Source organism: Sylvia atricapilla, chromosome 14, assembly GCF_009819655.1.
Source record: "Sylvia atricapilla isolate bSylAtr1 chromosome 14, bSylAtr1.pri, whole genome shotgun sequence".
In the NCBI taxonomy this organism is placed as follows: Eukaryota; Metazoa; Chordata; class Aves; order Passeriformes; family Sylviidae; genus Sylvia; species Sylvia atricapilla.
This window is the reverse complement of record NC_089153.1, coordinates 906,538-1,028,433: the sequence shown is the minus strand read 5'-3', so window position 1 is coordinate 1,028,433 and position 121,896 is coordinate 906,538. Positions and strand designations below refer to the sequence as shown.

Here is a 121,896-nt window from a genome sequence, read left to right as displayed (position 1 = left end):
GGTTTGGTTAAAAGTCCTGTTACTCCTCTGGGGCTGAACAAGTATCGGTTGCAAGCCTCACAGGTATTTTTTCCAAGTGCACTCGGTTGTACAGCCCTTTCGAATTCTCCTGGTAGGAGTAGGACAGTAGCTGACAGGTGTCGGAGCTGACCTACGCGTTGCAGGTTTCCGTGCCGGTGTGCCCGAACACTCCGAACCCGCCGACCCCGTTTTGCCGAGGGGCCGGAATTGGACGGCGCATGCGCGACAAGGGGCGGGACGGCCCCGGGGCCTTGGCGCAGTCGGCGTTCCGTGTGATCTGCGCATGCGCAGAACGCAGCCTGACGCAAGGCCGCTGCAATCGCTGTGCGCTTTATCCTGTCCGACCTTGAGTGCACAGCCTCCGCAGGACCAGGGCTGTCGTCTACTGCGCCGGTGTTTGCTGCGCCGCCTCGCTGCCTTTTTCCTGCCCCGGAGAGCGTCTGGCTGTAGAGCGAGCTCTCTGTCGGTATCGGGAAGCCAGCGTGCAGCTGCGCCGCCGGTGCGGGCGTCCGTGCGGAACGCTGAAAGCGAGCGGCGGGATCAGGCATTATTGGGACAGCCTGCGGCGGGGGTCCTTCGGCGCGTCTCGGCCCCCCCGCGGCCCACGTGGGTGGAGGTTTCCAGAAGAGCCGCGGCCCCGCGCGCCCCGACCGCCGCCGCCGCCATGCTGAGCGCGAGCCGCCTGCCGCTCCTGCTGCCGCGCGCCGCGCCCGCGCCGCCCACGCGGCCCGCGCAGGTCAGTTCCCTGAGGGAGCGGGGGGACGTGTTCCGCCGCACACACACCGGGGAGGACACCGCGGGCCGTGAGGGGCCTTCCGCCGCACACACACCGGGGAGGACACCGCGGGCCGTGAGGGGCCTTCCGCCGCACACACACCGGGGAGGACACCGCGGGCCGTGAGGGGCCTTCCGCCGCACACACACCGGGGAGGACACTGCGGGCCGTGAAGCCCGGAGCGTTCTGGGGGAGGGACACTGCCGGGCTGTGGGGGTGGCGAAGGGCGCTGCCCGCGGGCGAGTCGGGGTCCGGGCCGCGGTTCCTCAGCGCTCAGATTTTTTTAAGAGAAGACTGATGTGGGTGCGGGGCGATGCGGTCCTGGGGGATGTAGAGGAGCCTGTTTTAGGTGTTTGAGTCTGTTTTGTATTAAGGAGGTTTGTAGTAAGATAGCTTGATTGCTCACCCTCCGTGTGATGGTGGCCGCGGGGATCAGGCTGGCGAGGGCACGTGGAGGCGATTTAGGGACAGGCGGGGACCGCAAATCCCTGCGCGCTGTGCTGGCCCTGCTTTATCACAGCCTGAGCCATCCATGCGCTGTGCTTCGGCCTTACGGCTTTTAATATCAGCAAAATAGCCATGGCTCGGTCCCCTTCGCCTTAAGATACCTAGTTATGGGCTTGTTCTTGGTCAGAAAGAGAGAGAATGCTTCCCGAACTCATGAGGATGCTGCTTTGCACGTGCTGAGGGGCGGCCAAGCTGGGCCGTATCTGGAGTTGTGCAGCAAAATCTCGGTTGCAGGTTCCTCAAGGGATGCAGTGGGGCATTTGTTGCTGACCAGGCACGGAGCTCTGAGAAACTGGGTTAATGTTTATCTGCTGCTGCCCGTGGAGCACAGAAAGTTCAGTATTGACTTATTGAGATGTCTTTTGCACAGATTAACCAGTATGAGGGAAATACCTCGGTTCTGGTCATAGAAATTAGGGTTATGGCAGATTAATTAGTGCAGTAACTGAGGGGAGGAGGCTTTTCTGTCAGTCTGAGTTTTGCGCAAGTTCTTAATTTTTCTTTGCAGTTAAGTTTTAAAAGAGAGTGGTATATTCTGTAGTAGGACAGTGTTGCTTCAGACATTGTCTGCTTCTGAAAGCCTTGGTTTGAGAAACTCTTGATGTTTTAAACTGAATTTTCATTAGTGTGTTTCTGTTTTACAGACATTTTGGAATGGGCTCAGCCAAAATGTTCTCAGAGCAGCATCCAGCAGGAAATATGCGTAAGTGTTCCTTGAGTGGTTGTGTTTGGCTGTTGGTGTTTATATTTTTTCTCTTCCTGATCCTAGAAATGATTATTTGAGCCAGGGATTGGGTAACAGAGCCAAACCAGCAGAATAAAACTGGAACCTCTGTCCGCAACTTTTCTAAGGCTATTTCTTTATTTCTCGTTTCTCTCCAGGGGAGCTTTGAGAGTTGCTTTTCATTGCTGCTCCCCACACCAGCAGTGCCCACAAAACTTGGATTTTGCTGAGATTTGTTTGGTTAAAATCAACCAAACAAAAAGTAATCCTAACACCGATGGAACAAATTGTTTTAGACTGACATGAAATGAGTGATACCTGGATCCATTCCCCTGCAGATAAAGTTCATTTTAAACATGCATTTGAATCACTCATTTTCCTTGCTGCAGGATAATGGGAGAAGGGAGCAGTTGCTTGTGTGACTTACTCAGATGTTTGTGTCTGATGCTGATTCAGGCCCTGGGCTGGGAAAATCTGTTTCTGTTGGGAGAGCTGGGTCTGTCTGCTACAGCTGAGCGTTCCAAACTCACTGTTTTGTTTTTGGAGCTGGAGTTAGAGCCCCTGGCAGCCTGAGCACAGAGAAGGTGACATTCCTGGAAATAAACACAGTCCTGCTCTGCTGTGGAATGCCTTCTCCATCCCAGAACGTGGCTTTGTAAGCAAAGCTGTGCATAGGTGGTTCTCTGAGCCTCAGAAGGGGTTATGCACTCTTCCCAGAGAGGAGGAGGGGGTTCAAATTTGTCTTGTGTGATAACCACTCCCATTTTTTTAGGATTAAATTCACCTCTTGGTCCTGAGGATCAGGAAGGTGGTTTGCTTTGGCTCTGGCCCAGAGCACCCTGCATGGGCCAGGTGATTCACCACTGTGGATTCTTCTCCACATGCTAAGCAATGATAAATAAACAAATGGAATTTATTTGTTTTTTTAACTCCAGGTGAATGTTTTCAAACAGATTTGAGCACCAGGGTTGCCCAGATCAGCTGGGACTGCCCCTGGTTCCCATGAAATGTCCAAGGCCAGGTTGAACATTAGGACTTGGAGCAGCCTGGGATGGTGTCCCTGCCCACGGCAAGGGGGTGGCACTGGATGAGCTTTAAGGTCCCTTCCAACCCAAACCAGTCTGGGATTCTGTGATCAAAAGTAACCCAAAACAACTCCTATAGGACGAGTTGTCTTTAGGGACTGAGTTAGTTACAACTTTCTTTTATACCAGACTCTTAAGAGTTGTTGAGAAGATCTAAATAGATATATGTAGTAAAGACATCCTGGGGAAGAATAATATTTTATATGCTTATTTTAACAAGCTAGGGTTTACTTGTAAGTGGTTTGGTTCAGAACAGAGGCGTCAGCCTAAACTGTAGTGGAGGAGTCAGAGAACACCTGGATACAGCCTGGATTTGCTTCGATGATTCGTGGAAAATCACCTCGTCTTGTCTTTTAGACTGAACTGTGTTTTGCCATGTAATTATTTTGCTTTAATGGTAATTTTACTTTCCCCTGATGTGCTCTCCAGCTCAGAAGCCATCAAAGGTGCCGTTATTGGGATTGACCTGGGCACCACCAACTCCTGCGTGGCCGTTATGGAAGGGAAGCAAGCGAAAGTGAGTAAAACAGGAGTGTTGCACGTGGGGTGTCCCGAGGTGGGTGTGGGTGTCACAGGTCCCTGTGTCCCCAGGTGCTGGAGAACTCGGAGGGCGCCCGGACCACGCCGTCGGTGGTGGCGTTCACGGCGGACGGCGAGCGCCTGGTGGGGATGCCGGCCAAGCGCCAGGCGGTCACCAACCCCCACAACACCTTCTACGCCACCAAGCGCCTCATCGGCCGCCGCTTTGACGACTCCGAAGTGAAGAAGGACATGTGAGTCAGGGGACAGTGCCACTGCCAGCCCCAGGGCAGCAAACACCAGGGGGGCAGCACGACCCGCCCTGGGGGAAGCAGTTGTGCCCTCAGCTCTCAGGTTGCAGTGCTGCTGCCTGAGGGCCGGGCTGTGTTTAGCTGCATTCAGAGTTGATCACATTAAGGTTTCCAGAGAAGAAGAAAAAAGGCTTGTTGGTGCTTGCAGTGCAGACATCTCTAATTCTTGAGGGCGTTTGCAGTCAAAGTTATGTGATCCTACCTCAGACCTGTGATTAAATGAGGTGTCGGATTAAAGCAGCAGAGAACAATGCAGGGTGTAAGCTTTCTGCAGGGCTGGTGCATACACGAGTCCTGTCTGTGCATTTGATTACTTAATTCTCTTTTTTTGAGACCTTAAATAGGATGTAATACGTATTTTTCTGGCTTGTCTCAAACACTAGCCAATTTGGTATGTGTACATTATTTGTATTGTGTAAGTGTTGACAGCAGCAGTTTGTAACTTGTGGGACTCTGGATCTGCTGCTGGTGAGTTCAGTGTTCTTTGTTTAGAACTTACATGTGTTCATCTGCTGGTACTGATGGTAATGGGTTTGTACTGCTGCAGAAACTGAGTGTGAATTCTTGTGGTTTTCATGGTTTTCAGTAAGAACGTCCCGTTTAAGATTGTCCGTGCTTCCAATGGGGATGCCTGGGTGGAGGCTCATGGGAAGCTCTATTCCCCCAGCCAGATCGGGGCCTTTGTCCTCATGAAGATGAAGGAGACTGCAGGTTGGTACAACTTGTTCTTTGCAGTCTCTGTGCTTTATACATGGAGCTGCTGCAGCCAGAATAGTGCTTTTGTGGTACCAAACCCTTGCAGAGCAGGGCTGTGGATGAGGGAAGGGAGCAGGGTGGGCTTCTGGGAAACCTCAAAGAGTATCAGTGCCTGCCTCAGTCTTGGATCTTCAGCAAAATATCAGTGCTTTACTTAAAAGGTACTCGTACCAGAATTGGTTGCTGATTGAGTTGGTTCTAATTGAGTTCACACTTACTCAGAAGGGGGAGCTCCATTTCCTTGGAAGCTTCAGTCCTTGTGCCTCCCTGGCTGCAGCTCAGCACAGGCTGGGGCAGCCAGGCTTGGAGTGGCTTTGTTCCTCATCGGCTGCTGGGTATGTGGCATGTAGGGAGAGTTCAAGGGACCCTCTTGTTGGGCCCTAAGAGGTAATTAGCCAGTGGTGACTTCAAGTCTGCACTGGGGAAAGCATCCATTGGCCTGGAGAAATGTTCTTTTTCTCAATTCCTGAAGTGGTTTCTGGGGAAACTGAGTGGAGTACAGAGGGAACAGTCAGTAGTGCCTTCTGCACCCTCACTTTTGTCCAGTGAGTGTGAGGAGGGTAGGACTGAAGCTTCGTCCAAAGGTTATTTTATTTTCTGTGGTAGTAAAATACAAGCATGGGGTGTGTGAGCATCTAGAGGTGATAGATCTGACTTGCTTTGAGGGTGATGTACCTCTGCCTTTAGGAGGGATCTCCTCCTTAAAGGAGTGTTGGCTTTTGGCCTGGGTGCTGCATGACTTCAGCTGTGGCTTTGCAGGCAGCAGAGAGCAGTGAGGTGTGCAGGCTCTGTGTAAGGCTGCTGTGTAGCCGTGAGTCCTGTCTGTGCCTCCTCACTGCATCCTGCACATTTGTGTTTTTTAGCAAGTCTCAATGTGCATTTGATGACTTCCCTCTTTTTTGAGACCTTAGAATAGGGTGTAACATATCTTTGACTTACTGTCTCAAACACCTCTAAAGTTGTATAAAAATAATTAAATAATGTATACGTACATTGTACTGTCCAAGTGTTAGCAAGCAACAGCAGATTCTACAAATGGGATGAAAATTAGTAACTTCTAAGTGCATCACATGTAGAAAAATGGAGTGCAGTTTCAGTTGCATTCTAAAAAGACAAGCTTTCAGGTAAATTCATTACAGTGGCATCAAATCACTGATGGAATTGCAGAGGTGCATTGCTGTGCTGCCAGAAGTCTGCAAATTATTCTGTGTTTTGTGGAAGGGCTGGAATTCTGCACAGCTCCCTCTGCATCTTCGCAGAAAACAGCGAGCCTGTTATCTGTTAGTTAAGAGAAATAATTTCAAACTAGGTACTAATGGAGCAAGACTATTCACAAAAGCATGGAGTGATGGGACAGGCCGGGCTAGATTCAAGTTAAGAGAGAGTGGATTTAGGTTAGACATTAGGAGGAAGTTCTTCCTGTGAGGATGGTCAGGCCCTGGCACAGGGCACCCAGAGAAGCTGTGGCTGCCCCTGGATCCCTGGAAATATCTGAGGCCAGGTTGGTCATGGGGGCTTGGAGCAGCCTGGGACAGGGGCTTTAAGGTCCCTTCCCACCCATTGTGTGGTTCTGTGAGTGATAACTTGGTGTTTTTACAAGGGTAACTTTTGTTTTGTCTCCTTTTTCTTCCAGAAAATTACCTGGGACACGCAGCAAAGAACGCCGTGATCACAGTCCCTGCTTACTTCAACGATTCTCAGAGACAGGTACTCATCAAGCTGGGAGATTTTGGGGCTCATAAGTTGCATTCCGTTTCTCTCAGCAGTCAGCACTCTCCCTGTTCCTCCTCAGGCTACCAAGGACGCTGGGCAGATCGCTGGCTTGAACGTCCTCAGGGTGATTAATGAGCCCACAGCAGCTGCACTTGCCTATGGGCTGGACAAGTCTGAAGACAGAGTGTAAGTGCTTGTGCATAACACCAGCCTTCTGAAATGAACCTGCTGGGGTTTGCCTCCTCTGCTTCCTGGGAGCTCCAGGCACTGCTTGGAGTTCTGCCAAGATGGACTCAGAGCTGTGCCTGAGAGCTCTGTAATGTCACTTCTCTGCCAACCAACATTGTTAAAGAGAGTTCATAACTTGCAGCTACAACTTAATTATCCAACCTGAGTGTCAATTTAATTACCTTACCACTGGTGGGAGGGGTGGGTGTGGCTGAGGACAGCTGGGTGCCAGAGGTGCTGATGGGCAGCAGGGGAGCTGTGCTCAGCTGTGCCAGCTGTCCATGGCTTGCAGCTCCCCTGCCTGCATTCAGCTCTCTGTTGCTGTCAGGGGTGGTTACAGAAGTGCAGTCTTTTGTTAGACATTATTTCTGAGATAGTGATAGTGCTGGGAAAGCATCGCATTTTGAAAAAAAAAAAAAATCATGATAATTCTGGTGTCCTTGCTCTTGTTGTTGGATGTGAGAGTGTCTGGTTTTGGAGAGGCAAGAGCTGCCATCTCTGAAAAAAATGGGCAAGGTCAGGCTTTGTTTAGCACATCTTCCAGGGACTCCTACATGGACTCTGAGTGCTCAGGGGGTATGGACGCTTTGAGATTGTTCAATGCTGTCTTTAGAGAGGCTTTGAACTTGTGTGGGCAGCAGTGTGAGTTCTCATCTCTTGAGGAGAGGGAGTTCTGAGTCACTCACCTTTTGTCTAGAAAGTAACATTGTCCTGCCTCTCTTCCTGCAGCATTGCAGTCTACGACTTGGGTGGTGGTACTTTTGATATCTCTGTGTTGGAAATCCAGAAGGGAGTCTTTGAGGTGAAGTCCACCAATGGTGACACTTTCTTGGGTGGAGAAGATTTTGACCAGGCTTTGCTACAGTATATTGTGAAGGAGTTCAAGAGAGAGGTAAGGTGTCACTTGAGAGCACAGCCCTGTGTTATGCTGCTTTTCAATCTCACTTCTGTAGGAGAATGAAAATTCTCTTAAATTCTGAAGACTTGATTTGTTACCTCTGGCACAGCTGGAATTTAAGAGGATTAGACACTCTTTAGCCTGGCTTCCACTTCTTACACTTGTTTTCTTGAAGTGGAATATTCCTTTCCTGGAAGGTGTCTTCTTTATTCTACAGAATGGCAGGACTTCTGCCTTTTTGCTCTCTGGTGTAGCACGACTGTACACAGTCTGCTTACTTTTAAAAGTAAATATCTGTGATGTAACTGAATGTGACAGGGCAAATGCAAGCAAGGGTTACTGGGAGGGAGCTACAATTAATTCCAGCTCCTTTGCTAATTCAGTCCTGTCTTGTTCTCTGCTGCAGCAGCCTTTCCAAGCTTGTCTGTACCTCACTGCATGATCACTTGCAGGGCAGAGAGGGCTGGCAGATTGGGAATGCTGACTACCCCTGCCAGCAGGGAGGGAGCAGCACAGTGCACATGGCAATCTGCTCTAGAAGTAGCTTCTCAGTCAAGAGCTCTGAGAAGGTGAACTGCAGGGAAGTGACTCCTGAGCAGGTGCTGAGAGTCTGTTAACCCTGTTTTTGTCACTCAGACGGGAGTTGACCTGACTAAAGACAACATGGCCCTTCAGAGGGTGAGAGAAGCATCAGAGAAAGCCAAGTGTGAGCTTTCATCGTCGGTGCAGGTACGTGCCTGGATCCAGAGCATCCACTACAACCCTGCGAGACACTGAGTTCTGCGCTGGGTTTGTTTACAGAGCTCTCTGATGCTGTTTTTTCCTGTGTGTAACCCAGTGGCATCACTGGCACAGCAGGTCACTGAGCAGGGTGTGCTTTTAGAGCACAGGGAGCTGCTGGAAACTGAGTTGTTGGGTGCTGGATTTTGCCCTTTTTCTGGCACTACATCTTCTGATCTTGCTAGAGTTGTGATCTTGTTCCCAACCTGTTCTGTGCTCCAGAAGTTTGACAGGCATCAGGGAATTGAGCTAGTGCTGCTGGGTTACTGGAACCACTTACAGCTCTGTGCAAGCAGTTCCAAAACCTTGGTGCTACTCATTCCGCTCAAACAGCTAATTTGTGTAGTAATTCCTATACAGAATCTTGACTTATTTGCCTATAGACAAGTTGTCTGGACAATGGGCAGCAGCCACCCTCCCTCCTTTTTTCCATCAGCTTTGTATATTATTGCAGTCAAGCGTGTCTTTTATTCATTACTGAATAAGGAACTGGAGAAACAGCAAGTTGGGAGTGTAATAGTCCTGGCTAAGTGAAATTAAGGTCAATTATATAGTAATTGAAATGGGGACTCTGCCAAGTTCTAGGTTGTGAATAAGCATCTTTATTTTGTCTGATGGTGGTCTTTTTGCTGGCCAGTGGGGAGCTCATAGCAAGGAGCTGAGGGCAGTCACAATGGCTGCATAGTTCTGCCAGAGACATAGCAAGTTCTGTTTTATGAGTTCAAGAGCTGGCAAATGCAGTTTGTTCATACCAGGAAAAACTGAATTCCTTAACTCTTCAGCTGTGAACTGAAAACAACTTGCTTTTGGTCCCATTTTCCTCTAATACTTTTGACTGTGCTATGTATAAAGTGAGTGCACACCTCTAGTCAGCAGCATAACTTAAATTCTTCTGTAAACTTAATCTTTAGAGCTTAAAGTACTAATGTTTTAATTGCTTTGGATTGTAGTGTCTCCTGATGTTAGCATGACTCAGCACTTAAATCAGATGATTTCAGTGTAAGATTTGCTTTAGAAATCTAGCATGTGACAAACAGCCATAAGAAATGGGGATTATTTCTTTTCTCTGATTAACTTTGTGTCAAAGGGTGGCTGAGTCGCTGTTGAACATGAGCTGTTGCCATTTAGAGAATAGCCAAGAGCGACAGAGATACCTTCAAGGAATTTACCTGGTATGGGATGTGAGTCAATTGGCAGAATCTTTGGAACTCTGCAGATGGGCTTTCTTCTTGGTTGTGCTGAAGGAACAGCATTAAGGCTGTCACTTTCAGTGTTTCTGCTCTCACTTCCTGGCTGTGACAAATAGTCTTGCTCAACAATGAAAGAGCTTGAAGTAACACAGTATTAAAATTGAGGCTTTAACAGTAGTGACCATGAGGTGTGGAACAAAATTGTCTTCTTTCTGAAATGTCAAGCATATAAGTGTGCCTGCTGCCACTTAAACTGGCCTGGAGGGTGAACAGGCACGCAGATTCCTCAGTAAAGGCTAAACAGAACCTGTAAGCTGATGTAGAGCCCATTACTCGTTTTCCCTGAGCCTGTTTCCTTGCTGCAGACTGACATCAACCTGCCCTACCTGACCATGGACGCCTCCGGACCAAAGCACTTGAATATGAAGCTGAGTCGGGCGCAGTTCGAGGGCATCGTGGCTGACCTGATCAAGAGGACGGTGGCGCCCTGCCAGAAAGCCATGCAGGATGCTGAAGTCAGCAAGAGTGACATTGGGGAAGTCATCCTCGTCGGTGGCATGACCAGAATGCCAAAGGTATGAGCTCAGGGCCTGTTCAGACAGGGCTGGCACAGCTGCCCTGTGCTTGCTGTTCGGGGGATTGGAACAGAGGAGCTGGGAGTGCTCAGAGCAGACACGGTGTGAGGATCCCGTGGGAGCACTGCCCGGGACCTCTCGTTCTGTTTGCTTAGTTCAGCTGGGCCCTGGGGGCTGGAGAGGAGTTGCACTTTGTGGAGTCCCGGAGGATGTGCTGGGAGGTGAAAGTCCAGCTGCCTCCTGACGTTCTGCTGTGCACTGGACACAAGCAGCATTGCTGAGAAGTATGGGGCATTGCCTGTTGTTGAGGACTTAGTGTCGTAAAGATACGTATCAGTGACAGTCACTTGTCAGCAGTCGGTGCCTTCCAAGGGGTTTCCAGCTTGTCCAGCTGTGAAGAACCTGCATGAGCGGAACCTCTCTGGTACCTGCTGGTTGTGTGTAATCAGAGCTACCTATACCTATATCTCCCAGACACTCCTTATATAAAGCCTGGCCTTTACATTCTGTGGAGATAAGCACAGCAGGTAGCTCTAAAGCCTGCTGTGCTGACATGCACACTTTTGCAGATAAGTGCTGTCTGCAGGTGATTTACAGCTCCTCTTCCAGCCGTGCCTACTGCTGTTCCTCCATCCCAGAGCTCAACAGGGATGTTCACTGCTCCCTCCAGGGGTACAGCCTGGCCTTTCCTGGAGACTCCACCAAAATCTCACTCCAGAGGCATCACTCAGGCTTGGACTATTTATTGCTTTGTGATTTGAAGGTCCCCGCTAGGGCAGTAGTTGTGCATAGTCCTGCTTGGGGTGGATTTGAGGTTTGGTTGGTTGGGTTTTTCCTCCCTGTATTAATGAGCCTGGATGCTGGTGTGATACTAGTGTGAGCTGAAGGTCACTCGGGCGGGGGAGCCAGAGCAGCAAGATAAACAGAAGCTCCTGCTCTGGCCAAAGCTCAGGTGGAGTAACTCTGCTGTATGTTCCCAAAGCCCTTGTTCTTCCAGCTGGATAAAGGAAAAATGGTGTGATTACCTGTGTATAAAGTGATGATAAACACAAAACCTTTTCCTGAAACATGAGGTATCCTTTAGGGGTGGAAGACAGAACTTAAATATTGATTTTTGTTTTTCCTTCTCTCTCTCATAACCCCCAGCATGTGTGGCTTTGAGCAGACAGAATGCTTTCCTGAGTACCTGTAGTTACAGCTCTGCCTCTGAAATTGGTGCCAGCCAAGCCTTCTCTTGGGTACCTTGTTCTGCTTTCTTCCCCCTGCTAGAATGTGGCTTCTCTGGAGCTCTCCCATGGCCAGTACTCCAGGAGATGGACCCTGGGTGGTTACAAGTATTGTTTTGTACTGTAAAATACAGCTCCAGAGGGAAAGACTTGCATTTAATTACATGTTTACACATTGAGTCCCTCTCTGTAATGAGCACTCTGGGCAGGAGTCTCCTGACTGCAGTGCACGGTTGGGTGTATGCTTCCAGCAATTTTCCAGGCACATCCCACTCACCTGTGCTGGCATACCCAGCATCTGTACTTGGAGAGGAGACCCAGCCCCACAGCCTTCCTTTGTAGGACAGAGAAGGGCAGTTCTGAGCTGTCCTCTGGGGCAGAGCCTCAGTGAATTCCTGGCTGGATGCTTCAGCAGGAAATCTGTTGGGATCAAGAGCACAGTCCTTGGGAATGGGCCGAGCAGTGCAGAGCTGACAGCAGAGCTCGGAGTGCTGGCAAAGTGCATCTCCTCTGCTGAAACAGCCCACAAAATAAAGAGTTGGAAAATACTGTTCTTTATACAATTCCCTTTTTTTTTTTCCCTTTACTGCACACAAACAGCATGAACTGTGCTGCTGGATTTTTTTACCTTCCCAGTGCTCCTCCACAGCTATACTGTCCTTGGCAGCTGTGTCTTGCTCAGTGTTGGCTTGCACAGTTCCCAGGGAGCAGTCCTTGACTCGCAGATAACCTGGAATGATCCCCTGGGAGTGTGGCTGGGCTATGTGAAGGCACTGATGGGAGCTGCCTTGCAGCTGGCGCACACAGCCTCTGGAGAAGGGGCTGGCTGTCTGGGCTGGAATGAGGGCATTCAGTGCTGTGCAGGAGAGTGGACGGTGAGGGAGTAGACACAGAGCTGAGGCTCACTGTTTCTGTCTCAGGCTTCCATGGCAGCATCAGCATAAGGACACCAAGCTAAGCCAAGGCTGCTGTGGCCATGATGGTTGCCTTATGGGTGAGCTGTGCTGTGTCTCCACTCAGGTGCAGCAGACTGTGCAGGAATTGTTTGGCCGTGCTCCAAGCAAAGCAGTCAATCCTGATGAGGCTGTGGCCATTGGAGCAGCTATCCAAGGTGGGGTGTTGGCTGGTGATGTGACAGATGTGCTGCTGCTGGATGTAACTCCCCTCTCCCTGGGCATTGAGACCCTAGGAGGTGTCTTCACAAAGCTAATCAACAGGAATACCACCATCCCCACTAAGAAGAGCCAGGTAAGAGTTGACTATGGATGGGTGGGACTTTGCTGGTGCTCTTAGACAACTCGGGAAAGGCCACCCAGAGCATCCCAGTGGATGGTTTTGCCTGTTCATCTGACAAGAGCAGTGGAGAAATTAGATTTAATGTCAGCCACTGAGTATCTCTGATTGTTGGTGTGCCCAAGAGGGGAGGGCAGTTGAGTTGATGATGCCAAGATATGCCAGGATATTTGTAACCTAGTGAGGGTTGTTGCAGTGTGTGTGTCATGATGTCAGTTGTCAACACATCACTCTGAAGGAGGATTGTGTGGAGCTGTTCTCGGACTGAGCACCACACCTGTGGGACAGCCCTTGCTTGGCTGAGTGCCTGGGAAGGGGTTATCTTTCCTCTGCATTGTAATGTCCTGGTGACTTGGGTGTGATCCTTTCCTTCCCTTGGCCTTGTCTGGGCCTGCTGCTGTGTGCTCTCTGATAACACCTGAGCTGTCTAAGGCATCAGCTGCAGCCTGCTGCTTCAGAGGAGATGTTCTGGGGTGTGGTGGCTGCCGTGGAACCTTCTGCTGCCATGGATGGCCAGTTTTTGTGGCCCCGAGTACAGGAGACAAGACAACTGTACAGGACAAGAGTGAGCTTGGCTCTTGCTAGCCTTGATGCCCTGGAGTTTCACCAGAGGAACATGAGAACACCCATTTCATGATTTTTCCCTTCCAAGTAGCTTCCTTTTATTCCTTGTTCAGTCAGCTTGTAACTGCAGATGTTTGTGTTTTAATTAGCTATACAGTAACTTCTTGTTCCTATTTCATAGGTGTTTTCTACAGCTGCTGATGGGCAAACACAAGTTGAGATCAAAGTGTGCCAGGGAGAGAGAGAGATGGCCAGTGACAACAAACTGCTTGGCCAGTTCACATTGGTACGTTGGCTTCTCTATTCCTGCCCTTGGAGTTGACCCTCTTGGTGACACTCGTCATTTCAGCTGCCCCCTGAAGGGAGTGTTGAGGGGGAGTCATCTCCCAGAAGTCATCTGACCGCTTTGTAGTACAAAAAGCAGCCTCCAGAGGCACGGCCTGGCCCTGGGACAGCTTTTCTGTGGCTGAGGACCAACCAGCTGGCATTGAAGATGGAGCTCAGCATTTCTGAGCACTCCCATGTGTCACTGGGGCTACTGCAGCTTTGGGGTCTGGTCACCAGGAAGGGCTCTCTGGGTATAAAAACACCTGTGAATATCAATCTGAATGCTGACCTCTCCTCTGGTGTAGCAAAGATGGAACTGGAGCAGCTCCAGGATATCTGCAGTCCCCAGGGAAGCCCATTCCAACCTAGTGAGACCCTGGGAGCAGAATCAGTGTGAACCAAGATACCCCAGGGTGTTAGTTTGTTGCTCTTTGGGATTGCAGTGCATGTGCCATGATGTTAAACTGTCAACACATCATTCTGAAGAATTGTGTGGAGACTTTGTGAACTGAGCCCACGCCCTGCTCCCTGAGCAACAGATGTGCTCCAAGATTGCTGGGAGCAGAGCAGGGCTGCTCAACCAGCTCCCTGAGCAAAATGGGTTTGGTCAGTGCTGGCAAAGTTTGGCACTGTTAAACTGTTCAAGTTTGTGTGAGCTTCTTAGGAAGAGCCCTGCAGAAAGGAAGGGCTTTGCCTTTCTTTTGTACTTTTGAAGGAAGCTGTGCTGCCTCTCACTGTCTTAAAATAGTTCCCCAGAGGTGGCCAGTGAAATTTGTGTTCAGAACAGAGGAAGTGGAGCATCCTGCCACAGCTATGGAAGAGGGGCTTGTGTGGCAAAAAAGTAGAACTTGTACCACCTTGGAACCAAACCTGGGGTTCTCTAGTGGTTTCTGTGCACTTACCCAGGGCAGAAACCTGCATCCTATTAAATCTGCCAAGATACCAGTGCACAATGTGATGCCAACAGGTACTTAAAGGTCTCAGCTCTGAGGGCTGGTTAGTGGCTCATTCAGTATCAGATCCCCAGGGCGATGTGCCCAGCCCTCGTCCCCTGAGCTCTGTCCCTGTGGGAGCTGATGACCAACTCCTGTCCTTCCTCAGGTTGGGATCCCTCCGGCACCGCGGGGAGTGCCCCAGATCGAGGTCACCTTCGACATCGACGCCAACGGCATCGTGCACGTGTCAGCCAAGGACAAGGGCACCGGGCGGGAGCAGCAGAGTGAGTGCCGTGGGCTGGACAGGGAGGGGAGCAGGGCTTGCTGAGGGTGACACTGAGTGACTCCACGGCGAATGGAGTTTGCTCCAGTGCTGCTTGGATGGCGTCCCACAGTCTGGAGTGGGGATGGAGTGTGCTTGGGTCACCCCTACTCTTCAGTCTTTTGCCAGTGCAGCGCAGATGGAGCTGAAGTCATCTGAGCCTGTGTCCCTCCTGGAAAGGAGAGTGGGGAAAGGGATAAGTGAGAGCTGAGCTGTTGGTTTGTTCTAGGGCACTAAAGCTTCTGTAAGCCTCTGCTCTCTCCAGTAACCTGCTGACAGAGGCTGCTGCCAGTGGATACTCTCCTTGCATGTTAGGCAGAGATGAGGCACCTGCCTATGCTGATGTCAAGGCAGCCCTCACTGGCAGGGTTTCACCACATTCTAATTGGTTTTGCCCTGTGATGGTCCTGCCTTAGTGTTGCCATTTGGAATAATTGCAGCAACACTTGTGCAGAATGTAGCTGTTGCCTGGGTTTCCTGCATGGATCAGCTGTGTCCCAGTGCCCAGGCGTTTGGCACACAGGGTGGCTCACTGAGGGCTCACTGGTATTAGTAGGCCATGCTCTGTCACCATGGTGTGTGAGGCAGTCACGTGTGCCCTGTGTTACCCTGAGGGGACAGAAATTGGGGTTTGGGAATGCAGCACCCTGCATGAGTTGTCCCTGAGCTGTGCTGCTGGGAGTGCTGTTCCTTTGGGAACACACAGGGATTGCTGTCTGTGAGCCTGGCTGCACGAAGGTGCCGGCTTTGGAGGGAGAATCAAATCAGGAAGATCTGACTTCAGGGCATATCATGTATAAATAGCTGAGCAGACCCAGCCCTGTGCCAAAACCCTGTTTGTTTGTAATTATTGCATTATAAAGGTCTGGAGATTGGGATATTTTGAAGCAGCAGGTTTTCCCTGTAACCACCTTGTTAATTTTCTCGTGCTTAGGCTGGAAGTGTCTCTGGCTGGCAGGAGGCTCAGGAAGTTCAAGCTGTCAGTGTATTCTGCTCTGTGGTGCAGTGAAATGTTTGCCCTATGCGCTAATGTAATTAATGACACAGTCGACAGTTTCTAAAGCTCTGTGGTGGGTTCAGGAGATCAATTTAAAGCATTTACAGATTCCCCTGACAGAAAATAAAACTCTTCCCCCTTACAACAGGAAGCCCCTATCCTGCCCTTCAGCTGTTTCTTGGAGACAACCCTTGAGCAGTGAAATGCTCCAGTTAGCAGAAGTATTAACTGTGCACAGCTGGAAGGTGTGTACTGCTTTTAATCACACTGCTTGGCCTTTCAGCAGCAGTTTGGCACCAAAACCACCCTGCTTGTTACTTGGATTTCCTTGGGGATCTTGGATGTGTGGCAGCCTTCTACGGCTGAGTAAAAAGCTCCTGGTGACAGGCAACCAGAATTACTTTTAGCTGCCTTACCTGTAGGTAGATGTCCTAATTACAAAGCTGAATTGCTCTTCCCACGTCTTACCCAAAGTACACTTCCATACTTGTGTCTTTGTGCAGGGTTTTGTACCATTGACAAATATTCCACAGAAAAGTTCCTTTAAATGGTGATTGTAGCATGCACTTTTATGGGCATTGAGATATGTTGGATATTGGTACTCTTGCAATGAAATTAGACTAATTCCTGCACTAAAGCCTGTATCTAGACTATGCTTTTTGACACTAATAGAGGGAAAAGACCAAGGAGGTTCCCTCGGACGTGTAAGAGCCTGCCCATAGAATCATGCTCCATTTCCTTATTAAGGGCAATGTGAGGAGCTGGGTGGGGAATGTTGTTTTACCCTGCCACCAAGCCTGGGCTGTTTTCCAGCAGGGAAAGGAATCTTTGGTGAAACCATTCATTCTCTTTGGATTTTTTTGTTGAGTTTTTGCTGGAGGGTTTGTTTGAGGGATTTTAGTTTTGATTTTGTTAGTTCTGTGGTTCTAATCTGGGATGCTCCTTTGGTTTGAGAGCTTTGGTACACTCTCATTTTCCAGGAGGATTAACTGAAGACTGGCCAGAGTGACTTGCAGACCAGCACTCGGGGAGTGTGTGGCAGAGCTGGGGAGCGGCAGAGCTGGGGAGCTGCAGATCCAGGAGATGAGGCTTTTACCTTGCCAGCAGCATCAGTGACTCTTTAAAGAGTCACAGTCTTTCTCCTGGCCACAGGGCCTCCCTGGGTGCAGGGTCTCTGAGCAAGGCTGCTGCTGTTAGGCTAGGGAATAATCCTGTCCTCAAAGGTGAGAGCAGATCCTTTATTCATGTTCTTCTCTGCTGCAGTTGTTATCCAGTCCTCTGGCGGCCTCAGTAAAGATGAAATTGAGAACATGGTGAAGAACGCAGAGAAATACGCGGAGGAGGACAGGCGGAGAAAGGTAACGGAGGGTTACGGGACCTTCAGGGAGCAGAGGACCTGCTGCTTTTACACTCTGTGCTTTGAGCTGTGCACCCCGGGGTGGCTCTGGGCTCTGCTCTGTGAGCTCTTACCCAAGTCTCTGCTCCTTTCTTTATTCAGTTGACACTCCCGGGTTGCAGGAAGGTGTTTGCAGAGGCGTTTGGGTCTTGGGGTTGGGTACCTTGCCCTGTGTGAGTACACTTTCCTGCTCCCTGAGGAATTTCTGGGACATGGAGGCAGCAGTGAGCAAACCCACCTGCCTGCTGCTCATAGCAAATAGTTTTGCAGCTCTGGTGAGGGTTTTTGTCATCACTGCTCTCCACTGTCCCCCTTGGCTGTGCATTTTGCTCCTGAAATGCTGTGTCGATGTGGGCAGTGCTGGCCTCAGTGCAGGTGAAGCCAGGAGATGGATGAACCCTCACTGGCCTTGTTGAGGAAGGACTGGCGCTTGCCATGGAGGAGTGACTGAACCTGTGATACACACAGGATTAATGGTTGGAACTGACTGGTTTAATGAGGGTAGCACTAACGAATTATGCAACTAAACGTAGAGCATTGATTTTTAAGCAGACACAGCACAAGCTGACTCTGGGATGTGACACCAGCATATGTTTAGTGATTGCTGAAACTGGCACATGGCATTTATGCACTTTGTGTCCTTAAGTCTGCAGGAGCCTGGCTCAGGTGTCTGGGCAGTGCTGTAAATCTTGGCCCCAGTAGGGAAGGGGTCAGAAGAAGACTGAAGGGTAGAAGGCATGGAATAAATCCCCAGCAAGTAGCAGTGCCTGGCCTCAGAACCTCTAAAGCCACAAAGCAGTGGCTGATGGGCATTTGTAGGTTAGCTGGAGAACCTTCGAAGACCTTGCTCTGAAAGTCCCACTGTCTGAATAACCTCATCATTGCCATGGAGTGAAGGGGGAGGTCTGGCATCCAAAGAGGCTGGACTGAAAACTCTCCTCCTGCCTTATTTTGGATCTTAAATTTCTGGATAAGTTCCTTTCTGTTTTAATCCTGAAGTGGGACTCATCCCTGTCCAGTGAACTCACAGAGCAAGGGGCTCAGGTTATTTTAACTAACACTTCTCTTGACTGGACTTGTATAACTATAGTTTTCAAAATTGCCTCATTACACTTTTGTGATCCTGGTTTTACTGCCATGAAAGAATCAGGAATGCATAAATGGGAGTATTTGTAATAAGGGACCATGAGTAAAATCACCCAGCATTTGAGTTGTCTCTAGTGCTCCTATTACTGAAGAAACTTTAGGATATTCTCAAAAAGCTCTGCTGCTTTCCCAAGGAGCAGAGTGTGCTGTGCTGTCCCTGAGGTGTCTGTCCTTTCCCATGTGCCAGCAATGGTGGTGCATTGGTCACTTGTAGTTCAGGAGAGTGACTGTGAGTGCAAGCCTGAGGGCTGGCTGACACAGACTCCTCTCAGGGCCCTGTGGGGCCACGGTGCACCTAGAAATGGTTTGCCTGCGTTTCTTCTTGCCCTGGTGCCATTAAAGAAGGACCCTGGGAGGGAACTTGAGTGGCGCTTGGCAGTTTTGGGGCATGAAGTGTCACCATTTGTGTCACCACTGTGGGCAGCAGCCCTGACGAGCTCTGTCCCCCAGGAACGTGTTGAGGCTGTGAACATGGCCGAGGGCATCATCCACGACACGGAGTCCAAGATGGAAGAGTTCAAGGATCAGCTGCCAGCAGATGAGGTAGGTGGTTCCTGATCCTGGAGTGCCACAGCACATAAAATTCCTCACAAAGTCATTGCTCACATTCCCGCTTAACTCCCAGCTGGCTCTGGCCAGTGGCTCCAGATCTGGTCGTGTTTCCATGCTGGGTGGAGGTGGCACAGCCCTGCACCTCTGGCTGTGGCACTCAGTGGGAGGGGTGAGTGTGGCTGAGGGGAGGATGGACAGCCATCCTTAGGGGAACAGAGTTTGGGTGCTGGCAAATAACCTATGGCAGAGTGTGAGATTAGTGTCACTGAGGCTCTGAGTGCCTGGGGAGTTGCTGATGACAGGTTTCTGACAGAGCTATGTCCTTGGCATGGCCTTGCAGTGCTGTGATAAGGACTCTGCTGTGTCTGGCTCCTCAGAGTGGGGCTTTGCTCCAAGGCTGGAGATTGTGGAGAGTGCCTGCCCTTGTTAGCACAGGGACAGAGGCAGAGCTGCTGTGCTCTCCTGCACAACACCCAAGAATCTGGGGGCAATGAAAATCAGCGTCCACTTAACCCAAATTTTTCTCTCTTAGAAATGATACGGGTATTTAATATCCAGAACTGCTTTTCACACCGCTCTAATGTGGTGCTTTGTGAATTTCAAAAGCCAAGTTTAGAAGAGTGTGCCTAATTAGCAATTTAACAACTCTGGGAAGCAGAATTAAAGGGCTCATGGGTGCTCTGAGGTGTATGAAGGAATTTGATTACAGTCTGTAGCCGCCTCTGGTCAGTTAAAGGCTGTTTCTCTGCCAGCAGATGGGGACAGGACAAGGGGCAGCGGTTTTTAAGTGCCAGAGGGCAGGATTAGATTGGATACTGGGAGGGAATCCTTCCCTGGGGTTGGGAGGATGAGCTGTGGGAGGCCCTGGCACAGGGTGCCCAGAGAAGCTGTGGCTGCCCCTGGATTGCTGGCAGTGTCCAAGGCCAGGTTAGACGACAAGGCTTAGAACAACTTGGTTGAGTGGCCATGGCAGGGGTAGAATGAGATGATCTTTAAGGTCCCTTCCACCCATACCTTTCTGTGATTCCATGATACTGGCTGGCTCTTTGGAATGATGTGAGAGAGTTTCCTCTCACGGGAGCGTGGAGCCAAAATCCCTGTTCCCTGCAGGGACTGTTCCCAGTGGCTTCCCTGGGGAGGTGGGGGCAGCCTGTGCTGGCTGGCTGCCCATGGCGGCTGTCACTCCCTGTCCCGTGGTGTGTCACAGAGCTGTGCCCATGTCTGTGAGCCCTGCTGGCACAGCCGTGTGCAGGAGCCCTCCCCAGCAGCCTGCTGGGGAAGGAGGCAGTGCCAGCCTGTGCAGGGGCTGACAGATGGCTCTGAGCCAGGCTGAGCCTGTGCTGTTGGTTTGTTCTGAGCTCCGCAGGCAGCACAGGGACTGACCAGGGCGGGAGCAGCCCTGCTCGCCAGCTCCCCGGCAGGGCCTTAAATAACCATGGAGACTGGCTGGCTGTGCCCTGCCATGGTGTGGCTGTGCCAGGTGAGCTGTGCCAGGCACAGAGCACGGCCTTGGCCAGCTGTCAGGCCCTGCAGGGCTCTGTCCTTGGCACCTCTGCCCAGACAGCAAACAGGGTCCCATTAATGCCAACTGGGACACTGTTAGTGAAGTGGACAGGTGCCCACTGGGAACTGGGCACAGTCCTAAGGCCCTGCAGACTCACTTTGAGGCTTTACTTCATGGTTTCTGGCACAAAAAGGTAGTTGTGCTGGGGCCAGCAGGTGGTGAAATGACAGATGGAGATTAACAATGAAACAAGTGCAGCATTTCACGTTTATGTCTTTTTTGCAGTGCAACAAATTAAAGGAAGAAATTGCTAAAATGAGAGAACTTCTGGCTCGTAAAGATAGTGAAACAGGAGAGAACATCAGGCAGGCAGCAACCAGCCTGCAACAGGCTTCCCTGAAACTCTTTGAAATGGCATACAAGAAGGTAGGTGCATGGCCAGTTCACTTTCAGTGCCCTCCGATGGGGAGAGGGGAGTCAGGACACGGAACTTGGGTAAGAGCTGGGCTGGGAGGGAGTCAGGACCCTGAACACTTGGGTGGGAGGTGGTGCTGAGCCTCTGCAGCTCCCTCTGAGTGACACTGGCTGAAGGGGCAGCTGTGGAAGGTCAGGGAGAGTTGAAGGCCTGAAATCCTGGCCATGTTTCCAGGCTGGGTTGTGTTACTGTACAGCATTCCGTGGGAAAGGGGAAACTCCGGGTAAGGAGCATCCAGAAGAGCAAGGAGAGGGCTTTCCTCTCAAGTGCATGGAGTGCCTGATGGAGTAAAGTAACTCCTGAACTTACTTAAGGGTGATTGTAAAATCTGATTCCTGTCCAGTCTTCCTAAAGCCACGGTAAAGGCCATTGGGATTTCCTTCTCCACCTCCTTCCCCGTGGAAGGCCCTCCCACCCTCTGGCACCTGTCCAGGGAGGTGTCCCAGCATGGCAGTGGCACAGTGCATAGGTGACCTTGGTACTGAGTTGTCCTTACTGGGGTCAGCTGCTTTCCTGATGTCAAACCAAACCTTCAGTGCTGCAGTGTCAACCTGCTACATCCCATAGGAAAGGGAATAATGGGAAGATTGTTTCCTCCCTCTCAGAGCTCAGACAGAGATGAAGATTTCCCTACTCAGTGGACATTGCTTGTTGCACTGAAGGAGAGTTCTGCAGGCTGGAGTTGAGCTGAGCAGCCAGCTAGGGAAAAAATGGCCAGGAGGAGCGGTTTGTTGTTACCACAAGTAACAAACCTGTTTGTTCACAGATGGCCTCGGAGCGAGAGGGTTCTGGAAGTCCAGGAGATCAGAAGGAAGAGAAGCAATAAGGAGTCTCTGTCTTGCCTTGACGAGAGAATGATGAAGAGGTCGATTTTCTTGATGCTTGGGAGAGAAGGGACCTTCCTGAGCAGCAAGGGGCAGAATTCAGACTTACTGTGTTTTTGCAGTATTCTATATATAAAATTCTTCAATGTATAAACTTAGTGATGTGTCTGCTAGATAAATTGTCACTTGATAAAAGTTAATTCATGCCAGACAAAGTTACAAGTTTGGCCCTGGTGTGTTCCCCTGAGCACCTGGGACTGGCTGATCATTTAATACTTGACACAATGGTGTAGTAAATCTGAGATCCAAGCTTGGAAACCATGTCATGAAATTGGAGGGTGGAGATGGAAGCTGTCCAGGAATGGGGAGGAGAATAAGGCCTGCATGCCCCCTCCTTCTGGGAGCAGGTGAAGGCTTGTGAGCAGCAGGAGCAAGGCTGAGGACTTTGTTAGAGACCATTTAGCCCTGAGCTAGGCTGGTGCCTTTGTTCTGAAGGAAAGGGGCTACTGCAAACTTAGTTGTAACATTATTTCTTACAGAAGAGGCAGTGTGAAAGCTCAATACTTTGCTTGTCTGAGCCTTCTGCTCCATCCCGCGTCTGTTCTCTGCTTATGGTAAAACGATTTCCTTGATAATAAAACTGTTACTGGATCCATTCTGGATTTTTTTAAAATAAAAGCGGAAAAGTGTCCAACATGGAGTTCCTGGTCTCCTGGCCTTTGATGGAGAACACGAGCACTTGATTTCCTATGACAGCTGCAGAGGGAACAGCCAGGCAGCTGTAACTTCCTGGAATTTGTGCTTCATTCACAGACAAAAAAGAGGTTTCTGGTGTCAGGGTGAGGTTGTGCTCTTCTGAGAGTGGCAGTGCTGTTATTACAAGGTGCCCAAGTCCTGTTACTTGCAGTAGCCTCAGGCACTTTGGGTGGCTTGGGCTTAGCCTTACAAAACAGGCTCTAGGCTTGAGCAGCACTTGCCCACTGTTCTTCCAGCAGCCCAGCGTTCCAGGGAGGTGCATAAATATAGCTGTGTCCCCTTTTTCCCCATCTCTTACTCCGTGTCTCTTCGGCTAGAATGAAAACTAGACATGCAGCTGCTTTGTCCTGCCAGCTCAAGTATTAGGAGAGAGGAAAGTATGGCTTTTGTTCTGGTACTCAAGACAACTTTCACCCGGGGGACAGAGGTGGCCCAGAGTGTGAGCAGGCGTAGTCAGTGTGGGTTCATTAAAGGAAAGTCATGCCTGACCCACGTGATTGCCTCCCACAATGGAGCAACCCCTCGCTGGAGGAGGGGAGAGCACTGGATGTTGTCTCCTGGCTTCAGCAAGGCTCTGGCCCTTTCTCTGACGGAATCCTCATGGGCGGACCCGGGCAGTGTGGGCTGGATGAGGGGACAGTGGGACGGGCAGGGCCCTGGCTGAGTGACATAGCCCAGAGGCCTCTCGCGAACAGTCTCCCGCACTGTTCAGCCCTGGGCATTGATTTACTTGTCCATCCAAGACCTGAGTTAGGGGGGGACAGTGCGAGCTCTCCGGTGACACAAAGCCCCCAGGAGTGGCCTATTCCCCGGAGGGCGGCGTGCCCAGCCCTGACCAGTCGGTGCAGACAGGTTGTGGAGTGTCCCAGTGGCGTGCACGCCCTGCTGTTCCCCGGGACGGAGCTCCCGCCCGTCCCCTCAGTCCCCGCTCGGTGCCGGCCCCGCCCCGGCCCCGCCGCGCCTCGAGGGCCCTTTAAGCGCGCGCGGGCCGTTCCGCGCAGCTCTCGCGAGACCTGCACGCGCGCTCCCGCCCCGCCGGGCGGCCCCCGGACTACGCGCCCCACAATGCCCCGCGAGCGCGCGCGGGGAGGGACGGCGGCCAATGGCGCGGCGCCCCGCTGCCGGCTCCCCCCGGAAGTGACGTCAAGGGCCCCCCATGTGAGGCGATTGCAACACATGGTGCGCGGCGCGGGGGAGCGCGAGCACCGCGTGCGACGTCAGCGCCGCGCGCCGGGGGGAGCGGGCACCGAGCGGCGGGGCCCGACCGGCACCGGCACCGCCCGGGACACACCCGGCCCCAGCGCCCCGCTCCGCGCCGCCCGCCCGCCCCGCGCCGCCGCGCCCGCCGCAGCGCCTGCCGCCGCGGGAGGAGGAGGAGGAGGAGGAGGAGGAGGAGGAGGAGGAGGAGGAGGAGGAGGAGGAGGGAGAAGATGGCGGACGATCCCAGCGCTGCCGACCGCAACGTGGAAATCTGGAAGATCAAGAAGCTCATTAAGAGCCTAGAAGCGGCCCGCGGGTGAGCTCCGGGCCCGCGGGCCCGCCGCCCCGGAGCGCCGGGTGTCCCGGCTGGAGCGGGGCCGCGGCCGGGCGCTACCCGGGCCCGCCCGGCGCGGGGGGACGGGAGGCGCAGCCCCGGCTCGGCCGCCGCTGCCCGGCCCCCGGGCCCTTTTGTGCGGCCGCGTGGGGCCCGGGCTCCGCTCGGGGCCGGGGCTCGGCGGGGAGGGCGGGCCGGGGTCGGGCGGGCAGGGCCATGCGGGGCGCGGAGAGGAAGCGTGACCGCGCTTCTGGCACGGAAAAAAGGCCGGGGCTCCGCCGGCCCCGGCGCGGCCCCGCAGCTGCTCCCGCACCCGGCCCCGCTCGGGGCGGTTCCCCTTGGCCCCGGCGAGGGTGGCACAGGTGCGTGTCCCTGGTGCCCGGCCCGTCCGGCCGTCCCGTGCCAGCTGGCATCGGGAAAAGGCGGATTCCAGCCGGAGGAGACGCTCCTCTGTCCCCCGTGCAGCCTTGGGCTTCTCCCACGGGACGGCTGGGCCGAGGAAGGCGGCCGGGGAAGGGCAGGGAGGTAAGGGCTGAGGCAGCACTTATTCAGTGCTTTCCTTACTAATAGTTATTTGATCTTTCTTACCCCTTCCCCTCCCAGCGAAGGTGCTCAGCTCCATTTCCCTGAAAGCAAGCTCTTCCAAAGTTTGGACAGTGGGAAGTTTAAAGTCCCTTATTCCGCTTTAATGTTTGCACTTTAATTTTTTTTTTTTGCCCCCTTCAGAATGTCTGTTCCTGCAGCCTGCCCCATGCCAAAGGTGCCTGGTTGAGAGGGCAGCTTGGCAGTAGTTGGTTCCCTTGGTTGAGAACCCTAGTGGGCCTGAGGAATTGTGAGATCTCAAGGTTCTGGGGCTGTAAAATGGCAAAGAAAGTGTGTCTCGACAACCTGATAAAATAAAAATGAAGGGTCACTCGTTAGCCACCCTTGCGGCTCCAGTTTCCACAGGCTCACCTGAACAGGTGTTGCTGTACCTGGGGCAGCACTGGCACGGTTCTGTGCCCCCCCAAAAGCCTGGGGCCAGCTGGCAGAGGCCAAGCTGCTGTCCTGCCGTGTCCTTAGTGCTTGTTCTATGGAGTGGAGTCTGAAAACTAACCCAGGCAGGAGGGGAAGCCGAGCCAGTCTCCCTGAATATATTTTACTTTGATTTATGATGTAGCTGCGCAGGTATGGTGGGTGGGAGGAGAGAGTGGGGAGCCTGGGCTGCCCTTCCCTGTGGCACAGTGGACTTTGGCTACCCCAGCTGATCACTGGGCTGTGCCTGTGCATGCTGTGGGCAGCATGGGTTGTGCTCATAGGGGTCCCAGGAAGCTGAAAGGGCTTGGGAAGGTCTAGGCATCTGCTGCAGCTCGTGACATAGCTTCGTGCAAGAACACTGAAGGAGCGTGAATGGATTTTGGAAATGTAGGGTTGGAGTTTGGTCTCTCCCTGGTTCAAACTGTTCCCAGTTCAGTGTCAGCTCTTGTGTTGTTTGGGATAGATGAGTGTCGCAGAGAGGGTTCCAGCAGGTGTTGGAGTGCTCCTAGGAGGCCGAAGGGCAGGTGTCTCTTGTAGGTATCGGCTTCCTGGGGCCACAGCCCAGTGTCTGTCCTGTCTTCCCTCTTCCAGTGATCCCTGGAGCAGCTCTGCTGGGCAGCAGAAATGCCACAGGCACAGTTGGATCCTTCTCGGGGGTTTAGCTGTGCCCCCTGAATCCAGCACATCTCCTGGGTGTGGGGGATACTGCTATCCCTTAGTTTAATCTGTGCCAGCTGCTGAACCAGCTCCTGAGGAAGGTGGTGCTGGTGCCAGCAAGTCTTCTCTGAGCAAGGTGATGCTGGTTTGGTGTCTTCAGGGAGTCCTAGCCAAAATTGTCCTGGTTTGAGTCCAGTAAGGAGAAGAGGTGTTGCAGCCTCAGCCCCCAGCAGGCTCAGGCTCCCTGGCACAGGAGAGGTGAGGCAGTGGAACAGGCTTTTCCGGCCTTTGGAAGAGTCTCTTCCTGTGGAGTAGGAAGACCTGTTCTGGGGTGGGTTAGGGGGCAGAGTCTTCCAGCAGGGTGATGTGGAGGGCCAGGGCCTTGCTGGCGTCCCCACCTTCCCTTACTCATGTGCTCCATTAGTGACCCAGCAGCAGTGTCCCAGTTTCATGTGCTGGCTGTTCCTGCAGGGGATCAAAGGGACGGGAAATGGAGGAAGCTGGAGTTAGACATTCCCTTGGCATGTGGTGGTTGGGGCACCTCTGCTCTTATCCAGTTCTTCTGGTAAAATCTCAGTGGAGTCTGCAGGGTGTTAAAAAAAGTCAAGTGAGCAGGAGAGTGAGGAAGTGCTTTTATGGGATGGATGAGGAAAGGGGCAGTGCTTGGTCAGAGCACCCAGGGGAAAGATTAAAACTTCAGCTTTCCCAGAAGCTGATCAGCTGGAGGCCAGCAGGGGCAGGTCTGCCTCTCAAACCTGGAGGTTACATCCTACCAGAAATGCCCTGTGTTATTTCCTGAGCTCTGCTAAAGAAGGCTGGCTTTCTCACTGATCTCTGTAGAAAGAATCTGTAAATTCAAAACAATGAAAAATAATTTTTAACTCCCTGACCCCATGTCAAAGCCCTGTCTCCGCTGACAGGGACTAGAAGGAGATGTTATCTATGTCTTGCTTCCTAAACCAGAAGTTATCTCCTTCCAGCTCTCTAGAGTTGAGTTGTAAACTGTGTGATCCTGTACAGAGTGGCTGAGTTGGTGTTTTTGATTCAGTGAGGTGGAGAGGGGTAGCTGGTCTCTGCACAGGGTGTGAGGAGGAGCAGAGGGGTCAGTCCAGCACTGCAAGCAATTAACCTTTGTGGCCAGAAGAAGATGGGAGTTGAAGGCTGCTGCCAAACCAGTTGTGGCCTTGTCAGAAGTTTAACCTTGTCATTCATCTCTGGGACTTTCATCAGATATCTCTGCTTCTCCACTACTGAGGGATTCATCCTGCTTTCAGTCCACAGTTCAGTTTTGTAGAACAGATTTGAGTAAACACTGGGACCCCCAGAAGCTGCAGCTGTGTCTTTCTCTGTGGAGCTGCAGCGGCCCTAGTAAAACCAGCATTAGACACTCTGGTTTTTTTTATCTTCTCTCTCCGGACTTTTCTGCTGTTACTTCATGCAGTTTTCCAGTGTCAGTGCTAAACTGACAATCCCTCTTTGTTCCTTTGGTCTCTGCAGTTCTGAATAGTTAGCTGGGCTATGGGCAGGGTTTTCTGCTAATCTAAGCTGTAAATGCTTGGCAAAATCAAGTATCAGCAACAACAAGCAGTCTCTTTGCTGGGAGAGGACCTGAGATGTCACACTGGAATCATGTTTGGAAACTTCTCCACATCTTAGAAATGCTTTCTTCTGCAAACATCTCTGCTTGGAAATGGTACTGATACCTCCCTGGCCAGATGGGCTTCCAGACCCCAGGTGAGAGTACAGCTGGTGCAGGATGTGGAGCTCCCTTACAATGGGAAAACCTTCAGAAACCTGCTCTCTGGAGACATCTCCACTGTCCTGAGCTTGGTCTGTTGGGAGCAGGAGCCCTTGTTGGTTATTTTACTGAAACAGGAAAGGAGGAGGTGAAGATTGAGGTGTCTCTGAAGGCACTGACTGCAAACACAACTGAGGCTGGTGTGTGGAAGAACATGTTTCCAACTTATGTGCTCTGGAAGGTGGGTCAAACAGGGCAAATGCAGGAATGAAGTCTGAACAAGTAACATATTTTGGTTGTAACTGGAAGAACTCAATTAAAGCTGGAGGATGGAGAAATGGCAAGAGAAGCAGATGTCTTGGTGTCTCCAGAGCCTTGGGAGGAAAGCAAAGTGTTGCAGTTCCTTCCTGGATTTGGATTCTGCCGTGTTGAGACTTCCATCTCCATATGGGAGAAACAGAAAGTGAGAGAAATAAAGTCACCACGAAGGACAGAGGCCTGAAAATATTTGAGGATTCCTGCAAAGAGAGACACAGTTCTGCTTGAATTCCTGGAAAATGAAACAGAGTTCTGCTTGACAGTGGACAAGCTCACCTGTTGCTTAGACAGAAAATATTTTCCTGGCATCATTTGCAGATGGGTTCTCTGGCAGTCTGGCTGGAGTCTTGCTGGTCCTGATGGAAAAGCCCACCCTTGGAACTAGCCATAAGCTGCTGCTATTCCCAGCCTTGTGGAACAGGAGGCTGTGCTTCTTCACACCTCGTTCTGGGATGTGCTGGGATCCTGCTGCCCTGGGAGCTGGCAGCTTGGGGGGGCTGAAATGTGCTTGGACAATGTGCTGGTTCTGGGGGATAAGGTAGTCTTGACCTGTCCCACTGAGGATGATGGCCTGAGAGCCCACCTTGCTGTGAGTTAACACCACTGTGGGCAGAGCTGTGGCAGCTCCACAGCTGTGGGGCAGTTGGGAGGACTGGGGTCAGTGGCAGGTGTGTCCTGTACAGCTTTGCCTTGTTCTCAGCTTCTTTTGAACAAAGTCCTGGGAAACCGTGGTGCTGGGGTTCTCTGGTGCTGCCTCAGTGAATTCCTCCTGAATTAGGCAGAGCTCCTGCAGCACTTCCCTCTGGATGGATTGTTCTGCTGGTGGTGCTGAAGGTGGAATTGTGCTGGGATAACTGTGGGACAGTATCATAGCCAAGTTACCTCTAGCGTGGAGTCGCCTGCTCTATATAAGACACAGCACAGCAGCTTCTGGGTGTGCTCTTGCTTCAGTGTGACACCACCACCACGCCCAGGCAGGTACCAGAGCAACTCTTTTGGCTCAAGGGGATGTCATACACCACGAGGAGCATTTGGTGAGATCTGTCAGCACTGACTGGTGTCTGCCTGCACTGCCAGAGCTATGTCAGTCCAGAGGCTCCCTCCCCTGCTCCCAGCCTGGCAGCAGATCTTTCCTTGCCTTGTTTATCAGGATCTGTTTGTCGTTGTGGCTGTGCCTCAGATCTGAGCTCTGGGTCAGGTTAACTGTTTCTGCAGCTTACACCTTAGGTTGGGGGGTAGGATGGAGGCCTTGCCTCAGGCCTGGGTGAGCTGGTCCATCTGGGAAGGGCAGAGCCGTGCCTGGTGGTCACTGGCTGTCCGAGTCGTGCTGTGGTATTTGGGTTGCAGTGCTGTTGTGCTAGTGCCAGTCATGGGATAACCTTGAGGATCTCTGTGACCTGGTGTCTGCAGTGGACCTCTCTTGCAGAAGAGTCCTGCTCCAGTTGGAACTGAGCTGGGCTGTCCCATTGTGGGAAATGTGAGATGTGGATGGGACAGGGGCTGGAGGAGGAGGGTCCGCAGGCTTTGAGCTTTGCTGACAGTGAGTTTTCTGCTTTGACTTGGTGATCTGCCATTAGTGTGGAGTGTTTAGGGCAGAGTTTGTGGTTTGAGTTCTTACCCAAGGCAGATTGGTTCCTCCGAGTCATGCCTTCTCATCCTGCCTGTGGCAGGGGGAGTTCATGTTTCTGTGAGAGGCAAAGGCTATTATGTTAGTACTGCCGTTTGCTTCTGGTGGTGTGGGGAGAGGGAGGAGGTGTTTGCAGAGGCTGGAATAGAAACAGTCCAACACAGAAGGGAGAGCTGAGGGCATTGTGGCAGGAAACCACGTGGGATGTACAGCAGCTGCTTCCACACCATTTCCCTGCTCCGTTGGACCTCTTCAGGCTGCCGGTGTCCACAGTGCTGGGGTAGAAGCTGAATGTGGATTTCATGTAAGCGGGGCTGATCAGACCTCTCAGAACTGAGCAGTGTGCCTCTTGTTTCAGTGGTGCTGAGAGTGGGTGGTCTGAGAAAGCTATGCCAGGTGGAAAGACAGCTGGAGCCAGGGGCAATGTCCAGAGGGTTGTTGACATCCTGCTGGTTGCCTCAGTCTGATGGTTGTAAAATATGCCCTAGGCTCTCACCTGCCTGCTGTACATGTTCCTTTTTTACAGCAACAATTATTAGGAAGTGCTGTTTGGAGAGTGCTCACTAACAAGTGGCTAAGGAGGGCCTGAGCTGGAAAAGCGGCTCCAGATCGGAACTCCAGCAAGTGTCTGTGGCTGTTCAGCAGCCTGGTACCCCTTCTACAACTGTGTGAATCATTAGTGAGCAGTGTGATTCATGCACAGATCATCATTCACATCAAGCTAATGAATGAGCCCCTGAGGAATGACGTGGTAGGAGATGGGGACGAGCACCTCAGAGGAGGACAGACTTTTTTTTTTTTGGCTCTGTGGCAACCAAATTTCTTTTCCCCGCTGTTAGCCACCTATTCCCATGTAGCTGTGGGGCATTAGCATCTTAATAAGCAAATCTGGATTTGTTTCAGTCCCTCAGTGTACATCTTGTACCCAAATGGCCCATTAGCATAATGCAACAAGTCTTTTAAACTTGGAGCATTAATAATTGGAGAAGGAGGAGGGAGAGCAGGGGAGCTGTGGCAAGACTGAGCCTCCCAGTGAGTCACAAATGTCTGAAGTGCAGAAATGTCTGTTCCATTTCCCAGTAATTGGGCATCCAGGCTTTCTGCATGAGGTCAGATGCAGCCAATAAGGCCTATTCAAAACATGCCTATGCAATTATGTTTTGTGGTGTGTTGCTTTTGATCCAAGGATTTTGGAGAAGCATTGATTCACCTTCTCCATGGGGTATGCAGGGTGCACTTGTGCTGATTCAGTCCTTGGGATGAAGCTGGGATCTGCTCCTGGAGCTGCATGTCTGATTTGGGATGGGGGTGCTGGTGGTGGCCTGAGTGACAGTATCAGAGCTGGCCCCAGTTTGGGGACAGAGCTGCTGATGGGTCCCTCTGGGCAGGTGGTGCGTGGTGGCCCTGGGCCCAAGGGCTCACTGTCACCTGCTACCTCTGCGGCTCTCAGACACATGAGAGCTGCAAAACTGTGCTGTGTGGAGAAGTCCGTGACCTGATTCTTGTCTCACCTCCTTTGTGTCCTGGGAGTGAGGGAGGCTGAGCCCAGGAGGCAGCTCCTGGCAGACAGCTGGCGGCTGCTCAGGGGGAAGCACTGCCTCGCCTGACCCTTGCTCAGGCTCCAGTCAGCCTTGCCCCTGTTCCATTGCTGAGCAGCCATTTGCTGCCTCCCTGTGGGAAGCTTTCCCTGGCTGTTTGAGTTAGGGGTGCGCTGAGGATATGAGGCTCACTTATGTTTTCCAGGGTGGGTCCTGGCTGCGTGCTTCTCTCCCTGGCTGGCACTCGGAGCTTGGTTGGCACCTGGAGGCCTTTACTCTCTGAGAAGGACAGTGGGTAGGAGGGTAGGATACCTTTCCAGGACAGTCTGAGTGTCTGCTTCAAGCTGTTTCTGGTTACATGAAGTGCTTTTTCTATCCAGTCTGCCAGCATTAGAGGAGAATGATGTATGAGATTCCTGTCATGGGCTTTGGAAGCAGGACTACAGAAGAAGAGCCTGGCATTGTATGAGCCATGGTTGAATAGCTGCACGGTCTCATGCTGTGCAGTTAAGTGGTTTTCCTTTGTCCAGGGGAGAGGTGGCGTTCAGAGACTGATGGAGGAATTCGTGTCTGGAGTGTTTCTTCAGTTCAGAGGAGGGGGGCCTCAATTTCTCCAATTAATGCTTATGAAAAGGATTCCTGAAGAATGAATTACTTGGTCTCCTGACTTTGCAAATACTCTCCTCATACCCACCCTGCCCCCAGTCTTGTCCTTTTTTCTCTGCCTCGGAATGTCATTGGATCCAGAGAGGTGAACTCTACCTTACTTTTGCTTGGGAACTGGTCCCTTCCATACCTTCAAACTCTTCTTTGGATGACTTGGAAGCCTTTGGGGAATGACTTGATGTCACCGTTTAGGAGACGATCCAGAGTTCTGCTGCATGCTGGGGTGAAATGCAGGATGCCTCTGGGGGATTGTGAGGTTCCTGCTGAAATTGTGCTGCACAAAGTTCTGGCTTTTGGCTCAGCTCCACATTAAACCTCAGAGGAGCTATGGTGGGTCCCACTCAGCTCCTCAGTGTTGTGTGCTCTGGCTGGGTGTCTGTGCAGTGCTTGTGTCCTGCTGCAGCTGTGCTTGGAGCCCATGGGCTGAGCAGGGACGGGGGGTTCATCTGCCTCTTGTGGGGGCATCACAAATTCCTGGTGCCTCCAAGCAGCAGTTAGGTTGAGGTGTGTTGACTGGATTTATTGCAGAGCATTCAGCTGGTATTCTTAAAGGCTGTGCAGGCTTCCAGATGATGTGGCCTCTGAAGCACTGAGGGATCCTGGACTCTTGAGATTCCCTGCTCTTTCCTAGCAGGTTTCACAGGAAAAGTTGTGCAGCTCTTGCATCTGCTGTTGTCTTTCTAGATTTGACATCTCAAGTGGACTAGAGCCACTTTCTGTTTGATGAAGGCTTTGTCTTATTAAAATACATTAAGTCTTTAAAGGGCACAGCTGTGACCTGTTTGTTCCACAGCCGTAATCATAAGTTGCAAGAGCGTGTGTAAAACTTCCCTCTGGCAAGGTCAGTGCTCTTGTATGTAGGGCAGGGATGAGTGGGGAGTGTCTGATGGCCTAGGTGTTGTGAGGGAACCCAAACCAGCAATTTTGTACTTGCCTGTACCAAAGGACATTTCCTTACTGTGGCACTCCATTCAACATCTCTGCTTCAGGTACAGCCTCAAAACCCTCAAGTATGCTTTCCTCACATCACTGATTTTGTGGGCTGTTCCCTGAACTTAGTCCTTCTCTGAAGTACTGTGTGGCTGCAGCACTGTGGATGTTGGGTCAGAAGCAGCTCTTTAGCACCTCTGAGATGTGCCTGATGGAGTTCTGCCTTTGATTGCAGAGATATTGCTGACATCTGCCGTGCAGCTGGCAGTGCATGGAACTGCTTTAGCCATCACACAGCTTGGGTAGCCATGGTGGTTCAGGCATCTTGGGCTCCTTGGGATATGTTGTGCCTGCCCAGTAATGCCCAGTCCTGGATGGAGAGCAGCAGAGCTTACCTGGGGAGGGTAGCATGGCCAGGAGCAGTGTGTGGCAACAGTTGTTTCATAGAAAGCTTCATGGCTGTGGAATGTGGTTGGGATCAGATTGTCTGTCTGGGAGCTGTGCCCCTGCCAGACTCTGACAGTCACACACAGGCCTGGTGCTGCCCTTGGTTCCTGGGGAAGGCAGGATGCTCATAAGCCCATTTTGAGTCCTAGGGAATGACTGCCCTCCCTTGCCTGTGTATCCCACATTCCACAGTGTGCTGTTAGTGTGAAATGTTTCACTATGGAGCAGCTACAGCTCAGCTGCTGTTTGTCAGGTCTCTTCTGATAGCACAGGGCAGGCTAGTCACTGCTATTTATATAGCAGGCTGTGAAATTAATGTTCTCCTGTGCCAGCTCATAGCCCAAATTGCAGGAGACAAGTTGACTGACTGCTCTTCTTCAGTGTGCTGGTGAATGTCTACCAGGTGGAGTTGTGGTGGCGGCTGCTGGTGTGGAGTATGGCAGGACCCATTTCAGTGGCACAGCTCTGTAAGGTGGTAGGAGCCTTTTGGAAAACCACTACATCACTGCCTAATACCAGCTAAATGCTGAAGATCTAAAGATGTGCTCAGACCTCTTCTCAGGCCCCGTCTGATGGCAGGAGAGTTAGGAACGTGGTGACAAAGCCCTGCGGGTGGAGGTGGCCACCTGGAGCAGGAGGCTCCTCTGGCAGCCGTCATGGAAAGCAGCTACAGGGTGCAGCCCATCCCAGATGGGTGCAGTGCCTGCTTTGTGCTCTTGGCTCCTGCTCTGGTACCTCCTTGATGCTGGAGCACAAAGCACATCCAGAGGGCCTCGCTCCTGGTACTGAGCATGGCGTGGGCTGGGTACAGGGACCCAGCGGCTGCCAGCAGCCTCTGGGCCATCCCTGCTCCTGGAAGGGACCCAGCAGTTCTCCTGGCCTGCACACACAGCACAGGGAGGGCTCTTGGGTGATCCCTCCTTCCTTTGCAGGGAAAGGAGCTGCTGGGGTGCCACAGCAGCTGCTTGCAGGAGGAGTGGCACAGCTCTCTTCTGCAGCTTCCTGGGACTGGGTTAGTGGTGATTCAGCGCTGCCCACTCTGCCACTTGCTCTGATCACTTGTCAGCAGTTGCTCTGAGGTCTCTGTGTCTGGGGAAGCTGTTTGGTGGCACAGTTGTCTGAAATTCCAACTGTAGTAACATTGGAGTTTTAATAATAGAAAGGCTGTCCTATCCACAAACCTTGATTTTCTGAAGAACTTACTGTCTCCAGAGAGCAAAATGTGCTTATTTTTGCTTCTCCTCTTCCCTCAAACAGCCCTCTAACACACTGTGGGGAAAAGCTAGAGCTCAGCTGCTGTGGTGTGGGAAAGTTGGAGCTTGGATCCTCATTCTCTCTCCTAGAGATACCTAATGCTGCTCCTGGCAGGTGCTGATAAATCTGAGCTAATTGCCCGTTCCTGGCACGGCTGGCACCCTGAGCAGTACTGGCAGTGCATGCCTTCTGCCTCTCCAGAGCTGGCACTGAACTGCCCCCTTGGTTCTTTGTAGTGTGTAGGCTGGTGCCCCTCGTGCTCCTGATTATTTCCTCTGCCCCAGTCCCCTGAGCTGTGGCACTTGTGGTGCTGACCTGTGGGCCAGTATGTTGCTTCCCTCCAGACCAAACATCCTGGAGCATCCTGGCCTTGGATGGCACTGGCAGCTCTTTGGCCAGAGCAGGAACAGCAGCTGGCTGGAGCCCTGCAAGCCCCTGGCTCAGCTCGGTCTGAAAGCATCAGCTCCCAGCTGCTCTGGCGGAGCTTGGGTGTGCTGAACCAGAGGGAAACCTCAGCAGTGCTGTGAAATCAGGATATAGTCTGGGATGGGGTCCATGCTTCCCTTGGGAGGGCTGTGGGTGATGCAGGGCAGAGCCAGCTCCTGGCATGTTTGACCTTGAGCTGTCAGTGTGAGCAGTGCCCCCGATCTCAATAGATCACTGGGTTGTGCCCCAAAGCAGGTATGTGGTGCAGCCATGCCCCCTTTTGGGAGGCCTTAGCATGGTGATGGAGAAGTTCCTTACCTCATTCCCAGGTAAGTGTACTCCAGAACCCTCAGCTCCAGAGGGGGCAGGGTGGGATTTGCAGAAATACCTTTTAACTTGTTGAGGCTGCAAAGACCCAGAGGAGTCTTAGAAATTACCTTACTCTGCAGAATAACCTATTTTTTCTGAGTGCTTTTGGACAGCAGCTTTCTTAGAAACTCTTTGCTGCATTTAGTCTCCTTGAGGTGAGTTTAGCAGATGGACCACAGGGGTTTTTAGACTCTGCCATGCTGCATTAGGGTCACATACAGGTAACAAGCTTGCTTTGAGAGAGGAAAGCTGCTCTTCCACGGTTGGATAATGAGGTGTTGGCAGACTGTGAGGGAGTTCTGCAGCCACCCTGGGTGCTGGTGCCCATCTGCTTCAGCTGGTGTCTTGCTGCTCTCAGTCTTTGGTTGTTTGGCTGTGTAGTGACTCCTTGGGGTACTGGGTGCCTGGGGACATGGTGACAAACTGACTAGCTCCTTGTGCTCGAGGCTTCCAGCAGCCTGGAAGGTTGCTCCTGTGGCAGGCTGCATGCCAGCTGTTTTGCTGGATTCTGCAGGAATTGGTTAGAGCCTGAAATAGCTCTGGCTGTGTAAATAGAGGTGAAGCATGCCAAACCCAAGAAGCGCACTTGATGTTGGTAGTGGAAGGTACTTTTGGATACAAATCCAGACTGGAATTTGCTGAAGGCAAATTTGCCCAGGCACAGTAGTGTGCTGTTTGGAACTAGCTGGAGATTTAAATGAAGGGGAGTGCATCCTCTGAGACCCTTTTCATTTGTTTGTTTGCAGAAATAAATCACCAGGGTTTGTGAAGGCCACGGTGTTACCTGGGATGGGGTGTTCCTGTGACCCTGATGGATGAGGTGCTGTGTGTGGGATAAATAACTCCCAGTTCAGTGGCTGCTGTAGGATCCAGTGGGTACTCAGTGCTGGCACCAGTGTTTGTGGGGCAGTGGAACACAGCACAAGGCCAGGGGCTGGCATCTGAAGGGTCACTTGCATTTGAAAACTGAAGGGAACTTTTCAAATGATTTTTATTGAGGAATTGCTCTTGGTAGTGTACACCCAGCCTTCCTCCTCGCTGTGCACAAAGCTGGGGAAATGTCTGGAGGGAGAGTCAGTCCTGAGAGGAACAGCTGAGGGAGTTAGGGGGGCTCAGCTTGGAGAAAAGGAGACTCGAGAGGACTTTCTTGCTCTCTGCAAATTCTTGTAAGGAGTTTGTAGGTGGGGGGGATTGGGCTCTTCTTTCAGGCAGCTTGTGACAGGACTTGCTCCCTGCTCTTTCCTCTCAGTCCTCCATTCAGGAACAGTTGTATGAAATCTCTTCCTAGCAGGAGAGCCATGGAATGCCTAAGGGATGTAACAGTCCCACTCCCACCTGCCACACTGGGATGCCCTTAGGGGATGCCAGAAGTTAGGTGTGATGGGCAGAGCTTTCTAATCTATGGGAAGTCCTAAGACTTTCTTCTTTCAGAGGAGGAGATAACTCAGGAGTGCTACTTTCAGAAAAATGGGGAAAAGTTGCTTTCATTCTGATCAGCTTCTTGCTCAAAGGAGCCTTCTGGGAATGATAGCCATTATCTGTCCCCTAAGGCTGGTGCCATTCACTGGGGTGGGTAACTGCTTTAATGGAGTGGGATATGGAGTATGCTTGGCTGGGGTGACCTGGAAGCCTGAGAACTGCTCAGAGCTCCTCCTGGGAATAGCACAGGCCAGTGTGGCTATGTGACTTTGACTGGTGTGTATGGGGAGCTTGGATATTAAAACCAATTAGTTGTCTTTAAGGTCGGGGATTTATTTGACCTACCAGCCTCCATTTCAACTTGGCCTGGATTGAGGATCTTTGGGAGAGGGCTGTACAACTTGTGTAAGGAGGCTAATGAAGTGATGCTTTTTAAAGCACTTCCCTGCTGCCTCTGTAGCCCAAACACTTCAGCAGGACACGGGTGTGTGACAGCCTGAAACAGCAGCGAGCAAGGGGCTGGGGTAGCTCCTCCTCCCATAAGAAATGTAAAAGAGCAAAACCCTGGGGTTTGATGTCTGAAAAGCACTTTGTTGGCTCTCTGACTCAGAATCCTGAGAAAAGGCTTTTTCACAGAGCTTAGCTGGTTTGCCCTTGAGAGAGCTGGAGGATAGGATGAGGGATTTGATTTTTATGCCATTACTCTAATGGGAAGCAGGAGGTCTAGGTTAAATCTGAGACAGTGCAGAGGCAACACTTCAGGCATCTGGGATACTTCGTTGGCAAATGGGAGGTACCTGATGGGAACTTCCCCAATTTTCCTTTTGGCTTCGGGTGGATTTGAACCACAAAGCAGCTTTGGGGATTAAGATTTCTGCAGGACCCACCCCAAAGCCCTAGGAAAAATGAATATCAAACTTATTTTCCTTTAATTTAAGCCTGTTCTGTGATTTGTGGGGTCTTATCTCCTGACTCTGTGCCTGGGGTTGGTGCTGGTGAAGCAGCAGTGTGTGCTTAGCACAGTTTAGTTAAAGCAGCTTCTGGAGCTGATGAACTGCTCTGGGAAGAAAAGTGATAGTGGGAAAGCAGAAAAAAACTTACTGTGACAAAGGGACCCTTCCAGTTCAGTTTTTTGTATTAATCTGAGGAAAACAACGTGTTAAGGCAGCGTTTGGGCTGCTTAGTGCTCCAGCTGTCTGAGAACAAATGGAATGGGCGCTAAGATGTCCTTGAAGTATGTAACTGCATTGTTTTAAATAATCTCTGCTGGGAGCTGCTTCCATTCCTTCTGCTCACAGTCATTGGTCTGGGCAGCCCTTGGTCTGTACTTTTGTTAACTCTTCACAGAGTAGTACCCCAGAGTAAACAAGCTGCTTCTGGAGGACTTGCTTGGTAGAGGCTGAACTGAAGAAGGTCATAGTTTGTTTTCTTTTTTCTCCCATTGTTGTCCAGCAGAAGGGGAGTTACCCCAGTAACAGTGAAGAAGCATCCTTGGGGGAAGGAGGAGAGGACTGTGTGTGTGGAGTACGGTGTGAGGGTGCTTGTTGCTTTGCTGTCTGCTCACATCCTTTTTTCCCTCCCCAGCAATGGCACCAGCATGATCTCGCTGATCATTCCCCCCAAAGACCAGATCTCACGAGTGGCAAAAATGTTAGCGGACGAGTTTGGCACTGCCTCCAACATAAAGTCAAGAGTGAATCGCCTTTCAGTACTGGGAGCCATTACATCTGTACAGCAAAGACTGAAACTCTATAACAAAGGTAACTTCTAGCTTGTATGGATGCTGGCACACTTCCCTTTCTTGGAAGCAGCCTTAAGTTCCTGCACTATGCAGTTTTCTGCTAATCAAATCTGTTGGCCTGTGCTGCTGTTTTGCACTGATGTTCCAGGTATGTTGCCCTTGAATGGCTATTTCAGGGGTGGACTTTGGGACTAGAATACTAAGGTGGTCCTTGTCTTGAAGGAGTGGGGTCATAATTCTGTTCTTAGTACTGACTCTGCTAAACATGGCCAGACTTGAGAGCTGGATATTCTGCAATAGTTTATTTGCATTAAAGTAGTGGTTTTCTGTCAAGCAGAAACTTCTGTGTGCCTTATGCGTGGCACTGAGCAGCTGCCATCAGTTTGAGGGGAGCAGACCCAGGCCATCTCAGATGAGCCCTGGAAGAGTTCATTGTTACTGCCTTTGCACTGGCCTGTGGCCCTCCCTGGGATGGTCACTCTGCAAATCTCTCTGTGGGGACCAGCAAAGCTTCAGGGGCTGCTCAGCCTTTCTCTGCATGCTGTGAGCTTGCAAACTCCTGAGTTTAGCAGGCAGGTGCATGTCTGCTGCAGGTGCTCGAAAAGAGTTTGTTTCCCATTGTAGAGACCTGAGAGGGAATGAGGTGGGGAAAACGAAAAGTTTGGGAACTTGAATTTAACTGTGCTATGAGTCTCAAGGGCTGGCAGTCAGTTTTTGATGGGTACAGCTTGCCACATTCCTTAGTGATCTAAACTTGCATTGTGTCATTTGTAGTACCTCCAAATGGTCTGGTTGTTTACTGTGGAACAATTGTGACAGAAGAAGGAAAAGAGAAGAAAGTCAACATTGACTTTGAACCTTTCAAACCAATCAATACGTCGTTGTACTTGTGTGACAACAAATTCCACACAGAGGTAAGGACTCTCCCATGGCAGGTTTGGGCACAGCCTTGCTGTGCCTGAGCCTGGAGAGCAGCAGGAACATGCCCTGGGGAGGCCACTGGATGGCTTGGGACTGACCAGAGGTGGGGAATGCCTGCTGGAAGGAGCTGAGGAACTGCTCAGCTCCTCCTATCCCTGAGTTTGGGTAACCCACAGACAGGAGCTCCACTCTGTACCTGGAGGAAGGGTGATGTTTTCATACCTACAGAGGCCCACAGATATTATTCCAAGTCCGGGTTTAAAATACTGCTAAGATAATATCAGTGTTGCCAGTCTTGCCATCAGATGTGTTAGCTGAGAGTCTTGATGGAGACCTGGCATGTGTCTGATCTGTCTGGGGGAAAGTGGGATTATTTTTATCCAACCTCTAATTAAGTTAAATGGATGGTTTGAGGCATATTGAAAGAAATGTGGATTACAGCAGTCAGTGTATTGTTTCTGAGGCAGTTTTGGCTCAGGCAGGTGCAGAGGTCTCGATATTTGCAGTGCCCCTCACGTCCCTGATGTTTCTCATGATAAATGCGTGGCCTGAGACTTAATTGCCTGTTGTCAAACTCTTGTGACATGGGCTTGGCAGGCCCTCCAGTGATGTAGTTTTGCTTGTCTGCTTGGGTCTGTGGAGATGTGATCCATAAGTGGCTTCCAGAGGGCAGGAGTACAGCAGGGAAAGGTGTGCTTGTTGCACAGGTGAGGTCCATCCCTACTATTCTGTTTCCCACAGTGAGGGGAGGATGAAGTCCCAACATGCCTTTGACCTCCCAGGAATAAAAACCTGTGCACAGGTCTGGAGTTCTGCTGGATGCATGTGTCCACTGGTGAATTAAAGCAAGAGGCAAATAAGAGAATTGAGTAGAGAGCCAGGATGCCAAGCCCAGGGAGGTTGGGCAGTAGGAGGGTGCTGGGTTTCCTTCTGCCCTGTCAGGAGATGGAGTCCTTTGGTCTCTGCAGCTGCTGCCTCAGGGCGCTGATTCAATACAAAAGTGCCCAGGAGCAGCTGCAAATTCACTGGTGCTGGTGTGTGGCACTGCTCCCCAGTGTGGCAGTGACCTGAGGGGAATTTGTGGGAATTGCTGCTCCTGCTGATGGGATCACTGCCAGCCCGTCCCTGCATGGGCTCTGTGCTCTCCCCTGGCTGTGGGGTGTGGGGTTATTTCCCTGGGATTGCCTGCACTGCGGAGTCAGCTGCGGCAGGAGCAGCCTGCTGCGGGCTGGGAGCTCTGCCTTTGTCCCCTCTCTGGCTGTTGAGCTTTGGAGCCCGTGGGTCCCCCAGCTGAGCTGGCAGCCAGAGCAGCCCTTTGGGCACCCACAGCTTTTCTGGGGAAGTCGGGGTGTGAAGGAGCAGCAGGAGGAGCCACCTTTGGGGCAGAGCTGCAGAGAGGAAGCTCAGTCCAGGCTGAAGGAACAGAACAAAGGCAGTAGTCCCTTCTTGGTGCTTGACAGGACAAACAGTGCAATTGCTGACAGAACTGATCAGGGAATCACTGATCATTGGTACTGTATGAAAATAAGAGGAAATCAAGAACGTTAGAGCTGTAGTCATGTGCTGCCTGGCAAGAGCATCTGATAAGATTTCTTTTAGATATTGTATTGCCTGTGTGAAACTGAAGTAACTCCCTCAGGGGGGCTGTGAGCCCTGATATGTGTCTGAGAGGTAGGATTTACAAGGACTTACTTTGATACCTTGGCTGGAGCATTCATCCCAGGCACACGTTTTGCTTGGCTCTGTCCCAATTAAATAGATTGCAGTGTAATATGCCACTTCCTCCTCTCATTCATTTCACTGCTGAGGAATTAATACAGAATATTTATTTTGGCCAGGAGATTCCTTTAAACTTTAGCCTCTGTTTCTTCTAAGCTTGAGAGCTGCAGCCTGTGTGGATTTTGGAAGAGAATGACTGATGGGTTTTATCCTTTCAGTTCAGTCCAATAATCAGGCTGACAGCCCTGCAGGCAGCTCAAGGTCCCGTGCTGTAACCCAGCACCATCACTTCCAGTGTTAAACTGGTGACTTCAAGCAATCTGGAGTTTTGACAAGTTCCCCATCCTACTGATGTGGTTTTGCCAGCCAGAAAGAGGATTCTGGCTATTGCTTTTTTGGGCATGTGTAAGTGAGCAGAGTGTGTGTGTGTGTTGGATGTATCTGCCCACTCAGACAGCCCCTGAGGGAACAGCAGCTGAGAGATTGCCTTGAGAAAGTTTGGGTGCTTGGGCAAAATCAACTCAAAAACCTTGATACCGTGCTGTGCTTTGGTTAAGCAACTTAAATGACCTTATGGGAAATATTCAGCTGCCTTTTTAAACGGAGGAAAATTTAAGGATATCTTCATTTGGCAGCAAATGTTCTGGCTGTCTTCTCCACAGCCAGTTATGAACAGGACAATTATTGCTGCTGTTCCTTGTGCTCTGTAAGGCTGAATTTGCCACAGCCACTGTAGATTTATTTCATCATTCTGCCTGTGGGACTTGAAGTCAGCAGGTGCAGCAAACCAGTGGGGGTGGTAGGGAGGCTGTGTCAGTGCTTTGGAGTACAAAGCTGATCTGACAATGAACTGAGCAAATTCTGCTTTCCTGGCTGGAATGCCAGGAGAGAATTAGTGCTCCAGTTGTGCCAGCCAGAGAAGTGAGGCAGCCTCAGAGAGATGGGGTCCATTTCACTTCACACTCTCCAGAGCCCATCTCCAGGGTTTTGCTGTCACACCTGCCTGTGACCTCAGGTGGGGACCTCAGCTGGGAAATCGTGATCAAGATTACACTTGAGTTTCCTCTGTGCTCTTGGCAGTGTTGTATGGGATTATGTATGGAAGGAATTGTTCCCTGGCAGGGTGGGCAGGGCTGGCACAGGGTGCCCAGAGCAGCTGTGGCTGCCCCTGGATCCCTGCAAGTGTCCAAAGTCAGGCTGGACACTGGGGCTTGGAGCAGCCTGGGACAGTAGGAGGTGTCCCTGCCATGGCAGGAGTGGAATGGGATGGGCTTTAAGGTCTCTTCCTACCCAAACAATCCTGTAATTCTGTAGTGATCTGGAATGGTTACAGCTCCTGAATGTGCTGCTTTTCCTCCACTTTGTTAATGAAAAAGCAGCCATGTCCAGCTGTGAGCTGGGGCTGTGCTGTCCCTGGTGCCCGTGTGAGCCAGGCCCGCCCTCACAGCCTCCCTCTCTGTTGCAGGCCCTCACGGCGCTGCTCTCCGACGACAGCAAGTTTGGCTTTATTGTAATAGATGGGAGTGGGGCACTCTTTGGAACTCTCCAGGGAAACACACGAGAAGTGCTGCACAAATTCACTGTGGATCTTCCAAAGAAGCACGGTAACACACTTGTCTGTCTCTGCTGAGTGCAGTGTCCTGGGCTGGGATGTGAGCGTGGAAATGGGGAACTTGGCCTGTGGGGGTTTAGCTCTGCTCAAGTCTGTGCTCCTTTGGAATCTGACAGCAAAGCCTCCAGTCTGAGCCTTCTGTCAGAATTAATGAATCACAGTAACACGCAGTTGATCTTAGAAGTGGCACTTTTTATTTCTTGCTGCATTTGACCCTTTACTTGGTTTTGGGACAGTTATAACTGAGTATTAGTAGCACAAGTAGTAATCCCGCTCAGGGGAGGCATTAAGGTTTGATGTGCTGGTGTTGTGTGCCCACTGCAGTGAGGAGCAGCGGGCTGCTCTCTGCAGAAAGCACAGGGCTTTGTGGAGCAAGGAAAATTCAAGTTCCACTCTGTGGTGCTGTGTTGTAACCAGCCACTGATGAGTTCAGCAAATTGCCTCTGTTTGTTACTCCTGGCCTACTGTCCTTTGTAGAGTGGGATGGGACAAAATGAAATAAAAACACTGCCCCCAGTGAGAGTGTGCAGCAGAGACTGCTGGGCTGCACTGCATCAGCAGTGTTTGAGGCTGCACACAAAGGAGATGGCTTCTCCTGAAGGTACAGGGAGAAAGAATGTGCTCAGATGTTCCATTTTTACCGAGTTGTGAGTCTTTATAGAAAGAGAAGAAACATTTTTCCTCTATGGAGAAAAATCTCCTGGTGGGAATGAGCCCTCTTTATTCTCCGAGTGTTCCATGGGAGCCCTTGCCTCAGCTCATGGCACAGTGAATTCAGGAGGCTGCAGCTGCCCTTGGCTTTGGTTATTGTGGGCCAGCTGTGTGCTGAGGATACTGCAGGGATGCAGGTGTCCCTCATGGTGCCCCATCCCTCCCTGCAGGCAGAGGAGGTCAGTCTGCCCTGCGCTTCGCCCGCCTGCGCATGGAGAAAAGGCACAACTACGTGCGCAAGGTGGCCGAGACGGCCGTGCAGCTCTTCATCTCTGGGGACAAGGTCAACGTGGCCGGGCTCGTCCTGGCTGGCTCGGCCGACTTCAAAACTGAACTGAGTCAATCGGACATGTTTGATCAGGTGAGTGGCCTTTTCTGGGCAAAACCACATGTTTGAGTGTCAGTGGTGACCTGGTGATTGTAGCAGTAGCTCTGATTGCGGATGCTCCTCCAGAGGAATGTAACTCTGGTGTCTGAAGAGATTTGATTCAAACTAAAAATGCTATGTATCCAAAGAAATCTCCCATTCCTAATGCCTCCTGCAAGGAGCAGAGAAATCCTGTTCTTAAAACAGGGCAAATAAGAAATCTGTCCTCCCTGGTTTGGAACTGGCATTCGCATTCTTTGTGTTCCCAAATCTAAAGCAGAAGCTTTATTGGAATTAAACTCCAGTAAACCTAATGTGTCCCTGTTGCCTGAAAGTTGTGGTTCAGTACTGTGCATTCAGAGGTCCCTCTGCCTCAGGTGAAGTGCAGTAATGAGTGCAGTGACTCCCGTGGCAGGGGGAAGAGTCTGACAGCCCTGCTCTGCAGTGGATTTATGTTTTCATGTCTCCTCCTTCTCTCGTTCAGCGGTTGCAATCCAAAGTGCTCAAACTAGTTGATATTTCATATGGAGGAGAAAATGGCTTCAATCAAGCAATTGAGTTGTCAACTGAGGTCCTCTCCAATGTGAAATTCATCCAAGAGAAAAAGCTAATAGGTAGGTGATGCACTGCAGCCTCCTCCTGAGCCAGGTGTGTGGCACTGAGTGTGCTGCTCTTGCTGTCACCCTCCTGGCAGTGCCCTTGTGCTGCCCCAGCCCCTGCCATGCTGGCTGAGACTGGGTCTTGCAGTGGTTCTTTTGCCACCTGGACACCTCAAGTGCTGGTATTGGGGAGATTTTGTCCGTTTCCTTTTCCTCACCAGACTTCTTGGACCTTCTCTTTCCTTCCATCAGAGATCCGCTTAGTTCCAGGCCTTCTGGTGGCAGTTGCTTCTCACAGTTTCTTGCTTTCACATGCCCCTTGTTTGAGCTGTGTGTGCTGTGCTGAGTGCTCATGGCAGGCTCTGTGTGCCCTGCAGGACGATACTTCGATGAGATCAGCCAGGACACGGGGAAGTACTGCTTTGGTGTGGAAGATACACTAAAAGCTTTGGAAATGGGAGCAGTAGAAATCCTGATAGTCTATGAAAACCTGGATATCATGAGATACGTCCTGCACTGCCAAGGCACGGAGGGTACGTGGTGCTCTGGGACACTGGAAGCTCTCAGGGTTAACACCTGAAGAGCCTCACTGGGATGGGTTGCTGGAGGAGCTCCCTGAGGACATCTGATCACAGGGATGTTGTGCAGGTCTGTGTTACTTTGCAGGTCACTGACCTGCAGCTTCCCAGCCCCTCTGGGGGAGAAGCTGGAACAAGCAGGATTCCAGTGCCCAGAGGTAATTGCAGTGCCAGGGGACACTTGGTGACAGGGCCAGCCTGGAACCTCCTTTCAGCTTTGTGGGTGTGATACCAGAGGGGAGACTGAAGTGACCTTGTGACCAGAAACACAGAATTCCTGTGCCTGCAGACATGCTGAGCCTGCAGCAGGACCTCTCCCTTTCTGTGTTGAGTCTGCAGCTGCTCTCTGCTGCTGTGCCCTGTGGGGTTGCTCACAGAGCTTGAGAGAGGAAGGAAGGCAGTGGCCGTGCCCAGGACCCTCTATTTTGTAGGTGCTGGCTGTGTTGCACTCTCCTCCTGTCTTTAAACTGCATCTTGTAGCCTCGCCCCAACTAACATTATAATTTTTTCTCCCTTCTCAGAGGAGAAGATCCTGTATTTGACACCAGAACAAGAGAAGGATAAATCCCACTTCACAGACAAGGAGGTATTTCAGCTTGGGGCTTCCGGGTTCATTCTCAATGTGTTGGTGCAGAGCTGTGGCACCTGGGCTAAGGTTGTCCCAAGCACCTGAGCACAGTGACCTTCTGGCATTCAGTGACACCTCAGGCAGGAACCCAGTGTAACCCCTGGGTTCTACACCTGCTTTTCCCCAGTATTCCCTGCTGCCAGTGCCAGGGTTGTGAAATGGGCAGTGTGGGTTCTTTCACCACACCAAATCATCACCTACAAGGGTTTGGTAGCCACCATGCAGGCAGGGCCCTGGACCGTTGCTTCCTGCTTGTAGGGCACCGATTATTTGGTGGTGCAGAACCACTGTGAGGTCAGGAATCATGACCTGGATCAGATGCCAAGGGAGTGTCTGCTTTGGGATGTATTTGACATGTGGAACTGTCACTTGCTGCCTGAATTTCCTGCCTGTGCAGGTTAAACAGCCCTCGTGGACCAGAGGTTTGTGTTATCTTGCAGAATAAACTGGGAAAAAAAGTGTCCCTTGCCAAAAGGGTGGGGATCTGTCCCACTTGGGTTGTACAGGGGGGCCATGTGCAGCTGTTTTCCCTCCTGGAGGGAGGACTGGCAATCCCTGCTGTGCATGGAGGATTTGCAGTGTCACCTGCAGTGAGGTGGTTTTATTTCACAATAATCACTGCACTTCCTGCTTAGAAAATGGTGCCTTTTGGCTCTGTTTGCATGGATCAGTGTTCCTGCCTGAGGATAGGGCCTGGTGGATGAGGGGGGTTGGAGTCTGTGCAGGGGGCAGAGCAAGTCTGAACGAGCAGTGAAACTGAGATGTAGCATGGGGTGACACAGGAGCAGAAGAATCAAGGCAGTTTTTCTCCTGCTTTTGCACTAAATTTCATATTACAGGTCCAAAAGACTGTCAGTGATGAATTTTCTAGCACCAAGAGCTGGTGGTTGTGCCTGCCTGTCCTTGCCCAATGCAGTTGTGCCAGGAATGTCCCTGTGGAGCATGAGTCCCTGCTAGGGCTGACAAAGCCATGGAGCAGCTTTGGGGGGGATTTTTCTCAGGGCTGAACCCACAGTGACTGTAGTAGGTTTTGATTATTTATTTCTCCCTTCCCATGTCTCCACAGACTGGGCAGGAACATGAACTCATAGAAAGTATGCCCCTCCCTGGAGTGGTTTGCAAACAACTACAAGAAATTTGGAGCACATTGGAAATTGTTACAGACAAATCACAAGAAGGATCCCAATTTGTGAAAGGATTTGGAGGAATTGGAGGTAAACTGCAAGAGGAAAATGTGTTTCTCTTGTTTAGTGGTTGGTTTGATAATCTGGTGCCAACACGAGTAGGATTAGTCTTATTTCTGTTAGTCATGAAACCAGTTCAAGAAACAGTTGTGTTCACCGGGGTGGATTCATTCCCTGGCCAGCAGGATGATGGTCCATGTTGGGCCCTGTCACTTTCCAGCTGTGTTCCTCAATCCCTGTGTCCTCTGGAGGGCTCAGGGAAGGGCTGTCCCCCCGTGCAGCTGCTGGAGCTCAGGAGGGCCCTGGGCTGCCTGGCTCTGTCTGCACAGGGGTTTGGTGGCAGTCCCTGGCCTGCCCTGCCCAGGGGGCTCTCACAACCACCAGCCCTGTTCCTGATGCACTTGGAGCTGTTGCTCCTCTCTCAGAGCCTCCCTGTACTTTGCTCCCTGATCTGCTTCTTTTCAAAAGAAAAGTCCATCGTCTGGAGCAGTGAGGCTCTGAAAGCCAGTCCTGCTCTGGAGCTCACTGAGTAGCAGCCATGCCTGGCAGAGGTGCAGGTGGTTCCTGTGCCAGTCTGACAAATCCTGGCCAGGTGGAGGAACACCAGTGCCATGCTCCGTGTCCTGCCTGGGCAGGGATTCCAGGGCAGAGCTGTGCCACTGGCTGTGCTCAGCTTTGATGGATGTGAACCAGGGGGGAGTGCGTTGTAAAGAGGAATTCCAGAGAACACCAGTTGGGAGGAGCGAACCATGGATTGTTTGCCTTCATAAGGATCAACAAGTTTCCATGTTTTCAGAGTTTGTAATTCCAGGAGTCTCTCGTTTCCTGTGAGGTCCTCTTCAGCATCTTTGCATGGTGGGATCCTCTTTGCGCCCATGCCCTGTAGGCTTGAAGGGAAATGTCCTTGAAAACCTGCATCACTTCAGTAAATGATTCCAGGGATACAGGATTTCCAGAACCCTGGATTGGTGTTTGGGGTGGGAGGAGGAAAACAGCCACTAAATCTGCTTTTATTGCATTGTAAAAGAAGCTGCAGTGCCAACTGCCCTCTGGATTGTACTGCCAGGCCTCGGTCTGAGCAGTGGCACTGGGACCAGTGATGTGCCACTGGTATTTTGTGGAGATGCAGCCCTAGAACAGGCTCAGCTTTTCCAGGAGGAAGCTGGGCAAGTGGGTGCTGCTTCCTTAGGGCAGTAAATTCCCTGTGGCATTTCTCAGAGCAGCTGCCTGTCTGCTGCCAGGCCTCTGCTGGACATCACTGGGAAGCTCTGGAAGCAGGGCTGGGGAAGCTGTGCCTGTGGGAATGCTGGGGAAGCTAAAAGCTGTTTCTTTGGCAGGTATCTTGCGGTACCGGGTGGACTTCCAGGGCATGGAATACCAAGGAGGAGATGATGAATTTTTTGACCTTGATGACTACTAGGTAGTCGAGCTGGGTCCGGCAACACGTGCCTCGCCCCTCCAGCATCCAACCCAAGGAACAAACTCATGGTGGAAAACACAACAGATCCCTGCCTTAGAATTGGAACATTTCCAGAACTTGATCCACGAGCATTTGGATTTAAGAAAGCAAAACCCTACACTTTGATTTGTCATAGTGTCAGTACAGCAGCAAACTACTAAGTTCCTATATGCCACTTTGGACTAATTTAAAAAGAATCCCAGTTTTTACTTTTACTCAATGGTGAAATTGGTTGCTCTTGTATTTTATGGAAATGATTTTTTTAACCTTCATGATACATTAACTGCTGTAAACCTCTTCCTTCCAAAATTAATAGAAGTAAGATCCTACTGCTTTGTTTCTTTATACTTTGATTGGAGAAATCAATTGCTGCATTTGGCAGCGCCGTGACCCATTTACATGGCATTCTCAGCTTAGCCTGCGGAAGAAATGGAACGAGGTTGGAGCCATAATTCTCCTCAAAAGCTCGAGGAGGCACTGACCTGAGTGCTGGTTCATTACATGTGGCTTGCAAATTCTGATGGTTTGGGGAGGCTCACCAGCCAAACGTGCTTTAATCTATTTGCAGAAACACCTGCTCTTACAAACTAGGAAATGCACTTCATGGATTGCAATGAAAATGCTGCTGGAGTCTTGGGCTTAATTTGGATTTGAGCAGTGCAGCCTTCAGGAATTTTTTTTTTTTTTTCAGTCTTGACAAAAATAAACATGAAATTTCAGTGAAGTAAGGTACACTTGCCTTTTTGTTCCTCAGTAAGTTTTTCTTTTTGCTTTAGGACTGCGTAAGGTTTCCTTGATTATGTGAATTTGAGCCCACAGGTCTTTAATGGAAGTGGGTGTTTGACAAGAATACTGAGTCAGTGAAGGCTGAATTAGTGCCGGGAGTGTGGAATATTTGATTCTGATCCGTGGAGCGCTGGCACAGCCCTGGGAACACCCAGCTCCCAGCAGAGTGTCCTGTGGGGATGTGCCCTTCAGGGAGTAAAGGATCACCTGGATGATCACAGACTGCCCAGGCTTTGTGTCCTGCCTCTTCCACGGAGCATCCATAGATCAGGGAGCTCATCCTTGGGATGTGTCCGGCCTGCTGGTGGCACTCTGAGGGTCAGGGGCCGTGCAGGCCGTGGGAGCAGTGGCTCAAGGGCAGGTCCTGTCCCAGAGGAGCAGTGGCACAGCTCAGGTCCTGCTCCCTCCCTGGGGGCTCTCCCAGCGTCGCTCCCGGTGCTTCCCTCAGGAGCAGCTCCTGTTCCAGCTGCAAACCTTTGCCTCTTGTCCTGGTTCACTTGAACAGAGGGAGCTTCTCTTCAAATTTCTGCCACGCTGTTGTTTGAGGTCCAAAATTCCTGTCTTTGTGAGCAATACCATTTGTCCCCCTGGTCCCTAACGTGGCCGGCGGCTTCGCTGCCGTCCTCACATCCAAGCTGGAATCTCTCCCGGGAGGTAGGGCTGGGTCTGCTCAGGGCTGAGCACAGCCCTGGCCCTCACAGCAGTATGTTCTGGATTTTGCCATTGTAAATGGGTCTAATGTGACATGACAAGACCACAAAAATTGGATGTAAATTTACATTTTTGAATATACTGCTTGTTGTTTCACATCATACATTAGGGTATGCAGCTCCTTTTTGTAGTTTTTATTTTTACTATTTAAGTTTGGAAATGATGCCAAATTTTTGTATTTCTTTAATCAATGTGTTCTCTTCAGTGATATATATTGCATTATATATTGATGTGTATATCAATATATACTGATATGTATTACACTTACACATGCAAACACACTCAGTGGGGGTGGGAGATCCTAGCCTTTGCATACTATATAGCCTCTGCAGAGAGATCCCAAGCAGTGATATCTTGGTGTTGTGATGTACAGAAATGGAGAAGAGTATTAAACCATATTTAAGAATATAGTACAGTCTCCTGGTTTATTTTTTCTAGTCCAGGAAACTCCTGCTTTTTGCTCTCAGCTCAGTGCCAGCTTCAGGGCTGGAGGATGGAGGCAGCTCTTTGACAGCTTGGTTTGTGTTTCTGGATCTTTTTCCCTGTGCTGGCCCTGCTGAGGTCCCTGAGGGCTGTGTGCTGGTCTGGTCCCTCACACCAGCGAAGACACTGAGGGGCTGGAGCGTGTCCAGGGCAGGGAACGGAGCTGGGGAAGGGGCTGGAGCCCCAGCAGAGGCTGAGGGAGCTGGGAAAGGGGCTCAGCCTGGAGAAAAGGAGCCTCAGGGACCTTGTGGCTCTGCACAAGCCCCTGACAGGAGGGGACAGCCGGGGGGGTCGGGCTCTGCTCCCAGGGAACAGGGACAGGAGGAGAGGGAACGGCCTCAGGCTGGGCCAGGGGAGGCTCAGGGTGGACAGCAGCAGGAATTTCTCCATGGAAAGGGTGCTCAGGGACTGGAACTGCCCAGGGAGGTTTGGAGTGCCCACCCCTGGAGGTGTCCAAGGAAGGGCTGGAGGTGGCACTGAATGCCCTGGGTGGGGACAAGGTGGGGATGGGGCACTGCTGGGACTCGATAGTTTGGGAGAGCTTTTCCACCTTCAGTGATTTCCATGCTTCTGTGCTTCTCCAGCACACTCAATTGCTCTTCGAAGCTGGAGTTTAAAACTGACTTCAGGAGGGAGAAATCCAAGAAAGAGTCCAAAGGCAGGTGTGCAGTGAGTGTTAGCTGGGGTGCTCTGAACACCGGGGAAGAGGAAGGACAGCCAGCAGCAGCAGCACTCTGCTCTTGACATCCCAATCCCAGAACCCCATGGCGTTTTTCCAAGAAGCCTTTTCGACTCTTCCTCTTGGGGCCAGGCCAACCCAGACAGCAGAGTCCTGACTCCGTGGGCCTGCCCTGACCTCTCTGGCTTCTCCTGTGGCCAGCCCACATGTGTCCATGGCTGGCCAGGGAGCACCTGCCTCCTCCCCCAGCTCAGCAGGCAATTTGTGAGGGACATCATTAATATTAGGGCTTTAAAAGGTTGTTTTAAGTCCCCTCTCAGCAGGTGTTGCTTGGCTGAGATCCTCTGGCCGAGACTGAGCCTCCACCTTCCATGGGAATAGCAAGATTTGGCTCTTGGCCTGTTGCTGTCACACTTGGGCTTGTGCAGAGTTATTCCTGGGAGCTGAGACTTCCAAGTTTGTGCTCTGCCTCACACAGTCTCTGATCTGCAGCTGTGGGACAGGCAGGCGGGACGGCCTGGCTTGTTTTCCATTCTCTGGATTCCCAAATTTTGGACATGGGAGGTTTCTGCAGGAGCACATATAAAAGTGATGCACAAATGTCACACTGTGACCCAGGTACACAAAAGTGATACTGTTCAGCTCATGGTGTAGGTAAAGGCATCAAGCTGAGCTCAGCGCTAAATTAAAAATATAAAAATAATCCCTTTAATTGTTGCAGTCAGGGGAAGCTGCTGCCTGCAGACAGCTGTTCCTGCAGTCTCCACACTTGGTGCAGCCAGGCACGTGGGTGTGTATTGTTTAATAAAATCCCAAATATTTCTCACTTGACCCTTTACTGGCAGCACCAAGCCTGGTTTCTGCTTTCCAGTTGTGCATTCCAAGAGGAAGCAGGAACAGTGAGGCCTGGCTGCTGTGGAGGGATGCCCAGAGCTCTCCTCCACTCTCACGGCTGTGCCTGGAAGCTGCTCTTTCCTCATGGAGCTTGGCTGGTTCCTGGCTCTTCCCCTGCGCGTTTCAGTGAGCGCACAGCTGTGTCTGGGTGGCTGTGGGTGCTGCATCCCCTCAGTGGCTGGCACCTGGAACTCTCCCAGCAACTCCTCACCCACGGAAGGATGAGGCCTCTGGAGAGAGACGTGGTGAAACTTTTCTTCCTTTCAGCTGCCAGGATCAGGTCACTGGGTCCCTTTCACCCTTCAGAAAGCACCTCTGCTGCAGCCTGGCTGTTGTTGCAGGTGCACTCGGGTTGCTCTGAATCCAAAAGTGCCTTTTTTCACGCTGAATATTGCAGTGCATCAGGTGGGTTCTCCCTGCCCTGTAAAGGTGGGCATCACCTGGCAGGGCTCCCATCCAGGAGCCTCAACTACCTCCAGCACATGGGATTGCTGCTGGAATTTGAAAGGGAGTTCGATGGGGCCACGTTTGGGCACTTCCAGCACGTTTGGGGTTAGAAGAAGGGCACGATTGGTGGCTTTCTGCTGGGGAATAACTTTCCCCAGAAGGGATCCAATCTTGATTATCTGGGACTGAGAGAAAAAACTCACTTTCAGGATGTCACGTGGAGCTGCTTCTGTGTGTGTTGGAGAGGTTCAGAGGGCCCATCCCTGTGTGCACCTGGGTTTGGAGGCAGGGCTGGAGCCTCCTTGTCGTGGATCATCAGCTCCTAGCTGCCTAAAGGGGTTTTTTCCCCTTGTCCCAAAGGCTTTAGCTCTTCTGAAAGCTCCAGCTGCATGTGCCTCCCTGCCTCAGGAATACCTGAAATTTGGGGTGTCTGTGTGGTGAGGCCATCCTGCATTCCCTGCTCAGTTTGCAGCTGGCGCTGTGTGCCCAGATATTCTGATAATGCTCTTCTGAAACGCTCCTTTTTGTCTGGCTGTAATTAAAGCCAGAATTTGCCCTTTCTGAGTTGTTATTTCAGGAGCTGGAGCTCAGCCTGTGCTGTTGTCACTCGTGGGCTACAGATGCCATTGTCCCGGGCCCGGCCGGCGGCACTGGAAGCAGCTCTGGAATTTCACTCCGCTATTTTTAGTTGGTGGTGAAAAATTGCACTTCCAACACCTTTGAATTGCTGTCGGTGCTTAACCAAATCAAAGGGCAGGTCCTGGCTGCTGTGAGGAGGGGGATGAGGAGGTGACCTGGAGCTGCTGCAGGGCTGAGGGGGAAATGGGTGAAGTGGGGGCTCTGGGGAGGGGCTGTGGGGGAGTCAAACATTGCTGCTCTGCCACTGCCCTGCCACCGCCCTGCCACAGCCCTGTCACAGCCCTGCCACTGCCCTGTCACAGCTCTGCCACTGCCCTGTCACAGCCCTGCCACTGCCCTGCCACTGCCCTGCCACCGCCCTGCCACCGCCCTGCCACAGCCCTGTCACAGCCCTGCCACTGCCCTGCCACAGCTCTGTCACTGCCCTGCCACAGCTCTGTCACAGCCCTGCCACTGCCCTGCCACTGCCCTGTCACAGCCCTGCCACTGCCCTGCCACTGCCCTGTCACAGCCCTGCCACTGCCCTGCCACCGCCCTGCCACTGCCCTGCCACCGCCCTGCCACAGCCCTGTCACAGCCCTGCCACCGCCCTGCCACCGCCCTGCCACAGCTCTGCCACTGCCCTGCCACTGCCCTGTCACAGCCCTGTCACTGCCCTGCCACCGCCCTGCCACTGCCCTGTCACAGCCCTGCCACCGCCTTGCCACTGCCCTGCCACAGCCCTGTCACAGCCCTGCCACAGCCACCCATCTGTCCCCTCTGTGCAAGTGTCCCATGGTCACTGCTGTGATGGGGTGGCTCTGGGCTCCTTCTCATCTCACTGTGCCCCTTTTGGGGTCAGTTCCCTTCCCGTCCCTCTGTGTCCCCAGGTGTCCCCGTTGGCTCTGCCACGGCTGCAGCCCTGTGGCAATGCCCAGTGCACAGCTCTGCTCTCCCCAGAGCCGCCACAGGGCCCATGCTGGACATGGCAGCTCTTGGGCAGCTGGGATGGAGGCAGGAGCTGGTGAAGGACCTCTGTAAGTCCAGGTGAGTAAATGTCCCTTGTGTGGGACTTTCCTCTTCCACCCCAGCCCCCTCCAGAGCTGAGACCAAAGCTGTTGCTCACCCACAGTTTCTCCTTGTCAGTGCCAGGGCACGAGTTTCCTGAGAAGCTGCTTCACCTGTTTGGCCACTAGGTTCCCACGCTGGCACAAACACCTCTTCCCTGGCTAAGGAATCCTCATAGCTGAGTTTCCCTGCCTGGCTGTTCCCTGCCATGTGCCTGGAGAGGCCCAGGTGGCAGTTTTGCTGCTTTGCTTCCCTGCACTTTGACTCCAGGACTTGTTTGGAGTGGGGAACCTTCAAATCAGCTCGGCTGAGGTAATCAAGATCTCCAGTTCTCCCCGGGTTGCTCTGCTCCCAGCCTGTGGAAGTAAGAGGGGCAGTGACTCCTGGAAGGACCCTGGTGACACTGGGCTTGTCTGGGCTGTGCAGCTGCCAGGGAAGCTTGGCTGGCTCCGGGACAGCCCGGTGTGGGAGGATGTTGGGACAAATAGTTCAGCTCATTATCCAGAAAAGATGTAGTGAGGCAAAATCAAATGGTGTCACCCCCAAAATGCTGCCCCAGGTGTGCTGTGGTGCTGCCAGGGCATGTGAGACACAGAGAGAGCCTCTCTGGGAGTAGAGGTGGGGAGGACCAGGGAGCACATCCTTCCCTGGGATGATGGGTGGACAGAAAACATGGACTGAACTGATGGCTGAGTTTCAGTGGGGTCAGCCCAGGGGGATGGTGGTTTCTACGGTTTTTCTAAGCACAGGATTGCTTTTGCTTTGATACAGCGAGGCTGAGGTGGCCCTCAAGGAATCCCTGTCCTGTTGCACAACACGGAGATATCTCCAGGTTGGTGGCGCCAGGACTTTCCCTTCCACTTCCCCCTCATCCTCTCAGGAAAACTGGCAGAGCAAGTTCTCTTCCACTGGAACTGCCCCACTGCCCTGCTGTGCCTCCACCTGAGCAGGGGCCTCATTACCACTAATTAGCAGCTGTGTCCCTTCGTGGCTGCTGTGCAGATGTGTGACACAGATCTGTCACACACCCGGGGAGGAGTCACTGGCACAGCCTTGTCTGAGCAGGGCACACCCAGAGACTGCTTCTCAAATTCATGCAGCCAGGAAAAAGGCACGGGAATATTGTTCTTGAATCATGGAATCATTTAGGGGGGAGAAGACCTCCCAGATCATGTCCCAGCTGTGCCCCATTCCACTTTGTCCCCAGCCCAGAGCACTGAGTGCCACCTCCAGCCCTTCCTTGGACACCTCCAGGGATGGGCACTCCAAACCTCCCTGGGCAGTTCCAGTCCCTGAGCACCCTTTCCATGGAGAAATTCCTGCTGCTGTCCACCCTGAGCCTCCCCTGGCCCAGCCTGAGGCCGTTCCCTCTCCTCCTGTCCCTGTTCCCTGGGAGCAGAGCCCGACCCCCCGGCTGTCCCCTCCTGTCAGGGGCTTGTGCAGAGCCACAAGGTCCCTGAGGCTCCTTTTCTCCAGGCTGAGCCCCTTTCCCAGCTCCCTCAGCCTCTCCTAGGACTTACTCTTTCCCAGTGAGTTTCTATCGCAGAATAAATTTATCAGAACCTCTTATCTCATTATGCCTTGGACATACTGCTCACTCCTCATGAGGTCTTCAGTTGTGAGTTGGTCAGAAGCAATTTTAATTTACAGGTACAGGGATTGATATCCTCACTCTTGCTCTCCTTGGTGTTCCACACTAAAGGCAAAACATTTGATGTTTTTCTACGCTTTCCTAAATTAATTTCTACGTTTTTCTTTTTCTCTCACATCACAGGAATTGCTTTTACAACACCATTAACAGCAGATTACAGGAGCTCCAATTCCATCTGATGTCTCCTGCCAGAGTGAGTCCCATCCTGATGTGCAACATCCATGGCTGTGGTACAAGAACCCTTGGAACTGCCAGGATGGCAACACTGATTTGCTCTTTGTACAAATTCATGGAAGATTTTTCCCCCCCGCTTTTTTCTCTCTTTGATTGTCTCCTCATTTCCTCTGCCCTGGGAATCCTTCCCATACTCAGAACACCAGGCTGTGCTTTGGAAAGCACCAGGAGCGTTGTGCTGTCAGCAAATCCCTGCCCTGGGTATATTTAGACTCAGACATGCTGATTTTTTACTTTGGTGTCCCAAACAACTGCTGCCTTGGTTGATGTCCAGAGCCAATGGCTGATGCCAGGGACAGCAGAATGGAGCTGGATTTTGTCCCACCTTTCTCACTGACACCTCTGTGTGAGGGTGCTACACAGTGGGTGTAATTCCACCTTTGTTAGGGGTTGTGATGGGAAGGTGGGAAGGATCCAGCCCAGCTGCCAGTGGGGCCCAGGTTTGGCAGGAAAAGGAAGGATTTTCCATGGCAATGGAGTGTGCTAGGGTGAGGGGCAGTGCTGGTGGGGGCACCCCTGTGTGGGTTTGGGGCCTTGCTTAGAGGGACTTTGGGGCAGTGGCATCTTGGGCTTGGCTTTGTCCCCACGAATGGAAATGGGGACACTTTTGGGGCACATCAAATTGTCACCCCCAGGCTGTGAGCAGCAGCAGGGTTTGATGGAGAGGGACACGTGCACCTCTTCCTTTACCTTTTAAACACTCTAGAAAGGGTTTAGACTTCATAGTAAGTATTGTTCTAAACAATTTGGAGTGGGTGAAGGACCTTTCTGCTGACATCAGTGTCCTGTGGAAGAGGTGAGTTGTCAATAAGAAAGGACTTTGCACCATTTCCATTTGTTCCTCTTCCATCTCTTCACCATTTGGCAGAGATTTGAACAGATAACAGAAAAAAAATGCTTAGCAGGAAGCTGCAGGTCCATTTTCATGGCAAGCCCAGTGCTGTGCTGTCACAGCACACTGCTGCTCAGGACAGTTTTCCTTCCAATTTCCAGTGCTTATGAATGCAGTTGGTCCCTGCTGCGAGGTCACAGGGCAGCCTGAGTGTCCTTGGTCCCCAAAGCACCTGAGCTCCAGATGGCTCCTGGATGCTCTGTGGCTCCTGTGGCAGTGGCACAGTTTGCCAGCAGGATCCAGACCTAAAAGGCTGAAAAAGCTGCTCATTGCCAGGGGTTGAAGTCAGCTCCATGGAAATATCCAGTGGTGCCAGCAAGACCTGGCCTAATGCACAAATTAGGACTCATTAAACAGAACTGTTTATTAAGTAAACTGTACAACATGCCGAGCCATCTCATGAGTCCATATATCACAGAATCCCAGGCTGTTTTGGGCTGGGAGGACCTCAAAGCCCATCCAGCGCCACACCTGCCATGGCAGGGACAGCTCCCACTGTCCCAGGCTGCTCCAAGCCCCAGTGTCCAGCCTGGCCTTGGACACTGCCAGGGATCCAGGGGCAGAGCTGCTCTGGGCACCCTGTGCCAGGGCACGGAGGGAGCGGACAGGAGGAGTCTCAAAGGCGCTTTCCAAGCTTTCGATCCCCCAGCGTCCAGCACCAAACCGCCGCCTCGGCTTTTCCCACACGGTTCTGCCGCGCTCGGCAGTCCCGGCAGCGCGGGAGACGAAGCTCCAGGCGCTTCCGCCGTCGCACGGAGGCGCTCGCTGCCGCCGCTGTCCCGGCCCCGCGGCCATCGGCTGTTCCCGGCCTTCCCGCTCCCCCTCAGGCCCGCGCCGCTCCCGGCGGCCCCCGCGCGCCGCCCGCGCCCAACGGCCAGCGCGGGGCTCTCCTGGGGGCGGGGCCGGGCGCGCCGGGGCCCCGCCTCTTCCGTGCGCAGTGACGTCGCGGCGGGCGCAGCGCGCGTGCGTCTGCGCGTGCGCGTGGCGGGGGCGGGCGGGCCGCGGCGGGGCCTGGCGGGCGCGGGGCGGCGGCGGCGGGGCCGGGCCGGGCCGGGCGGGCGGAGCGGAGCGGCCGCCGCGATGGAGCCCGACTCGGTTATCGAGGACAAGACCATCGAGCTCATGGTGAGTCACCCCCGTCCCCCGCGCACGCCCTCCCGCCCGCTGTGGCCCCCCCTCCCCGGCTCAGGCCCCGTCGGCGCGCCCGGCCCGCGGGGTCCGACGCCCGGGGGCTGTGTCGAGCCCGCGCTCGGCCCCGGCCCGGCCGCGCTGCCCCTGCGGGGGAATCCGCTCGCTCCCGCCTCCGCCGCGGCCCCCGCCGGCCGCCCGGGGCGCCACGAGCGCCTCCGTTTCATTGAAAATAAATAAATAACAGCAATTAACTGGCCGCAGGGGCAGAGCCGCGCCGGGGCCGCGCTCCACGAAGCGAAAGCGAATTGCCCCGGGCGGGGGTCTCCGGCTCCGGCCCCTCCCCGGCCCGTTCGAACCCCCCCGGGCGGGGATCAAACCTCGCCGAGGGGCCGAGGGGCTCCGGGCCGGGGCAGCAGCGGTGCTGCAGCTCTGCTCCAGCGCACACGGGATTACCTAACGAGACCTAATTGGTGTGTTGGATACACCCCTAATTAACGCTTACGCCGCTAAATTCGCGTTAGTGGAAAGGTAGCCAGGTGGGGACAGGAGAAAGAGGTGGTTTTATGTTTTTTTTTTTTTTTTTTTAATATAAGCAAATTAGATCTCTATAGGTAAATAGCAGAGGCCCCTCGTTTTTCTGCCTTTAGGCATGAATAAAATTAAATTAGGAGTTGAGAGAGAATAGTGATCGGTAAATCTCCTCTAATTTATTTGTTATAAGCATTATTGCCTTTTCTCTAAGCGTAACTTGCTGTCACATTAAAAAATTCATGTAGTTTTTCAGAACTGAGGGGCAAAATGCATATAATTTCCCTTTAAGGCACTCTGAAGGTGAGCTGGGTTCAGTGGAGACATAAATGGGTTTTTTAGCCGGTGGAGTTGTTCCTAAACTACCTGATCCAAAAAAATATGAACTTTCTTTAAATGTGCCATCTGGTCTCAAAAAGCAGTAATAAAATGAGAAAGGGGAAAAACCTCCAAAGCCCTTGTGTATCTTTCATTATTTTTGCTGATCACTGAGGGCAGGGCCTAAGAGCTGTTCGTAGGGAGCCTCTGTCACCTGCCCTGGGGAACATCCGAGCCGTCAGTGCCCTCAGCAGGGAGCGCAGGGCTGGGGCAGCTCTGTGGAGATCCGCCTCAGGACCAGCCTCCCAGAGAGATGCCTCCTGAATTCTCCAGGTGGGACCTGTGCTCTGGTGGGTTTTTCCCCCCGTGGAACAGTCACCAGCACTCCTCAGCTTTGGGTTCTGTGAGGTGCTTTGAGCATATATGAAATAGCATTCAGAACTGGAAGGTTTGGCTCTGTCAGCATTCAAAAACCCCCACTTTTCTGTGTTTTGGCAAGTGCTCTCCCCTTTTAGTGTCTCCTCTTTGTGGCCAGGTTGTATCAGGAGGAAGCAAATGGGACTTTAACTGGTGAGTGTTGTATCCTCCACTTGCTGGAGCTGGGAAATGTGCTAATCCATGCAAATATCAGTGAGATTAGTAGGAGTTTTAGTATGCAGTAGGAGGTTTTAGAAATATACTTTTCTCTCTTTCACAAGAAATGGATAAATATAAAAATTTAATAATATGAACAATTAATTCTGTAGTTTCTAAGAGAAAATGTTGTTCTGTACAATGTAGTTGGTAGTTGACTTTAATGTTAACCTTAGTGGAGGCTTGCCCCGAATCACTTGTGGAAATGTTTCAGTGGGGATGTTTCCCTAAAATCATTGAAAATCATTCCTAAATGCAGATGTGGAGGTTTTGCCTTCTGGTGTGGTGCGGAAGGGGAGATTCTCCAGGGATTTGTTTGAATCCACAGGGCAAAAGCTGTTTGGGCTGAGTTCCCCAGTGGGGATTTCTGTGTGACCTGGAAACGTGGGAGTCAGTGCTGTGGGAAACATCCCAAACCCAGGACCATCTCTGCCTGGCAGACTTAGAGGCAGACTTAAGAAGATGCTGCTCTTCTTAAGAGTGTTCCACATTCCTAAAAGCAGATGTTTTATGCCTCTCTTTGGTCAGGGAGATGGGGTTTGGTGCACTTCTGCTCAGTCACTTCCCTCCAATGCCAGGGGTGAATCTGTAGTAAATACAGGAGCAAATGTGTGATGTGAAAGTTCTGAGGAGCAAATAAACCATAATTCTGAGGGGCTGATAAACAAGAGGTAATGTGTCAACATGTTAATTGTATGTAAGTTTCAGGACACGCTGTTCTAGCCCTCAACTGTGCCTTCCCTGGATGGATCATTTGCATTTATTTAAAGGAAAATCAGTCATGGAAATAATACTGTTCTATTTTTAAGGCTGGAATCTCAGAGAAATATTTTAAGGTTTCAGAGTGACAACTTTGATTTGCTGCGTGAAGTTTTAGCGAGTGTTCCCAAGCTGTGTCCCTCAGGACAGCTGAAGGCTCCCCGTGCCGTGTGCTGCTTGTGTGGATCCTGTTGTTAGTTGTTCCCAGAGGGATGAGCATTGAGTGATGCCATTCCATGGCTTCCATGTGTGGGTGGTGCCCAGCTGTACGGGTGAGATTCCCGCCGAGGTTAACTGGGACTGCTGGGATACCCAGGCTGAGGCTCACGGTGCCTGGCGGGGCTGGGGCTGGTTCAGTCGTGGGCTCAGGGAAATGCTGAGTGTGAGGAAGTAATCCAGAACAGATGGAGGGCCAGCCACAGTCGCTGAAAGGGCTCTTTCTGCCCCTGGTTTTGGTTTTCTCAGCGAAACTAGATAACTGTGACCTTTTTGCTCTTTTAAAGAACCGACAGCAATGCTTTGTGAAGTAAGTTTTGTTACCTGCAGATCTGAGTTGTGTATCAAATCTGTGTTCCGTTGCATCAACCCTGTGATTTGCATTTACCTTCAATACCTGCTAAAAGTCTTGTGTTCTTCTTTTTCCCAGGAAGCTTCCCATAATTGTTATTTAGTGTTACCAGCAGCTTTCACAGTGGGGGCATTAGCTGTCTAGGTTGTACTGAGGTAGTTGTAACGGAATACGTCAGTGTGGCAACTAGTTTGGGGGGCTTTTTATACATTTATGGGGTGGACTGTGTGCAGCAGGAGATGTGGATGGCATAACAAAATCAATCTGCTGCTCTCAGGCTTCTGTACCCACCAGCCACCTACGGGAGATGGCTGCTGAGCAAGAATCCAGCTGTGTGGAAATTCTCCCACTCACTGAGCTTATGACCCTCATGTTTCACTGTGGCCTTGCTGCCCAGGCTGCTCTTGAAACACAGGTCCCTGTGCTGGCAGTTAAATTCAACATTCACTGCTCTGTGGTAGGAGCATGAAAAGGTTTGGGAAAGGCCATGCCTGGGAATGAAATGGGCAAGTGTTGTTCACACTGCTATCATTTGTATCTTGAAGTTATATATGTCGAACTAATCTTCCTAACACATGGCCTTTCTAGACATGGCCTTCAGTGTCTAGAGTACCTTTCTCTGGCTCTCACAAAAGCATCCAGTGTTTAAGTAACTCAGTAAATAATAAATGAAGAATTATAATTGAATATCTTGCCAAAAATCTTTGTTTCTCCTGGCAGGACTTTGATGTGAGGTGGAGGTGTTCAGGGGTACCAGTCTGAGAAGGAAGTGTTTCACACAGGCCTGCCTGAGCAACAGCAGCTCCTGCTGTATGTCACTCCAGGGGTACCTGAAGTACCCTGGGTTACTGCAGCTGGAGATGGTTGTGCCTCCAAACTATTAAAAGCTTAAAGTGCAAAAAAATCCCAACATTCTGCTTGGAAGCTAAAATACAGCTGTTGTATGTATATCTCAGTAGGGCTGTAGTGCTCTGACTTTTTTCTTCCATGTCACAGTCATTGCAAGCCATGCAGGCAGTTGATTTGTGGGGTTGTTTTTTTCCCCACATATTCTTAGAGGAATCCTTCAAAGAGTTGACTTTTGTAGTGACACAGATAGAGGCAATGATCATCTTTGCAGCTGAGACAAAGGAGTTACTGTTCTAGCTGAAATGTGAGTGGTTCTTAATTGAAGCCTTGGAGTAGATGGAGTGTTAGTGAGGCGTTTGTAAACCTGTGTGTAACCTAGATGTGCTTTCTTCAGCAGGGTAACAATCTGTTTGCTTTGCTGGTGTCTTTTTCTAACCTTCACTAAATGAGCAGAGTTGAGTGCTGCATGTTGGACAGTAAAGCATGCAGGGTTTCATACATGGGGTAAAAGGCAGTGGCTGGAGCAAACAGCTAAAGAGGTGGTGGTGGGATGGATGTGAGGAAGGCTGAGCCTTGGGAAGGGGGATGTGAGGTCTGTGCTGCTGCCAGGCTCTCGGGGTGACAGTCCTGTTTGAGAGAGGGTCTTGCAGAGGAAGGATGCAGATCTGAGGAGAAGAGATTGCTGTGGCTTTGGCAGCAGTGCAGAAAATGGGAAGGAAGAGCTTAAGAACATGAATTAGAGCAAGGCAGCTGTACTGGGAGCCAACGGAGTGGTGAAAGGAGGGAAGTGGACAGAGGAGTGTGGAAGTCTTTATCTTTTGGGAGGGGAGAGCTGAAGGAATGGCCTGACTGGGGAAGTGAGGTGGCAGAGAGAAGGAGGCTGTAAAGATGCAGAAGTGTGTAAAGGAAAGTTACCTGAGGTTTGTGATGATGGTGGCAGCAGCCATCAGATTATTCAGGTGAAGCACAGCTGCAGATATGCCACTTGTGGGGGAACTTCTGAAACTAAATTGCTTTTGGTTCTTAATAAAAGGAAGTTACCAGTTCTTGGGGAGACTAAGCCCTGATGTTTGACCAGAGGCATTTTAAATCTCATTTGAGACTCAGAGATTTCTCACCTCACCGTGCAGTTACATTTTCTAACATGAGAAAATTCTCCAAGCTCTGCCCAGTGTGAGCAGGTGAGGTGCAGCAGAGGAAGTTCCCTGCAGCCTGGACCTCGTGCAGGGCTCCTCTGTGTGAGCGTGGGCGGGCAGCTTTCGGCTCCGTGGGCTGCCCCAGAGCTCTGCCTTGGGGCGGAGCTCCCGGGGTAAATCCCTGTCCAGGTGTCCGTGTGGAACGAGGTCCCGTCTCTGCAGGCAGCTGCTGTGGGTGCAGCTGTCCTCTCTGAAGTGCTCTGGGGTTGCTGCTTTGAGACGCCCTTCTGCCTTTGCTGCGTGTCAGCCGGTGCCAGCTGGGTCCCTCAGGATACAGAGCTTTGAGCACTGCTAAGATTTGGGTCACCGAGGAGTGTTGTGAGCAGCATCGCAGCAAAACAACCTGCTTTGTTACAAGCTGTACCCTCAGAGAGACCTGGGAATGTTCTTTGAAGGATGGATGTACCATTTCATTTCATGTTTTTTAAAACACTTCTTCTGCTTGTTAAATCAACTTGTCGTGTGTCTCTGGTGTGCTGGGTTTATTGCAGTGCAGTTTGGAGCTTGCTGGTGCTTTGGCATTTTCAGTTGCCCCTCCCTGGGCAGCTCAGAGTGCTTGTGCAGCAGCGTGCTCAGGGAGATTGCTGATGGCTTTCAGATGAAATGGATGTTGCAGCAAATGTGCCAATGTGAGAGGAATGATGTGTGGGAGAGAACAAGAGACCGTGCTTATGAGAGGACTGCTCCGTGACAAGGAATTTTTTTTTGTTGCAGGGCAAAAAATGAATTGAAGGGAAATGAGAATATTGACTGAGTTGTTTAAATTAATGCTTTGGATGGGTAACAATCCTTTCCTTCCAGCTTTTTCCTTGGGTGACATCTTCTTTATATGAATGCCACTGTTTATGTTGTTACATAATCTGATTTAGTGGTTTGATTTTTATGGCATCATTATTCACAGAAAATCCCCTTTTTCTGGAAAATCTGGAAAATCCCCTTCCTTCCCCAGTTTATTGGTGTATTTATGAGCTCAGTGGTGTGACATCTGACAGCCTACTCCATTTTCCTGTACCACTTCCACACATTTCCCAATATGAGCGATGCATGAGCGAGAGCAGATAATGCAAAAGTAACGCAATGCCATTAGTGTTTTGACAACAAAAAGCACTGACACTTTCTGAAAACTTAATTTGCTTCTCAGGCAGGCTGAATTAACAACGGGAACGTTTGAAGGCATGTTGTTTCTTCGGTGCTTTGTTAATCCACATCCCCACAGAACTTGCATCCTTGTACTTTCACCCCAGGAAGTAACAGTTTTGTTTGGGATCAAAGAGTAGTTCAGCTTCCTGGGCCCGTTTGTAGGATGAATACAGATGGAAATTTGTAAGATGTAGGTAGGGACCTACTTGCTAGAAATAGGGAGTGGTGTGTTTTCTGGGTAAAATGGAAAAAAAAAGCATTTGGGTCAACTTCAAGCTGTTGGCAGCTTGAATTTTGGTTTACTCACTGACCTAGAGGAGAAGAGGAGACTCACCACATGTATATATATATTCAGCGTTGAAAGTTTGCTCTAAGTTTCATTCTCTTGAGGAGTTCTTGAATGTGGAGTTTTGGTACAAAACTCCATTGTTGTGCCATTGTGCACTGTTTGCCTTTTTGAGAGGTGTGAGGTTGTATTTCAGCATAGTTTGCATGATGGGGCTGTTTTCAAGGCTTCCAACCTTTGCAGTGAAGCCAATTTTTGGTTTTCAGATAAAAATGCCTAAAGCTCTTTGAAAATCTATACTCATAATTTGCAAAACTTAGTAAATTCCAGCTTGGACTTGATAGAGAGTCTCACTGGTAATTTTTGTAGGGCAAGGGAGGACTAGCCAGGAAAACTTGTTATTCAGGCTGTCTCCAGCACAACCAGTCCTTCTGAAGACAAAAATCAGACCTGTGCTGTTACACTTGCAAATAATGTTAGAGTTTGCCTTCATGGAGAAGTAAGTGCCTCTCCTTCCAGCATCCTGCTGGCTCTGCAATGACTTAGCAAATCGGTACATTTATATAATTTGATAGCTGGCTTCTTGCTGAGCTATATTGTACTCTGAAATTTCTGAGTCATATGCCTTGACATCCTAGCACTTTCCTTGGCAGCCTTAAAAATCATGCATTGGACATGGTACTGGGCCTGCAGCGCTGCTTTGTCCTTGAAATGCTGCCCTGGGATTGACTGCCTTTGCCAGTGGCTGGAAAGCAGAAAATCACCCCACCATAAAAGTGCTCCTTTCTTTGGGGAGCTGTGGGCAGTCAGGGACAGTCCTGTCCTTATGGAGACGGTTTCTTGGCACACCTGGAGACAGTGGCAATTTCTCCACCCGTTCTTGTGTTGCTGGAGCTTGAGATGTGGGACACAGCAGTGGAGGCTGAGGCTCTGCTCTCTGGAGGGGCTGCAAAGCAGAGGAGAGAGGGTGAGAGGTGGTAGTGATGTGTTCCTCTGGGGATGTTGCAGCATTTGGTTCTCACTGTTGGTAGGGGAAGCTCTGTAGCCGTGGCCAAAGTTTCTGAAGCTTTTGTGGAAGTTGCATGGTTTGGTCTCTGTAGGCTGAGCTTTCTGTTGCACATGGAGTGTGAGTTTTCTGCAGACCCCGTCTCCTCTGAGGTATCACTGTACCAGCTGCTTTAAAGCAGTCACACTCTCACTGTACTGCTGGCAGGACTGGCTGGAGGCCTTTTATCTGCCTGCTTAGCAAGAGGGGACTCAGGAGTAGTGTAGTGTCTTACTCTCTCCTGGTTCTAGATTGTTTTCTGGAGACACAGCAGTACTGCAAATACACTGAATTCAGTGCTGTTGTTCAGATCAGGAATGTCTTGACAGCTCCATCTTTGTGCTGCAGACATGTAAGGCAGATGAGGTCATTTTGAGCCTGGAAACAGGGAAATAATCATTGCAGTAAAGTGCTTTAGAGGATGTTTATGGCAGACCAAGAGAACTGCATCGAGCTGTTGTGCAAAACTGTTCCTGGAGCAGGCCTGCGAGGTGTGGGGCTGGTGGTTGAAGCTTTAGGACTTGCTTTGTTATCTGCTTTGTAGCTTCTTCTCATCTTCCTTAATCTTAGCAAGGTGAGCTGCGCCCCAAAAGACTTGTTTGGATGACTCAGGGTAAGGGAAGGAGCAATTTCTTGTCTGTAAAATGCGTTTCTCTGTCTTAGATCCACCAATCCGACGACCCCACTAACGTAGTTGGTCCTGGTCTGGGCAGGTGCCTGGGCTGCCTTGTCTCTAACAGCATTAGCAGTAATTGGGATGTCGTTCAAGAAAGAAGTAGATACACCAAGCTGAAGATGATTGGCTGCTCTCTTTTAACAGACAAGTCTGAGAAGGAAAACCCATTCGAATCCCCTTTCATTCTGGATTGGTGGATCTGAAGCCCAGAAACAAAGTTTCAGGTAAGAAGTCACCCTGTACTATATCTTGCTGCTTCTGCTTAGATGAGTTTGTTGACACATTCAGTGTCTCACATTAACTGCTTCATGTCCCCCAAGTGCTAGGGCACAGGGGATCAGCTGCTGAGCCTCCAGTCAGACAGGGAATGGCCAGGAAATGCAGGAGCAGTTCTGGAGGTGATTGCCAGTCTGCTGTGGAACGCAGGCCTGGGAACATGAGGTGAACTTCTGCGTGTGCAGGGCACGGAGCCATTGGCTGCCACATTCTGCTTCTGGAAGGGGAGAGCAGCCTTGGCAGTGACTGCCTTGCCTCCCCGTGGAGTTCGAGGAGGTCCCAGCTCTAAGTTCTGTCCTGTCCTCTGATGGGTCCATCAGAACTGGAGAGAACTTCTCTGGTTATTCCTAGGACAATTTCCTGTAGCTTTTCCTGCTGAAGTGCCATTTGAAATTCTGTTGTGGGCAGCAGTTGGAGTCAGTGTCCTAAACCCTTCCTGAAATGTCCGTGTGAAGGTGTGGCCCAGCTGTTTTGGGACAGATGTAGGGCAGGGGTGGCAGGAGGAGCATCACAGCCACTGTGGGTTTATTTCAGAGTAAGGGGGAGTGATTGTACTTGGAGTCACATTCCTCTGAGATTTTGGATACCTGCAAAAGGCTACAACAGGTTATCTTGGAGATGAGTTTGGAAAGTGTTTCTGTGCCTCAGGAAGGCAAGCTGGGTCCCTGGCTGGCAGAAAAATAAAGTTATGTAAGTTCAGTATCGTATCTGGTGTGAATGGGAGAGCTGCACCTCCCAGTGCCCAGCTTTACTGTAAGTTGGTGCTTTGATGGACTTGACGACTTATTTCTAGTCGTATGAAACAATGTACCTGGATTCCTGTGGACAGTAACAGCAGTAATGCTCAGCCTTTGTAGGCAGTTACTGCAATGAATGGTGAGGCCTCAGTATTTAACCTCCTGTAGCAGAAACTCCTGTAGGTGCTATTGATTTCATGCATGGTTTTAGTTCTGTGTTTGTTTTGCTGGTGTGGTGTTTTGTGCCAAAGTTATATTTGAATTTAATTGATAAGTACATTTATAATTAATTACCTGTGCAAAGGGTGCTGCTGTTTCCTAGTTTGATTTTTCAAGTAGTCAAATTTTATTTGGTTAGGGTGGAGAAGTCTGTTTTAGTGTGACTCTTTAAAATAAACCAGAGACAATCTAAGTGAAATACTTATTAACCTCAGACTGACGCATTTCTTGCATTCTCATCTGGTATTAAATAGAATTTGTTCCAGATCCCCATCAGACTCAATTTGGAATTAAAACTGTAAAATAACTTCTTTCTGTGGAATATTTGCTGTTCAGGGTGTGCCTTTTTCTAAAATGAGAGAACAGGGAGGCAGAAGTGAACTTGGCATCTTTAGTGATGAAAACTGAAAAAGAGGAAATAATTTAAAATACACTGAGCAGGGAAAAAAAGAGGAAGCATAAATGAGTGCTCCTGCTGATCAAGATCCTCAATGTTATTTAATATTGCTTAACTTCTGGAAACATCAGCCAGCCCTACAAAGGCAGCAGTAGAGCTGAGCAGGTTGGAGGCTTTGCTCTTGCCCATGTTTTGAATGTTCTGAAATGTGAGGCAGCTCTCAGAGCTGTGTCAGTATTCCTGGGCAGTCTGGGGTGTGCTGCCCCTGCCTGGGAATCCTGGGCTTGTTCCTGGAAGCTCAGGCCCCACAGGCATTGGAAGTTGTCGAGTGCTTCTACCCTGCCTTTGCTGTTGTAGGATTTATTGTTAGCTCTGTTAGTCCTCAGCCTTGAAAACCTAGTGCAGAAGGGTCTGAGACAGCTTTTAATGTGTTAGACAAGTTTCAGCCATGCTTTTCTCTGTGTTTGACTCCCTGCAAGTTTCTCTTGTGTGATTGGCAGCGCTGGGTCTGTGTTCTCCGCTCAGGATTTGTCCTGAGCTGTTGGCTGGAGATGTAAGTCCCTGTTCTGCTGCAGGAGAGGAGAATAAAGTGTTTTGCTTTAGAAATGGCCTTTTAATGTAACACAGGAGATGTTATTGCAGATAGGTTATCACACAACTGTGGGAGTTGGGGTGTATGTACATGAAGGAAGCAAGGGCTAACCAAAATGCTGTGTATTTTGGAGAATTGAAATTATTTCAGCTAATGTTCAGAGTGACTTATGCAAACGTCTTAGGATTTTCTTCCCAGTCCTTTGTATCTTCTTGAAAATGAGCTGCTGCATCTCGTGAGTCTTACCCTGATGAATAAAGTATAATGGAGTAAGATGTATTCTGTTCAAAGAAAACATTTAATCTTCTCTCCACTGAACCCGTATTCCTTTTGTAGCATTGACTGTGTGTAGCAAACACACACTTTGATCTTCAGGAGCAGAGTGGGACAGCGTTATCCATCAGCCTCCTGTGAATTCAGTGTCCTATCTAAAGCATCGCTGTGGTAATGAGGAGAATTTCTCTCATCAATTATTTCCCTTGTCTTGCTTTAAATTTCCTGATTCCTCACTTAGTGTTTTTCCCCAAATGCAAGCGCTTACATGCAGATCTCGAATGGCTGTTGGAAGGGTGTTCCATTGAGCAGTTTTTATTGTGAATGGCAATGATTTGGCTTAATTGATTTGCCTAATGGCGCTGTGACTCAGCTATTGGGTACCTATTTTTTTTAGAATGATCTGATAGCAGTAAAAGAATAATCAAAAAATTTTCACAAGTTAAAATGAGTTTTCCACTCTGTGGGTATTTATTTTTGAGAAATTCACTTTCACATTTGTAGTTCATGGAAGAACGGAAATAAGTACAAGAGTAAATTACATCTAAACCAGCTCTGTTGACCTGAGTCCGGTTCTGCTGAAATTGAAGCAGATTGCTGGAATGCACACGTGAAGCTCCCTGGAGTGTGGGAATGTGTTGTATGGGTGGTACTCCAACAGCCTTCGGAATCCGCCAGGCCCAGTGAGGTTCGGCTGTGGGAAAGGCGGTGACGTCCTGGCACTGATTCCAGCAGATTTGTGTGGAGCACGTGGGCACAGGGCGTCTCCCCGGGCACAGCCTGGCTGCAGAGGGGCAGCAGGAGGAGTCCAGAGTGCTCCTCTTGGTCAGGCAGTCGTGTCTGTGCCTCTGGAGATGTGCAGTGCTGTGCTAAGGTGCAGGCACTGTCCCCTGGCAGCTGGGCTGTCTCTGGGGGAGCTCGTGTCACTGCTCCCTGCATGTCCCACACAGTGTTCACACAGACCCTTGGATGTTCTGCTTTCCCACCTGTGCACACTCGGGGCACTCCTTCCCAGCCCAGGCCCTCACCACTGCTCTGCTTGGCACTGTCTGAGTCAAAACCTAATGGGAGAAGTACCAGGTAAGATCTGGAGGAAGTCCCAGCCTGCAGACCGGGGGGGCGGGTTGGAGTTGGCTGCTGTTCCTGCCACGTGTAAAATAATACTGAAGGCCTTGAAACAGTGGTACTGCTCGTATTTTTTATGTCTTAGTGTGGTTAATGCTGGTTTTTGGGGAGATCTGAACTTGCTGTTAAGTTCCATGTGGGAGCATCAGGCTTTCCCAGACTGTCAGACTGCCCTCAAATCTAAGTTGGTTTTTCAGAGCACCCCTTGGGCTGCATTGAACTGAGCCCCCAGCCGTGGAGAGGGGTTTAAGTAGCACCACTTACCCATAAAATTATCAATATTAAGTGTTGATGGAAATAAAGAAATACCAATTGTCTTGGTCCAGGCCTAAATCAAAGTGAACTAACAAGGAAATCACCAATGTTGAGTAGCATGTGAGCTGCTTATAGCTAAAAATCTGGAAAAAAAAATCACAATGAAGGTTGAGGTTATTTGGTTGTACCTTTTTTGCATATTTTTGCCTTAAGACCACAATTTCCCAAGCTGTAAACATGCCAATAATTTTGGATTCCCTAAATTATCTTGTATAAATAAAATTAATGCAGTGAAAACTTCTGAGGTCATGATTTTAATATTTTATAAAACTTGCAGCATAAATCTGGGTTATGTAGATGCTGTCATTCCTGATTATGACAGACACTGCAGTGTTGCCATGCCTGGGTTGCAAAGGTGTTCTAATTCCATCAGGAATACAGGCTATAGGCATTTCTTGAGCAATTTAATGGACTTTAGAGGATAAAAAGGGTGAGGGTTTTTTAAGGGGTACAAAAGTGTGAGGCTTTCTGTGTGATAGTATCAGATGCACTGAAAGAAATTATTTCTGGGCATTTTACACTGCTTTAACCAGGCTGTGCTGTAACCTGGGAGAAGTCCAGAGTGAAGGAAAACTTTGGATAGTTCAGGGCCTGAGAGGGTGTTCTTTGTATCTCCATCCTAAAAGTTCCCAGCTACAAAGACGGTTTATTGGATGCACACTGGTGTGTGCTTTGCTGTTAATATAAGAAGTTCATTACATTTAAGTCTTAAGGACATTGAAGCATCTTCCCTTTTAACTGAGTATTTACACATTTCACTGGGAATGCAGTATTTTGTATAGGCTGCTTAAATTCGAGATTTAAGATTGAAACATAAAGCTTGAAATGTAATTCCTGGGGCTAGACCACCAAAGCAGTTCTTTGTGTATGGAATTTACATCAATCAGCGAATAATAAAATTAGAGTACAAATCTTTAGGAGCACAAAGCATTGAAGAGATCAGAATGAGGGTTTCTGTGTCTGTTCCCTCCTTGCCCTGGAGCTCACAGCCCCTCTCAGCTCTGCCAGCAGATCCTCCAGGTGATCCACAGTCCTTACAATGTGAGGCAGTTAAAACTCTGCATTGCTAATTACCTTATTCCTTAAAATCTGCCTTTCAATTGGTTTTCCCTTAACCTGGGCAGTTCTGTTCTCTGTGTTCCCATTTAATTCTGTACCTGTTGGCCACTGGCACTTTCCCCTTCCCACACTTTATTAAAGTGTGTTGCATCTCGCTGAGCTCCTGGTGAAAGAAGGGCCAGTGCTACATGAAGCTCTTGGAACATTGTTAAGCTTTTATTCATGACAGGGTCAAGCAATAACATGTCAGGGAAGCACCCAAATATTTGCACGTTCCTGTTTTTGGTGTGAAGTGGGACACAATATTTAATTTGTAGCATTGTGCAATAGCAGTACTGCAGCTGAGTGTCCGGGGAGTTTTCTAAACCCTTTCATGCAGGGTTTCGTAATGCTGTGAAAGGGGTTTTGTGTGGCTTAACCTTGGCATGGAAGTGGCCTCGGTGTCTAATGCATTTTGAATTAAATCTTTAAAAATGTTCTCAAGTTACCCATTTTTCTCTTGAGTACTTAAAATTCAGTTTATTAAGCTGCACTAGTTCCTACCCTGCTCCCCCCTCATAATAACCTCTAAACCAGTGATTTTTAGCTTATAATTTGTGGACAGCTCCAGGTGTAAATTCATAATGAACATTATATTCAGCTTTGTACACCTGATCTGAATGTCTCAGGAGAGGGGTTTGCTGTGTTTTTTATCAATGGCTTTTATAAAGTCATGTGAGCAAAGTGACTTTTTTAACAGGCCTGTGTGTTTAAAAACGTTCTTGGGCTTTAATCAACACCTGCTGCAATACCCTGAATTTTACTGGTTCAGTGTTGCAGAACCCCTTGCAGTTCCTTGATGTGTACACTCTTGTTTTTAAAAACAGACCTATATAAAGTGTGTATCTTCAATCAGTGGGTTTTAACAGTACATCCCACCTTTTTTGAAAATATGAAAACCTCTTTTTTTTTGTGTATTATTGAAGTGAAGGTAATTTCCCTGTTGTCACTGGTTGACTGTCCTAGAAGTGTCCTGGGAGCTAAATTTCCTATGTTAGTGTGAGGAAATGTCAACGTTAAGTACTGCAAAGTAATTACAGATATACTGGAGTAATTACTTTATAGCTAAATCTCATTTCTCTAAACATTAAATAAACTTTAAAAACTTCTGGTAATTGAAAACTGTGCATTTGTTTTGCTGTTAACAAAATGATAATACAGTAAAACATAAATATTAATATTTTTACTGCTATCCATAAGATATATGCTCCCACTCTTGCCATGCCAAGTGCATAGCACAGGACATCCCTGTGGAATCAGCACCTTCCTGCTGGATGAGAGAGAGAATTTCAATGTGTTTTGGTGCTGCTAGGGGCATTCTTGTGCTGGTTTTGCTGTAGTTTTTCCCCTTAGCATGGAGATAAAAAGATGAGTCTTTCTTTTGTTTTATTCATAAGATACTTAAAAAAAAAAAAAATTTTAAGCCTTTCAGGTGCTCTGGGCTCTTTCCCCCTCCTTAGGCCTGACGCAAACAGCTTTCCATGAGGCTTCACCTCCAGCTATTCCACTTTCAGCTTTGACCTGTGTGAGACTTTTCTTTTCAAGTTTTGGTGTTGTATCTAAATTGGAAGCCTGTGTGGAAAACTGAAAGCTTGGTCTGTGCCAAATACTGGAGCTGGGTTTATGCACTGCTTGATGGTGGCGATTGAATACTTTTCCCTAACTTTATTGGGTGTGTGTACTACTGTGTCCTTAAAAGGAACTGGGAAATAATATTGGGGAGCTAGAAAAATCTTGGGGAGTCTGTCTGCATCAAATTTCTTCAGCTTTAGCAAAGAAACAGAAGGGATCTCCAAACTTTTCCTAACTTCTTGTGTCAGCAGTGGGGAATTTGGTAGTTTAGCTTGGGTGGCAGGAAGAATGGTAAATGTAGCCAAGGAATAATTTGGCTTCAGGATATCTTCAACTATAATTCCAGCATTTTTCCCCAGTTCATTAGGATTCCTTGACTAAGCAGAACTTGGTCATGCAATTTGAACTGAGCTAAATGTGGTTGCTCTCTAGAACGTGCTCCCATTGTCAGGTTGTCTGTCCCAGGGCAGAATAAAGAACCACAGGTTGTTTGAGAAAGCTGAGACACTGGGAGTGCCAAACCTTAATTTTCAAAGCTCCTGCAGGTGGCTTCTAAAGCTCTGCCACCCCAGTGTCACCTCCTGGCCTCCTTCCCCAGGGGGACTGTGCAGGGCACAGCCGGGTAGGGATTTTGGCCAGGCTGGGCTCTGGGTGAGGCCTCTGCCCCAGAAGCTCTGCTGTGGGCAGCAGTGTGGGTGAACTAAAACTCTGCAGCTGCTGGGGGTCAGTTAAAATGTTCAGCTGGGCACTAAAGCCACGAGGTTACAGAGGGGGAAAAGGAGCTCAGGCCAGAGGGATGGCTTGTCCTCGATTGCTGCACAGGATCTTCAGTGGTTATTTTACCCTCGGCAGCTAACTGTGATGAATGTAGAAATAACATAGATAAGTACCCACGTTAACATACTAATGAGTTGCCTGCCTTGAGTGATTTGTTGTGGCATCTAACTGCTTCTTCTCTTCCTTCCTTTTTGTCACCCTGCAGTGTTCTGTGCCAAGGTCTTTGTGGCTAGGCTGCTCCAACCTGGTAGAGAGCATGTGCGCACTGAGATGCCTGCAGAGCATGCCCAGTGTCAGATGTCTCCAGGTGCCTTTCTTCTTTCTTGTTGTAAATGTTATGCTGTTGAACTTGTGTTAAACTCTCAGGACTCTGTTTAATCAAATTGTTATGTCTGCTGAATGTTTTTTGTGCATCCTTTTCTGAAATCTTCTACTTAACTGCATTGTAGGAGTGACTCTTTAAGGGCTTTCTGTGCAGTAGGGCTGGGGGGGATGAGCTGTTGTGTTTTATTGCCTGTTAACTGAAGTTGTGATATCAGTAGCATAGTTCTGCATGTTGCCTGCTACGTTTTGCTTTTTCATTTAACTTAAAAATAACATAATGAGCTTTGCCATTTCTCTTAAATTGCAATGAACTGACCAGCCTGTGATATTTGTGTGATTTAATTTAGAAAGGATAAGCTTTTTATTTGCTCCTAAGCGTGGTCGTGGGTGTAGCCTTACCTTAATCTTTGCACATGTTTGAATGTAGAATAGTGAGCATGGAGCCCTGGGGTCTTTGGGTTGCCCTGTTAGCTCAGTTTTTTAACTTATAAGAAGTGAAGAACAAGGGATGGGGGGGAGGAGGGGGGAGGAAGAGGTGGTCTGCATAGAAAACCATTAAATCCTAAGTTCTCTGTTGTTTTTCTTCTAGTAAGCTGTTGGAGCTGAGCCTGCATAATTTATAGATGGGGAATTGCTGCTTCATTGGTTTGGGAGGGATTGAAAATGATAAAAAGGGAACTTTGGGGACCAGTTAACAATCTTGAACTCCCAGGGTATTTACCTTGGAAGGAAAATGCTGAACATGTGTAGTAACTGTGGCACTTCCCAAAGTGTTTCTGAATGTAACGGGATTATTTAACATTAGTCTATTTGGTAACATAAGAGCATTATTCAGTGGTTCAGTCTTTCATGTGTATAAAATGAGTACTTAAAAGAAATTGCTTTTTTGTGAATGAAAATGAACAATTGAGTTTTGTGTGTCACTCCATTTGAGGTCAGCCGCTGAAGAACATCAGTGTCTTACCTTAGAGAGTAACCAGTTTTTTCGAAACCTTTCCTCTCACCTGCAAAATATGGCCATTTGAAATTCAGCAAATCTGATTTACACTACCAGAAATTCCTTCAGAATTTTTGTTAAAATGCAAATCTGTTTTTCTGTTTGAATGCTTTATGTTTCCAGTTTTGAAAGAATATTCAAAGAACAAAAACTTATATCCAAGACAAACTTACAGATGGACAATTCAGTTTTATAGAAATGAGCACTCATGGCCAAATAATGCTTACAGAAGAGCATCTAGAGTCATGCCAGGGCAGAGTCCCACAGGTTTGGTGTCTGTCTTGGCAGTATTTGCAAGCTGCTTCTAATTTTGACAGGATGGGCTTGTTGGGGTGTCCGCAGGGCCAGGGGCTGGACTTTGATGATCCTTGTGGGTCCTTTCTAGCTCAGGATATTCCATAGTTCAATGAAATATTGTACCAAAATAAAGGGTTTTTTCTTTCATTAAGGTTGGTTTGTTTTTGTAGAGCTGCAACTAGAAAATGCTTTGAGACTTTTAGAAGTGTCTGTGAGGGATTATTAAAAAAAAAAAAAAAAAAAAAAAAAAGTTCTCTTTTTGGATGTGTGACTCAGTGATGCCTGAAGAGGAACTTGGAAGCAAAAATGGCACCAGCTGTTTTCTCTATTTATTATTTTTGACGCTGTGACTTGCCCTTCATTGTTTCCTGAGCTCTAAGCCCACACAGAAGTTAGGTGAGGCACAGATAGCAGGAGCTCTTGGTTCTGTAGCATGCATTCAGGTAGAGTGAATTGATTAATAGGAAGTGCTGGCAGGGAAATACAGAAGCTCCTGGGTGACTGACAGAAGTTATCTGGGATTGTATCTGTTGTGTGTGGTGTGTGTAGAGTAACCAGTGAACAGGCCAGAAAGGGGGAAGAGCAGGCTTCACTCTGGAGCCTTGGAGGATCTCTTCAGGAAGCTCCTACTCACTCCTGGGGCTTTTTCCAACCTTTAGGTTTCTGCAGTCACCTGCCACTCACCTAAAGGAAGAAATCAGGGATTAGGTTTGCTCTGCTTTTCTGTGGCACTGTTAACAATCATCAAACCTAACAAGGCTGTTGAAAATCATGCTGTAGCGTTTCAGCAAACCCCCTCTGCCCGTGGATTGGGGGAGGTGTTCCAGTTCTCAGTCTGGCTGTGTGTTCTGTGCTTTTCCTCATGCAGTGAAATACCTGCATAGTACCTGCAGTTTACTGGAGAAATATTTGCTTTCTGCTTTCTGTGAGCTGTTAGTGAATGCAGAAGAGAATCAGGTAATTTATTAAAAAATATCAATTCCTATTTTGTGATACTTAAGGTTTGCTCTCCTCTACTCTGTCATTTGGTTAATTGATATTATTAGGAAATAAAGTCCCTGACACTTAACACTTATTTCTGTTGCATGGAGAAGTACATATTAAATGCCAGTTCATAATACTTGAAACTGCTACAAGGCCTTAGTTTTAACTGCTTAGTTACCTTAGTTACCTGCGTAGATGTTTCTGTACACAAACACACTGGTATCCAATAGCTCCTGCTTCATTTGCTTTGATATGGATTTCTCTGCAAGATTAAAACCAAAACTCTTGTTCAGGTCTTTAGAGAAACTGCTTCTTGTGTGTGATGCAACCCTGTGGATACAGCACTTTCTGTGGCTTCATCCTTGGAGCATGGCTGGGTTTTGAGTGTGTTTTGTGGTGCTGATTTGGGAAATGGCTCCAGCAGGGCTGACAGGCAGGGTCCTGGGCTCTGTGACTAAACATCTCCAGTGTGAAGTGAGCACTGCTCATTAGGCAGCAGAAGATAAGAGCCCTAGCATCACTTTGAATTATTGCATAATATAGGAGGTGATGAAATAAGTATTGGGAAATGAATTATTAGAGAGATACAATGAAATTAAACCAGTAACCAATTACTGCCCCGCCAAGTTTCTTCCCTGTCTTCAGTTACACTTTTCTTCCACTTCTGTTTTTAAAAAAAATCATTTTATCTCTCTTCTAAAACTCCGCTTAGGTTTTGTCATGCTTATTTACGCCCTCCCGAGGTCTTTGGGGTTCTTAGAAAAGGTTGTTTCCTACATCTTTCCATCTATTCTTGAAGTTTTCAGCTTAATTGCATGTAGTGCCCTGCTCCTCTTTCCCTCTTGTGTTCACACATGGGCTGTGTGGCCTGGAAGCTTTAACAGAGGTAATTCACTGCAGGAGCAAGGAATGTCTCACTTCCCGAGCTGCCAGTGGGAGATGTCAGCTTGTTCTTCCACAGGCCAGATCTTAACATTCCTGCAGTGGCTTTTTCAGACTTGAGGCTCCCCTGACTCCTCCCAGTTCTCCCAGTACTCTGGAGGCTTGGGATAGCACCCCTAGCTTTCCTGTCCTTTATCCTTGGCTTCTGCCCGGTGGGATGTCCAGTTCCATAGGTGCTCCTGGATCTGCATTTTACTTTTTGTGGAGTCCCCATCCCCAGAGGTGGCACTCAGTGCTCTGGGCTGGGTATCTAACATAAATTTTTCTTCTTCCAGTTTAAACACAGAAGTTTCCAGAAGGGAGTTTATCTTTCTGTTTATTGGTGTTACAATTTAGCATTAACTTGCTTAAGCTTCTGTATGTTTTTCTTTACTGATTTTGAGCTTCTGTTGATGTTTCTATTCTGATACCAGAGGGAAGCACAACAACAGAAAGTGTGGTTGGAAAAACTTGTAGCTGAAAGCTAAGAATTGAACATGAAATTTTCTTCATCCTCTTTTCCCAGTACAAATTCAGGCACAATGCAGTTTTCTTGAAACGACAGCGAGTGCCAGAGATGGACTCTGCTTAAACCTCCTCCTCCTCCAGAGCATGAAATCACAAATGGGAAATGATGAGTGGCCTGTCGCTCTGGAGCCTGCATCCCTTTGGAAATGTTATTCTCTGCAGCTGTTGAAATGAGTTGTCATAACCAGACAACTGCTTTGCTGCTTCTGTTAGGTCTGAAGTCATTTACAAATACCTCTTTGACATGTTTTCTGGTATTTTGCCTCAAAACGGTGGAACTGTTACCATTTCTTTTTGGAAAAAGTCCAACAGATCCATTAAAAAGAAATACATACTTGACTTCTTTTCTTTAAAGGAACAGAATGTTCTCTCCAATATCTGAATTGTTTGTGCTTGTTCCCTGTGTTTGAACAGACCTTTCAGAGACACAGAGCTTTCAAACGAAGGTAGATGCAATTGAAGCTGCCCATGGTGGGTCTGGGGGCAGTGTGGACAGGGAGATGGCCTGGATTCCCCAGTCCTTAAATCCAGGGTAAAAATGGCCAGTTTTCCTTCTGGTAATCAGCAGTGATGCTTTCCAGTGTGGTTCCTTCTGGCTGGAGTCTCCTCTCAGTGAAAAGTGACAACAGTTTGGGGTTTGTGTTCAGCAGTTTCTTGTAATAACTTTTTGTTTTTAGTTCTCAGTATAGGTGTTAGAGGTTTTGAGGCCTGATCTGACAGCTCAGTTTGGTGGCAGCTGTGCATTCTGCAGGTATTTTGCAAAGGGTAACATTACATTTTATTCCCCCTGGTGCTTCAGTGTTTGACCATCCCAGTCGTCTCTGCCATATCCCAGCCTGTTTCCTTTGGAGTGCCTAAACCGGGATGAGTACTCTGGAGGCAGTCTGGGCATCCCTTACAGTCACAGCAGCTTCTTGTGCTGCTTCCTGCTGGTGTGGCTAGCCATGGCTTGCTGCTGGACCCAGACACCAGGAGGACGGGGAAATGTGAAATGTAGGAATTACTTCTCCCAGGCATGATTTATTATCCAGAGGTTCTGATAAGCACTTCTCTGGTGTCCTTCGTGTATCTAAGTGCTTTGGGCTTTACGTTTTGAGTTTTTAACTGAGCCTATTCATTCTTAGAGGCAGGAAGGGACCTTTTCTGTCTTGGGTCAGTTTCTAGTGTTTGTTTGGAAGTGGAAGTGAATGGTTGCTCACTGGAGTAAATCCCAGGACTGAGCTCTGAGCCAGAGCTCTGCTCTTTGCTTTCCTCAGCTAAGGAGCAGAATGTGTCCTTGATGTGTGAGAACCCGCAAAATGGAGTAAATATCTGTGAGTTTGGATTCCTGATTTGCCTAGGACATCGTGTATATCCATCACTTGGAGCTTGCTGTGGCTCCTGCTGAGGATTCCAGCTGTATTCCCTGGGGTCAGCAAAAGAGGGGTGAGAATTCCAGCTGTCTTCCCTGTAGTCAGCAAAAGGGGGGAGCAGCCTGTGAAACCTCGCGGCAGGTTGGGGTCACCTGTGGTGGCCTCCCCTGGCTGGCACCATTTGGGTGCTGCCAAGCACTGACCTTTCTGCTTGTGGGGAAGGAGTTTTGCTGCAACAAATAATGTGATACACACAAGTGCTTTTTTTGGACTTTGTTGTTTTTCAGTGGTTTTTGGAGAGCACTAAAGGTTATACTCTTCATCTTCAGGCTGCCAAGCGTGCTTGAACAGAAGAGTCGCCCCTTTCAGGAGCCTGCTCCACTTGGTGGGCAGTTCTCTCATCATGGGCTTCTCTTTAGAAGTTGCCAGCATTCAGAAGTCAGTAATTGACTTCATCACTGGTCTTTATGAGGCAGGTGAGGCAGAAGAGTGATATGAGTCCCTCTGAGACATGTCACTAAGCTGCTGCTGCAGGTGGGACTTGTGAACGCAGCAAAAGTCATGAGACCTTAGAGATCCAGTCCTTATTCTTTGGATGATTTGCTGGTCTGCCTTTTGTTAGTGTTTCTCTCCCGTTCCGTTCAGAGGTCCCAATCTGTCCACTCCACACTGGGCAGGATATGTCCCTGTGGAGGCAGGTTCTCCGTGGTGAATTCATGGATCACCACAGGGCGCTGGACCTTACCTTGGCCAATCCAGTGCCCGTTGCTCAGAGCTGCAACAGCGAGTGCAATGTCAGACATCACTTGTGTCCCTCAGTAAGCACAACTCAGTCCCACTAAACCTGAGAGATTTCACAAGTGGTGGGCAGGAGCTGTTATTGCTGATGGCTCTTCAAAGTGTCTGCAGAAGGGATGCCACAGCCTCGTGTTGATGCTTTCTCAGCCTCCTGTGGAAGAGAGGATTTTTTCTGTCTCTGTTCCTGTTACGGTGGAAAGAAATGTGTTAGAAAACGTGCCTTGCTCCCTGCCTGCCTTCTGGCAGTGCCATGCTCATGCTGGGAGGGATGGAAGAGGGAAAGGAGGAGATGCAAAGCAGTCTGTTCTGGGTGTGTGTGACAGTCCTCTTCTTTGCAGGTGGCTGCTTTTTCTGTATTTCTTCTGTGTGCAAATACCTTCTGTTTTGCAAAAGATGAATAATTGAGGTTTACTGCAGTTTTAGTATTTCAGACTGTTCAGTGGCTTTGAGCAACCTTTGTGTAGCTTTTACTGTAAAAGTTTGTATAGAAGCCTGTTCAAAACCTGCTTAAAGTGTCTGAGGCCCTTGAGTGTCCCCTCCCTCTCACAGCTCTTCAAACCCCTCGTGCTGAGGGTTGTGCTTTGGGCTGGCAATTTGAGGCAACTCCCTTTGGTTTAATATGGAAACAGCAGGAGAGATCTGAACCTAAATCCCCTCTGGGAAACCAGGAATAACCTTTGAAGTATTTTAACTTTGCACCAGGCAGCCAAGTTGCAAATGTGTAGTTAATCTTAACAGAGGCTAATTTATTTTTGATGAATTTGAACTGATCTAATTACTAGCCTAGCCTGAAATTTGCTTCCCAGATGTTACTTATCCTACTTTAATCTGGAATACTGTTAACACTTACTGTGTGGGGCAGAATGCTGTCTTCTGCCTTGTTTCCTCCTGAGTGTGGTGCAGAGAGAAATGTCCAGCTTTTGGAGTGTTTGGAATTTGATTTTGCCTTGCCCTAGCGTGGGGATGTCCACACAGTCCCTGGGGCTTTGGGAGGGGTGCTCCATGGCAATGGCAGAACTTGTAGGAGGGGATGGGGCAGGTTCTGGGCTATGAAACAGCAGTGCTTGATGGAGCAGTTGAGTTGCAGGGATGCCTCAGCTGCCTCTGGAGTGTCTTGGCTTCTCCTGGAGCCCTGGAATTCAGCTGCTGTTCTGTGCTCAACCCTCGGTCGGATGTACTAATCTGAGCACTGAAATGCAGCTTTAAATTGTTTTCCTTTTACAAGTCCTGTAAATGATGAGATGAGTGGATCTGAAGAGGTCTCTTTGTATCTGCTCTGAAAGGAAGAAAAGTGATGATAATCTCGAGCCAGTATTTTCCTTTCTAGTTTTCTTTTTTGGATGCTTTTTTTAATACAGGAAATAAAAGCTAAAGGGGCTCTTTACTAGACATTGTGACAGTTGCTAAGGTAGTAAATATGATTTAATGTTTTCATAACAAAAAAAAAAAAAATCCCAAAAGCTTGACATACCTAATTCTCCTAACTGGCTAACAAAATCCAGTTATTTAGAGTAGCTTTTGTAACAGTTATAGGTGCAGATTTTCTGAACAAGTGTGTAATGGTGTAGTCAAAGCTTTAAAAAACTTAAGCTCTGCTTTTCCTTCAGAACTTTCAGTGAGTTCACTGTGTAAGTGGCATGGTTTGAGGGTTGCCCTGAGACTTAAAAGTGCAGAGGAAAAACTGTTCTACTCTGGGATGAATTAAGATTAAAAGTGCAGATTCTACCTAAATGAGTTTATGTGGAAAACAGATGAACCATTAGTGCAAAACTACTACTACTACTAATTCTAGCTGAGAACTTGTGGTAACTTCTCTTCATTTAAAAAAAATCACTTGAAAAAGCAAACCAATACCTTGCTCCTGCCATCGGTGTACCTTCCTACAGCCAGTTTGTCAGGGCTGTGTTTCTGGTTTAAACATTTTGCTGTTAAGAAAGATTAGGCAGAAAGGATTTCTCTTTTGAGGTATTTGGCCTCTATAGAGTAGTGAAAGTTAATTGGGTGATGTTTTAGGCAAGTGACTGCAAGTGTTGGCAGTGATCTATCAGTGATAAGCCTGGTGCTCTGATACACAATTTGAGTACTGAGATTTTGCTGCTGTGGCAGGAGTGTGGATCAGGATCCTTGCATACATCAGTGTCTGCCAAGGAAAGCTGAGTGACTGGACAGTGAAAGGCAGGAACTGGGACACGTGGAAAACAAACACCACTTGTAGGTTGAAGGTGGAATTAAAGCTCCTGTTGGGCTGGACAGGGGTGGGATAATGAATCCAGTCTTCTTCTGGGTGAGCTGAGGGTGAGCATCTGCAAGGAGCCTTGCTGGCTCCTCTTACTGCCAGCTGCTCCTGCACAGGCTGGGAGAGTGTTATTATTTTTATTATTAATTGAAAATTTCCCCCTGGCAGTGCAAGCTGAATATGTGAGCGCCTTAACGTAGCCCACAGCCCTGGCCTGGCCGAAATGCCAGCTGCTTTTGCCATTTCTCCTGCTCCTGCATCAGTGGTGCTCCCTGTGTGAGGGGCAGATGCACAGTGAGTGGTTTCTCTGTGTATTTGGGCTCTGGTTTTCCATCCAGCAGAAGGGGTTTTGCACCATGTGCAAGTTTTGCAGGCCGTGCTTTGGTGCAGGGATGAGTCATCAAATTGCTACAATTACACAATTCCCTGCTCATTGTCCTTGTAAATACAATGTGTTTTTATAGGATGGATGCAGGCAGGTTTGGGTTACTCTTTACTCCAGACGCTCAGAGCATTAAAGGAGAGTTTAGGGTGTCTTGGAAACAGTTCTGCAAGGAAGGTGATGTTAACGTGATCCTGCAGTACCTGCTGAGGTAATGCTGCTCTTAAAAACTAACCAGTTACTGCATATTTAAAACCCAACAAAACCAAACCAAACTCCCACTGCATGTCTCTTGGGATTGCAGTAATTACATTGTTTTTCTGGTGACATCAGTTTGCTGTGTGGAAATGGAGGCATGCTGGAAAACAGCTCTGACTTGGACAGAAGTGCAATTGTTTTGTTTCTTACGACAACCTAAATTGAACTAACAGTCAGTCAGTGACTATTTTGGATGTAAATCTTTTTGAGAACGTGTAATATGTTGTTTCAGAAGCTCTAAAAGCCCCAGAGTGATTTTGCTGTGGCAGTTTTCCATCAGCTGTGGTCCTTGACAGGCTGGGGTAAGGATTAAATTCCTGCCCTGCCAGGCAGGCTCAGGCTGCAGTTTGGGCACACAGCTGCCTGGTAAAAGGATGTGCCATCACCAAAGGCTCACTGGTGCAGTTGGAGTTGCTCAGTGTTTCATGGAATTGGATCAGAAGAGTAATCCTGAGCTGCTGGGCATTTTCATGTGTAATTTCAGTTTAAAACCAAGTTTTGTGATGTGACTCTGGGCACAGCTCACATTGGCCCGATTTCGGAGGGCCACCAGGGTGATTTGAGGGATGGAGCACTTCTCTCCTGAGGAAAGGCTGAGAAAATTGGGATTGTTCAGCCTAGAGAAGGGAAGGCTCCAAGAATATCTGAGTCTGGCCTTCCAGGAGCTGAAGGGAGAGCTGACAAGAAACACACAGAGAGATTATTTACATGATTTTATTAGTTACATGTGAAATCAGATATACTGAATACTTAAAGAAATACAGTTTTATGTGTATATATATATACACACATACATACAAGATTAGCAAGTTAATTTGTAATGAGTTTAAGGTGAGGACTGATACTCTTGAAACAAAGTGAAAATAGTGCTACTAATTGCCAATCATCAAGGCACTGGTGGTTAAGCAGAGTGATCTGCTCAGTGACTGCTTGTAGTCTTTGGAACCAGCAGAAATAACTGTTCTGGAACATTCAGATGAGGAATGCCTTGGGATTTTCCTTCTCTGGGCAGAAGCAAGAGCAAGCAATTCTAGCTTTGGGGAATTTATTGCTCTGGCCAAAGCTTCCTGCAGAACAAACCCTCAAGAGGTGTCAAACTGGGGTATGGGAGAGCATTAGGTATCTTTTAAAAACTTACCATCTATAACTGGTGGTCAAATTTAGAGTTTGTAGCATCTTGAAACACAAACTGCAGGACTGTGGTGCTGAATTCAGCATGTCTTCCTTGATACTTTTTGGTGGTTAGTCAGAGGCCAAATAAAAATTGATGCCCTATTTTCAGTTATGAGGGGTTTTTTCTAATTTTGCCTTCAGCTGTTGGCTCTTGGTAGACTCTTTAAGTATTTTAAGTATATTTTTGTTTGAACTTCCAGCAATAGCTCCACTAAAATAAAACCTGGCAACTGGGAGAGCACTGAGCTAGGTAGGAATTGAAGCATGTTCAGCCTAATTCGTGCAGATCCCCAGTGCTTACATAAATAGTTTAGTTTAAGCTGAAACAAGCAGTTACTAATTCAGACATCAAAACCAGACGTGGCCATGATCAGCAGAGTGAACCTTTATGTTTGGTGGACAACCAGCTGTCCCTGGTGGCCAAGGAGGCCAATGGAACCTGAGGACATCAGAATTTTTGCATTTCTTCACAGATGGACCTTGAGGAGGGTGAGAGGGAAGGAATTTGGTCCTTGCTGTGAGAGGGGTTGGTTCCCATCTTGTGCAGTCTGGGTTTGGGGTTCTCCAAATTAATTTCGTATTTGTGCTACAGGACATTTCTGGTAAGAGCCTCTTCATAGCTCAAAGAGAAAAATCCACTCTTTATCTCTGATCAAGTATCAAGATGTTGTTAATAAACATGGTTTAACAGGTTCCTGGGTTAGCAAATGCTGCCCATTTCTCCCCAAGGAGAGGCTCACATTAATTTGGAAATGTTCTGAAGCGTTTGGCAGTTTCTGGCTCTATTAAAAGCAGGAAGCCACAGGGGGCACGTGCTCATCGCTTTTAGCTGGTGCAGATGGTTTCCCAGCTTCCTCCCTTGCTGCTGGCTCCAGCTGTCCCAGAGAATGGTGGATTCCTCACTTTCCCTGGGAAATGTGTGCTTGGACCTCCAGCAGTCCCCGTGTGGCAGAGCTGGCTTCAGGAGGGGCTTGAAGCTCCAGCTTGGTGTACTCCACCTTCAGAGTTTGACTCCGAGGCGTCCATGTAGGTGTTAGTTATTTTGTGTTGGTTCTTGAGCTTCTTCAAAGTCAGATGTGGTTTGTTAAAGGACATCAGAGCCTGTTTAGCTGAATTGTTTTAATTGGTTTTGGTAATTTTGTAACTTTACTGAAATTTCCTGGTGTTTTTTTTCCAGAGAGTCGGAATCTTGTGAGGACTTAGTTGGGTCTTCAGCAAAGGTGGGAATTACTGGTGTAGTTTCAGGGGCAGTGAGACATAGAGGTTCTTACTTTCATTAAAGCTCAAATATGACTCTCTTCTTTTTTCAAGGTAACACAGCTATTGTTCTGTCCATCCACCCTTTGTATCCTGTGAATCCTTTGTTTATCAGGGAAAACTTTTTCATCAGAGAAACTTAGCAGTGTTGTGAGCCTTGCTCAGTGCTGAAACATGTGTGTCCTGCCCCAGTTCCCAGGATTTCCTGCTGTCACTTCCATAATTGCTCTCCTGATACTGAAGCTCAAAGTGGGTTAAGAACAAAGCTGCACCAGGCTGTTCCCCTGCCCAGGCAATTAAGTGACTCAAGGCACTCCCAACTCCAGGAGCCTGGTGCAAACCCAGGCTGAGAGCAGCCTGCTGGAAATCTGGAGCAGCCTGTCCAGCTTTGATGGATTTCTCCTGGAAAAGGTGCAGCTTTTCCTGCACCTGCTGTGAGGGAGGGGAGCCTTGCAGTGCCGCTCACCTGCAGGAAAACATGCGGTGCTTTTGCCCCTCACAGCCTCACATCCATGGAACTGCTGTGCTTCAGACATCAGTTACTACCTGGTATCCAAGAATCTTAATTGACACTGTGATTTATGGAGTTTTCGAGTACCTACAATTTTTTGCCTTTGGGGATCATTCATAGTTTTTTCTATTTCAAAACCTTTTCATAATGTCCAAAGGGAATTAGCTTGATGTAATTAGGCTTGTCAGAACCTCTTTCTCTCCAAGTAACTTGTGAACCTGTTTTTGCCCTGGTTTTCTGCACTCCATAGACATCCCAGAAACGTGAGGTATTGTGGAGCAGAAAGGCTAAAGAAAGCCTGAAGTTTCTGCAGGATTAAGCAAGGAATGTGGGATGCAAATCTCCAGGAAATGAGCTTTTAAACTTGCCCAGCTTGTGGAGCAATGTGTGAATTTTACTGCCATTTCTGGTTACAGTCAATGGAAATAGAGGCTGGGAGCTTTGCTCAATGTAACTCGATTTAGTTGGGTTTTAACAACTGTGAGGCAGCAACAAAACATCCCAGCTTGGACCCATTGTTATCTCTTGGCTGTCACTGCTGTTCCCAGTAGGGATGGGGAGCACTTACTCAAAGCTGACTAATTAAGGAATGACAGCTGGTTGGAAATAATCATTCTACTTTTGCAAGAGCCATGAGCAACTTCACAAGAATCTCTGGAAAAAAATGAACACATAAACAAGATGAATTGACAATGTTTAGAAGCTCTGCTTGCACTGTGAGAAGCTGCAAGGCTCCTGTGAGGGTTGAAGTCACACCTGGGAGATGTCTGCAAGGGCGGCTTGGCCTTGCTGGGATCGTTGAGATGAGATGTCAGTGCTCCCATCAGGCCGTGGAGCTGTTCAGCAACAGAGCTGCAGGAAATTTGGGAGAATTCTGTGGTGATACCACTTCAAAGCCACTTGGGAAACTGGCTGTGTGTGGAGGTGGGTGGGGTGAACAAGAGGTGCCACTGAGGGAAGAGCTGGACTTGGAGATGCCTATCGGTGTTCTTGCACAAGGGCTGGAGCCCAGGAGCCAGGACTGGTGATACCAGCTGTAAGGAATTCTGAAATCCTTTGTCTGCCAAGTGCTGGGAATGGACAGGGCAGATCAGAGCAGTCTAATTGCTTCTTCCAGACAACAAGGCAGGACCCACCCATCATCTCCTGGCCTCCAATTAGAAGGCTTAAGTGCTGGAGAGAGAGACTGGAATCTGAATTGGGGTGTGTATGATGACCCCAAAATAAAGTGTTTTAAGAGAGAAGCAAAACGAGTTTATTAGAAAGAGAAGATATTATTAGAAAGGTATTTTTTAGGAAGAGAAGGGGGAAAAATAAGTATTTGGGAGCAGAAAGGGAAAGGATGAAGGATTGAAAAGCTCTAAAATACAGTAGAAAAGTGTGGAATGAGTCAGGGTGGGAAAAGAGACAACACAAGAAGCTGTGGTAGTAGATACAATTTAATTAATGTACCTGCCAACTTCCTGGTGGAATATCTGGCTAGTGTTCATTTCCAGCCTAAAAATCCTGCTGTGTTATCTGCCCCCACAGTTGTGGCTCAAATGGTGATAGGACATGGGAGTGTCTCTGGGCAGCAGTGTAGTTGGAGTCCCCATCCCTGGAGGTGGCACTCAGTGTTTTGGGCTGGGGACAAGGTGGGCATTGGGCACAGCTTGGACTTGATGGTCCTGGAGGTCTTTCCCATCCTTAATGATTCTGTGACCCTGTGACATTCCAAGGCTGTAGCTCTCCCCAAAGCCTGCTGCCCAGTTATTTCCCTGGGCAGCAGTGGAATTGAGTAGGGGCACAGCACAGAGGGAAACTCACTCTACCATCTGCTGCTGTGGAAGTCTGCTGGTTTTGGTGACGTTTGTGTCCCTGCAGTCTGTCACAGTGCTGCTGTGCTGTAGTTTTATTGGCTGTTCCCAGAATGACATCATGTTTAGGAGGCAGTTCTTAGTCTCCATTCCTGGGAAAGCTGGCAAAGATCTCTGAGAGATTTTCTGATAAAAGGAGAAATGCAATGGCAGAATCCCACCATAGCCTGCTGAAGGAAAGTTAAGGGGGATAAATTGATAAAATGTGGGATTGCTGCTGAATTTGCTGACCCAAGCCACCTGTTTGATATTCTCAGTGTTCCTTCTTGCTCCTAGCTCCCAGGATCCATGGGTTTATTTAGCCTTCAGCTGCCAAAGGAGATGAGATGTTCCTTATTCATTTAAGGACACACTAATTGGATGCACTGTTAACAACATATAATCACTCTAATGAGTATTTTTAGCTATTCGTATTGAAATAAAGTAAAATCACAGACACCCTGCGTAGTTCTCTGGTGGCATGTTTGCTTTCCAGAATGGTGTAACTGGTGTGGGCTGGCTGGGTCCCAGTCAGTGAGGGGCTGCTGTGTGCTCCCTGCTGTGGGAGAGCTCCCCTGGCAGCCCCAGTGACAGAGGCTGCTTGGGACTTGTGGATAACTGGGATGGCCCTGCAGACACCATGGCGTCAAAAACCATGGAAAGTGTGGCTGTCTGTGCTGTGTGTGTCCAGAAACACTAAAACCCATGTTTTTGTGGAGTCACTCCAAACACATCCTTTCTGGATTCTCCTCCAGCCACCTCCTGGGCTTGTACATGTCATTGTCATGTGTGTCAGAACCAGGTAGTTGAGTCTTTCCATCACCTGTGGCCACAGTTTTTATCCTGTCATCCAAAGTCCATGTGCCACATGTTTTTTCTCACCTTCAGGGAGGGCCCAGGGTAAGCTTGAGCCGAGGCAGTTGGGCAGGGGAGGAAGGGTTGCTATAGGCAGGATACTGCTCATTTTCCAGGTTCTCTGGGTTTGTGCAGCATGTCCCCATGGAAGAAAGAGGAGGAGATGAATGCTTTTGAGATGGAATTGTGTTTTGAGTGGGAGGGATGTAGTTTCTAAGGAGTTATCCATAATCGAGGATGGCAGGATTAAGGGAATGATGTGACTTATTCCATTGTGTTTTACCCGAGCCTCTTGTTCCCGTTTCTGTTGAGACAGAAGGGAAAAAGGCTGAAATAAATACAGACTGTTTGAGGACACTCAGTTTGTCCTGCTAACTGTCTGCCAGTCTCCTGGGCATGGTGATGGGCAGGGCAGGGGGAAGCTGGAGCTGCCTGGGAGTGAGGGACTTGGGAGCAGGAGATGGTGGCTGTGCCATGGACAGCAAAAGGGAGCAGCTCATCAGCAGCAGGGGCAGAAAGGGAGGGAAAGATTTTGGGAGACAGAGATGAGCTCAGAGAAACATTTGCAACTGAAGGTTTGTAGAAATCTTTTGTTGGTGAAGAAAAGGGAGGGAAGCAGTAGTAAGGAGCAATTCTAATGTGGGAAGAGCACTCCAGTAAAGGCAGAGGTGACTGCCAAGGGCTGTAGACACAGCCTGGGCAGTGAATTGCAAAGATGATCTGCAAAGAATGATCTCTATTCCTAGAGCTGGAGAAAAAAAGCATATTCTGTTGCATGTAAGTAGTGTGTAGTGATTTTTATTTTTTTTTCTTAGCTGTATGCGATTTAACTTTGGCAGAAAGTGCTGGTTGAATACATTGACAGGTTTAATTGCTTTGGCTTGAGTAGGATGAAAGTGAATTTATTTCCCAGTGAGAAAAGCATTGAAAGGCTGCATGAAAATCTGTCAAAGGAAATTGAAGCGGGGTTGGGGAGTTATCTTTACAGTAAATGGAATTGATAAACATGTCAGTTAAAAGGGGAATTTATTTATAATACTCAGGTTTTGTGGCCAGAAGTCTTTGAGAATTCCGTTCACTGGGAAAATGAATTTTATCTGTTTAATTGATTTGCTTTTTTGTAATGCTTGTAGAGCAATAAATTGTCAGAGTAAAAAGCAGAAGTAATATTTGCTCTTCTTTTCCAGAACACATCAGTAATGGAGGATCAGAATGAAGATGAGTCTCCAAAGAAAAATACCCTGTGGCAGGTAGGACTAACATGGATGTAGAAGGAGAGGTGCCAGGATTTTGTATGTTCCTGCTTTTGAGAAATGTCTAAATCTTGAGTCTTCATAATCATCCTTGGATGTTGTTGGCTGTATCCTCCTCAAATTAGCTCAGCCTTAAATGAAGGATGATGCCAGTGGATAATCCTTGAGAAATTACCAGTTCTGCTCAAATTCCGTCGTTGGTGCCGACCTTGGTAGGACAATGCCGCATCAAAGCATCCTCAGGAATAAAGTTCATTTCTATTTTTGACCATGTGACTGTTGTTTAAAAAGAGAAGTTCAACATGGCATGGACTCTCAACCTATTTGCTTTGAGGAAGTCTGGGAATGTGTTGGAGCTCCCAATTGGTCTCCAGCAGCCTCTTGGCTCCTGACAGCCTCACAGAAGCTGGCATCACTCTGAGGCCGTGCTCACTAATTAGCAGTGACTCCTGCCAGGGTGTTCTAGGGCATCCTCATGTGGAGCTGAAGCCCCCAGGATTTTAATGAGGTGTTCATGTGGATGTCCCAAACATTGACAGGAGCTGTTTTGCAGAAACAAACCAAGCCCTTGATTCTCAGTCTTTATTTATGGACAACCAGTGCAACACTGACATGAGGGTCTTGAATTATTACTTTACTTGCCAGAATTTGGGCTGAACATTTGTGGAGACAAACTGCAATGTGCCCAGAAACCACTGCTTTGAGCTGGGAAAGGTAGTTCTAAAAACAGTTAGGTCCCTTGCAGTTTAAGTTGTAAGAGGTGTAAGGGAAGAATTCAAGACTTTCAGTGTAAGAAGTAATTTAGAAGCAAAGCCTTTGAAAGACTTTCAAAGATTTTTCAAATTCATCTGCTGTAACTCATTTTCCTGAAGAATGTGTTTTAAAATTAGTTTTATTTCTTTGCAGCTTCTTACATGTTCTTTGAAAAACTTGTTTTTAAGCTGTTCCTATAGTTTATATGTAAGTATCAATATTTAAAGATATACCAACATATAAATAATGTTTCTTTTCCAACCCCAGATAAGTAATGGAACTTCATCTGTGATTGTCTCAAGAAAAAGACCATCAGAAGGAAACTACGAAAAGGAAAAAGACTTGTGTATAAAATATTTTGACCAGTGGTCTGAATCAGATCAAGTGGAATTTGTGGAACACCTCATTTCCCGAATGTGTCACTATCAGCATGGACATATTAACTCTTACCTGAAGCCCATGTTACAGCGGGACTTCATCACTGCGCTGCCAGGTAAATCCATGGCATGGAGCGAGGGTTTGCTCTGGGGTGTGCAGCCTCTTGAGCACATCATCCACGTTCCCATGTCCCTTAGAGAGCCAGTGCCCCTTCCTGGTGCAGAGAAGGGCAGCAGGGTGGCTGAATCCCTTCTGTGATTAATTGAACTGGCCACTGGATGCCAGTGTTGTTCCATGTTAAAATATTTGGACTGGTGTATCCCGAAGAATTTTGCTGGAATTGGAACTGAGTTGTGAACAAAAGTTGTGTATCTGCAAGCTTTGGTCTGAAGTCCTTTTTCATACAGAAAATACTACTGCAGAGGTATTTTAGTTCAGGAGGTCCTAAATTTTAATGTTGTACTGAGTTTCTGCTTAGATGAGTGCATCTAGTTTGTCTACTCTTGTTGCTGACCTAAGAGCAAAAACACTTGAGGATTTTTATTGTGTTGTCCAGCCCTAATTCCTCCTTTCAGTTACTCACAACCTCTTCTGACACCTGCAAGTGTCAGGCTGTTTTGATATGTTCAGATAGGAGATCTGGTTTTATACTTGCTGTACGCATTTTTTCACAAAAATGCAGAGCAGCAATAAATGGATATATAGAATCTCTAGGTTGTAATCTGCTGGTGAAGTTGTATTTATTTTTCCATTAATTTTTACAAGAAATCGTGTCTCTGGATTCTTGCTGGTGGGGTATTGATTCATTTGGTTCTTGGAAAGGGAAATGTGTGGACATTGTTTTTGGGGTGGGAAATTGGCCTGGCTAAGTGATCAGTGTGTTCTGTGTGTCCCTGGCAGCCCACTGGCACAGCTTCACCCTGCCGTGTGTGAGCAGCCTCTGGGGTTATCCCAGGAATTATGCCAGGGCAATGCTGAACACTGAGGCTGGAAGAGGAGGCCATGCAAGCCTAAAAGCTAAATCCTAAAAATCCAAATCAGCTGCTCCTCCTAGGACTGACTTTGCAGACTCTTCATGTGCAAGTCTGATACTCAATTAAAATTTTGTTTTGTTTGCTTTTACACCTCAGGGCTGACACAGAGTTATACAGATCTTTCATGTTATATATTTCTGCCTAAGAAAATTTTTGGATCTTTGTAAGATGGCACTTGTTCACACCACATTTATATATATCAAACATATCTCTACAACTTCTGGTGCTTTTTTGCAATATAAATACTGGGAATTGTTCTCATATTCAGCCTTCCTTGAAGGTGCTGTGGCGTGCGAAGAACATCTGTCTAAATTTACCCAGGAACTTAATCCCAGCTGATTGAAATCAATCCTGTGTTGGGCTGCAGTCACATTAAAGGATAACTGGAGTACCACTCGAAGGCATGTGGAGGCATTTTTGGAGTCATCCTGTGCAGGGCCAGGAGTTGGAGTTGATGATTCTTTATGGGTCCCTTCCAACTCAGGATATTTCATGATGCCTTTGTAAAAGATGGCTTCACTTGTCTCAAAGAAGTCAAGTTCTGTTGTTTTAAACAGGAGTAGGTTTTGCTCACTCGTTATCTTGACCAGTTTTACACCTGTGAGAATGCAGGAAAAATGGAAGAAGAGTTGATGGATCTGACTTCCCTTGTTTTCAGTGACAGAGTGGTAGCTGTGGTGTGTTTCCTGATCTAAGTGGCTGTTTTGTGTCTAATGTTGATCACATGTAGAGAGTTGACAACCCGCATTTGGGTTTCCTTTTCATACAACGTCATATTTGTACACGGACCTCTGAAATCTCTGTGAATTTTAATTGTTTGAATTTATTATTGAAATTCAACCAACCTTCAGCTGCTCCCTCTAATCAACAACAGCTTTTTTTACCATTTCTGCAAAACTCCAGAGACTCTGTAGAGGCATAAGGCATGGGTATCATGTTTTCCTTTGAAAAGTCTACCAATAGATGTCAAATTCATTTTACTTCAGCAAATGTATCGGTTTTAGTACTTATTTCAGAAATTTCCTAAAACAAATCACTGTCTGTCAATGTAAAATAGGGATATGCAGCTATTTCAGGCCTTAATGTGTCTTAAACTTAGTCCTGTATGGTGTCAGACATCAAATCAATTCTTGAGATTTTTACTGCTAGGAGAAGTGCACAGATTTAAATTGCTACATTCAAAAGAGATGTCAACTGAAATATTTACCCTAATTAACATAATAGGAACAGGTCCAAAGCACAAACACGAAGGACAGGCCCACTAGACTTATGTTATAGTTCTCTAAATTATGTAGAATAAATCAATAAATGAGTAAGACTTACATATATTAGTTTCTACTTTCTGCTGCTGTTCATTTTTATGAAGGCCATGCGAAATTTAGTGTGTAGTGGAGGACTGTATGAACACACTTTCTTCAAGCTTTAAAAAAATAACAGTAGCTCCTTTGATTTGTCAGGACTATTTGAAGCCTAAATTGGGCTGTCATGAGATAAAGTGGAAAATTAAAAAGATCGTCATCTCATGGTTTGAAAGGGGTTTTTTTCATGCTTGGCCAAGGGGTGTATGTTACACTCATTTAAATGAAGTTATTCAACATCTCAGGTTCAGGGAGATTTGTGGAAAGCAAAATTGCAGGTCCTTTGAAATAATGAACAGACTTAGCACTGACTTTTTCACAGGGAAGAATTTCACTCCAATATCCCATCTAACCCTGGCCTCTGGCAGTGAAGCCATTCCCACTTGTCCTGGCACTCCAGCTCCTGATGCAGAGGAACTTGCTTGTAGCCCTTTCAGATGCTGCCAGGGGCTCTGAGGTCTCCACACAACCTTCCCTTTTCCAGGCTGAACATTCCCAGCTCTCCTAGCCTGGCTCCATAGGGGAGCTGCCCTAGTCCCTGGAGCAGCTCCGTGGCCTCTTCTGGACTTGCTGTGACAGTTGCATGTCCTTGTGTTGGGGACACCAGAGCTGTGATCCTTGCTCCAGGTGAGATTTCAGGAGAGCAGAGTGTAGGGGAGAATCTCCTCCCTGGGCCTGCGCATGTTGCTTTTGCTGCAATGTTGTGCTGATTCCCCCTCCAGGGCAGAATGATGGTCCAACAGGCAGGAAAGACATAAAACCTTGGAGATATTTTGGTGTCTCTGTGTGCACTCACCTGTAACTGATGCCTCTGCCACTGGTAGTGTTCTGTTGCTGCTGGGCCCCGAAGCCCAGGATTCTCAGTGTCTTGCAAAGCTGGTTTGGTTGTTTCTGTGCACTCACTGACTGCTCTTCATTTCTTTGTAGAGCAAGGCTTAGATCACATAGCAGAAAACATCCTTTCCTATCTCGATGCCAGATCCCTGTGTGCAGCAGAGCTGGTGTGTAAGGAGTGGCAGAGAGTCATCTCGGAGGGGATGCTATGGAAAAAGCTCATTGAGAGGATGGTACGCACAGACCCGCTCTGGAAGGGGCTCTCGGAGAGAAGGGGTTGGTAAGTACCTGACCTCACCTGCTGCAGTGTCCTCCTGCACAAATCCCTCACAATGAGCTCTTCCCAAAAGGAAGTTTAGAGTAAATGGGTATTGCTGAGCTCCTGGTCTCTGCTGGGACTGGAGGTCAAAGCTGTCCCCTCCCCTTTCTGCTCTGGCTTTGTCCCTGTCCTCTTGTGTTCCCGTGTCTGTTACCATTTTTCTTGCTTGAGTGTGTGCAAATTTGGAATTTCTGTACTGCAGGGAGAGCTATCAATTCCATCAGCTCACAGAAAACAGTAGCAGCACATTTGCAGGGCTTTTTCTCAAGTGAAGTATTTCCAATTCGACTGTTGGTTGGTTGTTTTGTTTGTTTGTTTTTTCTTAAAGTGTAAAGTAGCAGCTTGAGCTGCAGAAGCCTCTCAGAGACACCCTTGCTGTTTGTGGCTGTGGAGTTTTCCTGTCCTTCCCAAGTTTCTGCAGAGTTGTTCTGCCTCAGAAACGTGTTTCCCTGTGCTCTCTAGTGGTGTGCCTGAGCAAAGGCAGGTACAGAGCAAGGGGATGGCACTCTGCTGCCTGGAAACCTTTACTGGAGCAGGGAATCAGAACTGGAAAACACTTGTTATCTTTTTAACCTTGGACATTTTAAATATTTGTCAATTCGCAAAGTCACAAGGTTGTAATAGTGATACTAAAAATTCTTCCAATTATTTCTGAGAATATGTGCTAAGAGTTTGTTCTGGGTAGGCTTTGAATTCCTATGAAGTTTGAATTCTTTGTGGTACACTGAAAACTGTTTCTCCTTCTTTCTAGGGATCAGTACCTGTTTAAAAACAGACCAACAGATGGGCCCCCCAATTCATTTTACAGGTCCTTATACCCAAAGATAATCCAGGATATAGAGGTAGGTGTTCTGGTCTATCCTGTCTGCAGGACAGATAATGGTGCTGTGATTTGGGTTCCAAAGGTGGTGAATGTTGGAGCAATGGATCGTGTCACTGCTGCTCTTGGGATGGTGTAACAAACACTCTCAGCAACTCCCTGCTACAGCAGGTGCATTGGTTTAGATGTTAGCATTTTTTTTTTTTAAAGAGTTTTGGAACTCTTCTGAGACTATGGATTTTGATAAATTGCAGTTTTAGGACACACTGCTCCAAGATAATTCCCTGTACTGCTGAATGTTCAGTGTATTGGTCACACTCACTTAGAAGGTGATCTGAGGTTGATGCCTTAAACACCAATTATTTAAAATGTAACTTGTCGCTTCTAAAGCAGTGACTGAATGTTGCAAATACAGTTTGGTCCCCATAGGGGATTTTTCCTTTCTGCAGTGGTTTGATGGGAACAATCAGCAGTCCTATGATGATGAACCCACAGGGGTATCAGTGGTAAAGAAGCTTCAGATATAAAATTTTGCTTATCTTGTTTTGAGATGTACAGAGCTGGGTTTTCCTGGTGGCTTTGGAATATTTCTAATAAATCAGGATCATCCCAGTGTTCCGCCAGCAGGAGAAAATGTCTCTTGCTCTGCTTGTGGTACCACCACAAAGCTCTGAAGTTACAGCACAGACTGTTGTGGATTTATTTCAGGGTGGGAAATTACTGGTCTGAAATTCATTAGTGGGGAAATGTGTTTTGATGTTGAAGACAGATGTGAACTAATGGAATCACTCTGCAGAATGGCAATTTGTACTGCTTGGCACTCAGGAATCAAAATTATCCTCAACTCTGAACCCAGCTGTAAAATGGTTCTGCTGGAAGCCATAATGTATTTTCCAAATACCTTTTTATAAACCTTGCTGTATCATTTATAGACATTTAAAGATAAAGAACTGAGCATGAAATACATCCTAGGCAAAATATGACCAAACTTGATATTTACCTGTGAGCTGAATGATCCATTTTGTTATTGGAGGGGAGATGCATTTTCCCTGTAGGGAATGAGAGTGATAAGAAGCCTGTGGGATTAAGAGCTTTTAGTGTGATATTTTCTTGCTTTCTGCACAGTTTTGGCTTAGTTCTATAAAGAAAATGGGCAAAAAGCAGCATGAAAATGTTTGCATAGAGCACTAAAACAGTTTGGCATTACTGTAATTCACACTTTTAATGTTATTCTTCTGAAACTCATTTGTGTAGGCACTGTTGATATTAGAAGTGGAAGGACTCCTTGAAGGTGTTCCGAGGGCTTTTGAATTATCCCAATCTGCTCTTTATTGCTTTGGCTCTTCAGTTGCTGTAGACTTGCTTTCCAGTGCACAGAAACAAAGCTCCTGAACTGAATACTTCTTGCTAGAATGAAGCAAGTAGGAAAAACCCAACTCTTTTGTGCTTCTCTCATCTCCAGTATCAATAATAAATATAAAAATAGTCAGTCTTCAAATAGCTGAGAGTGGGAAAAGAGTAGGATTTAAAATGTATTGTAGCAATAAGTGTTTTTCTGCCACAGCTGATTTGCCCCTGCTTGCCTATTCCCTCAAGCCCTTTGAAATATTCCTGTTTGCCAGGTCTCTGACCTGTAGTGGGGTTGGTGTTTGTGCTAAAAGTCAAGGGCCCAATAATTCTTCCAGAAGTCTATTAAAATTTTTTTAATAAATCACCTTTTAAAGTACTTTTCACAAATTGCTTCCCTAAAGGGCTGTCAAAAGCAGCTTTTAACACTGTTTAAAATGTAGAGAGTGAGTAGCAATGACAACCAAACTTAGCTTTAAGATTAACTTTTTCCTCCTCTTCCTGTTTTTGTTGGTCTTCCAAAGTTTTGTACTTTCCCCATTCTTCCATGTTTCACAGGAATATGCAGAGGCTCTTAAATAAGACTTCCATCTTAGATGTGATGAAGAACTTTTTGTCTCTAAATATCAAAATGTTTTTTCTCCAAATATTTGCCTGGATCTTTAATATGATCTTCTTGTTTCTGTCAGAGGGTCAGAGTTTAGGGAGGCATATTAGCATTTATAGAATTATATACCTGTTGTTAAGAACAGATCCAAAGGATGTGATTTTTTAACACAGTAAAATATATTTGATGTAGTACAGAAATCCTGTCATTTGGTATTTTACCACAAAGATTGACCAAATCCTACTAGATTGTTTCCAAGAGTGAGAGTTAGGAATTTACTGCAGCTGGTGCTCAGTTGGGTTGTGGGCAGGGATAAGCTCAAAGCAGAATGTGCTCTCTGACTGTAAGAATTTGAAAAATAATCCCAAACCTGAATTAACAATTGGAAGGAAAAATGAGGAATGATAAACTGCAAATTTGAATTCTTTCCCTTGGGCTCTACTTGCATTGTGGGTCAAAAGTTCATGCAACCCCGAAGTGGTGGGAGGTGAAGATAGCACAGGCAGAGGTTTGGCAGAGGGAGCTTCCCTTGCCTCCCGAGAAATGTGGTGATGCCAGTGTCTGTTTACATCATGCCAAACACGTTTTAGGAACTTAATGTCACTTCTGAAGTCATTTGATTTGAAAATAAGAGGACATTTAGAGATCAGAAACCAAATTCTTGGAAAGATATGGTTGCTCCCCACTTCCACTGTGAAGCCAAATATTTAATTAGGTTTTATTTCACAAGAGGTGGTCCAGTCCCTCTGAACATCTCTGAATAACATGTTGAGCTGCCAGGGTTCTTCAGGAGCTTTTTTTAAAGGGAAAACTTTTTTGGATTTGGGGGTTTTCCTGGAAAACTGGGCTTGGTGTGAGCCCTTGTTTGTGGAGAGCCCCAGCTGGAGCAGGGAGTCCCACTGGGCGTTCCAGTGGGGCCCTATCCTCAGGCAGAGTGCCAGGCTGGGAAGTCTAATCCTGCTGATTCCAGAACCCCAAGTCCCTGGAATTTTTCCATATTATTTGTGAAGCTTGGCCAACTATTGTGTTTTCCCCTCAGGATTAGCACAAGTATCTATTTCTGGTGATGAGTTGAGAAGACTTCATTTCATAAATGTTCTCCTTATCTTGAGGCACATGGCGAGTGCCCTCAGTTCGTTTCCGTGGAGACTGGGGTCCACCTAATTAAGATGAGAATGAAAATGTGGTTTGTTTCAAAGACTTTAGGAAAATGTGGTGCCAAACCATCAGATAAACACTCTGTGTTCTTCGGATTTCTGAATTTCTGTGTTCAGGTTTTAGGACTGGAACTGAAATTTTAAAGCCTTGGGACCATTTGAAAAGGGGAAAAAGTCAATTCTTGCCCTAAGTCCCTGCCAGCATTGGGAAATGGCTGTTTATGAAGGTTGCGGGGTGTAATTTCTCAGGGAAATGGGTTTGTTTAGTACTGTTTTATGTGCGTGTGTGGAGAGAATCGGGTCAGTATTACATGCCTAGAAATTTTTTCAGCCAGCCTTTGATATCTGTATTGCACAGGCACTTTCCAAAAAGCATTTCTTATAAGCGAGGCTGGCCAAGGAGAGGGGAGGCTTTGAAGCAGGAGGGACCAAGTTCTTGTGGTGCATGGCACAGACTGCAGCTCTCTCTTCTGAGCAGGGCAGAACTCCCCTTTCAGCTGGCCCAGCCACAGGATGGGGCCCTGGCTTGGCTCCTTTGGTTCCCTTTGCCCCACGTCACTCCTGCTTTTTAACACAAAGGGGCTGGAGAGCAGCCCTGGAAGGGGACCTGGGAGTCTTTGCTTATCAGACCCTCTCAACTTCATCATGAATGAATTATTAAACCCTCTCTGTCCTGGTGACACAAGCTCATTTACTTGTGCCTTCTCTCTGCCATGGTCAGGAGGAATTTTTTTTCCCCCCTTTGAAGAAGGCATGAGAAGAACAAAGGGTTGGATTTTCGTGGCCTAATGCGTCAGGAGAAATCCCTACATACGTAACAAATGTGGATGTTCCTTTTGCTTTTTCCTGCCCCTCTTGTCCTGCAGGAGAATTGTGCATTCAGAAGGAACAGAAACTCCTTGGTTTATGGGATTAAGATAAACCCACTTACTCTGCAATAACATTCACAAGGATAAAAATGCAATTGTTAGCCAAGGAGCTGAATACAGTGTACATTATCCAATGGTAAAAAAAAAAAAATCCTGTTCCTAGTAGATTACCCTTAACACTTCCAATGTATAGGTAATGTTCCAGCTGTTAATGCAGATGAATTGCATTTTTTTCACTGTGCATCTTTGCACCAGTGAGTGTATTTTGGCATGGTCAAGGCTTGGCTATACCTCCACTCTTGGACTGTTTTCTTTTTGTACTTCTCTCACTGAACGCCTTTTTTTCTTTCGATCCATTTGTGTACCACTTCAGCTGCCAAATTGCTCTCCTCCTGTGGCAAATGCTTGGTCTTTGCCCCTTGTATGTCCAGATATTGTTGATGGTGCAGCATTTGTGAGCTCCTCACTGCTGTTGCTCTGGTGAGCTTTTAGGAGAGTGTGAGAAACTGTGAGTGTGAACTCAGGAGACTGTTCTGTCTTTTGCTGGGAAACCTGAGTTCGAAGGCAGAGGAGACTTCTGAGGGCCTCTGTAGAAAATACAATAGTTGGTGTTGGTTTGGAACCATAAATTCACAAACTGGTGGGATTCTTCAGCCCTGGCTCCCTGATGCTCATAAGAGTCCACAGACACAGTGATCTCCTCACCTTTCATACCTGCTGTCCTCCCTGCTCAGTTTATCCAGTTAGGATATCTCCTGGCAGGAGGGTGCAGATGAAGACTTTGACTCCCTGCACCATGGAGCAGTGACTAGAAATTCTGTGCAGCAGAAGCTGTGGTGTGGTTGCCAGTTCTTCACTAACAATGTTTCTCTCAGAGGGTCCTCCACTTGCCCACCCACTCAGTCTGTTCAGTCATCCCAAATGTTATTTCTCTGGATGTGCACATCTGGTTTCACTCTGCTGCCCAGGGAAGTGCTGCTGTACGTTCTGTGTGTCGTGGCTGCTTTCCCAGCATCCCAAGAATTAAGGCAGCTTGAGGGGACTGTACAAGTTCTCCAAAAACAGGCACTGTTTTCCCACAGTAGCCACACCACATAATGGCTACATGGAAGGAAATCTCCTTACGGAACTGAAATGTGCATGTGTGGGCCTTACTGGCCTCTCAGAGATGCACAAGACTTTAGTTTCCTTTATCTGAAGGCAGCATTTTCTTATGGGAAACAGCTGAAGTAGCTTCCTATAGTGAACCTGTGAGACTTGAGCCAGCTGTTGTCCCCGGTGCCTGGTGAGCAAACTTGCACTGCATGCTGCTCTGTTTGGGAAGCTGTGTTCAGCAGCATTTCTGAGTTGGGGGGTTCCTGCTGTGTTCTGGAGCTGTTGAGAGTGGCTGTCCCAGGAAGCTGAAGTGTGGAAGTGCTCACTGGGCATTCACAGCTCCTCTGGTAAATGCTTGGTGCAAGCTTAGTGCAGACCGTTCCAAGATCAGGGCTCTGAGGAAGCTCTCCCTTAAGACTATTCAGAACTGAGTATCTGAACATAAATAGTTTCTAAAACTATTTAAATTGGCTGACTGACTGGGATCTCTGATGGGATCTAGGACTCTTATCTCCTGTGTCTCCAGTGGTACTATTGCCTATTTAAATCTGCTGCCTTCAGATCTATAATTATATTGGTTCCTGCTGTCAATGCCTGCAATACTCTTCTGTTTCTGAGGACCAGAGGAGTTGACGAGCTGCAGTCTTGCCCTCCTAGCCCTGATGAGATAAAGCTTGGCAATTGCCTGTCCTTCCCCCTCCAACCCTACATTCCGTGCCGAGCAAGGAGATGGGCTGGGCTGGTCTCTCCAGAGCAGTGTCAGGTTTGATCCCAGTTCCCAGTGTGATAATTATCAGGGCACTGGCTGGCCAGGAAAGCTGATCCCAAACTGACACCCCCACAGTCCTGATTTCATTGGCTTCCCCACCAAATTGGAAGGGAATGAGGGGGGGGTGAGTGATCTGTCAGCTGCTCCTCTAGGAACATACCTTCATATTTGTGATTTAGATAAATTCCTGGGGCACATCAGGTTTGTATTAGGACTGGTATAATTCTCTCCAAATTGCATAATGGGAGACAATTGGAGGAGCAAACACGTGGAAAACAAAGTGGAAAATCAGTCTTCCCTTGAAGCAGACATGTTTTCCTAGAATTGGGATGTCACAGTCACACTCCACTTCTGTCTTTACTGAGAATTCAGTCAATTTTAATCTCGGGGGAGCTGCAGAGGTGCCTGCTACTGCTTTGGAAGTTAGAATTACATAATAAATATGCTTTTCCAAACAAACTGCCAGTCTGTCAGCTTCTCCTCAGGTTTCCATACAGTATTTGGGGAGAATCCCAGGGAAATAGCTAAACAGATGGCCTGTTGTGGTGAAAGCATCCCAGCCTGCCCAAGAGTTGCAGGAGTTGGCCTGGAGTTCTGGGCATACATTCTCTTATGGCTGTGTTAGGATCTTCTTGTCCAAAACCCCACATTTCTTTGAATCCAGCATTGGTTTTCCAACAAGGAATAAAGCTGATTAAGACCTGAAAATTATGCTGGTTCTGCTGTGAAATGGTTTAGAACTTTTTTAGGGTGTGCCAGTTCTCTCTCCTTAAAAATACCTCTCAGAATGAAAATGTTGATAATTACTCTTCCACAGATTTCAAGTGGGAGGAGGAAAGCAAGTTTGGGTTATTTGAAACCTTATAGTTCCTGTTGAGCTTTATTTTTATCAGGGTTTTAGGTACTTCCAGGAGGTTTTCATATCTCAAAACCTCTTTCCAAGATGTGTAAGTACAATTAATGGGTGATACGGCTGGGTAGGGGAAGGGAAGGCCCAGGAAATCCCTTCACCCATGTGTTGGACTCGGCAGTTCTGTAATGTTGGTCATGCAGGTGAGGCTGAACAAGGCACCATGTGAGCTCCTGGTCTCATTTTTGCAGTTTTTGTTGGTTGGTCACATAAATATGGGGGGAAAGGATTCTGGAATGTATCTGTAATGGCTCCTTGGGTAATTCTCATTAAGGCTGGTTGACCATGATTTCCTCCATAAACAGAGCCTTTGTCATGACAAATTACAGAAGTGCTAATGATAATTCATTGTGGTTTGTGTGTATGTATTGGGAGCAGGAGAAGAGATTTGTCCTTCAGATTCAAGGATGGTGTGTATAAAAGTGGGAAGCTGGGGGGTGTGGGACAGACCTTCTGCAGCCTGAAACCCAACTCATGTTTTTGCCCTCTGGTCAGACTATAGAATCCAACTGGAGGTGTGGGAGGCACAACTTGCAAAGGATCCAGTGCCGCTCCGAGAACAGCAAAGGGGTCTACTGTTTACAGTATGATGATGAGAAGATCATCAGTGGCCTACGAGACAACTCCATTAAGGTGAGCACTTCCCTTTGTCCTTTCCCTGGGTGTGTGGGGGGTTCTGCCCTGGGAGCTGCCTGTGCTTCCTTGTCTCTGCATGGGACAGTGGCTGTGTGTGGTTGGTGAGGGTGAGATGCCCGAGCCTGGTAAAGTCCTCATCTGCACTCTGCCCTGGAAACTTGGAGCACTGCCAGGGATTACTTCCATTGACTCCGAAGATGTGCCCTGAAATCAGTGTTCCCCAAGGAGGGAGAAGTCTCTGTGTGCCACTGGCCTTGGCTGTGGCTGTTTCATTGCCAGGACTTTGCTTCCATGCTCATCCTCCCTGGCACTTTGGCCAGACAGGATTTGATTTCCCCATGGTGCTTGGTTATTTCACTGTTTTCTCAAAAGCTTACGTCAAGACTTCCTTAAGCTAAAGGGAAGGACAAGGCCCATTCACTCACTCATGGGGCAGACTCACTCCTCATGGAGTCTCTGGTTTTCCTCCTTTCTTTGCAGCTGTGACAACATTCAAGTCTTGGATCCATATTCTTGATGTTGGTAAACCATTTACCCTTCTTGTTTCTAACAGATTTGGGACAAAACAAGTTTGGAATGTTTGAAAGTATTAACGGGGCATACTGGCTCAGTTCTTTGTCTGCAGTATGATGAAAGAGTTATTGTAACTGGATCTTCAGATTCTACAGTGAGGTGAGTGTTAAGTTCTTGCACAAAAATAATTTGAGCATCAGGGCTGGGAATATTTTCAATAATCTCTAAATATCAGAAAATATCCTTAAAATGAACGTGATATTTGTATTCCAGGACCAAGATACTCATACTTGGCAAAGCTTCGTATTGAAGATTTTTTTTTTATCTGTTGTGTTCTTTTAGCATTAGGAATTTTGAAGGCATATGCCCGGAGGGATTCAAGGCATATCCTGAAGTTTTGAAGTGGCTGATGGCCAGCTATACAATAATTTCTTCAGTTAGGGTTTCTTGTACTACGCTCTGACATGTTGTAGTTGTGACTGTTATTGAGAGGGTGTTCAGTACACATGAAGAACTGCAGTTCTGCTGGCAGTGAGGACACTTCAAGCACCAACCTTCTGCCCTGCCCAAGCCCTGCCAAGGGCTAGCCAGCCAGAGCTCTCCCATGGGGACTGGGGCAGGCTTGTGCCTGTTCACACCCTGCAGAGCCATCAGCTTCCCTTGGGATAGCACTGTTCTCTCCCGCAGGGTCTGGGATGTAAATACTGGGGAAGTTCTGAACACGCTGATCCATCACAACGAGGCCGTGCTCCATCTGAGGTTCAGCAATGGGCTGATGGTGACGTGCTCCAAGGACAGGTCCATCGCCGTGTGGGACATGGCCTCCCCCACGGACATCACCCTGCGCCGCGTCCTGGTGGGACACCGCGCCGCTGTCAACGTGGTGGACTTTGATGACAAGTACATCGTGTCGGCCTCAGGGGACAGGACCATCAAGGTACGTGACAGAGCTCTGCTCCAGGGCTCTGTGGCTCCCGAGGAAAGCCCTGGAGCAGCTAAGGGGTTCAGGAGCAGTTCTGGCCCCGTGCCTTTCTGGTGTCTCTAAGTCAGCAGTGTCCTCTTGCTGGCTCTTGGTGACTTTGGGCACCCAACTGCGCTGGAATATTTTCATGGAATATTTTCATGGCTTCTGCTGTACAGCTGCAGAAAAGCAAAGCCCAGTTGCTGTTTGAGCTCTTTGTCTCGAGATCAGTTGCTTTGTTAAATGTGCCTTTTCCTGTGCCTTTTTCCAGTGGTATTTTTAATTTCACGTGGCAGTTCTGTTCAGACATGAAATTCCTCAGCAGTGCCTTTCCTCACCACGCCTTCCCAGCAGCTCAGCCAGGCTGTGCCATGTTTGAAGGATTCAGAAGCTGGACTTGAGAGGGCTGTTACATACCAGAAGATTTGAGTTACCCAGAGTGCACTAATATAACAAAGGCATTTCCAGCCTGCCCTCTCTGAACCAGAGCTGCCTTAGCCTGGGCCAAGAAGTTCTTGGCAGTTCCATGTCCAAATCTCTGCCAGAGATCCTGTCGCACTCTGTGTTGGAAAATGAGCCACTTGATACTCTGTATTACAGCTTCAATTACAGTTCATTAAAAATGGGCAAAGTTGATTGAATCCTTTAATGTTAAGACCAAGCTTAAAGGCCATTTGGACCTTCTCTTACTAAGAGCTTCCTAGTAATTTCTTTGGTTAAAAAAATGTGAGGGTTTTTGTTTGATAACTCCAATTTTAAAAATTATTCTTACCTTACAGAGTGTAATCAAGGTTTTGAAATCATTTGGAGCAGTCTCTGCCACCTGAAAATATTTTATATACAATGCCCAGTTCTTCTAAGTGTCATAGCAGTGCCTGTGGTTCTGTTACTGCTGGGTCCCCACTAGTGCCTGGGCCCTGCTCTTTATCTCTGAAGATGCCCTGTGGGTTTTCACTCCTCTGTCAGCCTCAGGCCTCTCTCTCTGTGAATTCCTAGTGGCTTCTTGTGCAGTGCAGAAGCCTTGTTTGGTGCAGCTCTCAGGGAGTTTGTCCCGTTTGTCCCCAGGTGTGGAGCACCAGCACGTGCGAGTTCGTGCGGACCCTGAACGGGCACAAGCGTGGCATTGCCTGCCTGCAGTACCGGGACCGCCTCGTGGTCAGTGGCTCCTCAGACAACACCATCAGGTGGGTGCCACCAGCTGCTGGTTGTGTGTAACGGGGGCCTTCTGTCCTGAAAACAGGATTTTCCTCAACTCTGATGCTGCCACACTTTCTTGGAGTGGCTTGCCATTGGAGCAGATGGTTTATGAATGGGGCATACCTCCGTGTGGGAGTAAGCGTTTCACAAATCCGTGAAAGAGTGGGACACTGAGGTTTCAGAGTGAGCAAAACCCTTATCTACTGCTAAATCACCTTGTCGTCTGCTGGGAGAGATGAGGAAGACACTGCTCCCTGGTTTTCTTATTTTCTGAACTAATCAATGGTTTACAAAGAATAGAAAAAACTCTGTGTCCAGAATAACACGTATCTGAGCTTTATTTACATGGGATTTTGAATCATTACATTAATTTTGATTGTGTACTGCAGCTGCTCTGAATGACACCTTTTAAGGCAAATTACATACCTCCCACAGCAAACCAGGCAGTAGCTGCTTAACCCTGGGGGTGGGAATCAGCCTTTCTTCTGTGTTCTCTCCCCAGGCTCTGGGACATTGAATGTGGTGCCTGTTTAAGAGTATTAGAAGGCCATGAAGAGCTGGTTCGGTGCATCAGGTTCGACAACAAGAGGATTGTTAGTGGAGCCTACGATGGGTAGGTCTGAAAGCAGTTCCCAAAATTTAGCCTTTCCCTTGTGGGGCTCTCAGGAGTCTGCAGACCATTTCTGTGGGGCCGAGGGCAGGACTCCTCTGCAGAGCGCCTCTGGCTTGCTCAGTGTCTGCAGTGCATTGTGGATTCGTGGCACTTACATCCATATCCAAGTTCTCCATTTCTTTCTTTGCCTGAAGAGTTAGTGAAAACACTTCTGGAACTGGGTTTAGCTGTAGCCTTTTATTTGGGCTCAGTGTCTGCCTGGAGTTGGTGGGCCCAGCTTCATTCCCACGTTGCAGAGGTGAATGTGCAATGTCAATTTGTCTGTCACAGCCATCACAGAGTCATCACTGCTGCTGCAAAGAAACACAAAACTACCTGGCTTTACAGTGAGCATTAGTATTTCTCACAGTGTGCTTGAGGAAGTAACTGTAGGGAAAACTTGGCAAGCTTTCTGGGGCTTTGGATGTTATTTTCTGTGTTTTCATAATGATTTGCTTCTCTTACTTTTTAGGAAAATTAAAGTTTGGGACTTGCAAGCTGCTCTTGACCCTCGTGCCCCAGCAAGTACATTATGCTTGCGTACGTTAGTGGTAAGTAAAAATTAACTAATTTGTGGTTGTCTGGGGTATTTTACTACATTATTGTGGGAGAGGTGGGAATGTCAGGATGGTTTATGAAGTCTAGAGGGCTTAAGGATGAAGAAAAATGTATTGTTGTATCTTGAATGATTTGTATCTGAGCTTAAACAAAAAAATTGAGGTTTTTTTGTTTGAGATTCTCAGATACTCGAAAAAGAAATTATCATGGTACTGTATCACATCACTCTGCTTATTGGTGTGTTGCCCTAATGTCACTGTAGGGCTGGTTTTAAATTTCCTCTTATTAAAAAAGGGGCAAGAACCTTGTGAGCCTTTCCCAAACTTGTCTCCTAACCCTTCACTTTGGCAGGAAGAGTTGGGAAGGGAGAAGGGAGGCTGAGTCCAACAGATTGCCACAGGAACTCTCAGCCCTTCAGAGGACTGTCACATTTAAGGCTTAAGTTGCTTAAGTTACGTTTTTCTTTGTAATGAGGGGTTTGGCTTATGACAGCAGACTTAACTAGAGATAGATGGAGGAATGAACTCCTTCTTTTCACCCAAATGTATGGGGAACTTTACTTCAGGAGTCAGTTTGACAAGCCCATAGCAATTCAGAGTCCTTGGCTGTAGGTGATGCTTGCACTTGGCCTTTCCAGCACTTGGACAAGTGCCTATATGGCTGGAAGTGCTTCTCCTTTTTCTTTCTCATCAGTAGACTCAGTAGAGAGTTGACACTTAACTATTCTTTTATTTAGTTTTGGTGAAAAAGTTGTTTGTTTCTGTGTTCTGTGGGTATCCTGTAGCTCAGGTTGGAGTTTGGGATTACTCTGCCAGCTTAGGCTAGCTCGCCAATAAAGGCAGAGTCCTCACTTTGAATTTAATGAAAGTGGACAAGCAGGACTAAAGGGAGAGCCTTTTCTGGGCTTCTTGTGCCACTTTGAGGTCTGTTGGAAGAGATGCTGGAGCATGTGCACTCCTTCTTATGGCAGTGTTTGAATTCCTGGCTTGCTGCTGTGTGAGCCCTGAGGATCCTCTCAGCAGGGTGGAGCTGTGATGTGGTAGTTTGGGGCTGCACAAGAACAGAATCAGCAGAGAATTCTGCAGGAGAAGGAGCCCTGGCAGAGCATCAGTGCCAGCCAGGGGCCAAAATTGCTGCTCCTTGGTGGACAGACAGCTTCCATCTGGAATAATCTCAGCCTGTGGCTGGGCTGGGCCCACTGAGGGAGGCTCAGGGTACAGCACTGGATTTGGGAGCAGCGTGTTTTCTGTAAAGCATTTACCCACAAAAGCAGCATTTCTTCAATCTGTGTGTTATGAAGTTTTTTAGTCAGCACCACAGAGTCTGAACACACCTTGTGTGCCCAGATTCCTGTGTGATACTGGTGCACTGCAGTGTTTCCCTCTTGCCTTGCTGACTGCTTGCCTCTTCCCCACAGGAACATTCAGGACGTGTCTTTAGGCTCCAGTTTGATGAATTTCAGATCATTAGTAGTTCCCATGATGATACAATTCTGATTTGGGATTTCTTAAATGTGCCACCGAGTGCCCAGAACGAGACCCGCTCTCCATCTAGAACATACACCTACATCTCCAGATAACAGTCTGCACTTTACTGCCCTCAGAAGGTAAGGCTCCCTCATTTGATGGACCTGGGAAATGTCTGAAACCTTCCCTCTGCCAGAAGCTTGGCTTAGTCAAACAAGCTGAGGTTTTCCTTAAGAAAATAAAACCTTTTTATGCCACTTCTTTCCCTATCTAGTCCTTGTGTGGTCATGCTCCAGCATGTCCTGTTGGCTTCCCCCTTCTGGAATCCCTCATGGTTATAATTGAGTGTTCAGGCATGTTAGAGAGTTCTGTCATGTGTTCACAGCATTGCTGGGAATTGAGGAGCCTTGGTGTGTGGCACAGGCATTCCAGCTGTCCCATGAAACGGGAGCTGTTGGGAGCTCTCCGTGTACCTGCTGGCTGTGGGGAGCTGTGCAAGGAGCAGTGCAGGATGTCGGCAGGGATCTGAGCCTGGGGCAGGAACAGCAGCTCTGTGAGGAGCACAAGTGGCACAGAGAGCTGTCAGAGCTCGCCAGCACAGCTCAGAGCTGTCTGAAACAGAGCCCAGAACTCGCTGGAGTTTCGTTCCCTTTCCCAGTCACTACAGTCAGTGCTCAAAGCCCTTTGTTGGGAGTGTGGATTCTTCTCTCTATTGCTGCCAGCAATTGCACTTCAGACTGCGCCTGCCTGTGAGTGCTGGGGCTTGCAAACCCAGGCACTGCCCTCCAAAGCACAGCAGGCTCCGCCAGTGCTTCTGAGGAACTGGAGACACCACAAGAGGAGCTGGGAGTAACATTGCCCCAACAGGAAGGATTTATTTTATTTGAAGTAGATAATGAATACTTACTTGGTGGAAGGTGTGGAAGGCCTTCCTATATGCAGGGGTTTTCATTATCTCTCTGGATAGATTTGTCCCTGCTGTGGCAATGTGTTCCTCAGATTTTTGCACTCTTGCGGGATCTCTGTGTCTGGCTGGGAAATGCCTTGTGGAGACACACTTTGAGGTGCTCCTCCTAGAAGATGAGTTTTATTTCACCTCAGGAAGGGTTGGCTGTCCTCCCTGCTGCTGAACTCCTTTTAAAGCCACCAGGGCAGTGCCCTCTCTGGATCTGACACTGGGATCTGTTGGCATATTGCTTTGCAGGGAGGGTCTGAGCCAGCAGTTGGCCATTGCCAGGCTGAGCTGCCTCTCAGCATTCCTGTAGTCAGGCCCTGGAATAAGGAAGAGGTCTAATGCTATGAATATGAGCCATGTGCTAAACCAGCAAAACCTTCCCTTCAGAGCAGGTTTTAAGAACCCTGCTGCCAGGGAAGCTTAGTGAAACTGCCTGGGGCAGGACACCTGGAAAGGCTGCATTTTATAAACAGTCTCCATCTACCTTTCTGCATCAGTGCTTGCTTCTGTTAACTCAAATGATAATTCGAGATGGACAAATTCTGTTTTTAAATTACAGATTGGGCAGGGTTCTTTAAAAGCCACATATAGTGTGTCTTAAACACAAAAGAAACACAGAATCATAGACTAGCCTGAGTTTAAGGGACCTACCAGGCTCCGTGCCCTGCCCAGACCCCAAACAATCCCCCCTGGGCATCCCTGGCAGCCCAAATGCTCCTGGAGCTCTGGCAGCCTCGGGGCTGTGCCCATTCCCTGGGGAGCCTGGGCAGTGCCAGCACCCTCTGGGGGAAGAAACTTCTCCCAAAATCCAGCCTGAGTCTGCCCTGGGCCCAGCGCCAGCTGCTCCCTCAGGTCAAGAAATGAGGAGTTGTATAGAATTTCTGTCAGTTCCTTGAGCAGCACCATGCTGGTATCACTTGGACCACGTGGCACACAGAGCTCCTTCTGTGGGTGTGCCAGGGCAGTGGGAGATGCCTTTGCCAGGGGGCTCTGCTGCTCACATCCGGCACACTTGGCAGTTGTGCACAGCTCAGTCTGCCTGGCCCAGGAGGCACAGCTGGGACCATGCAGCCCCCAGGTCCTGGTGTTGGTAATGACAGTCCCTTAACAGCTATTTCCTTTAATGCAGAGATGCTGTGATGTCACTTTTTGACAGATTTGTCTGACTTCAGAATCTAAAAACCCTACATCCACATAAAATTATGGTCAAACAGATAATATTTCATCATGGCATTTAATGAAACAGTTCTATAAGCTTTCAGACATCACAGTCTTGTGAGTTTTGAAGCAGCCCTGCACACGTTTTTACAGGCTTTGCAATGTGAGGTTCTTCAAAGTGGATCAATTTTGACAGTCCTGGCAGTTGGCTGTGAGAGTTCTATTGCTTTCTGTTGAATTCCTGTTGTTTATTGAAACATGATAAAAATTGTTACCATATGATAGTCAATATTCTGGTATTAAGCATTAGGCCTTGGGCTGAGGGAAGGGAAGTCAAGGGGAAGTGCCTAAGGATGTTTTAAGCTTTCATGGGAATGTCATATCAGAAGAGGGAAGTTCTCACTAGTCCATTAAGGATGATTTTGGGAAGTGGCAAGTAAAATCAAAGCTCAGATTTAATTACTCTCAGACCTTACACTGCCTCCAAGCTGATAACAGGGCCATCAGGCTGGAAATGGGAATATCAAAATATTTGAGGTTTTTTTCTGTTTTCTTAAGCAGCTGCACTTGCCTCCTGTGCAGAACTGTTCCTCTGCAGTGTGAGGAAGAAAGGACAATCCCATGGCCATTTTGGGTCGGGTTCAGGGGGCTGAGCTGTGGAGGGTCTATGGCTGTACCCACCAGGCTGGGACTGTGGCTCTGTGTAAGGAAACTGTCCGTGGGTCTGTGCCAAGGATGCAGAGCCTGGCTCTTGCTGCAGTGGGGCTCAGAGCACACCCCAGAGCCCGTGGCTCCTGCAGGGCTCCTGCAGCCCCTGCAGGAAGGGCTGCACTGGGGAGTTCCTGGCCAGCAGCCCTGGCTGTTCTGCATGAGTGTTACTTCCTGCATGTGCTCTGCCCTTCCCCTCTCAGCCTGGATACAAAGGATGCTGTTTGCTATGAGTCTCCCCTCAGTTCACTTGTCTTTTGTCTTTTTCAGGGTTCTACAGTCTTGAACTACTGGATTTTTGGCTACTACATGCCTGAAGATGATTGACAGCTAAAGTCAGAATTGGTTCTAGATGCTGTGTAGATGCAAAGCAGCACAAATCTATATCTAAATTTCTTAATCTTTCCTGCTCTCAGTGGTCGTCTTTGAATTTGCTACAAATTCACTGACTTGGAGTAGATGAATTTCAGAAGCCTATCCTTCCCTGCTGTGAGAAGTCCAAAGCTTCACATGTAAATTGTCTGTAGAAGCTGAACTCTGATGGCTTGTTTTTCAGATATAAATCAGAAGTCAAGAAAGGACTTGGCCTAATTTATATTGCTTTGCACTTTTGTCTGACTTTAAAGAAAAAAAAACAAAAACAAAACATTCTCCAATGAAATTTGGGTGCCAAACACATGCCCAGAATGTACAGAGCTTTGCTTTCCAGTCACCACTGTCCTTTAGGCGTTCCCCATGGCAGGTTCAGAGCCCGTTCTGTTCCGTAGGTGTACGTTGGACTCTTAGAAATATTTCTGACTTGCTCAGTAATATTTTTGGATTACAGTTTACTTGTTTCTGCACCAATAATTTCTTTTAAATTAAAGATTCCCTGTAATTCAGGCTAGGTTATCTGAACTAGTTGTATAGCACTGTCTTTTCCTTTGCCCTGTGCTCTGTACTCGCCGTCCTGTGCTTCCTGATGTTTGCTGTAGTCCCCCTCTTCCCTGTGTGCTTCCCTCATCTCGGATACTGTGTAAGCATGTAGATACCTTGTACATACAGCAGAGCCTCTGGTGCCAGCCTCTGGGTGTCCTGACACTACACACTAACACTCAGCGTGGTGGCACTTGGCAGCAGGATGTCCTGACCCCTGGCACTGGTGGTGACATGATTACCTAGACATTGTCTCTGCAAAAGGAGGTTTTCAGTATTCATTAGTTGGGTTTTTGTTTTTGTTTTTGTTTTGGGTTTTTTTTTAATGGGAACTACATATTTTAAAATGTAATTTCTAAACTTTTTAAAAATTAAAAACTGTTTAATTTATGTTCTGTATCTTATATTTTTGTGCCGCGGGATTTGTAGCTTTGTGTCCCTGACACCAGGGAGGCCTCACAGCCCCCACTGATGTCCTCGGTAGCATTAGTCTGGCTGCTCAGTGGAGAAGAAACCATGGGCCAAAGTTCCATTATTTATGTTTGATTTGTGGCACTTCGTGACGGTGAGAGGAGCCCGTTGCAGTCACCGCTCTGCTTCCTGTGCCCGTTCTGTGCTGGTGTCCCAGGAGGATCAGCTGCCGTGTCCTGGCTCCTCCGTGCTTTCCTTAGGGTGTCTCCATAGCTGCTGCTTCAGTTCTCGCAGTGTCCCCCGTCACCTGTGTGGTCACACAGACGCCCTGCGTTGTCCTTGGGTCAGGAGGAGACATGGAGCAATGCAAAGCGGATTTTCCGTCGGCGTCGGCCCCGTGGCGTCTCTGTGCCCGGGTGCGTGGGGGCAGCGTAGGCCGGCTGTCCTGGGGAGGGCGCGGCTGCCACGGGCTGTGCTCTCCTTCCTTGTCTGTGTCTGTCTGTGCTGTTCTGTGCTGCCAGCAGCTCTTGGCTCTGTTGGGTTTTTGCCTTTCCCTGTGCAGTCCTGGGGCCGGGCGGTGCCCAGGGCAGCGGGGAGCTCCAGGTGTCACCAGACAGCCCCTCGCAGGAGTCACTGCAGGGGTCCCCTCCCCGTGTTACCCCAGCTATTTATTCATCCAGATGAGCGAATGTGATGAAGTCCAGAAGAGCAGACTCGCTCCTGAGCGTCCATGAGGTCACATTTTGGTAAGCTTGACAGTAGTTCGTGCAAGTGTCTTACTTTACCCTTCTCATCTAATAGCTTTAATATTAAAACTGTTTAAAAAAGAGAGATCTGTTGCAGCCCTGAAGAAAAAGGTTCTTTGTTTCTGGAGAGCGGAGTCCTTTTTTAAAAATGCATGTGTAAGATTTAAATTCCTGTTTTTCCTTGGGAGATAATGGTATTTGAACATGCAGTCTAAACTTCTTTGTGCTTTGTGTAACATAGCAGTGGACTTTTGTGATTGGCACCCAAGGAACTCGACTCCTGGGATTCATGGTAGTGATCCTGGCTGCACTCTGGACTTTGTTTTGCTAACCATAATTGAGCAACTGTACATTACTGCGATATTAATGTTTCAAAGCACTGGGATAGTCTAAATCTAACTTGTAATTATGTTTACCAATTATCTGTTTGGAAAGTTGGTGTATGAACAGCTTCTTGAAACTGTTAAATTGTACAGATATCGTTCATGATCTAAAGCTTTGTACTGTGGAATGTGCTTAATAAAAAAAAGTTTGAACTTAATTTGTCAAATGAACGGATGAGTGACATCACCTCAGCAGAGTTTGGGCTTGAGTTAAGGATGGGTTTGAGCAGCCTGGCTGGGGGGGTCCGTGCCCAATAAATGCCTTTCCAGCCCAACCCCAGTGGAAAGCACAGGGCATGTGGAGCCCAAATGCATCTGCCACGGCCCAGCTCCTGCTCTGGCACAGGTGGTGGCAGCTGCTGGTCCACCCTTCCCTTTCCTGGGGACAAACTGGGATCAACAGTGAGACCCTGAAGCTGAGCTCATTCACCCATCACAAAGGTCTGAACCCCTCTTGCCTCTGCAGGAACATCACCAGGATTCTTTCTTACTTTACCAAGAATGCAGATAGAATTTTTTAAATACGACTCATCTCCTGGCTTGTTGAAGCAACCTCTGTGCCTTGAGCTGTGCAAAGTCTTCCAGGGCTTGCTCTGACTCAGGAAAAGCTTTGCCTTGAGTTTTCCTTAGCTGCTGTGCAGTGACTTGTGCAGTGACTTGTGCAGTGTTGGGTTTGGTGGGTGTCTGTGGGAGGCACTGACCTGAAATGTTTTTGGAGGTGCCATAAACTCTGTGCTAAGAATATGAGCAGTTCTGGCTCAGCATTGGCAAATCCAGGCCTCAGGAATCGCTCCAGTGCAGCTTGCCCCACTCTTGATTCTGGGTAGGAGTGTTGGAGGCAGCGCCGCTGGTGTCAGGCTGAGGCTGCCCTGGAGCCGAGTGAGTGCAGTCCCCTCTGGTGGCAGGAGTGCAGTGTGGAAGTGCAGCCTGGCTGAGCTCACGGCAGGGTTCTGAAGGCCTTGCTGGGTATCGTTATCCAAATAAGCCACAAAAGCTCTGGGATGGATCTGCAGTGTAAACCTTGAGGTCAGGCTTCAACATTCCAGCTCACCTGGGTGGCCTTTGGCTTTGGTTATTCTGTGGGTTTTCCCTTGCAGTTGCAGCCTTTAGCAGTTGGCTGTTAATTCCCACCAGAGAAGTCGTGGAGGCCCTGCTCCCCTGGGTGCTCCCACCCATCCTGGAGGAATTTGGGCCCCTTTGGACTCTCCTCCCTTGCCAGAGGCTGGGAGCCACACGCTGTCCTGAGCCTGGAGTGCCTGTGAGGCTGGGCAGTGCCCTGGGCGGGTGAGCAATGAGGGCAGGGCTGGGCTGCAGGGCCCCCACAGGCACCGGGCTCTCGCTCAGGCCCAGCATCTCCTGCCAAGTGCTTCCCAAACTCCCAGGGCTGCCTATGGATGGGGTTAGAGCAGCACAATTCCAGAGGAAAAACTCCTGGAAAAAAACCTGGCCTTGGACACTTTAGGGATCCAGGGGCAGCCACAGCTGCTCTGGGCACCCTGTGCCAGGGCCTGCCCACCCTGCCAGGGAACAATTCCTGCCCAATCTCCCATCCAGCCCTGCCTCTGGCAGTGGGAAGCCATTCCCTGGGTCTTGTCCCTCCATTCCTTGAAAATTGTCTCTCTCCATGTTTCCTGCAGCTCCTTCAGGCCCTGCAAGGCCACACTGAGGTCACCCCAAAGCTTCTCCTGTGCAGGTGAACAATCCCAGCTCTCGCAGCCTTTCCTGCCAGCAGAGCTGCTCCATCCCTCTGCTCATCCTGGAGCCTCCTCTGGCCTGGCTCCAGCAGCTCCAGCTCCTTCCTGTGCTGGGCCCCGGGGCTGGGGCAGCTCTGCAGGTGGGCTCTCACCTGAGCACAGGGGCAGAACCCCCCTCCACTGCTGCCCACGCTGAGGGGATGAAGGGGAAAGAAGACCTTTGGAAAAAACCTGTTTCTGCTCCCCATCCCAGCAGAGCTTTTGCTAAAAATCCCAGTCCAGACCTGGTCTCCAAGCACGCAGCCTCTCCCTGGGCTGTGCTGCCAGACACAGCCGTACCCATCCCTGCAGTGGGAAACGCTCCCGTGGGATGCTGCTCTGGCACCAGGCTCTCCGTGGTGTCTGCACGGGCTGTCCCTGTGCCACAGTGCCAGGCACAGCCCCTGCTCTGTGACAGGACTTGGGGCTGCCTTGTCCTGCAGCCCTGGCTTCTGCTGCTCGACAGGGGAGGGGCATGGAGCCAGCATTGGCTTCTCCAAGCTCCAGCTTTTCCCTGGGTACTTCAAACACATTTGTGCAATGCTCTAAGGTGCTGACACAGGGCTCAATCACAGTCACTGATCACCCATACACCGAGACCAAACCGTTCTGGGCAGCAGGGGCTCCACAGCAGAGATCCTGCCCTCTGCAGAAAGGCTTTTTGTTCTGGGGCAGAACCGAATTCAGGAAAGGAGATGACAAAAATCAGCGGTGGTTATCCAAGCCTGTAGGTAACATCCTCCTGGGGTAAGTTCAGGCACTGTAGCAGGATGAGGAGCTGCAGCGAGTCGAGGCCTCTCTGGTTTCAGCTGTCTGAGCTTGCTCAGTCTCCCTGGGTGTTTCTATCATCACTAAACACGTGGCACGTCCCCACTGAAGTCTGTGAAACACTCCCTGAAGTGGTTCACTTTTATCCTTTCCAGGGTTTTGTTTTGTTTTAGTAATGAGGTTATCTTAATATTGTAAACACTAATTTAGAAAATCACAACTGAACCAAAGAGAGATCCTGCAGAATTTCCTGGTGCTTTGTACACCTCCGCAGAGGAGCCGGGTGTATCCAGCCAGTTGTCTTCGCCTTCTGTCTCCCCTAAGCAGCAGCAGCGCTGCGGGAGCGGGAATTGGGAGCCGCAATCGTTTACGGCTGCCTCTGGGAAGGTTTGCTGGGACCACCCTCTCTCCCGTCCCCTCCTTCCCACCTCCTGCTCGCGGCTGAGGCCGGAGCAGCCCGCGGCTGGATAATCCGCCGTGGCACAGGAATTCAGGGATGCTCTCTGGGATTGCCCTAGCTGCACAGGGAAGCTCCGCGCCCGCGGGGGACGCGGATGCTCTCGCAGGTCTCTCTCGCCCCCGATGAGCTCTGCAGGTCTTGCAGTCTCCATCCTGCAGCTCCTCGGGGGTGGATTGAGTGGGAGAAGACACCGGGAGTGCTCTGCAGGCCCCTCGGTGACTGGCAGTGCCGGGGCCGGTTTGCAGCAGGCAGGGACGTCCCGCTGGCTCCTTCCCGGCGCCCCGGGCAGCCCTGGACCCCGCTGGCTGCCGGCCTGTCCCCGGGCCCAGCCGCTGCCGCGGGACACAAGCTGCGTGAAGGAAGGTCCGAACCCTCCGCACTGGTTTGGACACAGAGCTGTCCCTCCAGAGCGGGGCTGCTCGGAGCGAGGAAGAGGAGGGAGGCGCGACGCGTGGCCGGGGCGGGTGGCCCCAAACTTTCCCTTTCGCGTGGGGGGAGAGGAAATCGCTCCGGGCTCCGCACCCGGAGCCTCGAGTTTAGAGAGAGCGGGAGGCACAGATGGGCAAGCGCCTGCTCCGTCCGGCCCTTGGCACGGCCCTGTGTCCCCTGTGTCCCCTGTCCCCTGTCCCCTGTGTCCCCGCTCCGGGCCCGGTGGCGCTGGAGGCGCTGGAGGCGCTGGGGGGAAGGACGATCTCCGTCCTGACCGCGCCGCTCTGGTGCCGAGGTCAGCGTGGCTCTCGCCCAGCGCGCCCCGGGTGCCGCAGGCAGCGGACAGCGACAGCAGCGGCCCGGGCGGGATGTGCCCTTCCCGGGAGCGGCGGCCCGCGCTGCCGAGGCGCCGGGCACGAACCCGCCCGGAGCCGCCGCTCCCGGGGCTGCGGCCGGGCGGCGCCGGGGGCCGGGGGCCTGCCCTCGGCAGGGAAGCTCCGGCCAAAGGCGAGCTGTGCTCCGGGAGCCCGGCGGGCGCGGGCCGTGCTCGGCCCCTAAATCACAGCTCGGGACGCATAGTCCTGACTTTACGCTTTTTCCCAGACGGTATCTTTCCATATAATCTTAATGATTCCTGCTGCAATAACAAATAGGCAGCCCTGAGAATAACTTCGCACTTAATTGCTCGTGCCAAGAATCTCACCACTTGGCCCTTCTCTGGGTGTTTTCCCTCCAACCCATCTGCACAAACAGAAGTGGGCCAGTTCTGTGCCTCAGGAATGAGGAGATAAAAAGGCAATAATTTATTTTTCCACCAAAGCTCGAAGTATTTTATAGAATTTGCTAAAGTTTTGGTTTCAGGAAATTTCATCATGTCTCCAGGAAAAAAAAGAAAAAAAAAAAAAAAAAAAAAGCACCTAATTGGCCTCAGATTTTCTAACTCTCTTTTCATTTTTGTAATATGAGGAGGTCTAGGTCATCTCAAGGTCACTGCAGTTAGTGTTGCTTTAGTGCACCTCTGAGGATACCTCGTTTCTGCAGCAGTTTTTCCTTGAAAAACAGCCCCAGCCTGCTGCTGTAACAGCCACTTTCCTTGGCAGCCAGTCGCATTCCTTTAGCATATGGAAATATTTTTTAAAACACATAACATATAGAGCTGCTTGTAGGTGAAATTCTCCAACAGAAATGGAGCAAATGCTTCTAAGCCCTTTGAATGGTGCTGTAAAAAAAAAGCTTTAAACAGAAAGCTGCCATTTCCCATTATCTACACTGGGATCTTGATGTCAAAATAAAATGCGAGTGGTTATCAAATTAATAAAAATGTTTTGCTTGGGAAAAATTTAATTTTACCACCCTCCCAAGGCTTCCTGGTGTGTTGCCATGTTGGTTTACATGGCTTTAGGTGGTGAAGTCATTCCAGCATGGGGTTAGCTTGACGTTTTTGGTCTATCTCAGTAAAGCTGTGGATTCCAAATCCTCTGTTTAGAAAAACTTGATATGTGGTATCTTGAAAATGTAACAAACGCTGAGTCTGCATCTGCTGGAGAAACAGAGTTTAAAGGAAAGAAGTGTTTGTACCTGAATGACCGGATTTTTCTGATCAGGTAAGGCCAAAAAAGAGAGAAGGCACCGTCACAGAGTCCCAGAATGGTTTGGGTTGGAAGGGACATTAAAACTCATCAAGCTGAGCTGGATCCATGACCCGAGTTACTGCTCAAGGTTCTCCTTCAGAGGGACCGGCACAGGCTGGAATTATTGGGGGTTTCAACTGCAGATTTAATGCAAATCTGATGCTTTCTACAAGTGACCCCACATTGCTTCCAGCTGGGTTGGTCCCTTTGTGCTGCTGCTGTCAAAACCTGGCACAATTTTGCAAATTCACCAAGGAAAAGCCCAAATACAAATGAAAACCGGAGGGGAAGCCTGGGCAGGTGTGTGCAGGGAAAAGCTCCCAGTCCCTGATCCTTTAAACAACTGAGTAATTTGAAGTTGCAGAGGAAGGGCAAAGTGCCTGCATCTGGGGGGAAGATAAACAGAGAGGACGGAGCACTGAGATCCTCAGGGATCTTCCACAGCCCTGGTGCATTTCCCAAGCCTTGGGAGGGCTCAGGGAAACACGGAGCAGCTCCCCAAGCCGGGCACAGCCCACGGAGCTCACAGAGCTGGGCCAGCTGCAGCATCTGCCAAGCTCCTGATGGCAGCTCCCGGCCGCCAGGCTGGGAAAGGACCCCAGAACTCGGTGATGCCACAACCAGGAAAATAATTACAAGTTGTAGTGGAAGTAGCTGTGTTCCCAAAGGAGATTTTTTTTTCAGGCAAACACGTGGTTAAGCAGAGCGCTGGGCTGGACCCTGGGGCTGAGGGATTGCTGTGTTTGTTGGTGAAAACCAAAGGAAGATCCTGTGCTGCAGCTGGAGTCTCCTGCTGGGGGCTCCTGCTTCCCATCTCTGACCTTGTAGTCCCTCTGGCATAGTGTGGGGGGTGCCCTGCTTGTTCATCCTGAATAAAACATTGTCTTTTCCCTAGCAGCACCCTCAATGCTGGGGGAAGAAGTGTGCCTAGTGCCAGGGCCACCTCCCACTGTCCCAGGCTGCTCCAAGCCCCAGTGTCCAGCCTGGCCTTGGGCACTGCCAGGGATCCAGGGGCAGCCACAGCTGCTCTGGGCACCCTGTGCAAGGGCCTGCCCACCCTCATGTGGGAATTTCTTCCTCAATAATCTCAACCTACTCTCTTTCAGTTTAAACCCACTCAGCCTTGTCCTGTTACTCCAGGTCCTGGTGATTGTCCCTCTCCAGGGTCCTTGCAGCCCCTTCAGACCCTGGCAGGGGCTGTGAGGTCTTCACACAACCTTTCCTTTTCCAACCTCACACCCAGCAGGGGTTTTGGTGTTCACAGCATGGTTTGTTTGCACCTCCTGCTTCATCCTGGACATGTTTTGCCATATTAGGCAAATAATAGAACTGGAAAAGACACGAGTAACGAATCCCAAGTTTTTCTGTGGATGATTTCCTGCAAACACTCATTTCTAGGAGTCTGCTGGTCAGAACTGGCTGATCACCCCAGCCCAGTGAGCTTCCCTGAATTATTTGCCATGACTTGCCCTTGGCTATTTTCTGAGGGTGATTAATGATGTACCTTGGGTGCTCTTCTCTTGTTTTGCTTTTTCTCTCCATGACCAGAGAACTGAAATAAGAGCAGTGAAGTGAGGAAATTCAAGTTGCCACTTGGACTTCCAGAAGGAATTGCAGAGCCAGCACACATTCATGGGAGAGCTGGCAGGAGTCTCATTCTTGCAGGGCCTCTGTGACCTCCTGGCAGTTTCTCAGCCCACTGCTGAGTGTTTAACTTGTCCCCTGTGACACAACCCAAACATGCTGGGCCATGCTCCTTCCCAGCTCCTGCAGGCACAACACACATCCAGATGATCTTCCTTTTTAAGGAAAATCAACATTTTCAGGAACCTCATGGACTGGACGTGTGTCCTTTTCCTCAGCCAGGACTGTGGTGTGGTGTGAGGACAGCACGGAATTCCTGGGAGCCACAGGACCAGAGTTTGAGGGCAATGCAACACAAACCCAAGGCAAGCTTTAATTCAGCTTATTCTGAGACAGTTCACGGTCACCTATGCCACACCAGGGGCTTTGTTTCTCCACCCCTGAGGGGAGCTGAGCACAAATCCAGCCCCATTCATTCCCTATACCCGAACCCCCTCAGTGGCGTCAGGGTTGGCTGGGTTGTGTCTGGGCTGGCACTGGGAATTCTCCTCAGCCGAGCCCCTCAGGCACATGGGGCTGGGGCTGCTCTGGCCCAGGGGATGGCTGGGTACCACGGGGGCCAGCTTTGAACTGAAATGGAAGGCAATGCCCCCATACCCAAGGCAGAGTTCAGAGGCAGTGGCCAGTGCAGCAGTTTAAAGCCCAGCTCTCAGCAGGCTGCAGGGCTGCAGAGAGGCCGTGGTGGATATGGAAATGCTTTCCTTTTTCAGACCTGGCAATGAGTTCTGTGCCATCCCATCAGGGCTGGTGGAGATGTGGAGCTGCATTAGCTCCTGTCCCAGCTCCAGGCAGGGAGGAGCTGAGCTGTGTCTGCTGTTCACACGCAGCAGAGGAGCAGGTGGATTCTGGACTCACACATCCACGAAAATGACATTTTGGTGCCCCAAAAGGCTGTCACAGCTCCCGTGAAAAGCCTGGGCTGAACCTGGAATGCCAGAGCCAGGCTGCACGTGGATATGGGGATATGGAAGCCAGACCCAAAGGAATGGATGTGGGGGATCTTGCAGTCCAGGCTGCATCCCTGGTCCCAGGTGGAGACTTGGATCTGCAAACAGAGCCACTGCAACACGTCACCTGTGTGAGCTGATTCTGCACCTGCTTGGTTAAAAACCATCAGCGATGCCCCTCCTGAGCCTTCTCTGTGCTGCTTTCCTTCCTGCAAAACAAACAGGAACTGGGCTGGGGGGAATGTTCTTGTGGCAGCTCTACACAGAACAAAAGTGCACATACGATCTGGCATCTGCTTCTTTTCCCCAATAAACTGCAAAATCAACACACACAAATATGTTTATGTGCACAGGCCAGAAAAACAGCTGGTTCATCAAAGCTGAGGGGCACGCTTGGGTCTGCTGGGCCAGTGTTCAGCAGGCTCCCTTGTATTTATAAAGTGAGGAAGTGGAGCATATTTGAACATGCAGGTGTATAAATATTCCAGACCTGCTGGAGTGTTTGAAGTCTCCCTGAAGCCGCTGGTCTGACTCACCCCTTCCCAGGGAATGCTGCCCTGGAGGGAGCTGCTCTGCCAGCCTGGAGCTGGCACCTCTGGCAGCCCAGGACAGCCCTGTCCAGAGGGACTGTGCCCAGCTCTGCCCTCCTGCAGGCCCTGGGGCCAAGGCAGAGCTGGGTGAAGCTGCCCTGGGCCGGGAGGGTTGGGGTGGCTCTGCAGAGGTGCTGCAGGCAGATGTGGGGCTGAGCATTTGTTTCCTTGGCCTGGCACTCATGGAAGGATGCTGCAGCTTCCCTGCCAACATGGAAAATCCAGCTCAGTTCTGAAGCCTGGACTTCAAAGCCAGTGGTTCCACTTATTGGTACAACCCCTCAGTAATCCTGGGCAGGGAGAGCAGAGCAACAGTGCTGGCACGGGGACACAAAGTGCAGATGCAGCACAATATTCTGTGAGATGCTTCCCAGCCCTGCCTTCCTCTGGGTGCTGTCACTGCTGCACATGGGAAGTAAATCCTTTCCTAACAAAACACGTGCACACCCTCAGCCCAGGCACACACCTGCACAGCCAGAACCCAGCACAGCCAAACCCAGCACAGCCTTCCCCACAAAGCTCCTGGAAGGTTTCTGTGCACTGTGGAGCAATCTGGGGCTTTATCGAAGTGGCAACCAGCCCAGCACCGGCTGACACTTCTACAAAATGAGTTTCCCCAAATTTCAGCTCCTTTTCTGTGTGTAGCTGAAGTGTCCAAAGCCCAAGAAAACAATTATTGACATATTTTTCTCGGTTAGAGCCTTTTCTTTTTGTCAAATAGGCCTTTTAGAGGGAAAGTTTAGAATAGAATCATGGAATGGTTTGGATTGGAAGGGACCTTAAAGTTCATCCAGTGTCAGCCCTGCCATGGGCAGGGACACCTCCCAGTGTCCCAGTCTGCTCCAAGTTCTGTGCAGCCCGGCCTTGGACACTGCCAGGGATCCTGGGGCATTTGGGTAACGTGGGCTGTAAATAGCCTTAGGCTGAATCTTGATGTAGAAAATTGAGAATAATTGTTTCTGTGGTTCCTGGTGAAGGAGCTCCCTAATGTGAACAATATTTCCACCAGGATAAGGAAAGTCAGGAATTAGACTTTATAATCTGAGCTGAAAAAACCACCCAAGGGTGTTATTGGATTTTCCAACCTTAGAGTTTGTTTTCCTTATATTATCAGAATTTTCTGATTCTGATAAGGTCTATGGAAGAGCTTGTCCATCTTCCACTGACTCTCAACAATGGAATAACAACCCCTGACCTGGATCCATTCCCACATCCTGCCAGACCCCCTGCCCCTCGCTCATCATGACACTGATGAAAGCCACTAGATGTCACTGCTATATTGCACTAATGAAGTTAAAATAATATTTTTCTGGCAATAAATGTCCTGACTCATAAGGAAGTTGGTTTATAAAAGCTGTGGATAGTTTGGATTCCTTCCAGTTAAAAAACAAAA

General features: G+C 48.9%; 3 protein-coding genes and 1 non-coding gene across 7 annotated transcripts; all 4 read left to right on the top strand.

Moving 5' to 3' along the window:
- Positions 1-289: 289 nt before the first annotated feature.
- On the top strand, positions 290-22,343 carry HSPA9 (heat shock protein family A (Hsp70) member 9). Its single transcript, XM_066328850.1, has 17 exons — positions 290-757; positions 1,948-2,006; positions 3,542-3,629; positions 3,704-3,885; positions 4,529-4,653; positions 6,332-6,405; positions 6,491-6,597; positions 7,369-7,531; positions 8,174-8,266; positions 9,873-10,082; positions 12,329-12,556; positions 13,347-13,451; positions 14,594-14,711; positions 17,010-17,104; positions 18,739-18,831; positions 20,630-20,770; positions 21,586-22,343. The coding sequence occupies exons 1-17, from the start codon at positions 305-307 to the stop codon at positions 21,643-21,645; spliced, it is 2,394 nt and encodes a 797-aa protein (XP_066184947.1). The 5' UTR covers positions 290-304; the 3' UTR covers positions 21,646-22,343.
- On the top strand, positions 13,941-14,009 carry LOC136367775 (small nucleolar RNA SNORD63). The gene has a single exon (XR_010744733.1). It is a non-coding gene; the product is annotated as a small nucleolar RNA SNORD63 (small nucleolar RNA).
- A 1,448-nt stretch (positions 22,344-23,791) lies between the features above and the next one.
- On the top strand, positions 23,792-49,765 carry ETF1 (eukaryotic translation termination factor 1). The gene is given in 12 exon segments (XM_066328849.1): positions 23,792-23,915; positions 37,924-38,099; positions 38,855-38,994; positions 42,186-42,324; positions 43,214-43,404; positions 43,895-44,024; positions 44,387-44,542; positions 45,109-45,173; positions 46,282-46,320; positions 46,322-46,355; positions 46,358-46,429; positions 47,737-49,765. Coding segments are annotated over 12 exon segments (1,311 nt in total). The 5' UTR covers positions 23,792-23,829; the 3' UTR covers positions 47,820-49,765.
- Positions 49,766-57,330: 7,565 nt separating this feature from the next.
- FBXW11 (F-box and WD repeat domain containing 11) lies at positions 57,331-112,459 on the top strand. Of its 4 annotated transcripts, none has more exons than XM_066328851.1 (15): positions 57,331-57,446; positions 65,595-65,674; positions 73,037-73,138; positions 88,727-88,789; positions 89,813-90,038; positions 93,243-93,429; positions 94,220-94,310; positions 101,538-101,675; positions 102,232-102,350; positions 102,879-103,128; positions 104,218-104,336; positions 104,852-104,962; positions 105,474-105,552; positions 106,977-107,165; positions 110,117-112,459. In XM_066328851.1, the coding sequence occupies exons 3-14, from the start codon at positions 73,088-73,090 to the stop codon at positions 107,136-107,138; spliced, it is 1,596 nt and encodes a 531-aa protein (XP_066184948.1). In that variant the 5' UTR covers positions 57,331-57,446; positions 65,595-65,674; positions 73,037-73,087; the 3' UTR covers positions 107,139-107,165; positions 110,117-112,459. The 4 variants fall into 4 exon arrangements, with proteins under 4 accessions (XP_066184948.1, XP_066184951.1, XP_066184950.1 ...); XM_066328854.1 differs by lacking the exon at positions 73,037-73,138 and adding an exon at positions 68,008-68,115; XM_066328853.1 differs by lacking the exon at positions 73,037-73,138.
- The last annotated feature ends 9,437 nt before the right edge of the window (positions 112,460-121,896 follow it).

What these genes read in the sequence shown, in the direction of transcription:
- HSPA9 (XM_066328850.1), top strand. Translation starts at nt 305, where the DNA reads ATGCGCAGAACGCAGCCTGACGCAAGGCCGCTGCAATCGCTGTGCGCT. An exon ending in TGGAAGGGAAGCAAGCGAAA is followed by an intron (nt 3,630 to 3,703) that starts GTGAGTAAAACA and finishes CTGTGTCCCCAG; the next exon opens with GTGCTGGAGAACTCGGAGGG. An exon ending in AGGAGGACAGGCGGAGAAAG is followed by an intron (nt 17,105 to 18,738) that starts GTAACGGAGGGT and finishes TCTGTCCCCCAG; the next exon opens with GAACGTGTTGAGGCTGTGAA.
- FBXW11 (XM_066328851.1), top strand. Translation starts at nt 73,088, where the DNA reads ATGTGCGCACTGAGATGCCTGCAGAGCATGCCCAGTGTCAGATGTCTC. An exon ending in AGATAATCCAGGATATAGAG is followed by an intron (nt 94,311 to 101,537) that starts GTAGGTGTTCTG and finishes CCCTCTGGTCAG; the next exon opens with ACTATAGAATCCAACTGGAG. An exon ending in GTTAGTGGAGCCTACGATGG is followed by an intron (nt 104,963 to 105,473) that starts GTAGGTCTGAAA and finishes CTTACTTTTTAG; the next exon opens with GAAAATTAAAGTTTGGGACT.